The sequence below is a fragment of the Pogoniulus pusillus genome, chromosome 12 (assembly GCF_015220805.1).
Source record: "Pogoniulus pusillus isolate bPogPus1 chromosome 12, bPogPus1.pri, whole genome shotgun sequence".
Taxonomy (NCBI): Eukaryota; Metazoa; Chordata; class Aves; order Piciformes; family Lybiidae; genus Pogoniulus; species Pogoniulus pusillus.
This window is the reverse complement of record NC_087275.1, coordinates 23,138,743-23,282,921: the sequence shown is the minus strand read 5'-3', so window position 1 is coordinate 23,282,921 and position 144,179 is coordinate 23,138,743. Positions and strand designations below refer to the sequence as shown.

Genomic DNA, 144,179 nt, shown 5'->3' with positions numbered 1-144,179 from the left:
AAAATAAAGTTAAAATAGCTTGGAAAGTCTCATTTGAATCTTCCAGCATCAGAAAATTCAGAATGAAAACTGAAAGCTATGCTTTCAAGAATACACTCAATTCTGCTTATGCAGAGTAGTGCAAGGTCCTACCTTTGGGTTGTGGCAATCCCAAGCACTGATATAGGCTGGGCAGGGACTGGCTTGAGAGCAGCTCTGAGGGAAGGGACTTGCTGGTACTGGTGGACAAGACCAACACGAGCCACCAGTGTTTACTTGCAGCCCAGAGAGCCAGAGACGTGCATCCAGAGAAGTGTGGCCAGCAGGGCAAGGGAGGTGATTCTCCCCCCTCTACTCCACTCTGGTGAGAGCCCACCTGGAGTACTGCATCCAGTTCTGGAGTTCCTACGACAGGAAAGATCTGGACATGCTGGAGTGTATCTAGAGAAGGGCCACGAGGATGATCAGAAGCCTGGAGCACCTTTCTTATGGAGCCAGATTGAGAGAGTTGGGGCTCTGAGGAGACCTTATTGTGGCCTTCCAGTATCTGAAGGGGGGCTACAGGAAAGCTGATGAGGGACTTTTTAGGGGTTTGGTTAGTGACAGGACTAGGGGGGATGAATCCAAGCTAGAGGAGGGAAGATTTAGATTAGGCATTGGAAAGAAGTTCTTCACCATGAGGATGGTGAGACGCTGGAACAAGTTGCCCAGGAAGGTGTTGGAGGTCCCATCCCTGGAAGTCTTTAAGGCCAGGCTGGATGAGGCTCTGAGCAGCCTGATCCAGTGTGAGGTGTCCCTGCCCATGGCAGGGGGGTTGGAACTACATTATCTTTGAGGTCTTTCCCTGACAATTGTATGATTCAAACTATGTGTGGTAACATCCAATAGGACTTAAAATACTGGCAGTGAAGACAGGTAAAATTGTGACCCATTTGAAAGTGCTAGAGGCAGTCTTGTTGAATGCAAAATGACACAGTTTTGGCAAGACTGCTTTCTATTTATTCATAGGAATCAGAGAGCAAGAACTTATTAGTAAAGGGGTTTGGGTTTTTTTTTTTTTTCCTTTTTTGGTTTGTCACTTATTTAAATTCCCTGTACTATACAGAAGAGATTTGGGTGCCTTCATGGCATTAATTAAAAATGCCAGTAACTTCACAGAGACTGAGCTTCAGAAAGCTCACTGCTTTGAAAGATCCTATCAGTGTGAAAATAAAGTCTTTATACTTAAAATGGAGAGCATAATAAAATCCATAAGGATATTGCTTTGCCTAAGGCAATTGTGAGTGGTAATCTTCTGTTGATTCTGATGGTGCCAGCGTTTCACTTGGGGACTCAATGATAGGGAGTGGGAAGCAAATTATTTGTTTTATCCCAGAGGAGGCTTTGAGATGCTTTTTTTTTTTCACTTGAGAAAGAAAACATATCTTGAAAGTTTTCAAGGACTACTAATATGAAAATTATGGCCCATTTAATTTTCAAGCACCTTTTTAGAGGAAATGAGTAGGAATTATTGAATAGAATGTGGCAAAATGGAAAACCTCACAAAGTTCACATTGTAAAGTTTGTGTTCCCAAACCTGTGAAAGGGAAAGCAGCTATTGAAAAAGCTGTTTGATTAAAAAAAAAAATCTCAGCCAAAATCTAGGCTCAAATAAATTTTCACAGAATTACAGAATGGTTGAGGTTGGTGGAGACCTCTGCAGATCACCTACCCAATGACCAGGCTCAAGCTGGGCCACCTCGAACATAAGCAGTTTGCCCAGGACCATGTCCAGATGGATTTTTATTACAGCAGAGAATGGAGGCTCCACTGCCTTTCTGGGTGACTTATGCCCAGAGTGACTGCACAGTAAGAAAAACCTTTCTTTCTGTTCAGACATAGACTCCTGTGTTTCAATTTGTCCCTACTACCTCTGGACCTGTCACTGGGCACCACCTAGAAGGGCTTGGCTCCATTTTAATTTGCACCTTCTCTTCTGGAATTTGTGCACATTGATGAGATCCTCTTGAGCCTTCTCCTCTCCAGCTGAGAAATTCAAACTCAGCCTTTACTCAGAGAAAAGATGCTCCAGTGCCTTCATCATCTTAGTAATAGTCCTTTACTAGACACTATTCAATATGCCCATGTCTCTCTTCTGGGGTACTCAGCACTGGATCCAGCACTTTAGATGTGGCATCACCAGTGCTACGCAGAGAGGAAAAATCACCTTCTTCCACATGCTGGCAACACTCTTCCTAATACAGCCCATAGTGCCATTAGCCCTTCTTGGCAGCAAGGACACATTGCTGGATCACATTCAACTTGGTGCCCAACAGGACCCCTAGAAGGCCCTTTGACAAGATGCTGTCCAGCTGGTCAGACCTCAGCACATAGTCGTGCTTGAGGTTGTTCCTCCTCAGGTAGAGGACTTGGTGCTTTCTCTTGTTGAACTTCACGTTGTTCCTACCACCCCCTTTGTCTGGCCTGTTGAGATCCACTGGTATATCAGTCACTCCTCCCACTTTGATGTCATCAGCAAACTTACTGAGAGTACACTCTGCCCCATCATCCAGATCAATGAGGATGCTGAGGAGGGCTAAATCCAGTATTGATCCCTGTGGTACTGAGCAGAGTCCACTTAGACTTCGTATCACTGAGCAATACTATCTGCCCATCCAGTTTTCTCTCTGCTCATCCATCCTATACTTCATCAGCTTCTCCTTGAGGATCTTATAGAAGACAGTGTCAAAAGCCTTACTGAGATCTAGACAAACAACATTGCCCCCTCTCCCCTCATCTATCAAGCCAGATGTTTTTGTTTTCTCAAATCAGAGAAGTGCCAACTGTGAAAGGATAACAAAGATTGACAGTGTATGATGAAAGCTGAGAGATGTGGGAAAGGTATTTCTGAAATCCAGCAGTACCCTCTGATGATTCTATGCACATGAGGTTTGTAGTGTGAGTGTATATCTGAGGTTTGTGTGTTAACTTAGTGTCTTGTCTGAATATGAAAAAAAAAGGTACAAATAAACAGCAGAAATGAGACAGGTTTCAGGCTGACCTGCATAACCTGCTTTTGAGCTGCTCTCTGCAGTATTTGTGTCCCATGTAAGCCTTTATGCAGATCAATCAGTCCACTTATGCTGCAGCTGGCTGGCTGTAAAGCAGAGCTGATGCTCCCTGTGCCTATCCCAGCTATTCAGATTGCAAGCTGTGTGTCAGCCTGCTGCTCCAGGTAGAATCCAAGTTCTCCTGCTTTATCCTTCTGCAAGCTCAGTGTTTAGTCCAAGTTACTCTCTATTGAATGCCAAAGGTCTCTTCTCACGTTCAGAGGTAGGTAATGACAAGCTTTAGGGTGAGGGCTGTGGCAGATAACCGCTTTGGGCTACTATCCTAATTTACCATGTTGAGTGAAGAGAGGGACGCAATAGACATAATAGCTTCTGGGTCTGCTTTGAGATTTTCCTAGATCCTCAGGAAGTTGCCTCTGGGATTTTGGGAGGCTTACAGAAAATCTCTGGGGACATCAGGGTGGGCAGGTGCTGCTGGGTAGGTACAGCCAGAGGGGTCATGGGGTCATGGGCTCATGGCAGCCTCTCATAATCTGTCAGCTGTTTGTGATTCAGGCATGCATGAAGGTTTTGGATTGAACTGACTGCTGATTAACCAGAGGGAAGAACCCACTGAGCAGCTATGAAGGGCCTACATAAATGTCCACCTCAGGATCACCACCTTCTTCCTCCACTCCTTCCACTGGTTCATGCACTTATTGCTGCTGTTTCCCAGTCCCCTACCTGTGTTGCTCTTCTAAAAGGCCTCAGCAGCTGAGTTAAGGAGACCAGCTAGCAGGAATCTCCCAGGTTCACCGCGGAACCCCCAGTGTTAGCTTTATACTCCACAAGCACAGAGATACTATGGACCTTTGTTGGTGATCCAGGGTCCTTTATAATCAGCACTGCCTACTATGGGAACTTCTTTGTCCCTCCGAATACAGATATGCCTCTTTTCACAGATCTGATGTGATGTGGTCTTCTGTCTGTCTGTTCAGAAGCAGATCTCAGCAGCTGATCAAATCTGAGAGAATGAAAACAACCAAAGAGATTCAAGTTTGCTATCATGGCTGCTGCGGTTGCAAGCTCTGCACAGAAAGGAGATAATGCCTTTCTTTTTCCTGTAACTAAATAACTTGTATTTAATCTGGATGTAGCCATGTCACTGACCGTCTGATCTCATGACAAATCAGTAGTCCCTTGCTTTCTAACCTTCACCTCCCACAGACATTAGTTATGCAACACCCAGCAATGTGCCTCCTCAGCAGGGAACATGAGTGGAGATCACTGTGCTCAAGCCTGTACTCTGCATAGGCTTTTAGTCTCAGATGCCCATTCCTGTTCTGTGTTCTCATTCCTACTCTGTAAGCCATAGACTCCCTGTGACTCCTGTGCTCCATGGAGAAAGACCTTGGAGTCCTGGTGGACAGCAAGTTCTCCATGGGACAGCAATGTACCCTTGTGGCCAAGAGAGCCAATGGCATCCTGGGGTGCATCAGGAAAAGTGTGGCCAGCAGATCTAGGGAGGTTCTTCTTCCCCTCCACTGTGCCCCAGTGAGACTACACCTGGAATACTGTGTCCAGTTTTGGGCTCCCCAGTTCAAGAGCAACAGGAATCTGCTGGAGACAGTCAAACAGAGAGCCACGAGTATGACTGGGGGACTTGAGCATCTCCCCTATGAAGAGAGACTGAGAGACCTGGGGCTGTTTAGTTTGGGGAAGAGAAGTCTGAGAGGAGATCTGATCAATGTCTATAAATATCTGAGGGGTGGGTGTCAAAGGGATGAGGGCAATCTCTATTCAGTGGTCAGCAGCAATAAGACAAGGAGCAATGGCTGCAAGCTGGAACATAGAAGGTTTCACCTCATCAGCATGAGGAGAATCTTCTTTACAGTGAAGGTGACAGAGCACTGGGACAGGCTGCCCAGAGAGGTTGTGGAGTCTCCTTCTTTGGACATTTTCCGAACCCACCTAGATGCATTCCTGTGTGAACTACCCTAGGGGATTCTGCCTTGGCAGGGGAGTTGGACTCAATGATTTCTGGAGATCCCTTCCAACCTCTAATGCTGTGTGATTCCATGCTAATCTTCCAAACAGCTCCATCTGAGCCAGCTAAAACCAAAAGTAAGAGTCTCACTGAATTTCCATGTGATGTTCGATGGAGAGTGGGAAGAGCCAACTGTAGAATAAAAAGTAATTCCATCAATTACAGCATGATTTGTGTGCCTGTAAGCATGTAATGGCACTTCAGATACCCTCATGAATGGTCTGCAGGTGTTTGCAGGGGACTGGGAAGTGTGACACAAGGCTTTGTCCAAGTAAAACCTTCTGAAGAGACAGCTAGTGACTGGTTGGGGTATCCAAACAAATCTCAGATGCTTAGATTTACACAGCTGGCTCCTCCACTCAGAAACAAAGAAGAACAAGCACAGGAAAAATCCTCAGCCCTAGAGTGCTAAGATTAATGCATGAATGAATCAGTCAGGTTGGAGGAGACCTCCAAGGTCATCCAGTCCAACCTATCCTCCGGCCCTATCCAATCAACTAGACCATGGCACTAAGTGCCTCATCCAGTCTTTTCCTGAACACCTCCAGGGATGGTGACTCGCAGAGGATAGTTGCATCTGCCTTACTGGCAGGAGAAAAGACTGGAATGGGCTGCCCAGGGAGGTGGTGGAGTCGCCGTCCCTGTTCAAGGCAGGATTGGACGTGGCACTTGGTGCCATGGTCTAGCCTTGAGCTCTGTGGCAAAGGGTTGGACTTGATGATCTATGAAGTCTCTTCCAACCTTGGTGATACTGTGATACTGTGATACTGTAGCATTGCACCTTCCTTGAACTTCCTCATTTCCAGAAGGGCAATAAAGCCTAATGTTCACTCTGGCTGTCAGTCTGACTGATATGCCTCCCTGTCTCAGAAACAATAGTAATGAAGAAAAAGTGCTAGTTTAGGTCACTTAGTCATTTGGATGAGGCTTTGTTACACAAGTAGTCACCAGTGAGACCAGAGGCTGGCTTACACCTTCCTACATTTGTTCTTGTGCCCAGGTGCTGTAATGATGCTGCAAAAAAACAACCAACACACCAAGTCACATTGGAAATAGCTTCTTGTTTGGTGCTTTGGGTTGCAACAACATGAACTCTCATCAAAGTGAGGCCCAAGGCAACGGGCAAAACTCCCAGAGACCATAAAAGCAGTAACAGACACCTCGACTTTGCTAGAGAATCAAAACAAGTCAAAGCAGAAGGGCTCTAGCTTCTGAGAGGATATGACTCTGGAAACCACCAGACACACTGAAAAATGTTAAAGCTGTTGTGGGACTGTGTGAAAGATAAATAGGGGGGTTGTATATATATTTTTTTTGCATAATATTTCTGTGTATTTGCTTAACTTTCTGTTTATTCAGTGTCCCTATTTCAACCTCGAAGTGAACAAGGATCTTTGTTCTTTTAAGTCTATGAGCTTACTAACTTGACAAGAAGTCAACTCAAAAGGGAAAAAGTAGACTTCCAAACCTTTAATAAGCAATGTGAATTTTCATTAGTTTTTTTTCTTCCTTTTTATATAGTGTTTTTTTTCCCCTGAATTAAAGACAGATTCTGAGCATATTGACAGCTCCTTCACAAAGATGCTTTTATGTTCGAATCTCTTTTAATGTCTCTTAATCCTCTGTTGTGTTTTTAACAATACAAGAGGAACCATGAATCCATCCATTATTTATTTGCATTTTAGCTTTGCTGTGTTTTGTTTTGTTCTTTGCAGCCACTGTCTTTTAATGCATCTTTTGCTAGGTGCCTCAATTTTTGCATCTCACCTGTCCTTGACACTGTAGTGAATGAGACTCTTATTAACAGTTAAACTTGCTGCCTTTTTATTCTGATTTAAATGCAATGCTGAAAGTCTCAGCACGTGCAGTAATACCATGCAGCTTCTGTAATGTATGGGTTTCTCTTAAAATGACAGGGGAATTTGTGGTCATACCTCACAAATGTATCATTTCAGAGAGCTTTACTCAAGAAGGATATTGAGGTGCTGGAGCAGGTCCAGAGGAGAAGGACAAGAGTGGTGAGGGGGCTGGAGGGAAAGTCCTATGAAGAGAGGCTGAGAGAGCTGGGGTTGTTCAGCCTGGAGAAGAGCAGACTTAGGGGGGGGGGCTTACTATTCTCTATAACTACCTAAAAAGAAGCTGTAGTGAGGTGAGGGTCAGGCTCTTCTCCCAGGCAACAGGATGAGAGTGCATGGCCTGAAGCTGACCCAGGGGAGGTTTAGGTTGGATATTAGGAAGCACTTCCTCACAGAAAGGGTAATTAGGCACTGGAATGGACTGCCCAGGGAGGTGCTGGGGTCACCATCCCTGGAGGTCTTTAAGAAAAGATCAGATGTGGCACTTGCTGGCATGGGTTAGCTGATATCATGGTGTTGGGTTGTAGGCTGGACTTGATGGTCTCAGAGGTCTTTCCCAGCCTCAGTAATTCTGTGATTGTAGTCTTATTGCCAGCTCTATTGTACATTTGCTCTTTCTGGCATACACTGATAAAATTATTTCATTAGAAATTCCAGATTATGGAACTGTGGTTGTAAAATAATCATTGTTATTAAATAAATGGCACTTACTTAAATTATCTCCCCTGCATTTCAGTCAGGACCTTAGATAATCATTGTTATTAAATAAGTGGCACTTCTGATTATTTAAATAATTTCCTATGCCTTTCAGTCAGGATCTTTGTTACAAACTCTTTTCTTCATTTCAATCTTTGCAAGAATAAAAAAAAGTTAGTATTTCTTCCTGAATATTCTTTTGCTTTTCCAAAACTCTAGCAAGTTCCTAGAATTATTATCAAGACAAAGTCAAACCCAAGCCCCTAAAAATACGTCAAGAAACAGGAAAAAATCAAATCTGGATGTTAGTGCATAGGTACTGCTTGTTTTCCCCACACAATGGGGTGAGATTAGAGGCACTGCCATGGGGAATGGCCCTAGGGGTGGTGACCCCTTTGGCTGAAATGTTGGCCTTTCCAGGGCAGTGATCTGGAGGGCAGCTACATGAGAGAGGAGAAAAAATTGCTCAAGAACCCCTCCTTGTTGCCCAAAATTCCCTTTGGATCCCATTTCCCCCATCTTGATAAAGAAAAAAGGTGGAGCTGCCTGGAAGTGTCAATGTAATTTCCTTCCTGCAAGTAGTGTTCCATAACCCCATTCTGATGAGATCTTCCTCATATGAATTTTTAATTCACTTTTTTTTTCCTGGCTGCCCAGGCTCAGAGAGTGGTGGTGAATGGAAGTAAGTTCAGTTGACATCTGGTCACTAGTGGTGTTCCTTGTGTCTCAGTCAGTGCTGGAGTGACTTCTGTTTAATATCGTTATCAATGGTCTTGAGAAGGAGATTGAGAGCACCCTCGGTAGGTTTGCAGATGACACCAAGCTGGGTGGGAGTGTTGTTCCTCTGGAGGGTAGGAAGGCTCCTCTGAGTAACCTTGGCAGGCTGGATCTAAGGGCTGAGGTCAGTCCTAGGGGCAACACCATGCAATTCTGCAGAGTTGGAGCAGAGTGGCTGGAAAGCTGCTGATCAGAAAGGGACCTGGTGCTGTTGCTAGACAGTCAGTTGAACATGTGCCAACAGTGTGCTTGGGTGCCAAGAAGGCCAGTGGCATCCTGGCCTGTACCAGGAATAGTGTGGCCAGCAGGACTAATGAGGTAATTGCTCCCTGTGCTTGGCACTATGTTCAATTTTGGATGCTGCAGTATAAAAGGTGCTGGAGCAGATATGGAGAAGGGCAGCAAAGCTGTTGAAAGGCCTTGAGAATAAGTCTTATGAAGGGTGGCTGAGGGAGTTGCAGTTCTTTAGTCTGAAGAAAAAGAGGCTGAGGGGAGACCTTATTACTCTCTACAAGTACCAGAGGTGGGTGTTGGTCTCTTCTTGCAAGTCACAAGAGCTAGGACAAAAGGAAAGAGCATCAAGTTACACCAGAGGAGGTTTAAGTTAGACATTAGGAAAAACTTGAAAGAATTGTCAAAGAATGGAACAACCTGCCCAGGGAAGTGGTTGAATCACCACCCCAGGTGTGTTTAAAAGCTGTCTAGATGCTGAAGGATATGGTGCAGTGGTGGCCCTGGCAGAGTTAGATAATGGTTGGACTTTTCCAACCATCGTGATTCTGTGATTCTGTTTCCATGTATTCAACCAGTCTTCAGTTTGAACAGATGTGATTTTCCATCTTCTGACCTAATCCTGTTCTGAACCTGACTACAGCATTTCAGTGTTTAATATCTATGTTCCTTTTCCCAAAAAGTATTTAGAAACCTCATTTTCATCAAAGTCTTTGGAGCCAAAGCTATGAAATTGTGCTTAAGAAAGATTTTTATTTTAAATATACCTTCATAACAAATTATATCAAATGTTTCTGATTTACAAAGGCAAGCCAGTGTCTTACAAGTGAAGGATGGAATTACTGTTGTTATTATCCCCCAAATGCATATTCTGACAGGTAAATTAAGAATTTAGAAAAGCACAAAAGAAACATCTGATATATCTGGCTTACTCTGTAGTTTTGCTATAAAAACAACATTGCCTTTAAGTTTTCACTTACTCCAGCTTTTAACTACAGACACTAGTTGTATGTACATCACACAGCTGGAGCACTATATATTTAAAAGAAGGCATCTGAGAAGGCAGATCAGGAAAATGACTACTTGATGTTTTAATTAATGAGCAGAAGCCATCTTCTTAGTGCCTATGAACAGCAACAGGGCAAACATGCTTTTGGAAAGAACTTTATTCCAGCAGTTACCCCAAGCTCATTTCTAGTTTGCAGTGTATCCTAGGGGACACAGTCTCAAGTTGTGCCGGGGGAGGTATAGGCTGGATGTTATGCAGGTCTCATGAACTATGAATAACCAGCAGCCCCTGCAAGCAGTTTCACAGTATCATCAAACCAAATTTGTAGGGAGCTATGGGCTTCAGAGGGGCGGCTCTTAGGGTGAATTTGACCTGTTGCACCTTTGTACCATATAGTACTGGACACCCTACTTTCTTGTACAGGCCTATTTAGATTTAAATTGCTGGTGCTTAGTAGTCACTTGAAGTGAAGACAGTCAGCAGTTCTCCACTACTAAGTCTGTTCTTAGCTCAGTCCACTTCAATAAGTGTCCACTTTATGCAGAGAAAATTGACTACTCTTTCTGGAGCATGAGTGCATAAAAACATAATTAAATTGCAGACAGATATTTCTTGAGAAAATATGATAAATGTATTTGCAAAATGAATTCTCAGATTTAATCTTTGGGAGAGCAAAATACATCTCCGAGTCTTTATAAACCCTTGTTCTGCTGGAACACATTCCTGTTTATCATGTCAGCAGTCTGCCTTTCAAAAGTGCCATGACAACAGTAGGGCTGATAATGCTTTCTAACCTGTTTAAATCCTATTCATCAAAAGCCACCTGAAGTCTTCTATTTATATACTTTTTTTCCAGCAGATGTCCCATCCAGGTAGCTGTTTGTTAACACTATAGTGTCCTTTTCCAGCTTTCAGAACATCTGCCCTGTATTTCTTTTGCCACTTTTGCAGGGTACAAATAACAGCAGGCACACAGACTGAGCTATTAAAAATGTAAGAGCTATTCCAGTAAATCAGTTAGTTTGCAATAAATCAGTTAGTTTACCATTATTGAAGTTCTGTATGAAATGAGCCTCACTGTTGGCAGAACAGGGTTTTGTAATAAATAATACAAAATCATCTCTGTTTTTTTTTTTTTAAAAGAGATTTTGTAGAGAGACTTTAACAATAAATGATTTAATGGGATACAAGATGATCAATGGAGCTGCCTCGTTGCATCTCAGAACGCTGACAGTCTCGGTGTACGCAGAATCCTTGGAGGACCTCTGCCTTCAGAAAGATTGCTACCAGCAGCTGACATTTTTCTCTTTTTGAAATGTGAAAATCTGAACTTCCAAAGCTTCTAAAGCACTGAGGGGAGTGAATTATCTCTCCCTACTGGAGGCTGCAGCAAACTCAAGTGAGATACATTATGGTGGCTATCTAGATGGGCATAGTTCCTTTGGAGATTACAGTATGCAAAGGAAATGATTCTCCACTGAAAAGGGAGACCACTGCAGAGAACTAGATGAGCACACAGGAGATACTATCTCAGAAACAGATAGACTCTGTTGAAGAGATTTCTGGCTCTGCAGAGAAGGATAGAGGCAAAAGTGCACTAAGCCTGGGGGAAGCTAGACAAGACTGAAGGAAGACAGACATTAAGGTGTTATCCCATGTCCGGCCAACCGCTCCCTCGTAGCCTGTTGCCATCAGCAGACACATTGATATCCCAAAATGATGTAGAGGTGCCTTTGCACTCCTCTCAGATACTGAATCTTTGTATTCCACAGATTGTCTCTACCCTAAATCACTAACAATAAAGAAAAAATTCCAGCCCTGTATCATTATTGAAGTTCTCAGATCCTTCCCCATTCATCTATCTCCGTTAAATTGTCTAACAGAATTGGAATCAACAGCAGCAATGCCAAATACAAATTTAATACAACATCCCTTTCTTTATTCTGCTTAAACACCTTAAGGCCACACTAATTCTATCAGGTTCTTCCTTTTTTATTACTCCTTTGGTTTTCTGTTGTCTTCATATTTTGAAGATAAAAGAGTTCTTTCATCCCAGACTGGAAAAACTACTCAAAAACCCAAGGGGATAAAGGATAAGTTCCTGCAGAACTTCCTAAGAAACACTTCTACTTGACCATAGTCTCCTGTTCACAGAAGTGAAAAAAGTAATTTTAGAGCTTGCATTAAAGCAAGGCCAATAAAGGAGTAGGTCTTGGAAACTCATGGGTGGATAATCACAGTGGAAAGACCTGCTGGGAAAAGCTTAGAGAAACAGAGAAAAGGAGAAAACTACATTTCAGTGATCAGGCAGCATCAGAGCAGCTAAACAGCATATGGGATTATGGAAGCCAATTAATAGAAAAACAAACAGAGCTATTTTCCCAGGAGGATCTTATGGTCCTACACCTAAAGGAATACTTCATCTTTCAGAAAGAATCTGGTTTGCCTTTGAATAAGATAGGGCCCAGGTGTTGGTTAGTGGAATGAGTGTAAGAAAGTGCAACTCACTGTTGCCAAGGTGGAATTAAAACTCATGGAGGTTGATGCACCTGGAACAGATGTCCTGGGCAGTGTTCACCCTACATACTGAATGAAGTAGCATGGAAATTACAGAGCTTTCCTAATGAAACTAGCAAGTTGAGTGCCAAACACGTAGCAAAAAGCAAATGTTCTTTGCATCATCAGAAAGGGAAAAAGTGACTTAAGCAGCAACAGACCCATCAGCTTGGATTTAGTGGCATACAGATTAGAGAACAATTTTTTAAAGGAAGAATAGAATCACAAAGTCATTTAAATTGCAAAGGAGCTTTGAGATCATAGAGTCCAGTTAACCTAGCACTGCCAAACCCACCACTACACCAGTGCCACATCTACATGTGTTTTCAATATCTCCTGGGATGGCATTTCAACCAGGTTATTTCAGTTCTTGACAATTCTTTTGGTGAATTTTCCTCCCTTTTTCCCCCTGGAATATCCAGTCTAAACCTTCCCTGGTGCAACATGAGGCAATTTCCTTGCATCGTATTGCTTGTCACCTGGGAGAAGAGCACGACACTCATTCTCTACAACGTTCTTTCAAGTAGCTGTAGAGAGTGATAACATCTCCCCTGAGTCTCTTTTTCTCCAGACTAAACAATGCCAGTTCCCTCAGACACTCTTCTCTAGATCCCTCACCAGCTTTGTTGCCCGTCTTAGGACTCACTCCAGCACCTAATGTCCTTCTTGTAGTGAGGGGCTCAAAACTGAGCACAGTGTTCAAGGTGTGCCCTTAGCAGTGCTAAGTACTGGGGCACAATCACTTTCCTCATCCTGATGGCCAGACTGTTTCTGATACAAGCCAGGATGCCAGGATTGCCTTCTTGGCCACTTAGGCAATGCTTAAATGCACGGAGACGAACTAATAAAATGCACTTTGGTTTCACCAAAAATAATTTGAGCCTGCCTTTCCTCATGGGTTTCTTTGAGAAGGTAACTGATTTTTTACTCAAGAAAAGAGTAGATTTGATTTATCTAACTCTTTCTTTCTATCTATCTATCTATCTATCTATCTATCTATAGATTTGTATATAGTACCTTACAGAAAGTTGTTCTGTAACTTCTGTAACTGTAAGTTCTGCTGAGGAAAGATGTACAATGACTGTAAGGGGATAAGGCACAGACTGGAAGGCAGACAACAGTTTTGTAACAGAAGGAGAATCACCCAGACTGAACAGGATTATCAGTGCATTCTTCAAAGGCTGTCCTTGTGACTGATACTAACATTTTTTCACTAATAATAGAATAATTAATCTCATACCCCCTTGAATTTTAATGTCATGTGATAGTCTCAGTGGGAATTTCCTTTGGAACATTTTGGGCTGGGGGAGGCCAGTCCTCAAGGACTGTTTTGGGAAACAGTGTTCAATGACTGCAATTGATTACCTTGGCACACACACATCTGATAATTTAGAAGGAAATTACGAGGCTTTGCCAATGTAGAGATAGATGTTTTATAGAAGAATAAGGCAACTTTGAGGACTAGAAAAGAGGAAATAGAATAAAATGTAATAAAACTATGAAAAGCCATGGCTTTAGCACTGTAAAAGTGCTCTCATCAGTAGGAAACAGGTAAAGAAGAGGAACACCCAAGCAACACCATCAAAATATGTCTCACTGACTGCCTATGACCTAAACTGATTTGAGAAAGAAGCACTTTAACCTGAGTTGGCTCTTTATTCGGATTATCCTCTTAGGCCAACTCCTTTGAATTACAGCCTACCCTCTCACAGATGTTAGTCTCTTATTTTACTGAGATCTTTCCACTCTGACCGAGCTTCTGTCATGACAAAGGCCAGCAAACCATCTGCCCTGAATTACGGGGAAGATCCCACACCTGGCAACCCTGCAGCAGAGGACTGCAGTACCTGCCACTGTGGATTACGGAAAGGAGTGACAAACTGCTGCTGAACTATAAAACACAGGAGGCTGTGAAAACAGCATCTCTGAGGAGTTTACTCAGACAGCAGGAGACTGTGCTGGAGGCAAAAAAGAAAAATATGAGTATCCAGGAAATATTAGTACAAGTCCCAGGTGCGCAGCATGCCTTGGAATGTTCAAAGTGTTGGCAAATATTGGCTCCGTCTCTAGCTGCTTATTCCGACTGCTTTGCCAAGTCATAATCATGGAGGATGATGATTCGCTTTTCCCTGCTTATTTTTTGAACAGCCTTCCTTGTTATAGATGGTTAGTTTTACTGTGAGGGAAAAAAAAAAGCTCTAGAAATACAGCTCAGCTGTTCAGTAGGCTACAAAGAGCAAAAGAACAATCTAGGGATAAGTTCTCTCTAGTAAGACGCCAACAAAGGACTCATCGGTTGGAAATAAGCATTGTATCACACATTCCAGGCCAGTCACGGGATTGAACCAACTGTGCCTACACTAAGCTCTCTTTACGGATCTGGGAGCAGCACAGGCGCTGAGCCCCAGTTATTTTGGTTGGTTTTCAAGACATAGATATTGTTTATACTGTGCAGTGGCCCAAGGCCGTGGAAGAAGAAACTGTGAAGTGCAACAAGCAAGCCGGAGTGTGTACAGCACTGGGTTTTAGGAAACATCAGCTCTCCAGCTGCAGATGGAGGCAGTGAGAGCCACTGCAGTGACAGGGAGGTTGATGTTGGGATCAGGCTTTTGTGTTATAGGGGAAAGAACCAAAATTGAAGGAGAGAAAGAAAAGGAAGAAAGGAAGGAAAGAAAGGAAGGGAAGGGAAGAGAAGGGAAGGGAAGGGAAGGGAAGGGAAGGGAAGGGAAGGGAAGGGAAGGGAAGGGAAGGAAAGGAAAGGAAAGGAAAGGAAAGGAAAGGAAAGGAAAGGAAAGGAAAGGAAAGGAAAGGAAAGGAAAGGAAAGGAAAGGAAAGGAAAGGAAAGGAAAGGAAAGGAAAGGGAGGAAAAAAGGAAAGAAAGAGAGAAAAAGAAAGAGAAAGAAAGAAAGAAAGAAAGAAAGAAAGAAAGAAAGAAAGAAAGAAAGATTAAATGAAAGAAAGAAAGATGAAATGAAAGAATGAGATAGGAGAGAGAGAAAGAAAGAGAGAGAAAGAGAAAGAATGAAAGGAAAGAAAGATAAAAGAAAGAAAGAAAGAAAGAAGAAAAGAAAAGAGAAGAAAAGAGAAGAAATGAGAAGAAACGAGAAGAAACGAGAAGAAAAGAAAAGAAAAGAAAAGAAAAGAAAAGAAAAGAAAAGAAAAGAAAGGAGAAAATAAAATAAAAGAGAAGAGAAGAGAAGAGAAGAGAAGAGAAGAGAAGAGAAGAGAAGAGAAGAGAAGAGAAGAGAAGAGAAGAGAAGAGAAGAGAAGAGAAGAGAAGAGAAGAGAAGAGAAGAATCTTCGAACCTTCAGAATTATATGGTCAGATAAGCTTGGCACTGACTGTTTCCAGATGTGTTATTTAGTCCAATTCTCTTTAACATAGCAGTGTAAAGATTTTGAAAACAAGCTAATTAGAAGCAGACTTTGGTAGTAAAGTATGTAAGGGTTTAGGTTGGTTAGGTTTGTTTGTTTGTTTGGGTTCTTTTCATTACAAAGAAAAAAAGAAAAGAGTGAAATGCAGTATGTGGCAGAATCGATAACTATCAGGGAGAGCTGCTCAGAGATTTTCTGCTGCTTGTGGGCAGGCTGTTGAGGAGTGAACAATGACATTACAAAAGCTGTGTCAAACACTATCTCTTGCACCCTGACAGCAAAATGCAGGACAGACATATTGGTTGCTTCCTACTTGAGTATGCTAACTCTCTATTACCCTGAGGTAGCCTGATTATCAAGTGGGGAGCAGAAGACAGGAGAAGGGTCTCGGAAACAGCCCTGTGAAAGGTCAGTAATGAGGAGGAATGCATGCTGGCAGCTCTCCAGCTTCAGCTTAGGAAAACCCAGAAGTGGAGTCACAAAGTGGGGAAGGACTCTATTGGCCAGAGGAGTTAAACACTGAGGAAACACTCAGTGTGCCAAGCAAAAGAAGGCAGCGAATAGAACACAAGTGCCACATGCGGCAACGAGGTCAAGGGCAGGAGGCAGGGGCAAGGGTTGGAAGTGCAGGCTAAGCCCTGGCCGTGGCTGCAGCCACCTCTCTGAAAGGGACACTAAGGGTGGCTGCCAGGAGAAGGTTCTGAGCAAGCTGAAGTTTGAGCTTTCCTTGCTCCACTCTCAGGGAGTGACATCTTTTTCTAACATATTTTCATCCAAACAACAAACGTGGTCAAGTTTCCACACATGTGCTTTGCCACTGAGGGGCGCCTTTCTTATGGCAGGTGTAAAGGTGCGCAATGGTGTGCTCAGCATGCCCAGCTGGCTCACTTCCTAGCCCTCTGTCCTGGCCTTCTGAAACCCCAGGTCTCCCCTCTGCAGCCGCTGCCACTCTGCCACAATGTGCCAAAGAGTGGGATGATTTCCTACTAGGAATTATTTTGATCAGCAACCAGCCCTAGGACACTACACAGAGATAGCTGAGCTCTATTTTAAATCATGTTTGTGTCCTTGCTTCCAGGCAGAGCTGTGCTAAATCTCCCCTCCTCCCAGTCCCTGTTGAGCAGAACTCATATCTGAACATTGCTATGCAATATTTCAACGGGGAAAAAAAAGACAAAGCCACAAAGAAACCTAAAGTGGGAAGCCAGTGGGGGAGCGAGTCACGAGCAGTCACTTAGCTGAGGCGCTTGGGAACAGAGAAGGTTTAGACACTGCCACCTGATGTTTCCAGCTCCACCAATCCCCAGAAGGTTGGATGTTCTCACTTTAGAGGATTGAGAAAGTGGAAAGTGAACAATTAAAATAAAGCAATCTGAGTGAGCAGCAGCATGACCAGTCCCAGACGGGCAGCTGGAGGGATGCCCAGTCTTGCCGCAGCAGAATTTAAGTGGAGAGATTTCAGACCTGCCTGAATACTGAGCATTTCTCTATGCAAAACATCACTGGTTTTAGTGAGTTTAGAAGGTGGGAATAGCAAATATAGTGTTTCATCTGGCTAGCTGGTAATGCATTTAACAGCACTTCTGACCAAGCTTAAGTGAAAGTTAATGGGGCTGACCTTACTGCCCTGTGAACAAGGTGTACGTTTGCCTCCCCTCAGCCTGTGGGGAATAAGAATTTATAGAACCCTCCTGTAAGAAATTAGTGCTCAGGAAATCAAGTGGTGGGAATCAGTGCATCTTTGAGGGCTGTAATGGAACGTGACTGTGTCTGGCCTCTTATCCTCTGAGGCTTGAGAGGCAGGAATTGTTTATACTTAAGTGCTGACCTTCACTGCTGCATATGTTCTCTCACTCACCTCTAAGAAAATGGATGCAAGCACTCGAGTGTTTGCTTATGGCACATGCCTGCTAAGTATGAGGGTTTGAGCACGAGAGTTGCTTTTTTGTGCTCCTATTTCGTGTTCTGTTGCTGTTTCCCTGCTCTGAGGTCCCACATCCCCCTCAGGCCCTATCTCTGGGTCTTCCCCCCCTACAGAGATGTTCCCCCCGTGTGCCCTCAACCCACGTGGACCATCGCCTCCACCAGGCAGCTTGTTGCTTGAGCTGGAGCAGCCTGAAAACCTCCCATGTGCTTTTTCCTAATAGCAAACATGGAGCATATCATTACTGAATTCTCACACAGACTGCTAATAAACACCCACACTCATCTCCTTGAAGAGAAGATGTCATAACTTGTTTCATCGTTCTTACTGTTGTCAGTGAACGTTATCTATTTATGGGGAGAAGCCCAGGTTGGCACAGCCAAGGCACCAGTCTGAGGGCTGATTACATTAAGCACATTGAAATTATTGTCATATCAGAACAGGACTGGTTGAACACCTCCATTTTATAAAACTTTCTAACTGCAAATAGGTATTTTGTGTGTAAGGTAATTTGTGTGCACCTGGGTTGGCACAATCCCAAACACAGGTACAGGCTGGGTGGTGAATGGCTGGAGAGCAGCCCTGAGGAAAAGGGCCTGGAGGATCTGGGTTGATGAAAAGCTCAACATGAGGCAGGAGTGTGAGTGCAGCCCAGGCAGTAACCATGTGCTGAGCTGTATCAAGAGCAGTGTGGCCAGCAGGGCAAGGGAGGGGATTCTGCCCTTTTGCTCTCATCAGACCCCACCTGGAGTATTGTGTGCAGTTCTGGAGCCCCCAACACAAGAAGGACAATAAGGACATTGAACTGTTGGAGCAAGTCCAGAGGAGGGCCATGGAGATGCTCAGAGGGCTGGAGCACGTCTCTTATGAAGACAGGGGCTCTTCAGCCTGGAGAAGAGAAGGCTTCAAGGAGTCCTTATAGTGGCCTTCCAGTATCTGAAGGGGGCCTACAGGAAGGCTGGGGAGGGACTATTTACAAGGTCTTGTAATGACAGGACAAGGGGTAATGGACTGAAACTGGCAGAGGGAAGATTTAGACTAGATGTTAGGTAGAAGTTGTTCACTTGTGGTGAAAGACTGGGATAGGCTGCCCAGGGAGGTTGTGGATGCTCCCTCCCTGGAGGTCTTCAAGGCCAGATTGTATGAGGCCTTGAACAACCTGTTCTAGTGAGAGATGTCCCTGTCTATGGTAGGGGGTTGGAACTGAATGATCTTTGAAGTCACTTCCAACATAAACCATTCTATGATTTTTATTTTTGTTTTTTGGACAAAACTGAGCTTCTTGCCACAATAATTCCTTTCTGGAGAATTAAAAGAGAAGTAAGCTTGGAAACTAATTTCAAACTCGTTTAGTTTGAAAAGAGGAGGCTGAGGGGAGACCTCATGGCTGTCTGCAACCAGCTGAAAGAATATTGTGGAGAGGCTGCTGATGGTCTCTTCTCACAGGTAATTAGTGACAGAACAAGAGGGAATGGCCTCAAGCTGCAACTGGATAAGTTTAAACTGGACATTGGGATGTTTTCATGGAAGGAGTGATCAGACTTTGGAATGGGTTGCCCAGGGTGGTGGTTGAGTCATCAACCCTGGGTGGTTAAAGGTTGATTTGATGTGGTGCCTGGGGATATGATTTAGGGTGCATCTTGTAGAATATGGTTATTGGTTGGACTTGGTGATCCTGAAGGTCTTTTCCAAGCTGATGTTTCTGTGAAATGGGAATTTCTACTCAAAAGCAGAGCAGAAACCAAATCACTGCAATGCCTTTAGGAATTACAGGGTGCTCATCATACCCTTGAAGCTGTGCTGCCATGGCCATCAAGTCATTTTAGAATCAGTAACTCTCAATTCACCTTGTCTCAGCTCCAAGACATTGGGATCTGGTACACAAAAGGAAAGCCAACCCAGACCAAGGTTCTTGACCCACAGAGGTGAAGGAGGGAAAAGTCATAGAATCAGAGAATTATCAGGGTTGGAAGAGACCTCAAGGATCATTTAGTTAGACCACCCCCCAACCTGTCATGGGCAGGGACACCACCCACTAGAACAGATTGCTTAGAGCCACATCCAGCCTGGTCTTAAAGACATCCAGGGATGGGACTTCCACCACCTCCCTGGGCAAACTGTTCTAGTGCCTCACCACCCTCACGGTGAAGAACTTCTTCCTAACATCCAGTCTGAATCTACCTACTTCTAATCTGGGCTGTACAGCTTCTGTGAGACATTGTGGCAACCCATTCTCATATCTGGAGTGGTTTTGGGGGAAAAAAAGGTCTTATTTGGTGGGTTTTGAAACACTTCTGCAGTTTTCATTAAAAGATGAGCTGGGTTTTTCAGTCTTCAATGACTTCTGAATTACTTGTGAAAATCAATGGCTTTTATTAGAGAAGAAATCTTCCTGCTTTCGAGCTAGCTCCAAAGTATAGATATAGGTTAAACCCACATCTCCTTTTAAGAAAAGGCAACTTAAATCTGTAGCTTTTGCTGTTTCCTGTGCTGTGGAGCTGCTGCAGAGTTTCGCTTCTCAGTAATCAACTGTACCAGAAATGATCTGTGCCTATGAAAACAGAGATCTTTCTCCAAAACAATAACTTTCACTTAAAACCACTACAGAGAATATGATTCAGGGCTAGGGGCTAAAATTCTTAAATGCTGCTGGAAGAGCCTTCCCTGTGGCTCTGTGCTGGGCAGTCACTCAGACTTTTAGTTAGATTGATTGGGAATTTTCCATTAACTGTTTGTCCTTTTGCTGTCTGGAGAAAAAAAAATAACACCCAAAAACATAAATTCCAGAACTGTGAAAATATCCAAAGGGAATTTTCTGCTTAGAGCAAAACATTTGCTTTTTTCCTGAAGCCATCACAGTGAAATATTGCATCTGTGTTCAGACCAAGTCACAGTGCTTCTTCTTTTAAAATAAAAGAGAGAGCCATTTTGGTTTGTGCTTAGTAGCAACGCACAACTGCCTCAGAAGAGGTGTAATTCATGTTCTGAGCTTTCCAGGTGGATGTGCTACAACTTCCCTGAGACTTCTGGCTTTCTCCTAATGCTACACTGCCTGATATTTCCAGGAACTGAGGCTTCTGAACTGAGGTCTCTGAAATTGTGTTAATGCTTAGAAGCGCTTTTGTCCCACAGGCAGTTCTATGAGTTACCCCTTCCTTTGATCAGGGATTGGGGAAAAACCTTCTTGGAATTTCCTAAAGGACAGAAATTGTGATTTTTTTTTTTTTTACTTCTGATGTCAGTGACCTCTTTGGCTATTACTCACTCTTGTGAAAAGAGAAGAGAAATTACTCCAAACAGAAGTGCTTTACTGTGGTCACTGCTTCAATCTGAATTCAATTGCACGTAGAATATTCTCTACTCTGCTTTGCTGGGACCCCACCTGGAGTACTGTATCCCATCTGGAGCCCCTATTACAAGGATGTGGATGTGCTGCAGCGTGTCCAGAGAAGGGCCACTGGGATGCTCAGAGGGCTGGAGCAGCTCTCCTATGAGGACAGGCTGAAAGAGTTGGGGCTGTTCAGAATGGAGAAGAGGAGGCTCTGAGGTGACCTTATTATGGCCTTTCAGTATCTGAAGGGGGCCTACAAAAAAGCTGGGGAGGGACTTGTCAGGATATCAGGGAGTGCCAAGACTAGGGGGAAAGGAGCAAAGCTGGAGATGGGTAGGTTCAGGCTGGACGTGAGGAGGAAGTTGTTCAGCATGAGAGTGGTGAGAGCCTGCAATGTCCAGGGAGGTGTTTGAGGCCCCATCCCTGGAGGTGTTTAAGGCCAGGCTGGATGGGCCTCTGGCCAGTCTGATCTAGGGTAGGGTGTCCCTGGGCATGGCAGGAGGGTTGGAACTAGATGATCCTTGCAGTCCCTTCCAACCCTGACTGATTCTATGATTCTATAATAAGCCTGGGAGAGAGTCTGGCAGATGCATAATGTGTTAAATGACACAAAAATGTAATTATTATGATATGGCATGCAGTAACTGAGAATTTCTGGTGCAGGTAGAAAAGCAGCAGTCCATAGAGATGGATAGTCCCAAAGAATAAATTGTAGGCAAGTGCTTGGAAAATGAGATGTATCTTTTACTTTTTTTTTTTTAATGGTTCACTTTGGCTCTAAAAATAAAAATGCTGATTAATTACCTCTTTAGAGCACTTTAATAATGCCACTATTTAACCTTTACAGCAACCTGATGAAGCAGCTGAGCTTTAGTACTGCCAATTTAGAGATAATTAAGGAGCAGATCTGTTAGAACATCTTCATTCTGGATGCCTTCTATGATGTTAATGCCCTCCCTGAGACACCCAGTGGCTGGAGAGCCTCTGCACTTTCTGCTGGTCGCAGGCTAAGTTATGGCACCTCAAAACATACTGTCCAGAGGCTCCACCGTGAGAACCTGTGTCCATGTGCATCAGTGACAAGCTGCTCCCAAACACACATCCTTGTGACTGTGCTACTGCATGCAGAGTCAGGCAGACAGTTGTCAGATTGGTGGGTATAAGCATTTATCCTGCCTTTCCACCCCAAGAGCTGGCCAGGTGTTCCCAGTGACATGTTAAAATCAGTCCCATAGTAAGACAAACCGAGAGTTAAGTTTTGATTTTTGGAGCAGGAATCATTTTGATGTGCACCTGCAGAAAAGCAAGGACACCCAAGAGACTTATCCTGAGCCCCAGCTGTCTTGGTCAAGTGTCACACTGAGGTTTACATCTCCTGGAGCAGCACAAAATACTTGGTCTCAGGTAGCACCCTTGTGATCCTAAGCTGTAAAGGTTAGGGTGCACTTTATCAAGTGGAGACGTCTGATATAGTATCAGAGCTGCCTCACAACCCACTGAGATGGGGAGAGGGTTTCTGCAGGCACCTAGCTGCATACACTAGAGTGTGACATAAGGGGTTTGGATACTGAAAAACTTTTGGGATAGCCCTGAACAACTGCATATGGTGGAGGTAGTCTGCATTTTCTTCCAGGAGTTCCTCCAGTGGTGAGCACAGCCAGGTCACTGCCCACCAGGCACTGTGAAACTGGCAGTGAGGGTGGTCAGAAGTCCAGTGCTTCCTCTCACTCCCTGGCCACCTCCTGTTCGGTAGGGTGGGTGCAGCCAGCAAAGCTGGCCCACTTGGTTGCCACAGGAGCATCACAACTGTGCCTCTTAGGACAGACAAGAACGGTTCCATCATTCGTGGTGGCTGAAATACTGTAACATGTGCTTCAGTCCTGCAGCCTTCTCATGGCTTTCCCACAGCCTAGTGGTCAGTGCTGTTCACTGGAAAGAGACTTGTCTGGTGCTTCACAATGTCTGTCACAGACCAGACAGACCTGGGGACTGTGAAGGCCAAGGTCTTGTTTTAGGGCTTTGCTTGGCTTGCTTTCAAGGGGCGCAAACATTGCTGCTATCAGCAGTAGAATCATAGAATGATTTAGGTTGAAAGAGACCTCAAAGATCACCTACTTCCAACCCCCTGCCACAGGCAGGGACACTTCCCACTACAACAGGTCACTCAAGGCCTCATCCAACCTAGTCTTGAACATCTCCAGGGAGGAACCTCCCTGAACAACTTTTCTCTTGCAAGTTTTGGGGCAGTTGTTTGTTCCAAAGTAGCAAAAAAGCAAGGGAGGGATGGGGGGAAAGGGCACAAAAGGGCACTATTGATCAAAATGCTTTGTTAGGGCTTTTACTCACAAAGAAATTCCAGCTGTATTCAACCAGAGGACACCATTGCCACTGCTGTTTGGGAAAGAAAAAGGCACATAATCAGCTTCCAGTGGCCTTTCAGTGCCTGAAGAGAAATTACAGAAAAGCTGGAGAGGACTTTTTATAAGGGCATGTTGTGATAGGACAAGGGGCAATGGTTTTAAACTAGAGCAGTGTAGACTTGGGTTAAACATTAGGGAGAAGTTCTTTACTGTGAGGGTGGTGAGACACTAGAATGGGTTGCCCAGAGCAGCTATGGATGTCTCATCTCTGGAACTGTTTAAGACCAAGCTGCATGAGGCTTTGAGAAACATGGTCTAGTGAGAGGTGTCCCTTCCCATGGCAGAAGGGTTGGAAGTAGGTGATCTTTAAGATCTTTCTCAACTCAGACCATTCTGTGATTCTATGCCTTTGTTTTGCAATGTTTAGTTAATAAGCCAGCTGTAGAGAGAAACATCATTGAGTCCTTGCTTTTGAGAGAAGAGAGCTTTTTCCTGCCTAATTTAAGTCATTAAAATCTGCCAAACCTAGCAGATCAAGTCGTGAAGTTACCCAAACACTTAAAGCTTAAGTAAATTTGCAGTAAGATGTACATAGATTTATTCCACTTACAGCTCCCCTATGGGAGTTCCACAGCCAAATCCCTGTGTAACTTATATCTGATTATAAATACATATGCTAATGATGCATAGAAATGGCTTTCACAGCTGTGACTCACCCCTAATTTTTGTTACTTTTTATACTGTATTATAAAAGTTGAGCAATGGTTTAACAATGAGGAATTCCTACCACTCTGCTGTGCCACTCTATCAGGGAGGAGCTAGCACAGAGATCTGCAAACAGTGGTTTCATCTGCCAGGCCACTGAATCCTACCTACTTGCATCTAAGTAATAGTCCATCTGCTGCTAGCAGTGTGCTCCAAACATAGTAAAATCACAAGTAATAGTACTATAGTAATGCAACACAGCACAGCAAAGCATCCCATAATGAACACAGAGTGTTTGCCAGGGTAGGTTGAAAATACTTGCATTGTGTGTCATCTATTTTTTTGCCAGCATCATTATGTTAGGAATGAGGTTTATGTGAATAACTGCCTGATGCTTGAGCAGAAAAGTTAATGTTTATTCAGGAGAATGGTCTGTATGCAGAAAAATCAGTGCAGCTGGACACAAGCCTCTCACCAAAGGAGGTTTTTAGTATTTTGGTAGTGGTAATTCTTTTTTTTCTGATTGTTGTGACTGCTTTATCTTGTGAAACCCAGAGTTAAAGTCAGTATTATGCAGATAGACTTAGTAGTGGGATACCAATTGGTGTGATAAGGGGCATGATTGTGCATTCCTAAACCACACTACTGACCTTTCCATTCCAGGATCACAGAATCACAGAGCTTTAGAGGTTGGAAGGGTCCTCCAGAGATTATCAAGTTCCATCCCCCTGCCGAGGCAGGATCTCCTAGAGAAGTTTGCACAGGAATGCATCCAGGTGGGTTTTCAAAGTCTCCAGAGTAGGAGACTCCACAGTCTCTCTGGGCAGCCTGTTCCAATGCTCCACAAAGAACCTTCTCCTCATGTCGAGGTGAAACCTTCTATATTTGTAGCTGTTGCTCCTTGTCTAATTGCTGCTGGCCACCAAAAAGAGATTGGGGCAAAGGATGCACTGAAAAATTTCTATTCTCAATCAGGTTTGCTGTAATGGAGAGTGAGCTAGACAAAGTAGTGACAGCTGGCAGAGAGAAAAGTACCAGTGCCACTGAAAAGGGAAGGACTGCTGAGAAGCGTCTCAAGAAGGTGAGGAGATCTGTTGAACTCTGTTCAGGCCTATGTCCTTTCTGTGTTAAATTAATTCCTCAGGAACATGATACCTGCAGATGTAGAGTTCTGTGTCCATATTAGTGCTCAAGCTATTTTTTAGTAGTACCAAGGCTTGCTTCTTAAGAAATATGCATATCTTATGATTTTTCAGGCTTTGGCTTGTGTTGTTGATTATTTTATCTTATTTTTGCTATTCCTTGAAGAGATTATGCTAATGGCATTCTGGATGTAAGGCTGTTTTGTTACTAAAAGGAAAGCATTGAACTCTGTACTTGATGGATACTCTTGTTTATGTGTAGCAGTCAAGACTTCCATGTGAGTGATAAATCTTTAAACACTCATAAATGCCCTCAAGTTACTATAACATTTCAGTGATCAGTATTACATTTTCCCTCGGGTCTGTGTTTCAGTCCAAGTGAAAATGATAGGAAGCCTATGAGGTTTTTTCCCCTCTTCTTCTTCATGAATGCCCTTGAAGGCAGTGGAGAGGTAGAGAGGTGGTCAGATAAGAGAGCAGTCCCAGATCATCTCACAGGGGAAAGGGGGCTTATAGTAAATAAAAGCAGACAGATAGCACCAAAATGGAAATTAGAATGAGGGAGAGGAGAGGGAGAAGCAGAAAGAGAAGGAGAAGGAGGAGGAGGAGGAAGTGGAAAGAGTCCTGATCAGGGTCCTGAGACTGAGGAGGTGGAAGTTGAGCCTCCATGATCCGTACTGCTGAACGAGACACTACTGAACCATGCAGTAGTACAGATTTGGTTTGGATTAGGCATAGATGTATGGCTGCATTTCTGCCTAGACAGTCCATGCATGTAATATGGAAGTGCTGGCTTCCTGTCAGCTCGGGTAGGACTGATGATACCTGTTCAGGCACACCGTGTGGTGTGGGTACACAACCTAGCATGAAGCCTGCCTGTATGAGCATAACCTCTGGACGTTGCTGGCAGAGTAAATTCATATTGGTTCAATGCTTTGCATTACATTGCCACAGCACTTCTGCTTCTATGTTAGCAGCTCTGAAGTCAGATTTGTGCATAGTCAAACCATGGCTTGAACTGGCATAGAAAGAAAAGCTGTTTAAGGTCATGGCTGTGGCAGACTTCTGGGGCCATCTGGAGCAGCTACTGTAACTCCTCCACAAGCTCTGCTGGCTCTGGTCATTGTGGCGTCTGACTCTGTCACAGTGTCTGTTTATGAAAAGGGAAAAATGGCTGGAGAAGCATGCAGGGAACATCTTTCCACAAGTTACCTTTGTTAGGCAAAGTTTCTTTCAGTTATAGCCTCTGATGAGATTGTGGTTTCAAGTGGATTCTGCTCTTCTCAGTCTTATAAAGCCAAGACCTCTGTTGCAGACACATTTCTGTCTTTTAGAAGAAACCATTATTAGTTAAAATCAAACTCTCTTCTGTTGAGATGTATCTTTCCTGGGACTTAATTATAGCAGTTTTGAAAGGACAGCAGACAAGGATGTTAGGCTTTCCCTCCCATGAGAAGAAGTTCCAATCCCATGATTTTTAACCCCCTTTAAAAATAAAGGCTGGGACAAAGCATTTGGAACAATTCTTTCCCTGAGTGGGAACTAGAAATTAGTAGATCTGAATGGATGTTGGTGAAAAATGGCTCACAAATTTTCTAAAGTGCTCTACTGTCTAGCAAGGGCAGAGGACAGCAGATCCCTAGATTTCTTCTTCAGGGCTTCATGCTTCAGGGCAGAGTTCTTTCAGTTGAGACAGGTGCTTGCCCTTCTCTTCAGAATGGACAACTTTAGAGTGACTGGTGAGAATAATTACTGAGACACTTGAAGTTAGACTAATACATTGTCCATGCCATCATAGATAAGACTTTTATAACCTTTCCACACTGAGATTTTTTTTTCCAATTAATATCAATGGCTTCATTTTGTCATCTCTGTCTGGGCATAACATCTGTGGATCTCTGTTAGGAACTTCCCCCACCCCCCTCCTATTGAGATTTACCAGACCAGCTCAGACAGCTTGGATGTAAGATGAAGCTGTATTTACAGTAAAGCACGATCTACAAGCATGTATATACAAAATATTCACAAGTATTGACAATTATATCCAAATTAGAAATAATACAGAAATTCAAACTGTCATCCAGGCAAAAGAACTGCTCAGAAGGGGCTCAAGGCCTCTCTCTCTCTCTGTCTCTCCCTTTCCCAGACAGAAACCAAAGCAACCATCAAAGTTTACTTCTCATTTGTTAGTGGAGAGATAAGAGTGGAGAGAAGGAGAAGCAAACAGGGAACTGTCCCAGAACACAAGTGGGACAAATTATTTACATTTTGGCTTTTTATCCCTCTCAACAAACCAATGAATGATAGAGACTTCATCATTATTTTCTTTTTACAACCAATGATCTAATTAATCTCATCAGAATATTCCAATTAGCCTCAAACCAGCACACCATCTACCAAAGGACAAAGGCTCAGATGAAATTGCCTGACATCCTTTTTCTCCCCAACACACAAAGTGAATGAATACCCTTGATTTGAATAGTGGCTTGCACTAGAGAATAGTGGCTTACTTAATGTAAAAAAAACCAAACCCAAAACATCCTGAAGTACCTAAAAAGTATTATTATGGCAGAAAACCACTGAAATGACTTTTCAGAAGTCTAGTGAGACCAGTCTAGCAGATCTCTTCAAGTCATGCATCAATGTTTAAGTTCAGATACTCAATCCACAGGGGAGTAGCATGTGGGAGGTGCTGGAGGCAGAAAGCAAAGGTTGGAACAGGACAATAAGAGAGAATTTTTCCAGGTTTGTGCTTGAGCTGTAATTCAGGCTGATCAGCCTGAATGTGTATTAATGCAGGACAATCAAATATTGAGTCCTGCAAGGAGTCATTCTCTTGGTTGAAAAGACCATACATACTGAGAATCATAGGATCATAGTATCATAGAATCAACCAGGTTGGAAGAGACCTCCAAGATCATCCAGTCCAACCTAGCACCCAGCCCTATCCAATCAACTAGACCATGGCACTAAGTGCCTCATCCAGCCTTTTCTTGAACACCTCCAGGGATGGTACAAATCTTTAATCTCATATCTAAAAATCAATCAGTCCTATGTCATTTTATTATGCATCAATGAGTAAGGAATTCTGGTACAAGACTCACAAATTAAACCACGTTCCTTTAAGGTAGGCAAGGTCATTTTAAGTGCCATTTTTAGTTTCTTTCTCTGAATGTCCATTTTGAAATGAAGTGACTTAAGAAAAGAAAAAAATCTGTATACAAAAATGTGCAACCCTCTTTTGCCCCTTTGTAAACTAAAGTGACAGCTAAGGTTGAGACTCTTGATTTAAAATGCAAATGAGAAGCGTGCTTTGCAGGACTTACGACCTTCTTTGTGTAGATACAAGTGGAACTTAAGGAGAGATTTCTTCCTCTTTTAAAGTTTACCCTTAAAGAAAACTGCCTTCATTGGTCACTTAATGAAGTGCTTTGTCTTGATGGGGAGGTTTACTGAGTGTTTTTTGGTGGTTTTGTTGTTGGGTGTTTTTTTTTTGGAGTGTGTTTTTGTTGTTGTTTTCCTCAAAGAGGCAGGAAAAAGGAAAAAAAAAGGAAAAATAAAAAGAGAAGAAAAAGGGGGAAAAAGGGAAAAGAAAAAAAGGGAAAAGAAAAACAAAAGGGAAAAGAGAAAACAAAAGGGAAAAGGAAAAACAAACAAACAAACCAAACCAAGAAAGGCACAAATGAAAAAAAAAACCAAACCTAAAGCCAAAACAAACAAACAAAACTCCAAAACAAATCAAAATGACCCCCCCCAAAAAAAACCCAAACAAACCCAAAAACTGTTACCAAAGTGCATTTTGTGATTTGGTTGTATGTGGAAATGCATCAGTATGTCACTGCATCGTGGAGACTGGCTGAGGCACTTAGTGCCACGGTTTAGTTAATTAGAAGGTGTTGGATGGTGGATTGGAGTCGATGATCTTGAACATCTTTTCCAACGTGGTTAGTTCTGTTATTCTGTGTTGTGACTTAGCTCAGTAATAGCATTAGGGAGGGTGAAAAAAACAATAATGTGGTGTGATGTTATCCTGTGACCATGTTCAAGAAACGGTCTCACTTTGGCTTTGGACAGATACTGCCTTCCATGCTGAAATCTCTCAGTAGAAAAGGATGCTCACCCTGGCCTGCCCTCAGTTTCTTGCACTACCTTGCCACCAGAGCCTATTGCTTTGCCTGTGTCAGCACAGGTGCTTGTGTGAACACTGCCTTAAATAGATGGAGTGGCAGGTGTTTGCTCATAGAGGTCGTTCTAACTAAATCGCTTAGGGAGCAATCAGACAAGTGACTCTGCTAACAGGTAGCTAAAAATCAGACATGAGCAGGGGTGATAACCTTACTACCAGCACAGCTGCTTGAAAACAAATGATTGTCTGTCCTGTATGGGGCAGATGGTAAGTTACCTTACCTGACTACAATATAAATATATGTGAAGCTGTGTCAATGGGAAGAGGAGGGAAGTCTGTTGTACAAACTAAGGATGTAACATAAATCATGTACAAGTATTCTCTCAAGTATTTGTTTTGAGAATCTTTCCAGATTTTTCTTTTTTTCCTTTTTTTTTTTTTTCTGTGAGAATGATTTTAAGTAATTGATCATGTTAAACATGCTCCAAGATCATAGAATCAATCAGGTTGGAAGACACCTCCAAGGTCATCCAGTCCAACCTAGCACCCAGCCCTATCCAGTCAACTAGACCATGGCACTAAGTGCCTCATCCAGGCTTTGCTTGAACACCTCCAGGGATGGTGTTATTGCATAACACATGATGCTTGAGATCTTGTCAGCTTGTGGGATACAATTACATGAGCAAATGCTAAGCTTCATGGACACTAATAGTGTGGAAGTGAAGCAGGGCTGGGTTTCAGGGCTGTACCTACAAATGATATTCATACCTAGTTACTGATACTCAACACTCCAGAAAATCCTTGATGGAAAGATCCCACAGCCTTATTCCTTTTCTCCAGAGGAAGGGTCAGAAAGCCACTAGGACTGTTATTGTGGTACTTTTAGTACCTTGTATGGACTTTTTGTTGGTGGTACTCTGAAAGAATTAGGAACTAGAGTTCAATATCAACCTTCTTTTGAAATAAATACTAATGGGGCATTTAAATTATTGAAGCCCCTAATAATCTCATTGACTCCAGCCAAACCTTGCTCTATGCCACCTTCTGTGCCCCTGCACTTCATAATAATTTTGATTCATCAAAATAGATAGGCAACTAGTGAATGAGAGGGATGGAAAAGCCTTGGAGAGGGTTAACTGCTGGCAGTGGGTGGCCTATAGATTACTGTCAGAGTTTCCCCTACTGATAATTCAGAAACACTTAAGGAAATAGTATGGATCAATTCTTCCATTATTTGTCTTATTTTTTTGAAGCAGTGATTTTTCTTATCTCACACATCCTGAAGGAGATACTAAATGCTCAGTTGTGCTTTATCCCTCAGCTTGGAAAATCAAAAGATAAAGACATAGATCTGATGCTTAAATAGAATCATGTACTTGAAAGACAAAAATATTTTTACCTACAGGTGCTCAAGAAATATCTCCTCACCCCCCCCCCCCCTTTTGTTCCTATTTTAGAATACTGAAAACATGCAGTGCTAAGGCTTGTACCTCTTTATTCACACAATTTCCATATCACTACAAATCGAAGAACAACAGAGGAGGTGGAAGTTTAAAACTATCTATTCTCCAACCATTAAAAGATGTCTTTTGTATTCAGCTTCAGCAGCTCCAAATGTGAAAAAACAAAGGAATCTATTTCTAAAAAAAAACCCATTCCTTCTCAAATATAATTATAAACCAATTAAACTTTCTAGAAGTTTGCTTTTTACCTGTGAGATGTAACAACCCACAAAGATTTTCCATGAAAAGCCTCAAAAACCTTTCAATACACTTATTTATTCATATATATGTGCATATACTTCAAACTTTAAATGACATTGCCTGGTTACCTAATCTGCTAGGTGCATTCAGTGTAATTAGTGCAGTCATAACTTTAGCAGGATGATAAAAAGCCTCTCCTCTATGAGGAGAGGCTGAGGGAACTGGAGTTGTTTAGCCTGGAGAAGAGGAGGCTCAGAGGTGACCTCATTGCTGTCTACAACTACCTGAAGGGAGGCTGTAGCCAGGTGGGGGTTGGTCTCTTTTGCCAGGCAACCAGCAATAGAACAAGGGGACACAGTCTCAAGTTGTGCCGGGGGAAGTGTAGGCTGGACTTTAGGAGGAAGTTCTTCACAGAGAGAGTGATTGGCATTGGAATGGGCTGCCCAGGGAGGTGGTGGAGTCACCATCCCTGGAGGTGTTCAAGAAAAGCCTGGATGAGGCACTTAGTGCCATGGTCTAGTTGATTGGACAGGGCTGGGTGCTAGGTTGGACTGGATGATCTTGGAGGTGTCTTCCAACCTGATTGATTCTATGATTCTATGAAAAGTGAACCAGTTCAGTGAATTGAACAACAAAATCCTGAACCATGCCTGCAGCACAAGTAATTCACTTTAGAACAATAGTTAAGTGCAAGTGTTGGTGCCAGAATTACCTATCTTCATTTTTCTCTTAGTGCCTTCCTCTTCTTTGGTCCATTTGGAAAACTGTTTCCAAGCTAAATATGAATGTGGTGTTGGCTTTGTTGGTATCATTACTCGTTGGTATCTAGTTTGTTTGTTTGTTTGGGTTTTTTTCTGGTGTTTGATTCTTAGTTTGTTTTGTTTTGCTTTGCTTTGCTTTGTTTTGTTCTGTTTTATTTTTTAGTGGGGAAAAAAACCTCAATTGCCATTTCTGGTTATTTAGAAAAAGAAGTATTTTTGGTCAAATACCAAAGTATTTGGTCAGCAATTCTGAAGGAAGTCAACACAGAACATAGCAAATGTATTCTAGGTGTAATTTTGATTAAGATATTTGTTTTTTTAAACAGCTCCATGGATCAATAGGTTCTAAAGAAGCTTGAAAGAGTCCAGCACAGATCCCCAAAAATAATTTAGGGAGTGGAACATCTTCCTTATGAGGAGAGACTGAGGGAGCTGGAGCTCTTTAGCTTGGAGAGGAAGAGACTGAGGGGTGACTTCATTCATGTTTACGAATATGTAAAGGGTGAGCACCAAGAAGATGGAGCCAGGCTCTGCTCAGTGGTGCCCAACGACAGGGCAAGCAGCAATGGGTGGAAGTTGAGGCATAGGAAGTTCCATTGGAACGTGAGGAGATTTTTTTTTACTGTGAAGGTGACAGAGCACTGGAACAGGCTGCCCAGGAGGATTGTGGATTCTCCCTCTCTGGAGATAGTGAAGACTCACCTGGATGTGTTTCTGTGAGCTCTGGTATAGGTGATCCTTCTCTGACAGGGGGCTTGGACTAGAAGATCTTTTGAGGTCACTCCCAGCTCCTAGTATTCTGTGATTCTGTGACCGTAGATACTATGGTTTATGAGAGCTAATGGACTTAGACTGTGCCCACTTTTACCTTTGCACCCTATATGAAGCAGTGGCAAATAGTTATCCCCCCGTGTTTGTTACTCCTTTAGTTCACAACACTTGCCTTCCCCCTGGCTGCAGGCAAACCTTTTCTCCACCACAATCAACAACAAATCCAGCTGATGATTCATTTCTTAAAAAGGTTTGAGGTTTCCACCAACTGCTGGCTTTCTGTGGGAGATGATACAGTAAAAAGACCTGGAGGATTCTGTAAAGAGAATTCTCCTTGAGAGATTTTTATTGTACCTATTTCCCCCTTCTCTGCTTTGCCAGGAGCATGGAAAGCTGTATGGGAGTTTCATTCGCTACTAACAGATTTCTTCCTTCTACTGTGACTATTCTGTTGTTTCATTCTCCTAGATTGTTGTTTGTGGTTTTTGGTTTGGGGTTTTTTTGTGTGTGTGGGGGGGGGTGGTGTTGTGGTTGTTTTTTTTCATTCCTCTGTGGAGTGCTTTTTTGGTATTCATGCTATCCTTGATGCATTTTCAGCAAAAAATTTCTTCTGTAAGGTCCCCAACCAGCCCTGCTTTTCTCCATCCTCCTCTCCCCTTGGAGAGACACCAGGTGAGATCACACTTTCAGAGATTCATATTAAGTACAGGCACTTTCCCAAGGATTACACACCAGATAAATCTCTCCATTTCAGCACATGGTTTATTACTGAATATGTTGTCTGCCTACACGTGCAGGAGCAGATAACCAGTGATTTATATATTCATAGTGATCGTTGCAGTGATTCATTTACTCTGTGCTGCATTGGTGTCAGGGTAAATAATTTACATAAAAGTGGAGAGAGATCAATGAATGGTTGGCAATAGAAAGGGACATGGAAAGGAAAAGAGGGCAGAAAAAGCCTAGTCAGATGTGAACGCTTTCAGTGACCTGAGGAAGGCTGCACAAAAGAGGCTTCCTCTTACGGCTGTTTTCTGTCGCCTTCTCCCTATTTCACTTTCTAAATCTGCTGCTTTACAAAAGGCTGTTGCTCATGCCCAGAAGAGCCAAACTTTCCTTCTTCAGGAGGCTAATTCTAGTGCCAGCACGGCACAGAGTTTGGAGTCATGTACTGTGCTCGCTAATGTTCCTGATTTGAGCCTTACACCGCTCAAGGCAGCTCCTGACTCCTGAGCAGAAAGCCGGAGGGACTCAGCGGAGCAGCTAAAGTGCAGGTATGTGGCTTGTCAAATTAGCTTAGCTCAGAACTGTGCTACAGGTCACTACGAGTAAGTCATTGGCAATGTTTCCACATGCGTGAATAACATGCTCTAAATTGTAAGTGTCTGTAGGAATTCTTCCTTGGTGTTGAAAATTTGCTGCACAATTCAAAAGAGCATTTTGCACGGCATCAGGTGCTTCTTGCTCTTGCTAGACTGAGCAGCTTCTTTTCAGCTTGGGTGTACATTAGTAGCATTGGGGATTTCTTTCCATTCCTGAAGAAATGATGATGGTAAGTTCAGTCTTTTCACATGCAATCCTTCAGCTAGTTATTTTGAATGCCCTTTAAAATAACCTGCCCCAGAAAAACATTCCTGAGGTGCTTATGACATTGCACAGAAGAGATAGTTCACTGTCACCTCTACCATGAAAATCTTAACTGAAGTTGGTGAGAGAGCTATAGACAAATCTTTCATTAGCCTTGTCTATAAGACTGCCTGTGATGGTTAAGCATCCTGAATGAGGAGAGGCTGAGGGAGTTAAGGGTGTTTAGCCTGGAGAAGAGGAGGCTCAGGGGTGATGTCATTGCTGTCTACAACTACCTGGAGGGAGGCTGTAGCCAGGTGGGGGTTGGTCTCTTCTGCCAGGCAACCAGAACAAGGGAACACAGTCTCAAGTTGTGCCAGGGGAGGTCTAGGCTGGATGTTAGGAGGAAGTTCTTCCCAGAGAGAGTGATTGGCATTGGAATGGGCTGCCCAGGGAGGTGGTGGAGTCACCATCCCCAGAGGTGTTCAAGAAAAGGTTAGATGAGGCCACAACCTCTCTGGGCAGCCTGTTCCACTCCTTTGCCCTCACAGTACAGAAATTTCCCTTCATGTTGAGGTGGAATTTCCCATGCTCTAGCTTATATCCATTGTTTCTTGTCCAATTAATGGGTACCACTGAAAGGATCCTATCCCCTTCTTCCTGGCACCCATCCTTCAAATATTTACAGACATGAATAAGATCCCCTCTCAGCCTTTTCTCTAGACTGAACAGTCCCAGTTCTCTCAGTCTTTCTTCATAGGAAAGATGTTCAAGTCCCTCAATCATCCTCATAGCTTTTTGTTAGAGCCTCTTCAGTGGATCACTCCCTAGACCTGATGGACACACTTTTAGTAATGTACCCCAGGATACTATTGACCTTCTTGGCCACATGGGTGCATGAGGAGAAACTTCTTCACAGTGGGAGTGACAGAGCACTGGAACAGGCTGCCCAGACAGGTTGTGGAGTCCCCTTCTCTGGAGACTTTCAAAACCTGCCTGAGTGCATTCCTGTTTGGATTACCCTAGGTGATCCTGCTTTTAGCAGGGAGGTTGGACTAGATGATCTCCAGAGGTCCCTTCCATCCTCTAACATGCTGTGATTCTATGATTCTGTGATTGCTGTCCCAAATTCACAAGTTTATTCATGCAAAGAAATGATACAAATGTATTAACAAGTGTGTCCATCAAGAATGGGAGGTCATGTATGAGTTAGGGAGTAGTGATTCACCCAAATAAATAAAAATACACAGTAAATGATCACCACTAAACTCCTGTGAATGTTTGCTCTGCATACTGAATGATCAGTTGAAAAACTCTTGGCAATAACCACATTTGTGAACGCTAAATGCATTTGCCACTACTTTGCAAATAAAAGAGGCTAAAGTTATGAATAAATTGTTCAAAGCTTCTCCTTTTAACTCTAGAATATTTGCTGACAGCACTGCTGGAATCAGAGAGGGAATTTATATGATAATACTGAATACGTTAAAGAAGAGATAACATCAAGACAGCATATTCTAAAAGAGCCTCCTATCGTTAGGAGAAAGAGTGATTGTCTCCCCCATAACTCCTTTCATAACTGTCCTTCAGCAGTGCCAAGCAAATTAACGTGAGCTGAAACTTATTATATCTACTGATTCCAAAATATTTAGTAGCAGAAAGCCTGTCACTGCCAGAATTCAGCAATTTTTACTTCAAAGAAAAACACAGCTTTTAGTTAATGCAGAACCATTCGTGAATTAATGGAAAATAACTCAGTGAATTATTTTTGGTCAGAGTGAAATACTTCACTTAAATAGCACCATTTTCTTGGACTTTCTCATTTAATATGGCTGTTTTAAATGTATTTTACCCACATGTCATTAAAGTAAAATTGAAGAAATGAACTAGGAGGTATGTTGAAGAAAGAATTATAAAGCAAGTTCTTCAAAGAGTGATTTGCCATTGGAATGGGCTGCCCAGGGAGGTAGTGGAGTATCAATCCCTGGAGATGTTCAAGAAAAGACTGGCTGAGGCACTTAGTGCCATGGTCTGTTTGACTGGCTAGGGCTGGATGCTAGGTTGGACTGGATGATCTTTCAGGTCTCTTCCAACCTGTTGATTCTATGATTCCCCCTCACTTGCCTAGTGTGCCATCATGTTGACCAAAGCCAGTTAAATAGCTTTATTTTTTTTGCTATCAAACCATCTTATCTGTTATCTGCTTACCTTTAGTTACCTCAGTTATATAGTGAGGAGAGTGCTGTTTGCTTTTCATACTGGGCTTGTTTTAGGCTGACTGCCAAAGCCGTGGGGTGCAGGCTTTATGTTCTGCAACTTGCTGTGCTGCACAATGGCAGATGCATTCTGGGTGGTAGGTCAAGGGAGGCTTTTCACAGGAAATCAGGCAGGTTTTGCATCATTATCTCATCCTGGAGAAATCTCTGGAGGAGGAGATGTGTTTCACTCTGTCATCAAAGCTTCCTCTAATGAAGTAAGCATGTTCCCCTGGCTTGCATCGGAAACACCTCTGGGCAGGGCTGTTCCAGGTCTCTGTCAGAAGACAGTTTGCTTTTCAAAGAATCACAAAGTGTTAGGTTGGAAGGGACCTCCAGAGAGCATCGAGTCTAAACTCCCTGCCAAAAGCAGGATCATACAAAGTAGTCAGCACAGGAATGCATGCAGATGGATTTTAAAAGTCTCTAGAGAAGGAGACTCCACACCCTCTCTGGGCAGCCTGTGTCAGGACTCTCTCACCCTCACTGTAAAGAGTTTTCTCCTCATGTTGAGGTGAAACCTTCTATGTTCCATTTTGTAGCCATTGCTCCTTGCTTTATTGCTGCAGACCACTGAAAAAAAGATTGTTCCAATTCCTTAACACCCACCCCTCAGATATTTGTATTCATTGATCAGATCTTCTCTCAGCCTTCATTTCTCTGGACTAAACGGCTTCAGTCTCTCTTCACAGGGGACATGCTCAAGTCCCCCAGTCATCCTTGTGGCTCTCTGTTTGACTATCTCCAGCAGGTCCCTGTCTCTCTTGAATGAGGGAGCCCAAAACTGGACAAAATACTCCAGGTGTGGTCTCACCAGGGCATTGTAGAGGTGGAGGAGATACTCTCTAGACCTGGTGGACATACTTTCCTTGATACACCCCAGGATACCACTGGCTCTCTTGTCCACAAGGCCACATTGCTGACCCATGCAGAACTGGCTGTCCACCAAGACCCCAAGGTCTTTCTTCATGGAGCTGCTTTCCAGTAGGGTAACCCTTAACGTGTGTTGGTGCCTGCTGTTAATTCCTTCCCAGGTGCAGGACAATCCTTATTGAAGTTCATGAGGTTTGCCTTCACTCAGCTCTCCAGTCTGTCCAGATCTTGTTGGATGGCACCACAGCCTAATGAGGAGTCACACACCCCCAGCCCTCAGTTTTGTTTTGTCTGTATCCAGATCTTTTCAATCGTTGCATAGCTTAGTTCTGAGTCTTGTCTACTCAAAATAGATCTATTACATGAGCTCAGGCAATTCCGTGTTAAACATAGGCAATTGTGAGCTTTTTCTACTGCACCTGGATAACTACTTTTACTTCTGAGGGAAACCTGAAAGCTGTTAATGATTTTATCCTACCTGATGTGCTACAGGATATGGGTAAAAGATAGAATTGGTTCCAGTGAAACAATATGGCATACATCATTTGTCAGTGAGCTGTCAGATCTGGAAGGTGTGAGAAAGAAGATAGCATTGGGAAGAGCTGAGCAGTGACTTTCTTTCCTACCAGAAAACAAAGCAATAATGGCTCAGCCTAAACAAAAGCATTGGAAATAGTATGGATGTTTAAAAAAATCCACAGATTGTCTCAACAGATCCCAAATGTACTTCCACCTGAGCGCTAAAAACTAAGCATGCTATTGCTTCTGTTAGAAAGGGAGTTAAATGTGCTGTGGACAGTTTACAGACAAGTGCAAACAAAGTAAAGGTCCCCCTGAGGAACCACAGATGCATGGAACTGGAATCCCTTCAACTGCCCTTTGCTCACACTGCTTGCAGTGTCCCCTCCTTCACTAATGGGAGTACAGGGAGAAGCAGGCACAGACAAATCTGATTCAGTACTGATCTACATGTGCAAGGAGAGATGAACTGGTGGAACTGGATACTACTGCAAGCAAATCCAAATCCCAAAGCACAAAATAGGAACTCTCTAATATGCTTGTTTCTTGAACATTATCTCCTTCCCTCACCAATCAGTAGCTGAGGAGGACCAATAAATGCCAGCACAACGGCTCTTTGGAGAGATGTATTAGCATCATTTTGCCTGTGGGAACTAGATGGAATTGCAGCATATCTGGACTGTTTATTTTCCCTACTTTTAAATATTCATATGAGTACTTCCAAAGTTGTCTTTTGCTCGTTGCCTTGAATGAAAGATAACAAAAGTCATTTGGTGTTAATATTTCTGCCAAGACAAAATAGTTTCACTTTACCTAGGATGATGTTGTTTATACACTGGCTGTTGGAGAAGCATAACCATCTGTGAAACATAGACAATGGCCATCTCCATTTCTAAAGGATGTTTTCTGTTCTTAAATAGCCATTGTACTGCACACAGCGAAATGGCAGCTGTATGCAAAACAAGGGAGATCTAAGTCAAATCAGTGTTCTCCCTTTCACCTCCCCTGAAACAAAGATGCTGTTTATAATGTTTTCCAATTCCAGCTTCCACTGTTTCCTGCTTTGTTTCATTAAATTCTTCTCCCTCTTCACAGTATCACAGTATCACCAAGGTTGGAAGAGACCTCACAGATCATCAAGTCCAACCCTTTACCACAGTGCCCAAGGCTAGACCATGGCACCAAGTGCCACATCCAACCTTGCCTTGAACTGCCCCAGGGACGACGACTCCACTCTTGCTTCCTTTCTCTTTCCTTTCTCAGTGTCTCCATTTGATTCCCCTTCATGTCATTACTATTCATGCATCTCAAGAGTATCTTATGAAACTTTTCTCTTGTTTTATCCATCTAATCTCTTCCCACCTCCCGCTGGGCAAGCCGTGATTTACATCCATACCTCTTTAGTGTGTGCCTAATTTTGCCCATTTTTCCTGCTTTTGGCCTCTTTCCAATCCATCCTTTACATGTCTCCTCTCCACATCCTTCTACTGCATCCTCTCCTTTGTCTGCCACTGTTTCCTTCAACGTGCTTTTCATCCTTACCCCTCTTTTGTTGTCCATGTCATGTCTGAAAAGAGTACAGACAACATTAAAATCTGAGTGGTTTGTCTGGCTTTTGGTGTTTAAAGACCTATATGCTTTTGCCTGTTTTTTTTTCTCTGCAGAAGTCCTCTCCTTCCTTCACATTTCTTATCTTGATGCCATATTGACATTATGTATCACTGTTTTTTGACATATCTCCTCCAATTTAACTGTTTTGCCAAGATGTAATACTTGGGTCTGTCCCTTCCCCTTGTTATCTTCTTTCGTGTTTACCTTAATGTAACTTCAGTGAGGAGCTTGAGGACTGCTCAAGCAGTCCTGACTCTTGTGCTCAGTTGATTTCTATTCAGGATGTAAATCTCTTTCCAAAGAGAGGGCTTCACCCACTGGCATCTGTTTCTGATCGCACTCACAATAATGCCCTTCTCTCCCTACATTTCAACATAGAAAAGTGTCCCCAGCATATCGAGGGAGGTTCTCCTCTGCCTTTACACTGCCCTAGTGAGACCTCATCTTAACTACTACATTCAGTTTTGGGCTCCCCAGCTTAAGAAGGACAGGGATCTGCTGGAGAGGCTCCTGCAGAGGGCTACGACCTGAGGGGACCGGACCACTGCCTTATGAGGAGAGGCTGAGGGATCTGGGGCTTTTTAGTCTGGAGAAGAGAAGGCTGAGAGGGGATCTAATAAATATTTATAAATATCTGAGGGTGTCAGGAGGAGGGGAACAGGCTCTTGTCACTTGCTCCTGAGATAGGACAAGGAGCAATGAATGCAAGTGCAGCACAGGAGGTTCCACCTCAACACAAGAGAGGACTTCTTTACTGTAAGGGTCACAGAGCACTGGAACAGGCTCCACAGAGAGCTTGTGGGATCTCCTTCTGTGGAGACTTTCAAGGCCTGTCTGTATGCATTCCTCTGTCTCCTGGGCTAGATTGTGTGGTGCTGCTCTGGCAGGGGGGTTGGACTCGATGATCTCTTTGGGTCCCTTCCAATCGATAACATCCTGTAACCCTGTGATCAGTTTTTTGTCTCTTATTGCCTCCTATGCAGAGAGATCATGGCTTCAAAGATGCTATTAACAGAAGGAATGGAAGGGCACCTGAATGAAAGGACTTGTCTAAATTGCTCCACAGTAGAGAACATAACAGAAACAGAAAACAATGAAAGGTGCTGTGGTGGGTTAGGAACCTTCCCACACCCACACACTATTGAAATGTACCAGACTAAGTGAGATGGCTTGGAAGTAAGATGAACCCATATTTATAGCAAAGCAAAGCAAGATTTACAAGCACATATACACAACATTTTTATAAGTATTTACAATTACATACAAAGTAGAAACGATGCAGAAATCCAAACTCCCTCCTGGACAAAGGCAACTGCCCAGAAGAGATTAAAACTACCCTCTCTTTTCCCTCTACTTTCCCAGACAGACACGCAAACAAACCAGCAAAGCTATGTTGCTATTTGGTAGTGGAGAGATTAGAGCTGAGTGAGGAGGAAGAGAATAGATCCAGCATCACAGACCAGAGTGGGACAAATGGTTGACATTTTACCCCTCTCAGCAAACCATGAGATAGTCTATATCAATACCATTGAACTGAAAAGCTGCCTGGCAGTTTCCACATCTGTCAGTCAGGAACTGATTCTTTGACAAGCTCTGCTTGTAGATTAACTTTTCCTGGAAAGGCTACTGAGCTGGAGACAAGTGTCTTCTCCTATATTATTTTTCTCTCTCAGCTTCCTTTCAGACTTAGATGTCCCCTTGAGGGTTTATTACAACTCATACACTTGCTACTTAATGAAGATCTCAGGTTTTAATACTTTCCGTGAAGAATTATTGATTTATAAAGATGTCCTGGAAGTGTTCACATCCCTTGGGCACAGTAATGTGAAGTTACTACCTGAATAGTCAGTAAATAAACCATTTGCCAAGGTGAACGTAACAGCTACTGAGAGACCTGATATCTGACAGCAGCATAAACGTAACCCCTGTCCATCGTGAATTTCTCTTCGCAGCCATATAAGAAAGGCTTTGGATTTCCATCATAATTTACACACTTTCTAACATAGGCAATGGCAAACACAGACATACAGAAGAGACATAGAAATGTGGCTTCTTCCTGAGTCACAGTGGAGGCTAGACATGGTATTAAATAAATAACATCTTTTCCAAGAGAAGTCACTGAGTCAAGTGACTTCTCAGATGGCTTTCCAGATAGAAGACAATCAGGCTGAAGTGCGTTAAGGTTTCCACATGAAGACAAGAATATCAAATGATTTAAATTGCCTTGAAATTGCAGAACTAGGAGGTTTTAAAAAAGAATGGTATGGTTTCAGTTTATGGCTTCAGTTGTTTGGTAGATCTTCAGAACACGCAGAATTTTATAACGGCTAACATCACTAACTGTATTGCCCAGAAGTTACTGAGAGCAATGAGATTAATCAACAAAACCAGTCTGCAACCACAGTGCTTATTGATTCAGGTGCTTTTCCCCAGCAAAACCAATTATTGCTGTGTTGCAAAACCCAGCAGCTCACTGTTCATTACGTGCACCGTTTTCCACTGTTCAGAAAATAATTGATTGGATCTAGAAAATAAATCCCCTTTCATCACTCTGAGTGTCGCTTTTAAAGCTCGTATGTGTAGCTATACTCTCTCTCTTCACTTTTGCACAGGTGGCTAGGGATGATGTACCTGGGACCAAATTCTGAATGCAAAGTTTGTCTTGAAAGGAAGGAATGGGGAAGATTAAATGGATGTTGATATTATATGCCTGTGGAAACATCTGGAAAATGCAGTGTCCAATGGTGGTGCAATGTACTGTTAAATCAGTAGGAAAAGTGTTTTTCAACACCTGAGGTGAATTAAGAAATTCCAACATTGTTAGGGTGCCATGGTCTAGCCTTGAGCTCTGTGGTAAAGGGTTGGACTTGATGATCTGTGAGGTCTCTTCCAACCCTGATGATACTGTGATACTGTGTGTGAGTTGTTGGGTTTTTTTGGTGTTGTTTTTAACTCCTGAGAAATAGGAAAGAGGTAGTGAGAAGATGAGCAGGACAACATATTCTGCATAAACAGAAAACAAAGAAGGGCATCAACCTCAGACAGCAGCTCCCAGGTTTCACAGCCTGAAACAAATCACTTAATCTGTCAGTTTGCTGTGTAGCTATAGAAGACAGTTCCAAGGACAAAACTGTTACTGGCTTCTGTTGTGCATCAGTTGCTGCTCCTTGTCTCAGTGTTCCTGACTTCTGCTCTGCCATCCAGCTATACTCAACCCTGTGGGTCTACTATTCCAAGAAATTATCAAGCAGACCTCCCTAAGATAGAATAGATAAAACTTTTTTCCCATGGAGAGCAGCTGGCCACAGCAAAATGCCATCTACAGTCAGAGGTCACAATGCCTACGCTAACTAACTAACTAACTCCAGTTAACCTCAGTCTGTCCTCATAGGAGAGGTGTTCCAGCCCCTGACCATCTTTGTGACTCTCCTCTAGACCTGCTCCATCGGGTTCATTCCTTCATGTGTTGAGGGCTCCAGAGCTGGATGCAGTACTCCAGGTGAGCACTCACCAGAGGACAGTAAGGTGACAGAATCATCTCTCTGGATCTGCTGGCAATGCATCTTTTGATACAGCCCAGGATGCCATTTGCTTTCTGGGCTACAAGTACACTGTTGGATCATGTCCAACTTTTCCCCCACCATAACTCCCAAGTCCTTTCCTGCAGGGCTGTTTTCTATCATCTCATCCCCCGACCTGTACTGCTAATGAGGATTGTTGTGACCAAGATGAAGGAGTCCCCTCTTGGTCTTGTTGAACCACGGTTCACCTGGGTTCACTTCATCCTGTTGTTCTATTAGGTTAATGGAAGTGTGTGACAATAAAGCATGAATTCTTTTCTTATGTTATAGTCTTTAAGCTTTGTAGTTTTATACTGCTGTTGATTTTCAAACTCAGAGATATATGGACTGTAAATTAATGCCCTTCATTACTAGAAGGTTTCACAATTTGCTCTTTGTCACCCCTCTTTTTGTCTCTCTTCACCCAAACACTTATTCCTGAAACATTTCAAGGGAAAAATAAGTGACCACTAGAACTACCTCTGCTAAACAGTGTGAGTGCTGGAGAAAAAATAATACAAGCTAAGCTGGTGACATTGTAGTTGGCACATGTGAGTGTGTCCCTGCAACAGCTGTCAAGCTTTTTTGATAATCATATCTATAAATCAGTCCAAGAATCAATTTGAACTTGGCTGCATAGATAGACATGAAGATGGAGAGGATTGATTGTTCTTCAGCTGTTAATACTGAAGGATACAATTTCTGTAATAGCCAACTTTGTATTTTTATTTGATGTACAACTTTTAATATATTATACTTCCAAAAGGCTGTCTGGCAAGTGGTAAATGTGATTGGCCTGCACATGAGACTAATAAAAAGAGATTTTTCAGGCCTCTTAGTTTATTTCTATTACTCCCAAGAAAAATCTTTTCACAGGGAGGTAAGTACATCAGCAGTCAGTTCTTTTCTAGGAATGCTAATTATATTCTCACTGCATGAATTAATTATAATTCCTTTTGTCTATGGTGATAGTGTTTGGAGAAATTATCTCTCAGGTCAGATGAAAAGGTTTGACTTTGTGTGGTACACCAGAGTGATTAGTTCTCCATTGTGACATTAGCATTCCTTAGTGGAAATTTGTGAAGAATTAAAACCAAATTAAACTGAGAAAGAAGCCCTTCTCCAACGACTTCTTCATTCAGAGTATTATACAGAAAAGCTCCTCCATGGTCTCTGCCATGTACAACCAAACAATGGGACAGAAACTTGCATCTTCACGGCACACCTCCCCAGCAGCATCACTGTGTGTGCTCCCTGAGCATACTTTGCTGTGATATGGTTACACTGGAGACAAACTGAGGTTAGGGTGCAGATGGGTGTTAGCAGTGGAATTGCAGCTGTTAAGTCTGGCACTAAAATTCCTTCTGATGTGTGCAAGTCTAAAATGTAGCCTTCATATGTAGGAGTATTTGTGGAGACTGTACAGTCTGTAGGAAAAAGTATGAGATGAAAGCTTCTGCTGAGTTCTTCACTGCTGCCTTGGAGGAAAGACTTCTGGGACCTCAGGCACATGATTTCTGATCATCTCCAATTTTGTAAAGAGCACCAGAAAAGCAGCAGGATGTCCTGGGTTACATTTGCCTTACTCCTGAGCTTCCTGGGAAGTGGTGTGCTATGAAGCTAAAACAGCTTCTTAAATCTGTTTCCTGATGGCTGGACCTGGATTCAAACTGCTCACAGATGCTCTGTGGCTTTATGGCAGGTGACTTCAGAGCCGTTTAGGAAGGATCTGAGCCACCTGGTATGTGTGTTGCTTATTTGGTGTGATGAAATAGCAGATGGGACAAGCGAAGGGAACTGGGCCAGATGAAGGGCCCTAGCACCCATTCACAGCAAGTTCATCTAGGAGAGATTTTTAAGATATTTGAGAAGCCACAACTGCATATTCTGGCTATCATGGCAGCCCAAAGGGATGCTCTGTCAGGACATCATTCCAACAGGTTAGTGACTTTGGCCTTAAAACTGCTTTTGCTGGCAGGTCTCACTGCTACCCATCTGGCAACTCACACGAGAGGACAATAAGCAGTTTAGTCTTGGTTGCTCTTTTATTCTCTCACTGTTACTTCAGATATTGGTAACCAGCACTCAAACTGCCAAGAAGGCACAATATCTGTCAGTGACACTCTGAATTAACCCAACACCCTGGATGGGTTTGAAAGTCATTTGGATGTGGTGCTTCAGGACATGGTTTAGGGTGTACCTTGTAGAGTAGGGATATCGGCTGGACTTGGTGTTCCTGGGGGTCTTTTCCAATTGGAATGTTTCTGTGATTCTGTAACACACTCCATGAATTGGGCCCTTTTAGGGCACAGCACCAGACTGGTCCTCATGGTGCAGGTTCTGGCCATGAAACCCCCAGTCCCATCACCTCCCCTTTCCTCTTTCTCTTGAGGCTGCATTCAACAGCTAAGTCACTCGTAAGTTGGCAAGGAGTGCAAAATTCATGATGGAGCTAGGGAGATGTGAAGCAAGTATTCCATCTGCACTTGCCTAAATTTGGGAGGCCATAGGAGGCCTTAGGAGCCCCTGGGATCACAATGAACCCATCAGATTCAGGACAAAATATTTGATCTGGTTCAGCCTTCCTATGGAAGAGTATTCAAAGCAAAATTAAAGATAGAAGGAAAACTTGAGTTAAAAAAAAAATGCTAGTGCAAAACAATTACTTTCCAAGCTGGAAGATCCTAAGTGTGAAGTGGGAAATTTGTTCAAGTGCATTCCTGCCAGGAGACAAGTAGACAGAAAGAAACCTTAAAACCTCAAGCAAAGTGAGCATGGCTGGGAGGTGCTTTGTATGAAATACATCAGTGCATGACTGCAGTACTCAGAGGAATCAGCGTGTTTTACTCATCCTTCTGCTATGACATTGCTTAATTCTGAACAATAAGAGGCGTTAGAAATCCACTGCTGTGGCACCCTTTTGCTGTCAGATGTAGGAAGCAGCGTGCCTGGGGCAGGACTCAATGGCTCCAGTGTTCTTTTTCTGGAACAACAGGCCAGCAAAAGGCAGCACACCCCTTCCTCAGTGACATCTAGGAATATTTGGTATGTATAATCCTCCTCTTTCAGCAGGAGGGAGAGGTGAGGAAGAACGGTCCATGACACAGCAGTTATTGTACTCTTCCTCTGCTGAGCAGTGAGCTGAGCACTGATGAGAACCAAGGGAAGAAAGTGTAAGAGTGCTCACTGTGCCACTGCAACCATTCTCACAGTCACACACTGTAGAGCTGCCAGTCTCTTGAAAGGAGAGCAAACATGTGCTCATTAAACTCGTGTTCTGGCCCTCTCTTTTCATTTCTTGCCGTGTTAAAAGCACTCTATGTTCTTCTCTGCCTGAAATCCAGAGCCTTTTGTTTTGAAATTTTCCAGTTTCAATAGTTCCAGTTTTAATACCACCTTCTAATTTGTATTCCTGGTATCAGCTGCTAAGAAGCAAGTGAAATTATTTGAATTCACGCTGATTTAACATTACTAATTGCACTGCCAATTGCTTTCCAACCTTGTATTTTCTTTTTAAAGACATCAAAACCTGAGACAGGTTTAAGATCCTCAATACTTAGAAGCAAAGAAGGAAAGAGCAAAGAAGCCAATAAACCCAAGTGGAACAAATGATGTGTTGCAATCAGTTAACTGTGTTATCTTGCCACGAAGAAGAAACTCAGCCTTTTCATTCTGGGTGGGCGGCTGTACATGTGTCGCAATAAAAGGGTACGGCGCTGTCTCAACCGGCTCAAAGGCTGACATGAAGTCACAGCGCACTCAGCCAAGTTGAAGGCAGAAGCCCCGGGGGAGAGGGGAAAGCCCTCGTTCCCATAGCAACCAGTGAGCCATTAGGAAGATTCACACCTCCACTAGCTGAATTAAGCGAGTGCTTTAACATCAACTATTTTATTTCATTTCAGTATTCTCTCCCCCCCTTCCCCATGCTGGGTAGGCTGCAGTGACTTTTTCTAGCACTCTGTTGTACTCACTGTCACCAGCTGCTCACAAAGAAGCTGAGAGCACGCTTTAGGAGTTAAACCACTAATAAGCAGCTTATCACCAGAACCAAATCTCTCTCCAGTTAGTGGGCTGGCTACCCCACAGACTTGTGATGATCTCAAAGAGCACAGAAGAGAAGGGACCTTAAAATAAAGGGAGGGGAATAAAAGGATAGCACCGTTCTGGGTCCAGTTCTGAGTCCCCCGGTTCAAGAAGGACATAGACCTGCTTGAGAGACTCCAGCACAGAACCACAAAGATGATTAAGAGAATGGAACATCCCTCTTAGGAGGAGAGCCTGAGGGAGCTGGGGCTCTGTAGCTCGGAGAGGAGGAGACCAAGAGGTGATCTCATCAACGTTTGCAAATATGTAAAGGGTGAGAGGCAGGAGGATGGAGCCAGGCTCTGCTTGGTGATGCCTGATGGCAGGACAAGGACAGCCCCTGACATTCTGTGACTCTACACCCAGTTTTCGTGCTGATCTGTGCATGTACATATACACATACACTGTATGTGTGCCAGGAGTGCAAATGCTTATACTAAAACACTAATGAAAGTATCATGGATGTAAGGGGCATGCAGGTACCACTGCAGCTTTTTCCTCTTTCTGCAGTGCTCATATAAGCTATGCTCATAGAAGCACTGATATTATTGCATTTACTCTGCGTGTGGAGGATTTGTACTTCTGTAATTATATTAGTGTGTGTAGCAGTCTGTGTAAAGATATATTCTTTAAATTATTTTCAGGAATCACAGTTTCCCTTTTGAAACCTTTGTTTGCTGTTATGTCACCACATTTTGCTTTGCTTTGAAATATTTTCTCTTCTCCGCTGCTGTTGGAAATCCCCACACAAACCAAGAGGGGAAATGGGCTATAAAGGGAACAAATGAAACTGAGTATTGACTTAAATTGGCTTTGGTCTTTCTCCAAATGTTGCCAAACATGCAAGATAAACACATAGAGAGGGAAGAAAAAGTGCTCCCCTCTCTCGTTTGCTTGTGGCGTTAGTAAGTGTAGATGCCAGTTACAAATACTGTCAGCAGGAAAAACAATGAAAAGGTTCATGTGGCTCCTCATAATGCCAACAAGTGCAGACTGCTTATGGTTGTGACTTGCATTCTCAAAAAAACACAGATACCACAGAATCACAGAATGGCAGGGGCTAAAAGGGACCTTGAAAGATCATCCAGTCCAAGCCCCCTTCCAGAGCAGGATCACCTAAACCAGATCAGAATCACCTATACCAGATCACAGAGGAACACATCCAGGCAGGTCTTGACTATCTCCAGAGAGGGAGACTCCATAACACCCTGGGTAGCCTGTTCCAGTGTTCTGTTGCTCTCACTGTAAAAAAATTCCTCCTCATGTTTAAATGAAACTTCCTATGCTTCAACTCCCACCCATTGCCCCTTGTCCTGTCATCAGGCATCACCAAGCTGAGCCTGGCTCCATCCTCCTGGCACTCACCCTTTACATATTTATAAACATGAGTGAGGTCACCCCTCAGGCTCTTCTTCTGCAAGATAAAGAGCCCCAGCTCCCTCAGGCTCTCCTCTTTGAGGACCTGGCAAGACTCAAAAGTACATGTAGGTAAAGAGAAGGCAACACTCCAACACATTTATCTCCAAACTATCCTCTACTTTTCTGTTTTTCAAATCTATTGTTTCCTTCTTTTACTGTTGACAGACTTACAATTTTCATGTCATCCAGGCCTACAATTTACAATCATACTTTATTGATAAACAGAGGCTTGTTTTACCGTAATTTCTAGAGGCTTAGCTGAAAACTGGACTCTGTTATGAAAATATTCATCCTCATATACATATGAAGAAAGGATATCCTTTCCCCAGCGAATTTACAATCAGGCACTTAAACCCCAAACAAGTGAGAAACAAAATGTGACTAGCACTTCATAGATGGAGAAGTGGGGGAAAGGAGGAATGACACATCCATAATCACATGGGAGACCTACGGCTGAAAACAAATCACAGACTTGTCAGGGTTGGAAGTGATCTCAAAGATCATCCAGTTCCACCCCCCCCTGCTGTGGACAGGGACACCTCACACTAGATCAGGTTGCTCAGAGCCACATCCAACCTGGTCTTAAAGATCTCCAGGGATGGGGTGTCCACCACTTCCCTGGGCAGTCTGTTCCAGTGTCTCATCACTCTCGTGGTGAAGAAATTCTTCTTAACATCCAATCTGGATCTACCCACTTCTCGTTTTGCTCCATCCCCCCTAGTCCTATCACTACCTGACACCCTAAAAAGTCCCCCACCATCTTTTGTAAGCCCATTTCAGACACTGAAAGGCCACAACAAGGTCTCCTTGGAGCTCTCTCCTCTCCAGACTGAACAGCCCCAACTCTCTGAGTCTGTCTCCATAGCAGAGCAGCTCCAGCCCTCTGATCATCCTCATGGCCCTTCTCTGGACACGCTCCAGCACATCCAGATCTTTCCTCTAATCTTTTGGCTGAGGTCTTATCCTGTGCTTAAACAACAAGGTGATTACTGAACTGATGGAACAAATTAGCTTTCTTTAAGCAAACTTTAAAGCACAGGAAATATTGTGGCTATTTCAGGCTGCTGCTCTGTCCTTGTGTATCCTGGGCCCATGCCAGTGGGGTGGGCAGCACTGTCGCGCTCCAGTGGCTTAACTGTCCCCTTGGTCCTGACTTTGTTTTCCTGCAGGCAGAAGAAAGTGACTTCTCTGCCAGGGCTGGTGACTACTCTTTGTCAGCAGCACCTAACAAAATGACCCCAAGATTCTGGAACACAGGAAGTTAAACTGGCAGAGGAGAGATTCAAACTAGATGTTAGGAAAGAGTTCTTTATGGTGAGTGTGGTGAGACACTGGCACAGGTTGCCCAGGGAGGTTGTGGCTGCTCCCTCCCTGGAGGTGTTCAAGGCCAGCTTGGATAAGGCCTTGAGTGACCTATTCTGGTGGAAGGTGTCCCTGATTATGGTGAGGGGTTGAAACTGGATGATCTTCGAGGTCCCTTCCAATCTAAACCATTCCATGATCCTGTGATTCTATTCTGAGTTCCACCTCAACATGAGGAAAAGCTTCTTCACTGCAAGGGTGACAGAGCCCTGGGGGAGGCTGTCCAGAGAGGTTTTGTAGTCTCCTTCTCAGGGGACATTCAAAACCCATCTGAATGCTTTCCTGTCCCTGCCCTAAGTGATCCTACTTTGGCAGGGTGGTTGGACTCATTGATCTTCAAGAGGTCTCTTCCAATCCCTATCACTCTGTGATTTTATGATTCTATGATTCTCCTTCCTTACACTGGGCCATGTCCACTCCTTGGCACCATTTATATGAGAGCTTTATCATTTTCTTTCAGGGTGTTTTCTTTTAAGGTAATTTATTTTATGATATTATCAGCATCTTTTTAATGTTACCTCAAGCTCTCATCTAAGCCTTTCTTGACTCATTCCTTAAGTAGCACAAATCTCCTTGTCTGTTTTTCTCCTTGACCCAAATTATTACTTATAGAAAGTAGCTATCAACAGCAGCTTTTCTGCTCCTCTGTTTAGAAGTGGAATTCCCTGCCCACAGGAGCCTTGGAGCCTAAAGTTATCACCTTCTTCATTAACACTCTTAAAAGTAAACTGTTTTACCTCCCACATTGTATCCTGTGTCTTCTTCCTTGCTGGATTTGACTGCATGTGTGCTTTCTTTATCCAATACTGTGTGTAGTATATTTGTAGGCAAAAGGCTTGAGACACATAAACCAGGTGTTGCTGCTATGAAGACATTGAAATTTAAGAGAGAAAGGAGCAAATTGTGGTGTCAGTATTACTGCCAGACTTCACATTCACTGGAGAGAAAGGGCTACAATCAGTAAATTACACATTTATTGCAGACAATCTGAATGCAGACTTTATACTTTCTTCAACCTTGACTTTATGAATGGGTTGGATGAAGAAAACTGAATCACAAGGTCATCTACTCCTTCCCAGTCCTTCTCAAGAACCTTTTTTACTGAGAGAAAACAAGCCATTATATGATGGAAGAGGAAGAAGGGTGACAGGGGCAAGCTTAGCCTGAAAGAGCTTTTGTGTACACTCCTTGTGTTGTCTCTATGAATTCTGAGATCTCAGTGCAGACTGTCCATAGCTCTGCTGGAGAACCCTCACCATGAGTACTGCTGCAATAGTATCATCACCAAAGATTAACAGAAGTAATATTTAGCACTGCATTTAAACATATTTGTATTAATATCATTTGCTAAGTAGGCAGTTGATGCCATCCTACGCCATGAGGGTAAGCAGCCAAAGAATGCCTGAGAATACCTAAATGCATTGGTAAGTTTGGACTTCAGACTACATTTTTGACTCCTAGAACTATTTCCCTAATACGTTTAATGGATTTGAGAGCAAATTAACTCAGAGAAAAATAAAATCAAGCAGACTTCTCTGAACCAATATTGCAACATTTCACATTCTCAGTAACCTGGATCACACTAGTGGAGCAATATTCGGCTGCTGCAAATTGCCATAGCTCCACTGAAGCCAATAATGTTACAGTAATTTATTTCATCTGGGGATGTGATTTTTACAGAGTAGCCCTGAGTGAGTGTTGTTTGCTTGTGTGTTTTAATACATGGTGAGAAAGGGCAGACTTCTGTATTTATGGAACAAAGGAATTACTTCTGCAGATAAACTGGGGTTACCGGTAACAAAGCAGCAATGGCAACAACCAATATTTAGTAAGGAAAAGACCTCAGCCACAGGACAGGAACACAGAGGCAATGCATTTTCTCCTTTTCTCTTTAAGAGACAATGCTGAGCTATGGAAACACATTAGAGACATTTCAAAACTTTCTAGAATGTAAACTCATTCTACTATGCCAGAACTGCAAATGTAGTCATGTCCCAGCAAGGTTTTCTTCTGGCTTTAACATTGGTCAGAATGAGATTTTTCAGGGAAGAGATATGCAGAGATTTTCCTTCCAGAACACACTGGGAAGTTTGGGAAATGCTCACTGAGGCATTTTCTGACCTGGGCTGAATATTTCTAGGTCAGAGGTGCCAGTTACCTTGCATTCAGCAACTCCCACAGATACCTGGGAGCATATTCATGCTGTAGCTTCTGCAGCATCCTTTGAGAACTAATTCCCTGGCTTTGTGTGGAAAGATTTGATTTTTTCTCCCTCTGCTTTCAGACTGCTGGTTGATAATTTCATTATCGGTCTACCTGCTGCTGTACTGTGAGAAACAGTGAATAAATTGTTTCCTATTCATTATATCTGCCTCAGTCACATGCCTTATTTGTCATCTGCTATCTACTCCGCTATTATCTATTATCTTCTACCCAGTATATCCACTCACCTTGTAACAAAACTGTTCCATAAGTTCAGTCTCAATTCCAGTACATCATTCTGAGGAGGATTGAAATGAATAATAATAAATACATAATGTGCAGTAATAATATAAAGCACTATAGCTTTGTGTTATTTGATTTCTTTTTGTTGCTCCTTTACTAATAATTCTTAATATTCTTTGTTTCTTAGATAGTTTCTGTGCATTGAATATCATGTATTCAAAGAAATCTTTCACTATACTAACTCTTCTTCTTAAATGTCACCATTTACCTTTATAAAATAGCCTGTACATGCATGCACATATGTATGCACATCTGTCTGCACTGCAGGCATATTTATGATGCACTAACTGCATCACACTTCAGATACTAAATGCAAAAACTTATGATCTCTTGAAATGCCTAATGGTCAACTTTACATTAGTCTTCTCTGAATCATTTTGTTTCATCTAATGTTATCAGTGCCTTTCTTAGCTGTTTCCTGCAACATTTCTGAATATGTTGAGAAGCACCGGGTGCAGCTCCAGCCCATTAGTAGCACCATGAGTGGTGGCATTATAGTGTGAAAAATCAAATTATTCTCAGTGGTCTTTTTCTTTTTCCTTTCCTTTTCCCTTTCCTCTTTTTCTCCTTCTTTTTTCTTCTTTTTCTTCTTTTTTCCTTTCCTTTCCTTTCCTTTCCTTTCCTTTCCTTTCCTTTCCTTTCCTTTCCTTTCCTTTCCTTTCCTTTCCTTTCCTTTCCTTTCCTTTCCTTTCCTTTCCTTTCCTTTCCTTTCCTTTCCTTTCCTTTCCTTTCCTTTCCTTTCCTTTCCTTTCCTTTCCTTTCCTTTCCTTTCCTTTCCTTTCCTCTCCTTTCCTTCCCTCTCCTTTCCTTCCCTCTCCTTTCCTTCCCTCTCCTTTCCTTCCCTCTCCTTTCCTTCCCTCTCCTTTCCTTCCCTCTCCTTTCCTTCCCTCTCCTTCCCTTTCCTCTCCTTCCCTTTCCTCTTCCCTTTCCCTTTCCCTTTCCCTTTCCCTTTCCCTTTCCCTTTCCCTTTCCCTTTCCCTTTCCCTTTCCCTCTCCCTCTCCCTCTCCCTCTCCCTCTCCCTCTCCCTCTCCCTCTCCCTCTCCTTTTCTCTTTCCTTCCCTTTCCCTTTCCCTGTGTTGTTTTTTTAAAGTAGGTACTAATTGATCATGGCCATTTATATCACAAACATTTAAGCTTGGTAGGCCCCTTTGATAGAGGCTTTCACATCATTTTTTCTAGCAGTCAAGCAGACTATTATCAGCTGTAATGTTTTCTACTCCTTGCCTCTTCTGAGAACTGTGTGATATGTGAGGCAGGACTATCCTTTATGTCATAGGTTTAAAGACCTTGACAGCCTCTTTAACTCTTTTTCACAGAATCACAGAATGTCAGGGGCTGGAAGTGACCTCAAAAGATCATCCAATCCAAACCCCGCAGAGCAGGATAGAATCATAGAATCAACATGATTGGAAGGGACCTCCAAGCTCATCCAGTCCAACCTATCTCCCAGCCCTGCCCGACCAACTAGACCATGGCACTAAGTGCCTCATCCAGTCTTTTTTTGCACACCTCCAGGGATGGCGACTCCTATACCAGATCACATAGGAACACATCCACATGGGTAACTACTTTTCACTTTACTAACTTTTTAAAGCAGTTAAAGAAGAACTCCATGCAGGATTGGATAGACATATAGAATGTATTGGAAGGGTATATGGAAGGTGTTATTAATAATTACAAACTGCAGTGCAAAGCATATAAAATATACACAAATCCATAGCCTGGATTTAACACAGAATGCCATCAGGCCAAAGAGCTTCTCCTGGCCTCCACCAAAACCACATCAAAACTCCAGTGCTCTTTTTCTGCCCTTTCCCACCCTCCCTGGCATTAGGCCTAACCAGGCCAAAATACGCATTATCACAGGATGTTAAGGGTTGGAAGGGACCTCTGGAGATCACTGAGTCCAACCCTTCTGCCAGAGAAGGACCATAATCTAGTACAGATTTGCAGGAAAAGCAAGTCAGGCCAAACAGGTCTGAGATACTCCCCCATGTTACCAAATAAGAGCTCCTGCCAGAAAGCAGAATGAAGGGGAAAAGAGAAAGAACAAACAGGAATGTCTTTTTAAATAGACATGCAGGCATTCTGGGAATGAAATAACAAAAGACTGCAATTTCCTATCCACCACTCTGGACCTTCTGGAGGTCTGTAACTTTATGTTTTTTTTTGAAGGCACCATGTCAAACCATCACACCAGGCAAAAGCCGTTCTGGCTTTCCCCTATTTCTTACACATGTAATTTGGGGTGTTTTCCTCTCCTGCTTTGTGTCTAAACTACTAATGTCCTCTGGTAGTAGTAACCCTGCCTGGCACTGCTGCAGAAAGCCTGTATTGTGGTCACAACACTTTTCTACCTTGCCCTCCCAGTGGCATGGTTACCTTCAGCTTTTCCTATTGTGTTTCACACTGTGAATATTTGTCCATCAGTTCCAGGTGATTGTCAGTGCAAAAAAAAGATATCCCAGGCTCTGCTTAATTTCCCCCTCTCTCACACACACAAGCCTGCACACAGCCATGACTCCTTAATGATGGATAAAATCACTGTTTTCCCTATGACAGCAAAGAAATAGCAAGATGTCTTGGGCTGGAAGAAATGATGAATGTACCCACACAAGTATGATGATGATGCAAACCTGAGGTGGGGGTGGTTGACACCCTGTCAAGTTGTGCCACCATTCAACAAGATCTGGACAGGCTGGAGAACTGGGTGAAGGCAAACCTCATGGACTTCAATAAGGACAAGTGCAGGGTCCTGCACCTGGGAAGGAATAACAGCGGATGCCAGAACAGGTTAGGGGCTGCCCTGCTGCAGAGCAGCTCCATGGAGAAAGACATTGAAGACAGCAAGTTCTGCATGAGCCAGCAATATGCCTTTGTGGCCAAGAGGGCCAGTGGTATCCTGGGGTGCACCAAGAAAAGTGTGGCCAGCAGGTCTAAGGAGGTTTTCCACCCCTCTCTACAATGCCCTGGTGAGACCACACCTGGAGTAATGTGTCCAGTTTTGGGCTTCCCCATTCAAGAGAGACAGGGACCTACTGGAGATAGTCCAGTGGAGACCCACAAGAACGTTTGGGGGACTTGAGCATCTCTCCTATGAAGAAAGACTGAGAGCCCTGGGGCTGTTTAGTCTGGAGAAGAGAAGGCTGGGAGGGGATCTGATCAATGTCTATAAATATCTGAGGAGTGGGTGTCAAGTGGATGGGGCCAATCTCTTTTTGGTGGTGCACAGCAATAAGACAAGGAACGATGGATACAATCTGAAAAACAGAAGGCTTCAACTCAACATGAGGAGAAACTTCTTTAGGACAAGGGTGCCAGAGCCCTGGAACAGGCTGCTCAGAGAGGTCATGGAGTTTCCTTCTCTGAAGATTTTCCAAACCCACCTGGATGCATATGAGCTACCCTAGGGGATCCTTCTTTTGGCAGGAGGATGGACTCAATTTCTGGAGGTCTCTTCCAACCTCTAACATACTGTGATTCCCTTCCAGGCATATCTTGGAAGAGATGTGGTTTATTTCACAGACACACAGACACACAGACACACACACACACACACACACACACACAAAGGAGGACTGTACTAATCTGACTTGCTAATGATATATCTTAGGTGTAGATGGAGTATTTCAAATATTTTACAGATGGAATTTGAGGACAGAGCATTAGAAACTGGGTTAGTTTCACAGTACTTAAGTGCAACTGCACATACAGACACATGGACTATAAGAACACTTGCTGTTGGCAGATGCCTACAATTAAAGCCCCTCTGTCAGCATAGCAGAGAAAGAGATAAAAACAAGATAAAGACACATAACATTATGTAGAGACTGTCAGTATGACAGAAAAGGTAGACCCTGTAAACCCAAGATGGATTAGGTGAATTATTTCCTGCAGAGTAGGGGGGTGTACACGTGTGCTGCTGGCAGATGGAACATAATTTGGTCACCCAGGTTCAGAAACAATTGCTTTAAAGTAGAACACATGATTGGCAAGGGCTGCTAAGATGGTTAGGAAAAGGGAGAGCATAATATATGAAGGGATACTAGAAGAGCCTGGCTAGGTTAATTCACCAGAATGGGTGTAACAGGGAGCATGGTTTCTGTTGCTAGACACCTCAGTAGGGTGAAATATAGTTAGGGATAGAGCTGTTGTGGCCAGGGAATAATGCTGGCAGCAAAGCAAATGAGACACCTGTCATGTGTGAGAAAATGGAGCCTGAATCTCTGAAGGAGGTCCCCTAGGTGATAGGCAGGGGAGCACATGGAGTATCTTGGCAAAGAAATGAACCCTTTCTGAGGCAATGCAGAGAATCATCACTACCTGTAGGTGAAGATGCTGAGTTCCTCTTGCTTTTCCTGCCAGCTTGCTGAGTGTACTTAGACACAGCTTCTTGTTTGCTCAGCTCTGGTCTCCCACAATAGTAAAATGTAGGCAATTATGCTGATGTCTTCTGTGAAGAAGCTTGAAACTTGCCAGCAAACAGGGCTAAGTAGAAGCACAGTGTCGTTACTCTCATTTCCAGCAACTTCAAAGGAAAGCAGAGCCTGCCTTTCCAACCACCAAGTGAAATGAAGATGTATGGGTGGGTCAGAACAAGGGCTGAGACAATAATGCCTGTGTCATCTGAACAGCTGCTGGGAAAAAAAAATCAACTATTACTCAGGTTTTGATAAGGAGAATACAAATTAAAGAGAATCTTTCTTTACTTTTAAATAACTGACCTCTCCATGTGCCACTGATGATACTTTAAAGTCAATACATTTCCTAACAGCAGGGACTGCTGCTCTTCTTTTTTTATTTGTGGTTGTTGTTGTTGTTTGCTGCCAGTTTCATTTGATCCTGCCTTTTCCACAATAAACAACTGTCCTGAACAGAGCTGCCTCTTGCTGGCATGTGAATAGCTCCCTCCATGGTTTGTGTCACACTTACTTTAATTTGGTTAGCCTGGCTAAAATCGATGAGTACCAGTAAATTCTAGAATTCATTCAAAGGAGGTCAGGGTTAGTCTGATTAGTGTGTTGAGACCTGCTTTTTAAAAGCTTGAAAGACAAAAAGACAAAGGGGCAATGGTTTTAAACTAGATAAGGGTAGATTTAGATTGGATGTTAGGAAGATGCTTTATACTTCTGTTGCCCGGGGGGAGTGATGGAGGCCTCATTTCTGGAAACATTCAAGGTCAGGCTTGATGGGGCTCTGAGCAATGCTGAGGATGTCCCTGCTTGTTGCAGAGGGGTTAGGCTAGATGACTTTTAAAGGTCCCTTCCACCATCCAATGCATATGATTCTGTTCTATGAAATTAAAGTCTTCAAATATTAGTGTGTTCCACACCAACTAGGAAATACTAATTATAAATAGGAGGGAAAAAAAAACCACAACTGATCTTACAAATGTTTCTAAACTGGAATTCATGGAACTGTTGGATGCTCACAAATACATTTCTTCATTTGTGTTGTCCACAGGACATTTTTATAGAGATTCTTCAGGTACCTGTCCTCTTTGGCCGTGCATCCATTCCCTGCAAGCTTTCCAAAGATGGGAAACTGTCACTGAAACTGTTAGCTGGGATTTCACCTGGGACACAAGGATCTCAGGTTAGGGCAAATATGATTTATTCAAAGAACCTTCAACTCCAGCTTGACTGATATGGGAAATTCTTTACTATGTACTGGTACTTCTCTAGCACTGGAAGATCTCTCTTTTTTTTGGTGCAAAATGTTTCATCCTCACTCTGTCAGAGGGTGTTTAAATAAACAAATATCATCAATGTAGTTTTCTGATAGAAAGGTTTGATAGAAATCTTTGTGCGTGGCAGAAGAGAGCGCACGTAAGGGCAGATGTAACAGTACATGATTCTCCACTACATGTGCCATTCGTTTGCTCAGATCATTCAGACCCACGTTTGACTACACTGACATATCCTAACCAAAACAAAATGGCAACCAGAAAAGGGAAAGGAGTTATATAAGGTGAAAGAGCTATGAGCTCAAAAGCTCATTGCGATTGTTATAGAGCATAGTCAGGTCTACCCTTTAAAGTACTAAGAGGTTGTTAAGTGTTTGACAGTACTAAGTGTGATCTTTAGCTCTTTTTTCTAGTGGTAGGCCATTTTGGAAATACAAACATTTGTCTCCCTCAGGAGATTCCCTGAAGCAAAGCGGCACAAAACTTCTGCCTTCAAAATGAGTTTCACGTTTTTCTTCTCAGTTTACTCAATCTTAAGGTACTTTCTCCCCAGTGTCTTCAGTCAAATCAACTGTGCCATAGACTCTGATAATGCTACCACCTCATCTGAGCAGAGAAAACCTTTGCTTTGGGGGAGCATCAGTTTACAAGAGTCCCACTTAACACCATATTGTGCATACAAAACGCAACACAAGTCTCGAAATATGCAGTGGTATTTCACTACTGCTTGGTTGTATGAACAGCTATGAACATAATGGAACACTCCTGTTTTGAGCTTAAAATTGAAGCCAACACTGTGTGTTCACTGATATTCAAAAACCTAAATATAGGCTTCCTGTAACAACAACAAACACCAGATACCGTTGGTTCTTTGGCATACACTGAAGCTGGAGTTCATCTTATGCAGCTTCATTTAAATTAGGCATTCAGGCCAAGTCACGGGTGTCCCCTCTGTAGCCAAAGGAGAGGGAAAGACACTTCTAGGAGACAAGTCCTTCCAGTTTCCATTATCTGTGTCCATAATGAGGTAAGATAAAAATGCTTATACTAGTGACTGAGCCTCTAGACAATCTCAGAGCCACTTTTAGTTGCATTTTAACAGTGTAATAAGCATCTCTCCTTAGTAAGCTTCTACACCGAGGAAGGTATTTATTTGGTTTATGGTTCACCAAAAAATCTCTATTTGAAAGCAAACAACTTTTTGTTTGCCCAGGCCTCATTACATATATTGTGTCTTTTGCAAACCACACACCATTGCTTAGCAATTATTCCTGGATTTAGGCAGTAAGATAGAACTTTGTAATAGATTGGACAGCAAAGGAATCATTTATCCATAGAGGGTAGCATTCCTGTCACTAGAGGGTGTTAGACATGAGCTAGTCATTAAGTAATGTTCCAGTGCAACTCAGCTTGGAATATTGACAGTGCAGGTGATTTAGTCAGGTTCCTTCCAGTCCATTTTCTTGTATGTCTCTGGAATCACTAAAACACCAAAGGTATAATTAATAGCAACTGGCTGATGCATGTAAACAGTGTGCTTAGTGGGGAAAAAATAATAAAAGGAAACTGTGCATTTTTTATGTCCCAACCATGTGCTGCCAATTCCCCAGTTGTTTTGAAAAGCTTATTTCAAGATGTTAGTAGTGTATTATTTGACAGCCTGCTGCCTCCAAAGCTCAGATTTCCTGGCAAGCTGCAGGCTGCAGTTAATATGTGAGCATTCAGAAAGGACAGTAACTGAATTTAAATCTTAAATTACATAGTGCTGTCAAGTATTGATGTTTATACTTGATAGCTTTAATATTACTATTTATGTCTCAATAAATTATGCTTGCAGAAGTGAAAAGGGAAAAGCCAGACTGCATTAATATATATACTAAACGTAAGTCTCAAAACATAATTGATGTGGATATTAGCAGTGTAATTTCAATAATATTAAACATGCCTATGGCTTGTGATAGGATCTTCTAAAGAAGTGTACAAGTGATAAAGTCAAGCAATAAATACTTTTTGCAGAAACCTTGGCTCAAATGAATGATTGAAAGCCAGGTATTGGAACAGAAAATCATAGAGCTCATTGGGTTAGAAGAGACCTTTACGGGCCACCTAGCCCAACTTCCCTGCTATAAGCAGGGATATTCCCAGTGTCTCCAGAAATGGGGTTTCCATCACTTGCCTGGGCAACCTGTTTCACTGTTCTACCACCTCCATAGCAAAGAACTTCTTCCTATGTCCAATCTAAGTCTATCCTTATCTACGTTAAAACCATTGCCCCCTGTAAACAATCCCTTCCCAGCTTTCTTGTAGGTTCCCTTTTGTGCCTTGGTCACTAACTCCTACCCATAAGCTTTTGACTTGCTCTTGGCTATTCCTTAGGGACATCTCTTCACACTCTCATCCATTTCTTAATGTAGGGGGCAACATCTTATTCCCTGCTTCCTCTTCTGTTGCTTCTGAACATCTCATAGCCTTTGATAGCCACACTCCTCTTCCCACTTTGAGAAAGGTGTCTCCCATTAGAACTCAGCAAGCCTGGCCCTGTGTAGGCATTCCTATTGCCAAAAAAAACCAAATCTTGGTAGTGACACCAGGCATGGAGCCATATATTAGTAGACTGCACCCATCTAATCCTTTCAATGGCACTGCCTGCAACTGGAAAGAGAGAGGGAAAAATATGTGCCCCAAATTCCCTCACCATCCATCCCAAGGCCCTGAAATTTCTTGACTTCTTTTGAACTGAGTCACAGCTTCCCTTCCACCTGCATGGAAGATCAGTAATGAGTAATAGTCTGAGGACCATACCAAGCCAGGAAGTTTTCTGATGATGTCCTTTACTTGGATTTCAGAGAGACAGCATACTTCCCTATAATGAGGGTATACCTGGCATATTGGACCAGACACTGATTTAAAGTGAGAAAGTTAAGACCTTTGATAAACCAAAGCATGACAAAACTCATTATTTTATGTATCACACTGAAACTGGTCTCAAATTCGAGGTTTGCAAATTATTCCTGCAATTGCTGTGAGTTTTGCAATGGAGCAGCATTGTGTTATTTTCTCTGGAGAGAAGATAACTTCTTACTGCCAGTCATGCTTCACAATTGGAGATGGGAAACCTCTCCCCAGAGCAAAAGTGTATCTACTAAATACTTAAAAATTAGCACACTATAGCAGAAGATATCTAGCAAGTCAGCTGCAAGCTTTCTGATGCCCAGATTATGTTTCAGAAGTGGCAGGGCACTAGACATCACTCAGAAGAGGGCTGTGTTTGTACAACAATAAATCTGCCTTCAGCTCTCCTCTTGATGATCTAACTTACAAGACCGCTGTTCACATTATATATTTGTCCTTAAGATGGGCTAGAGGAAGCTGAGAAGCTCGTAAAATGAGCTTATCTTTTGTGTTAGGTTGAGAAGTGCTTTAAACTGTTTCAACCATGAACTCCATAGATAGTGTAGTTACCCATATGTGAAATTACATTCCATAAAACAGCAATTTTGCTCCAACCCATTAATGAATTTTCTAGCCTCCGTGGGTTCCAGCCTGGTTTTAATTTGGGTAGAGCATCTGCAGAGAAAGGGCTGGCTGTTATTTGGAAAACGTCAGTGTACAGGGACAGACTGCCCCCCATTCTGCTGAGATGCCTGAGGTAAAGCTCTGAAGAAGCTGGCAGGGTTGACCCTTTGACCCTTCTGACTCCTTGGCGAGGAGATAGGGTGGTGGAGTGTGAAGGACTGAGCAGCCATCATGCTCCTGCTTCACTGAGTGTGGGGGAAAAAAAGCCAGGGAGTGCATGTAAATGAATTTATTTTTCATGTTCCCAGCAATCTTTTGCTTTGTCTCAGTACTTTCATTTACTTTACTGTTGCAGACTGTGCTGCCTGTAGTGATTGCTTGCCGCAGGAATTGTGGTCAAAAGCCTGCAGACCAGCATGATCAAGGCCTTGGCACACAGGACTCCAGATGATTCAATGTGAATTATGCCAGAGAGAGTTTATTGTGTTACAGCCCGACTATAAATACACTCAGCTAGTAGAGCACAAGCCTACACATTAGCATAATTAGTCAAGGACAACCCACTCCACCAGCATAAACCACACCTTGTTATTCTCATTAACGAGGTGTCCATTATCTATCCCTTCTGAGATAAGGCAGCCAGCAGCTGGTGGGAACCAAGGTCAGGATCCATCTGTTGTTATTCTTCCTCACTCCGTTCTCACATCCTTCACTTTGCATTCCCACACTTTACCCCAGTAATCTTTTTGAGTCAACACAATTAATTTTCCTTTCTCCAGGTTGTTGAAAGATGCTTCAAGGTTTGAATGGTCTTTGTGGCCTTCTGTAAGTGCCATGCAGCAAAACTCTATGGCTTTGAAGCAAATGATTGTGGAAATAAAGAGAATAAAGCTTCTCCTTTAAATCCTTTTGCTCAGCACTTGATGCGATTGCAAATGGTGGTAAACAGAAGTTGCCTCAAGTATCACAACATCTTCAGCATGTAGGAGACATTCAAATATCTTCTGAAATGAAGGCCACATGCTGCTGGCATAGCATGGTGGTAAACTTTCACTAGTCCAGACAGGCTTTCTCTTTACATGAGGGTGGCGTGGCTTCACAAAAGATTTATGTATACATCCATAAATCATATTGGGAGACTGAAGAAAGTAGTATTGGTGGGGCTTGATGCTAGCTACAGGCCAGACAGAAGTTACAGTATGGTTCATGAAATAGAAATCCGAGATTTGTCCATAAGTGAAGAAGAATATTTTGGGCTTCCTAAGGTAAAATCCATCAAATGTAGATTAGACCACTCATATTTCCATGTGTGTTTACATCCTAGGAAACTTGTTCAGGATGATTCAGCTCATTTACCAGTGGAATTTGAAGCTGGCATCACTTCATACCAGAATGATACAGACTGCATAAGCTAGCAGCTGACTTCTGAGTAGAGTATAGTATTGATTTTGTGTGCACTGAGCTTCTCTAGAGCCAGGCAAAATAAACAGGAATCCACTTGTTGCCTCCGAATTGGATTTAAATCCCTAACTGCTTTGGGTCTGCATTGCCTGAATGCAGGTGATCTTTTCCTATCGAGCACACATAACTGAAGATAATCAGCAGAACAAAGCTTTTTTTGATGTAAAAGACAGACAGACATCAATAAGGGATTTTCTGATAAATATTTCTTATTCTGGAAGTGAATGTCAGAGCTCAGGTTAGGTAATCTCACCAGAAATGCTGCAAAAAGTTTGGGCTTTGGGTTTTTTTTCTCCGGAATTGAGATGTTTGAGAAGGGTATGGAGCAAGACTCTGCTAAGTTGTTTCTTGCAAACTATAATGAACTCATGAGGTCAGATCAAGCCATGAGTCTATGGGCTGGCAGTGGCCTGACAAAAGATTCACCTCCTTTAGCTACAGATATATTGATGTAGCCAGGTGGGGGTTGGCCTCTTCTCCCAGACAACCAGCAATAGAACAAGGGGACACAGTCTCAAGTTGTGCCAGGGGAAGTATAGGCTGGATGTTAGGAGGAAGTTTTTGCCAGAGAGAGTGATTGGCATTGGAATGAGCTGCCCAGGGAGGTGGTGGAGTCACTGTCCCTGGAGGTGTTCAAGAAAAGACTGGATGAGGCACTTAGTGCCATGGTCTAGTTGACTGGATAGGGTTGGGGGATGGGTTGGACTGGATGATCTTGGAGGTCTCTTCCAACCTGGCTGATTCTATGATTCTATGTATAACATTTCACCTAGGCTAATTTCTTTTCACTGAATGTGTTTCTAAGGTAATTGTGATGAAATTCCTTGTGCAGGTGCCTCTCTTTTGACTGGGTGTAAAGAATGGGAGCACCTAGCTCACATTTGACACCTTGGGTAAATTTTGCCTATCTTTAAATGTTTGTATTCTTGTAAATATTCACTGTCTTGTGAATTTCTGCTCCTCTCTTTGATAATTGAAAATCAGTAACTAGCAATCTGCCATGTATAAGGGAAAAAAAAAAAGTCTGTCATATAAATCTTTTTTGGAGCTTTACTTCCAGCTCCCCTTTTCATCTTGTTTTGGGATGTCTTAATGTAGAGAAGTACAGAGCTACTCTGGATCTCAGACCATCATCAGCATCCTGAGCTCGCTGTTTTTTGTTGTTGTTTTTTTTTCCTGTTCTCCTTTCTCACCTTCTGTTGCCATTACTTGCCAGACCTGAGATTCCACTATCTTTTGTCTCTCCTAGTCAGGTTCTGAGCAATAACACAGTGTGTGGATCAGTGTCTGAATATTTCCTTATAGATCAGCAGTCGCTTTGGCTCCCATGCATGGAGAAGTTTGAATTTCCCAAGGGTTTAGTGCAAATGTGATTTTTCACATTTGTCTTTCAGGCAATTCTTCATCTCAGGCTTAATGGGCCCAGTCAGGCTTGCAGCTGAGGACAAGCACACCAGGAGGTGAAGACTAGGCTTGTAGCCCTTGAGAGAAAGCATTCAAGGCTTTATTCCTCCAAGGTCTCTGGGTGATGGTGATACACTCTAAAAATCCACCACAAACAAGTCTGAGGGTGCTACCATGTTCCCAAACCCGGGTTCCTGGTGCAGAAGATGGAGGACAGCAGTATGACTTTTGAATGTGGGGGAAAAAACCACCACAGCAATTGCTTTGTGACAAGTAGAAAATCACAAACATTAACTAAGAAATAAAAAGGTCAAAAGGACTGATTTTTGCCACATTCATCTGGCTTGCTTTCTAATTCCTGGCAATCTTTTCTACTTCCACAAAGTCATAATTTCTGGCAGGCTCTGCAGTCTGATGATGTTGCAGTGACTTTTTTTTTTCAGGACATCTCCCTTTGGAACATTTTTGTGTGTGGTTTCTTTGTTCCATGATCAGAATATGCCTGCCAGCGAGACAGAATCTCATTTAGTTACAAAATACACTGATTCTCTTAATGAAGTTGTGGATCTGCTCTGCAGAGAAAGCACAGATGAGGGTCTCCTCAGCTTCTCTCTGTAGGGCAATTATGGTTCATTTTAAAAGTACAGAAATTCTTTGAGGCACCAACTCCTTTGCTTTTTTAGCAGGTTTTGTTGAATCATATGTAACAGAGGTTTCACAAATTGGTGCTGCATTCTGTCCTGAGAGAATAGCTTTAGGTTTGGGGCTTTTTGCTTGGTTGGTGAGTTTGGGGAATTTTGGGGTGGCTTTTTTATTGGAAGCAGGAGGGAGGAAATACTTTTTTAGTCTTCATTTATTAAATTACTTCTCTTGCAGGGGTTTGCTTGAGCAATGAGGACTGAGTTGTGTCAAATGAGCTTGCCTTTTAAATTAAGATGGGCTCACTCTCTTCTGTGCTTAGCAACGATCAATTGCTTGAGGAATAAAAGATGTGACATGGTGACATGGTGATATGGAGAGAGGCACTGAGTGCACCCTGAGCAAGTTTGCTGATGACACCAAGCTGTGTGGTGCAGCAGACACACTGGAGGGAAAGGATGCCATCCATAGAGACCTGGACAGGTTCAACAAGACCAAGTCCTGCATCAGGGTCGAGGCAATTCCAAGCACGAATACAGGCTGGGCAGTGAGTGGCTGGAGAGCAGCCCTGAGGAGAAGGACTTGAGGGTGCTGGTGGACGAGAAGCTCAACATGAGCCAGCAGTGTGCACTTGCAGCCCAGAAAGCCAACCAGAGGCTGGGCTGCATCAGGAGAAGTGTGGCCAGCAGGGCGAGGGAGGTGATTCTCCCCCTCTACTCCGCTCTGCTGAGACCCCACCTAGGAGAAGAGGCACCCACATTCCCAGATTAACAAACCCTATGAGGAGAGGCTGAGGGAGCTGGGGTTGTTTAGCCTGGAGAAGAGGAGGCTCAGCAGGGACCTCATTGCTGTCTACAATTACCTGAAGGGAGGCTGTAGCCAGGTGGGGTTGGTCTCTTCTCCCAGGCAACCAGCAACAGAACAAGGGGACACAGTCTCAAGTTGTGCCGGGGGAAGTATAGGCTGGATGTTAGGAGGAAGTTCTTCACAGAGAGAGTGATTGGCATTGGAATGGGCTGCCCAGGGAGGTGGTGGAGGCACCGTCCCTGGAGGTGTTGAAGAAAAGCCTGGATGAGGCACTTAGTGCCATGGTCTGGTTGACTGGACAAGGCTGGCAGATGGGTTGGACTGGATGAGCTTGGAGGTCTCTTCCAGTTTGGCTGATTCTATGATTTTATGATCTTATAACATGCATGTTGAACATTTATCCTGTTTGTTTGGAAATTACCTTTTCTGGGCCCTTCAGTATGCTATCTTTCTAAATAGTAATACATCTGCTTTTGTTTTTATTTTACTGCAGGAGTGCCTATAGGATTCAGATGAGACTGCAGAGTGCTGAGCTAAGCACAGTGTTTACATAATGTGTCAGTCTCTGCCCTCAAAGGCTTCTGAGCCAAGTAAACAGGACGGAGAGCAGGAGAATAGAAGAGAGGTGAAGTGCCCGGCCAGGGTGACATTGGTGACAACAGTGGGACCAGAATGCAGGTTTTCTGAGTGCTAGGATAGCACCCTGTTGCACCAAACATGGGATATTTTCCATAGAGGATCCCTAGGCTCTCAGAATTCAATTATTTTTTTGTTGCCTTCTCTATGCTTCCTTTACATGTGACTGGCAGCAGCTGTGGTGTTGGCTATTGCCAAAGTAGTAAATAGAGTCTTCTATCCTCTCTGAAAGGAGAGTGAATGATGTCATTTGGCTCCTTTTCACTCCTGCTGGCTGCCAAGGCATTATTTCTGTATCAGTGCACATGGCCACTTGGCATCAAACGAGACCCCTCTCTTTGTGTAAGTGGAGGCAGGATGTTAATACTTTTTGATGTACCAGTAACATATCTGCAGCAGTGTGGCAGTGTTTCTTTCAGGAAGCAACCAATTCTTAGTGTTCCCTAATGAAAAAAAGGAGTGTGAGATCCTTTCATGGAACGTGGCGTGACCAAGGAGATAACCACATACCTCCTCCAGTGCAGCCCTGATAACCACAAGTCAATTTTGTTGTGTACTTTTAATTTCAGTGGGATAGCAAGCACGTTTCTTTTGCTTCTTGTGGTAGTTCTGCTTCAGAGCATCTCTGCATTGAGTCATTACACTTCTTTGTTTTGCAACCTTTACATTTTTGCAGAATCCCTTTTAACGGCTGGAAGAAGAAGTCAGATTGCATATAATATATAGAGCCATATGGCACCCACAAGGCCATATTTCTGCCTACTCTGCTTCTGTCTTCTGACCATATGAAAACATTCTTACTCCAGTGGCTTTACATCAGATCATTAACTTTGGTTTATTGCCTATGAAGACAAGCCTATGAATTTTCTTCCTGGATTTTTGTGAACAGAAACAATACGAAAGAAAGGGAGGGGTTGGTAAATGATCATCTTCTAATGCCAGTCCAGATTCATGTGTTTGCCCAGCTTGCCCAAGACCTGGATTTACTGTGTTTCTTTCTCATGACCTCCTGCACCTCACATTGAATGGGGTGATGATATCAGAATTATTTTTTTTGTCTCTTAGGAGTCTTGGAAAGAGAGCCCTGGGCAAACAATAAATGTCCATGGAGGTGCCAGAATAACTAAGGAGCTGATGGCAAGTGCTTTTTACAGCCTATGTCTGCCTCTGCAGGGAAAAAAAGGAGGCTGCTTTCATTCAGGTAGGACAAATCTATCAAAGGGATTGGATATGCAATCTCTGGTTAATAAAAAATATGCAGTATTCCATCTCAGTGTGAGCAGCCTGAAGAGTGCTTACACAGTGTCTACCACAACAGACATTGATATTCACAGAGTTAGAGTACAAGCTGGCTCAGAGCCTCTCCCCAGGGCTGTTCATCTAACCAGGACAGCATCAACAAGGCTTAATTTTTGAACTACATATTACCATCTTGACAGTTCTCTGTCATTTTTACTGTATGTTCAAGTTGGCTTACCTAAGTTACTAGAGGCAGGCTCACATGTCTGTTCACAAGAGTGCTGCTAATTAGTGGCCGAAGGTTTTCATTGCCTTTGTGAATTGACACGGAAGCTTGTTCCTTCCTTTGCTGTTTGGCAGTCAAAGCAAAGCAAACAGACTAGGCATGCCTGTGTCTGTAGCATCTAAACTCACTAGTAGTCAAGTTTATTGCTTTATACTCAAGGGTAAATCCAGTGAATAGTCAATCATCCAAAAGCGCTGCTGCCACTGGAGAGCAGGGATAACTGAGGAGGTTCCGGTTTCAGACTTTGTATGTTGGAGGAAGCTGGAGGAAAAAGTTCTGGGGCTAGTGTGCAGGCTCAGCCCAGTCTGATTTAGACTCTGTGGGGCATGACTGCCCTGTATCCCATCTTACCAGGGTAGGCGATGGTTCCTTGTCTCACCACTCTGTCCGTGCCACACCGCTGCCATGGGACTGATCTGCAGAGCTGCAGCTCATCTGCACAGAGAATGACGCATCAGCGTCTCAGCCTCTTCTTATGCTGCAGAACGAAGCCAACCCAGGCAGAAGGCTGAATTAGTCTCATCATGCAGAGGTAGAAACACAGTTCCCTACTTTTTTCCCCAACTAAACATTAAAAAAAACCCAAACCACCCCACATTTGGTTGAACCACCTACACCAATTTCTTACACTAGTATTTTATTTCCTGAGTGGGTTCTCTTTCCTTCTCCCCCTTCCACTGGGAAAATTTCTTATTTGAGGGCTTTTTTTTCCCCCCCCAAGATAAGAGCTATGTGTGTAAGAAACAAATATGTATGTATAGCTTTTCAGTGGCAGATAGCTGCAGCCAGTCAGGACTGATTAAATACAGAGGGCTCAGATTCAATGATTTCACCTTCAAAAAAAAACCCTCTTATGTCAGGGCGAGTGTAGAGTTTTACCACTTGGAGGTGAAGCTGCTCCCTCTGTGGAAAAGGAGCAGAGATCAGGGGAGAGCCATAGAGGATCTGACCTTTGTTTCTGCTGTTTCGATGGGAAGGAGAAAACCTGCTGCTGATGTGAAGGATTGTTTTATTGTTTTTAACTGCCATGTTGGGTGTTAGTATTTTCTTTGGGAGTAGTTTGGCCATCAGTAGGGAGAAATTGGTCAATGATGCCTTCAAGCCAGTGTCTGCCTTACATGGACAAGTGAAATATCTGCAGAAAGTGGTCTCCAAATCTTGCTTGCTTCTTCTATCAGAATTGCTCTTGGCAAGTATGGCATTAGCAGCTTGATAAGTGCCCATCCCTGGCTGCATATGCATAAGGTTGAGTATTTCACCTTGTCACTTGCCTCTCATTCCTCACTGCCATCTCAGCTTTGACTCTGGTTGTACCCCTTTCTCGCAGGGTTGCCTGTGGTAATCACTCAGTCAAGCTTCTTGCTGAACTGTCCAAATAAATTTTCACCTTGTCAAAAATGTATGGATAGTCTGTTCATTTAATAATTCACTCAGGCAGAATGTTATGCAATAACATAGGTCTTCAGGAAAAGACTGGATGAGGCACTTGGTGCCATGGTCTAGTTGACTGGATGGGGCTGGGGGATAGGTTGGACTGGATGAGCTTGGAGGTCTCTTCTAACCTGGTTGATTCTATGATTAAACATACATATCAGCTGTTTTCCTTAGCTTGCTTTGCTGCACAGTGAGACTTGAGGATGATAGCTGTGGATCTAAATGCTGCCTTCCCTAGCAGTGAAGATGAACCTCAACCAACATGCCTGTTAGATTCAGCAATTAAATTAATGGTAAGAGCCAGAGGCTGTGGAAATGGTTCTCATATCCAACTCAAACATTCATTGAGGAGAAAAATGGATTTTGACTTTGGACCAAAATTTCCAGAGTTTTGGTGGAAGAGAAAGGATCAGCTGGTCCAAACATCACACATACAGAATCATCCTTGTCTTCGGAGCTTCATTTGGCTCTGCTTACAATGAAAGTTAAGCCTGCAATTCGGTCTACATACTCCTGAGCTATGGACTCCAGAAGGGAGGTTCACATCTATAATCTGGAACTGGAGACAGATTGAACTTGTGGACTGGAGCCTGTACAGGAAGGTTTAGATGCACTACTCTCTGACCTACCTCTGTTGCCAAGGCAGTGAGTAGTAGGTGCCATTTCTTTTCAGGCGCTAGCTAGCTCCCCCCTCTAATGCATGTGCAGGATAGATGGACAGCAAGCCACCCACAGCCCTGCCTGTTTCTGTATTTGGGGCAGAACACAAGATGACAGGGTCTACCCTGTCCTCTGTGCAAAAGACATGATGGCCTCAGTCAGGTTGTTTGTGTGCATATTTGAACGTGTGTGTTTGCATGTGGCTAATACCTTAGCTCTAAATCACTCCACAGTTTATAGGAAGCCTACTGTCAAGGCTGGCCTCTTGGATGCATCTTCACTAACAATTTATAAACAAAGTCCCACAGTCCTGTAGATGCTCTAGCTGGAGCTTTCCTTCCCACATGTCTGTCACAGTCAGAGATGGTCCTAAGTACATCAGTACAGCACTATAACAAATGGTGCAATTATTCTTGCATAAGGCGCTGCATCAAAAACAGTTATTTTACCAGCCAGTGCATTTCAATGGGATTTATTTCCCCTCCTCTGCTATTCATTTACTTCTCTTCTTTTCATTGCAATAAGAATCTGTTCAGAAGGAGAAAAATCTGGATGTCAGTTCAAAATGTAGTAAATAATTCACAGTAATATAAGGAGAAAATGCTTTTTGTTGACTGCAGCTCATGCAGAGCATTGCATGCAGCTCAGCCCTAATAAACATGGCCAGCTCTGGATACACACATTTAAAGTCTGTCTGTTTTCTGTTGCAGCACTGGGTGATGTCATATAGGGTATCATCACAGAGTGGGGTAATATCTAATACATCTGGCTGAGGTAAACACAGGCTATTTGTTTCTTTCACCTCAGCCCCTTTCCTCCTTCACTGCTTTTGTCACAAAGGAAAAGAAAACAGAGAGGTGATGTGTGAAGCTTTCCAGGTGCCTACATCTGTTAACCAATGCTGGGGTTTTTTTAAGATGCAGGAAATGGGAGAGTAAAAAAGGTGAAGGCAGGAGCATGTCTTAATCTCCAGAAGTTCTAGGTCAGCAAACAGATGTAATTGCTCAGAGTTAGTGCCATCTATGTCAGTCACATTAACCTGTTGAACCAATGACCCATGGCTCCCACCTTGACTGTGGCTGGAAATAGTAATTTTAGCAGTGCCCAGAACTGCAGATGGAGCACAGCCTTCATGGTGCTACAGTGACTGAAAACTATCTGGACTATGGAAACTTAAACCACCCAAACAAATGGGAAAAGAACAACCCTTGTCTCTGCAGCTGGTTGACAGGACAATAATTCAGATACCATTCAAAACATTAATCTTTGCTTAGTTTCCAAATCTAAGCTGAAGCAGACAGGATAGAGTTACTGGAGTCAGTTTCATAAGGTGTGCTTTTAAAGTTGCTTTTAATCTTCTGGATCCACGACAGGGTAAAATATCACAGTCCAACTTTGTGGTGGATAATCTGGCTTGTAAATGCATTGTCTTGGCTTAACAAGTGGGTCAAGGAGAAAAAAGTACATGTAAATTTGAGTTTAGGCTGTTAATAACATCTAATACAATGATCTGCTGAATACAGTGGGCACACTACAGAGAAAGGAAGAATGGGAGGAATATTTCCACATTCCTTGTTCTTCTGATCCCTACTCCTTAAACAGAAGAATAGAAGAATATTCCATATTCTTCTATTCCACACTTCTTAAACAACAGCACACAATTTTTTATGCAGCACCACATGGGCTCTGTGTTTATTATTGTTTTGATAGTTAGCCTTGCAAAGTAAAGGCTCATGAGTGCAGATGATTTGAGAATAATGACTGACATTGTGTGACCTTTAGATACCTTGACAGCCACTCCAGATTACAAGCTATTTTATGAGTAAAAGAACATTTTCTTGACTGGGGCAGACTGTTGATGAAGAGGTTTAAATGTAATAAAGCCAGAGTTATAATCAAACAAAGTGACAGTCTTTGTTGTGGAACTCACTGTAGGGGACATGAGATGATTTCTATGCATGATAATGCATTTGCTTTTAAATGCCATCACTAGACTGATAATTATAGAATTCTTCATATTGTGCCTGTCAGGGAGCCAAGGCTAAATCTTACCAGTATGTGAAAATGAGAGATAGAAGAGTATGCTGTAAACTAGAAGAGTTTAGTCAGGATTTGTGCATGCAGCTGCTGAAAGTATTTAAGATGTTACAGGAGAGACAGTTTAGTTGTTTGGGTTTTTTTGTTTGGTTGTTTGGTTGTTGTTGTTTATATTTTTTATAGAGTTAGCATAAAGCCTGATGATATTTTTATCAATGCAACATATTGGCAGGAAGGGTCTTAAGACCTCTTTGTTGCAAACAGTACATAAGCAAAGACCACTTAAAGTCTACCTTTTCCCAGTTTGGTTAGATATGTGGCAACTATTTAATTATATCAGCACCATTTTTAGGTGCAGAAGAACATCTGAAAATCCTTTCCTTTAACTTTCAAAAACCAGATAAATACAGTGAGGAGGACAGAGCATCTGGAGCAACATGAAGACATTCAATATCCACAGCAGGCAGAGAAAAGAGGAGGGACTCTGCCGGTCCCGTACCACAAATGTCCTCAATCAACTCACTCTGAGTAAATAATAGGTGGAAATGTTAAGAATAACATGGCCTAGGGAGTGAAAAATGAAAAGAAACAAAGAGGAATTAAGTGGTAACTGTGGTTTATGTATTTGGTGCACTGAAAATCGTGGTTGCAATTGCCCACATACGATGCCATCAGCACAGCTCCCTTCCCTGATTGCAAGTACTCAGTGGGTTTGCTGCTGCGTGCCACACTCCATGCAATGTGGTTGAAGCCCAGAGAAGTCTGCTGGTGAAGAGTGGGACTTCTAAAATGCCTTTAAATATGCCAGTGTTGACTCACAGTAGGATATCTGCTTTTAAGCCCCTTTTAGGTGGACATCTGTCTTTGAAGCCTTAAATAAATATGATGAAAGGAAAAAAAAACCTGTTTGTTAAGGATGTTTTCTCTGGACTGTTTGCACATCACATTGTGACTCTTTCATGTCAAAACAGAAAATTGTCCTGATTATTTAAAGAGCCTATAAATACTAATCATAACAGAGCTATTTCTTTTGTACCAAACAGACCATTTTTCCACATTCATCCAAATTTTTCCTTCTCATTCCCCACCCACAGTGCCTCAGTTTGGGAACTAAACTAAAAATGCATTATGCACCCAGTCCTATTCAAAATCCCTCTGTGATGATCCAAAGACCCTTAAAAGGGTTTGAGGGTAGATTGAAAGCACACTGAGGAGCTTCCTTCCCACTTTGTTGAGGAGGTCACACTCATAATGTGGATTCTCAAATGGTTCTGTCTAAATTCTCAGGTTGCAGGGACAAGAAATGACAGAAAGAGAAGATGGCAACTTCCCAGAGCCTCCTCTACAGCATAGCATCATAGAACCAACCAGGTTGGAATCATAGAATCATAGAAACAACCAGGTTAGGAGAGACCTCTGAGATCATCTAGTCTGACCTGTCACCCAGCCCTGTCCAATCAACTAGACCATGGCACTAAGTGCCTCATCCAGTCTTTGCTTGAACACCTCCAGGGACAGTGACTCCACCACCTCCCTGGGCAGCCCATTCCAGTGGCAAATCACTCTCTCTTAAGCCAGAACAGGACATTATGAAGACACAGTATGACATACATACAAGAGCACTGTAGCTGCTTTTGTGTGCACAGAAGCCCATCCATTCCTTTACATCACTATCTTAATGGGTTGTTTGCTGATAAAGCAAACGTGCTTGCTGAGCATTGTGTTCTTTTCCAGCTATGAGTTAAAAATTCTTCCCTTAGGAAGTTCCCTCTGTGTTGTGCAGGTGTGTGGGGGATTCTGAGCATTTTAATGACTCTACATCTTCCTATCTCAGTCAGAGAAGTCTGAAGCAAAATTTCCCTGTTCAAATGAAGAACTCCAAAAAATGACAAGATTTTCAAGAGCTTTGAATTCTAGAGGTATGCAAATAACTTCTTTTTTCTTTCTTTTCCCCAAATAGTTGGCAAGTGTAAAGCACATCATCTCCAGCTGATGATATTTTTAGCTAATACCTATTTTTTAATTGTTTTTTCTTTTTGCTAGCACGAAAATGAAACCAGCTATTTTGAAGTTAAAACCTCTTTTAAAGCTCCCCTTAGAAAAATGTGTCTTTCTTTTCAAATAAGCAGTTTATAATATAAAAATCCAAACGTTTTTGGTTCAAAGTATTGAAATGGAATATTTAGACCTTGTCATGGAGAGAAATACTTAATCGAAACTGAGATGAATGAGCCAATATTTCCCATCAGAGATTCTGCATTTCTTCAATGAAATAAATTTTCATTAAGAAGTATTAGCTTTGCCAAACTCCTTCCAGCTTTTGGCAGCCACCACTGATAGATATTTATTAAAGTGAGCTAATTATTTGTGTACATAAGTCTGGAATTTGCAATATAACATCCATTTATGGTTCTGTAGTCATTCCTTAAAATGAAAAATTAAAAGGCCAGTGGTGCATTGTAGCTGCTTAGACCAGCAGCAAATTGATAGGTACACGAGATAAAGGAATAAAGCAGAGTGAACACATTGTAAGGCTTTAGTTACTGTAAGTTTATTTGCTGTCATCTTCACAGTTACGTCAGTAACTAATGGAACTAGTTCAGCCTACGTGGCTCAGCTTTCCTCAAGTGAAACAGCTGTCGATTTGACCAGGCACTGAACTGTTCCATTTCCCTTGATTCTTATATTCTCCACATTCTTATAATACTCATTTGGCTTTGCAGGCAGTTTTATTTTTATATGTTGGTTTCTTTCATGAAGCAAAATGTAAAAAAGCTGATGCATTTTCCTTGGCACTTCTCCCACTTTGACTTTCTTCTTCTATTTTTTTAAAATGTATATATAATATAATTGATGTCTTCTAAATTGCTAAAAAAGGACTACAGACTGCCAGCTCTCTCTGCTGGTAGGATATGTGGAACTGAGCTGTTTACATCAAGGGCCTTGAACAGTTATCACCACTGGACAAGATGCTCTGTGAGTGACCAAAGCCTTGTTTCTAAGCCTTTTTTTTTGACTGATGACTTGATTCTGTGGTGCCAAATTTGTCATAAGGTCTGACTGACAATTACCCCTACAGCTGAATTTTTCATACCATCTGTTCCTTCTATCCTTTCACTGTTTCTCTCATTCTCTGGTGTCTAACAAGGTGGTCTAACGTATGCTCCAGTTAAACTCACACTTTCATGGTAGCACTACAAGATTTCAGCTCTTCACCAATCATCCTTTTCTCCAGGTTCTCGAAGGACTTCTTTTTTCCCAAATCCTTGTAACTGTCAAATTTGGTTGAAATCAGCCAATATTTAAAAGAAAAAAAAATGACATAGGAAGAAGTCTGAGTTCCAAACACACATTCCATAGACGCATCCAAACTTGTGCAGCACGAAACAAGGCTAACACAACTCAGAGCCACTGCATTCTATGTAGGTCATTGTGATGGTTTGGGTGTTACCCACTCCCCCACACTTAAGAAAATCACCCAGACTAGACTCAGCTGCTGGAAATTAAAGAATGAAGCTATATTTACAGCTTAGCACAATATACAGGCAGGTATTTACAATATATTCAGCTATAGACAGAAATACACAAGTTGAAAAGTAATACAGAAACACAACAACCTGCCCAAAAACCAGAGTCTGCAGGAGGGGCTCTCACCCACCCTTCCACCTCCTTTCCCCTCCTTTACCTTATCCCAGACTTTGCCTTACATTCAAGGTGAGTTTGGAGAATCAGCTAGCAGGGTTAGGAAGCAGACAGATTAGTTATGCAGGCAGCAGGTTAGAGAGAGAGAAGTGCAGCCAAAGCCAGAGAGCAAACTGTGTTATCTGTGTTTGTGTTCTTGTTTTTATACACCTCACCAAGCCTATGAGTGAAGTAAACATCACCATTGTTTCCTCTTCACAGCCTATAATCTAATTCTTCTCACTAAAATATCCCAGCTAGCTTCACACTAGCACAGTCAACACTTTTGGGGCTATTGAACATCCATGTGAATACTGCCACATTCTAGGATTCTTGTGTCTTATAAGTTTCCCTGTTATGACCTCACTGTGATGCAGACAAGCAATAAAATGAATGAAACTCAAGGTCTCTGTGACAAACCCATTGATAAAGCACACTTGAAAGTTCCCTCCCTAACAATGCATGAAGAAATTAAGCAGCAAGGTAGGAGGGTCAAATTCTTCTCATAGATTAATGTGATTAAGAGACAGACTCTGCTCTTGTGGGACTCCATGTGGAGTAGTGTATCAAGTTCTGGTGTCCCCATGCAAGAGGAACATGAAGATGATCAGAGGGTGGAGTACTTGCCCTATGGGAACAGGCTGTGAGAGTTAGGGCTGTTCCACCTGGAAAAAAAGGCAGGCTCTGGGGAGACCTTAGAGCAGCCTTCCAGCACCTGAAGGGGGCCTACAAGAAAGCTAGACAAGGACTTTTTACAAGGGCTTGTACTGACAGAACCAGAAGGAATGGATTGAAGCTTGAGGAGGACAGATTTAGACTGAATATCAGAAGGAAGTTCTTTCCAGGGAGGGTGGTGAGCTACTGGAAAAGGTTGCCCAAGGGGGTTGTGGATGACAATTCCCCAGAGATGTTCGAGACCAGGTTGGATGAGGCCTTCAGCAACCTGATCTAGTGGAAAGTGTCTCTGGCCATGTCAGAGGGGTTGGAACTGGATGTTCTTTAAGATCCCTTCCAACCCCAAACATTTGATGAATCTATGCAAGTATAAATTCTTAGTTATAACAGTGCAGAAAATGCTGCAAGAGGTTACCACAGATATCTGTGTTGGAACTTGTGCTCTCCAATGCATTAACAAATGATATGGGGGGGGGGGGGGGGGGTGAGGGGGGGAACAAAGAAGAAAAGTTAAACCTTTTGCTGAGGAGCAATAAAAACTAAAATCTACTGTGAAGACATGCAGGAGGATGGCAAGTTGAAATTGTCTTTTTGATCAGCTGTAATCTTGGTGCATATGTAGAAAAATCATCCCACCTATGCATAATGACTGACAGGTCTCATATCAGATGCTATGATTGAAGGGACTGAATGTTCAGATGAGTGTAATTTGCTCTGTGAAAATAGCTCACTATTCAGGGGCAAGCCACACAGAGTGCTAGAAGCTGTTAGCAAAGAAAGAGGAAGAAAAAACCATGAAAGGAAAACAAAGCATGTCTTTAAGTTGGCAGACAAAGCACTGATGCACCTAAAATATACAGTTCTGGTCTTGTCTTCTCTACAACCAGTACTAAGAGGTGCCGCAAAGATGACCACTGTTATGGAACAGTTTCTGTATGATGAGAAACTAAATAGAACAACTATCTTCCAAGAGGATGAAGGATAAGATACAAGTGCTTTCCAAAACCAGAGGTGATGCTGAAAAGAGAGGAAATTATTTCTTACCCCAGAAAAGGAATGGCTTTCAAGTGAAACTGTTGAACTGAGGCTTTAGAAGAAACAGCAGACAGAGTTTTCCATGCAGTGCATAATTAAACATCAGAGCCTGTTGCCACTGCGTGTTGTGGAAGCCAGGAGCATAAATTTATTAACAAAGCAATTAGAAAAGCTCACTGATGAGAATTCTATCCATAGTTGCTAAATGCCAAAATGTCAATCCAATTCAGGCCTAAAAAGTCCCTGTTTCATATTCCCCCTGTTCTGATATTTTCTCCTAAAGCTGCTATTAATGTTTGATGGCAGTCATGGGATACAGGGCTAGACAGACTTCTGGTCTGGCCTAATATAAACTCCCTTATGGTCTTATTTGTGGTACAGAGCAACAGAAGGTGAGGTGATCAAGGTTACTTATGACATGGCCATCAGAAGTGGAATTAGCACTCAGAACCTTTTTCTTTCCTTGACCCACTGACACTTTGTTTGAAGAAACCTTTTCTTTGTTTCTATATTTTACTATTCTGCAAGGCCTGCTTTCCATCTTTATGGGTTGCAGATTGCAGTTGAGTACCTCTGGGAAAGTCTGAGAGTATTTGAATGGGAGCCTGGCCTTTGGGAAAGATCTATGTATATAAACAGATCAAATAGAATTTACCACAACCTCGAGCATCGCTTCCGAATTTGGGCTGAAATCTCAGGAGGTAATTATCTGGTGCAACAGGGAAGGAAATGGTAGTAGCGCCCTGAGGCCACTGGAAAATTTAAATTCCCCATGCCCTCTAGGGAATTAGTTGGAAATTATGTAGTGATGGAAGTGTTTGGGGAACCCTGGAGACAGTTTTCTCTACACTAGCTTACCTGAGAACTGAAATGGAGTTGGATTCTTCAAGAATTTTGAAGACAGAGACAGTAACTGACATTTTCCCAGAAAATTATTGTACTCTTTGTGTTGTGAGTGGCTTTGAATGAGAAGGTGTCAGCAACAGCTGTAGCAAAGAAACTGAAAATAAGCTGCTGCTTAAGAAAGAAAATTAAAGCCACTGGAGGCTCCCAACAACTCTGCAAAGCAGTGAACCTGTGATCCAAATGCAGATTTGAGTCAATGGGAATGGGCTTACGCACATGAAAGTGAATGTGGCCTCTGGAGTCCACTCTGAAATTTAATTATCGCCTAAATACCTTTTCTCATTGGGAAATAAAAGGGTTTTTAGAATGTCAAGCTTCCTTGCTGATGCTCTCACTAGTGCCAGGGGATATTGTGACAATAGGGAAGAGAACAGAGGTATTGTATGCTAAATACTCGATATTAAATTGCAGCCAAATCAGTGCATGCAGTGCAAGTCAGGAAAGAATAGCAAAGAGAAAATCTGACAGTCAAACAGAAGATATTTGGAGAGGGGTCAGTCCATTAAAGGATCAAAGAGCAGCTCCATTCAACACATTACTGAACTTCATTGGCTTTTCTTTTCCTGGAGTGCTCCAACTGCTCTCCTTAGAAGGAGGAAAATCAGAAACAAAACAACCATTTCAGCACAACTGAGGAGCTGAGAGGCAGACGGGAAGGAAGTGGCAGACAGGCTTTGGGGGAAAGGCACTGGAGAGTCTACGGCCGCAGATTTCCTCTATGTCACTTAGGTACAATTAGGAATTGATTTTTAAATGCACTGGCAAGCAGCAGAAGTGGATAGTGGTAATCTGAGAAATCAGGCACTGAAAATGCCCTTGTGCCTTAGCCCTTATATTAAGCACATCTGTTAGGCTTTCTATTCTGTTACCTTGACTGTGATGCACCAGAGACTCAGGTAAAGGAGCTGGCACACATTTCTCTAACTTCTGCTATGTGAGTGGACCAGCACACAGATCTTAAGTAAGGAGATTACCTTTTGAGACTCAACTCTACGCTGCTGCTCATCCACAGCTGGTTTGTGGTGTCTTAGGATGCAGTCCAGAACTGCACTTACCAAAGAGCGGTTAATCTCCACGTGTGATTGAATCTGCAAACCATGCCAAAAGTTCATGTCTAGTAATAGCTTGGCTCCACCAGATGTTTCCAGAATTAATCCTCCCCCAAAGTGTCTGCTTGTGACTCTATTTCTTTAAGTATAAATGAAATTACATCCAAGGGTAGCTGCTTTAGAGCAAGAAGTGGGTAATCATGGACCAATCGCCCATATCTACAGCATACAACTAAGACATGGAAAACCACCCAATAAATCATTTGTTCTCTTGTATTTGTCATTGAAAAGTTGTCTTCTAAAAAACACCATCTAGTGTTTTGTTCAATCTTTAGTTTGCTTTAATTTACATTAAGCTGTCTTCTAAAAAACATCACCTAGAGTTTTGCTCAATCTTTAATTTGCTTTAATTTGCATTAATTGTGATGTATTTTTAAAATCCCAATTATTGACCTTCACCATCAATGTTTTTGCAATATCTTTGCACCACTAATCCTTAAAAAAACCACCAAATCACCAAACAATTGGTGAGATCATCTAAGGAAAAAGAAATTAATTTAGTAATTTAGGTTTCTCACTCTCCTAAAAGTTGCCCCTCAGCAGCATTTCCACTCTTCAAAGCTTCCCAGCAGTAACTAATTTAGTACATTTCAGGGCACAGCAGCTTGGTGCTATTTTTGGTTCATGCCAAAGTTGATGTATTACCCACATTGACAAAATCCCTTCTTTTTTTTTAATCCTTCCTTTAGAGTTTCCATTCGACTTGGCTCTGGCAGTAAGCACTTGAGGAGTTATTCCTGCTCCCACTGGTAAAAACAGTGACCCAGTGGACTGATACTGTTTGTCCTTGAAAAATCCTAATCAGACTCTTGTTCCATTGTTCAGCAATAACCTAGGCAGACAGAGGCTTGCAAAAGCTGAATGAACTTCATGGCAGCCCTGATTGCCCCTTGGCAGCACTCTGGGGTTCAGCTGCATGCTCATGATCCAGGACCTCATGTTTGCCTCCTGAGGCAACTAGCCCCTGTCCCAGCGATGCTGTAGCAGGGATAGTCTCCAGCTCCTCACAGCCCTGTCCTGCCTGGCCATGGGCCCTGCTGAGCTGGGCTCACCCTTGAGTCACATTACATCCTGGCCTTGGCCCCAGTCCTGACCCAGGAACATGCCTGATGTCCTGAGGAGCCGGGCATGCCCTGGTGTCCTGAGCTACTCCACACTAGGGGTGGGGTGGACCTGGGATTTTCTGTCCTAGGGATCCTCCAGTGCCCCCAGCCCCAGTGAGCTGCTGTGCTGGCTGCACTCTGATGATGGTTGGAAAAGGCAGAGCTGTAGGGAAATGAGGAATACCAATCTTGTGCCTTGGCAGCCGTGCTGGCCCCTGCAATAAGAAAATTTAGGCTTCACCATATGCCAAGAACTCCAGGAGAGAATGCTGGCCTCCAAAAGTGTCTGCAATTCCCTTCTCACCATTACAATTTTCTCATTAGTCTCTGGCAGGTGATTGCAAATGTTGCCCTGAGCCTCCCTCACATGGAATCACAGAATTAATCAAGTTGGAAAAGACCTTGGAGATCATCGAGTCCAACACAGTAGGGGCCTGATATGTTCCTTGGACAGGCAGGCTCATCCTTCTGTCCCATGCCCATCCTGATGTCCTGCCCCCCTTGAGCCCTGCTATCTCCTTCATGGTGCCTTGGTGCTGAGCAGGGAGGGGGTAGCCTTTGAGTAGGACCACAACACCAGGGAGATGCTGTGCTCCAGCAGGATGGATGACAGGTCTGCTCCCTCCAAGTTCAACCTCAGATAAATCCTCATCAGGGATGCATGTCCAGGCTCCTCCTTTGCCAGGGTATAATACATTACATTCTTCACAGAGGGAAAAAAGTTAATTACTTTCCAGATGCATTAGGGGAGTAGCTGTGAGTGCTTTCCTGTTCATCTTTTATTTATTATATATTACCTAACTGTTTAAAAATTTATCCTTGTGATGCCTATAATTGTCTGGGTTACAACAGGCCATGCTTATTGCACGCTTTATTTTCAGAACCTCTACCATGTTCCTTGCAAGACAGGAAGCTGGGAGCCTGAATGTCATTTTGCAAGCAAGAAAGAAATGTTTCTCTTTGCCCAGTGAACAATTTAGGGGCAGGCTCATTCCTTGAGAACTTCATTTTCTTGTTGCTGTGTTACGAATTTCTGGCCTGAACACTTAGGGCCCTGTTTTTTCCTTTGGCACTGCAAAGCCAAGGGAATCAATATTTTGCTGTTAGCAGGCAAAATGTCACATAAACAAATCTACTAATTATTTGCATGTAGTGGCCCAGCCAGCTGCTCACTCCACAGCTACAGTGGCATTTTTCTCTGCTGTTGATAAAAATGTCCCTTCCATCCTACCCTAACATCACAATTATTTTTTTAAACTAGCTTAAATTGCCTGGAGTCAGGTTCTCTTTTCCTGACCACCTTCATTACCATCATCCATCAGTACCTTCTATTCCATAAGTTATGTCCTGCTGCAAGGAAGAGTCTTATATTTTCAGTAGATCCCTTAAAAAAAAGCCCCTCCAACAAAATAATGACCCACTAACACAAATCTCGTTTGTACTCTTCATGAATTTCTGGGAATGTTTTTACATCTCTGTTTAAGCCCATTTATAACACTGATATGCTTTTCAAAACTTTATGAATTCTCTCCCTTCTTCATTTGTATGCCTTTTGGTAGCACAGCTCTTCCCTACAGCCTCACAACAGCTCCAAATAGAAGCAAAAAAAAAAAAAAAAAGAGAGATCCCTTAAAATAAAATCTGCTTCATCACCACCTTGTCATCCAGCCTACGAGACAGTGTTTTCACTGGCTTCTCTAAGCTGTGGATAAGGCCCCATATGTCTTAAATACAGAGCTTAGCATAAGCTCTTTGCAGAGAGCACAGCTCTGTCTCTGCATTGTGCTGTACTGTGCACCATTATTTGGCGGAGGCTGGTGCCTGGGAAATGGTTTTGAAAAGGGCATCATTGGTCGTGCAGCAACAGACAATCCTGGTCCAAAGAGCTGCCAAGCTCTGCAGGGAGGATGGACAAAATGTGGTGGGTGGTGATCATCACTCTGCTAGGATTTAACGTTCTTAGTCACTAGACATGTCTGTTCCCCCACAGCTTCAAAAGACAGTAACTACAGCAGGAGGATCAGCCACTGCTGACTTCCCTTGATCCTTTCCCCAGGAGTCCCTGGTATGCAGAAGTATTTCTCAGGGCTAAGTGTTCTTTCCTCAGCAATCTATCCACAACTCCTGAACCAGATGTTTCACAATAATAATGTTGATGCTTTCAGTAAGCAAGACTTCAATAGCTCATGTAGCCTCATGTAACCTGAGGCTGCCTCAGGCATCATTTATTATCATAGTCCCTCATGGACTACTGCCAGGGGGTAGTTAAAAAGTCTAAACAGGCTCAATTCAGTTTCAGCCTCTGTGGGTACGGGCTGACAAAGTCCCCTAGCCTGACTTTATTTTTTGACACAGACAAGAGAAGCAGGGCTGCTCAACCAAAAGACAAGTAACATCCATTTGTCTATCCCTCTGCCCATTTTCCCTCTACAAGTCCAAGTCAGGACTCTAAGTAGGTCTTCCGACATACCCTCCAAAGCATCCTATATCTAAATGAGGTAGCAAATTTTCTCTCTCTCCCTAACTCCTTTACTGAAAATAGTTATGTCTTGCAGGTAGAATCCCTCCATTTTAGGAGGGTTTATAGTGTTTGTGCATAGTTTCTTTCAGAGAAACCAGATGCTTTACCCAGGTGTTTAAAGATATTCATTATATAACTGTGTCGGGGGTCATCAAATACCTTTAAGAGCTGACAGCATTTTCCATTTATCCCTGACATCTTCAGTCCCTTGTGTCCATTCCCATCAGGTAGTAAGGACTTTCTTCCCTCAGCTTGGTGACTCGAGGTTCTCTCTGCGTGCAGATTTGGTTCTCCTTTCTTGTGCTTCTGAGTTTATGGGAATATTTTTGTTTCCCAGGCAATCCAGCATCTGGGGCAGTCTGTGACCTGCCCTGCCACTTGTCCACTCTGCTCTAAGGTGTCACTTTAACTGTTACTCACCTGCTGTCCCAGCTGTGTATCTTAAGACAGTATATTGGAAACACCACATGCTGGGTAACAGTTTGAAACTCCTCTGGGTTTGTAAAACTAAAATGGCTTTGTGTAAGTAAGCTACGTATGAAGATGCTGCAACTGCAGACAGCCCAATGAAAGCCTCTCCTGCACCTCTCCTGCCTTCCACCTTTCAGCTTTGTGGTTTTCAAAAACAGAAGTCATATTTACACAGAACTCAGAGCTGCTATGCTTTTCAGCAGACCTCAGCTGAAGAGCACAGCCTGTCTACTGATACTATCTCTTTTCCTTTATTATTCTTTTTCTCTTCCTAATTCTGAAATGATAGCTATTTAAAAAAGTGTTTACAAGGGTTTATTGCTTGTGGTGTTTCCTTCCTGAAATGCAAAGTAGTTAAAAAAGCAGTTTAGGATGCCTTCTGGAAATACCATATATGTTTTCCAGGAAGTGTGAGAATAACTTGTGGTGCCACAGTGCCTGGTTTCCATTAACTCGTACTAATAGCCTGACGCTGTGATAACTCATGCTAAGAGAAAATGCACTATTTAACTAATGCTACAATAACATCTCACTGTACTGTCATAAAGAACTCCTTACTGAACTAGATGCCAGCACAGTTCATGCAAATGCAGTCAAATCTGGGATTGCACACTCCATGTCTCAGCTATCTCTTCCCTCAGTAAATCTAGTTATCTCCCATGAGAACTGACCCTGGCACTATGACTTCTTGGTTGTGTAATTCTTCTGTTGTATTTAAGGTCAGTAATGACAGTGCCACATTATTCTCTAGCAAAATAGTGCCTTTGGAAGTCATGAACTGATATATCTTCCTGGAACACTGTAAAATCGCTCAGAGATATTATATTAGCTTGAATCAATGTGGTGAAGGTGGTATAAAAGTTTCCCTCCCACTTCCACATATCCAGGGGAGATACATGGCATCCACATGAGGTGGTGTTTCCATAAGCTCAGGCTAAGTCTCAGCACTGAAAATCGTGCTCAGCCCTGTGTTTACCATAGAGGTTTGCTGGCTGCATGACACTCACTGTACTTGATGCACATCAGTGCAAACACTTAGAGCTTGCTTTTGCTGAAGAAAGAAACAGAAATACTCTGCAGCAGCCATTGTTTCTTTTCCTAAGTGTGACAGCATTTTCCAGGTTTATGGATCACACTACTTATCTTTGCAATTTACACTTTTCAAGCAACTAGCCAGTAATTACTGGGAAACAATACACATTTTCCTTTCATTTAGAACACAAAAAAGCTCTGTCAACTACTGACTGCTACAGAGTGCATAATTCAGTAATTTACTACTTCACAGAATCACAGAATGAGGAACCCCTGGAAATTATCTCGTCCAACCCCCCTACCAGAGTGGGTTCACCTAGAGCAGGTTACACAGGACTTGAATGAATCCAGAGATGGAGAATCTATCACCTCATTGTTCAATGCTCCACCACTCTCAATGTAAAGAAGTTCCTCCTCATGTTTAACTGGAACTTCCCATGTCCAAATTCAGTCCCATGACCTCTTGTCCTGTCACTGGACACCACTAAACACACACTGACCCCATCCACCTGATACCCACACTTCAAGTATTTATAAGCATTGATAAGATCCCCTCTTGTTCTTCTCCAGTCTAAAAAACCCAAGTCCCTCAGCCTTTCTTCACAAGAGAGATGTTCTCATTCATTAATGGAATGGGCTGCCCAGGGAGGTGATGGAGTCACCGTCCCTGGAGGTGTTCAAGAAAAGACTGGATGAGGCACTTAGTGCCATGGTCTAGTTGACTGGACAGGGCTGGGTGATAGGTTGGACTGGCTGATCTTGGAGGTCTCTTCCAACCTGACTGATTCTATGATGAAGTATCTTTGTATCCCTTTGCTGTACTTCCTCAAGCTGTTCCCTGTCCTTGAAATGAGGAGCCCAGAAATGGACATAGTACTTCAAATGAGGCCTCATCAGGGCACAGTAGAGGAGGAGGATAACCTCCCTAGACCTTTTGGCCACACTCTTCTTAATGCAGCCCAGAACGCCCTGGCCCTCTTGGCCACAATGGAAACATTGCTGGCTCCTGGTCATCCTGTCGTGCACCAGGACTCCCAGGTATTTTTCCAGAGCTGTTTTCCAGCAGGCCAACCCCTAAGATGTACTGATACATGAGGTTGTTCCTCCCTGGATGCCAGCTTTCCAGTCTGTCCAGTTCTGGACCCACTACTACAAGAGGGATGTGGGCGTGCTGAAGTGTGTCCAGAGAAGGGCCACTGGGATGATCAGAAGGCTGCAGCACCTCTCCTATGAAGACAGATTGAGGGAGCTGGGGCTGTTCATTCTGGAGAAGAGGAGGCTCTGAGGTGACCTTCTTGTGTCCTTCTAGTATCTGAAGTGGGCTACCAAAATGCTGGAGAAGAACTTTTAAGGATATCAGAGAGTGACAGGACTAGGGGGAATGGAGCAAAGCTGGAGGTGGGTAGATTCAGGCTGGACATGAGGAGGAAGTTGTTGAGCATGAGAGTGGTGAGAGCCTGGAATGGATTGCTCAGGGATGTGGTTGAGGGCCCATCCCTGGAGGTGTTTAAGGCCAGGCTGGTTGAGCCTCTGACCAGCCTGATCTAGGGTAGGGAGCCCCAGCCCATGGCAGAGGGATTGGAACTAGATGCTCCTTGTGGTCCCTTCCAACCCTGACTGATTCTATGATTCTATGATCCTTTTGGAAGAGCAAGATAATTTTTCAGGTATAAGAAATATTTCAAAAGAAAAATATTTTCTTTAATTTATTTTCACTGAGTTTGAGTAAAATAGTTCTCAGCAACTTGAGAACTGCTACCTAAAGAAACAATGCTTAACAATAAGCATCACAGCTACAATTTGCCTTCAATAAGAGTACTTCTCTCCTTTTCTATGCACATGCACACATAGACACTGATACACAAACACATTTACACAAGTTTATTTAGTAAACTTGTGGCTCTTGCACTGACTTAAAAAGCAAAGAGCTGTGTGTAACCACTATTCCATTAAGTGATGCTATAATTGTTGATGTAGTGCTTGCTGGTCCTCCAGCCTTTAGGCTGCAAATTTATAATGGAAGGTGCTGCATCCATTTGAAAAGATAGTGGTTGCAACAGCTTGTAATGGATGTATTTAGAACCTTTGAATTAGTTATCATCTCTGGGTTTTTTTTCCCCACTTTTTGTACCATTCAAAGGGTACTTAAAAAAGTGTAAGTTTCATAGGGGAGCAGCTGCCATTTCCATATGAAGGATGCTCCTCTGGTACCGAGAGGGTTTTTGAGAAGCTCATGTCTTCCTGTGTCCAGCTGAGATTCCAGTGTGCAGGAGGAGGAATTGGGCCCAGCTTTATATATCCTCAATGAGACACAGCAACACTGGTTGATAGATTTATTTCAGTGTAAGGACACTTACTCTTCAGGGAGATTTACCTAAAAGTGATGAAGAGATAGACTGGATAAGAATTCAATCAAACTTGTGTGCCAGCTTGTGAAAACGGTGATAAAGTAAAGCAAGAAGCTGTTTTTCTAAGCAGTTCCTTTAGAGGGAAGAGATGAAGTTACTTGTTGCATTTAGAAAGCTTGAAGTAGTCAAAAGATGAGTCTGGGATGTGCTTGCAGGTTTCTATTGGGCCATGGGTTGAATGTAATGGACCTGCCTAGCCCTGCGTGTCTGGGAGCAAGAGAAAGAACAATGCCAGGCTGAAAGGCAGAAATAAGGGGATTAAACAAATAGCTGTAATTCTTGAATTAACATAGTGTGCTGTGTCTGCCCTGAGATCTGAATACAATGGCTTTCAGTTAAATACATTTTTCTGCTGAGCTGGTTTTGGATAGCTCACTGTAATGACTTCCTAGAACACTGAACTTAAATAAATAGACAGACTCTCAGGGACTTCCTCCAACAGGGCTTTTTTTCTTCCACTCCTAACACTTACCATGTTCTCTTTCTTCAATAATACTTGCTACAAGAGCCAGTGGTGAGCAACCCCTCCACATAAACAAGTAGAACATTCACAACCCTAACCATTGCCATGTAGCTACAGCAGGAAATAAAAGCAGTAGCATTTGTCTTGCATCTTTCTTATGTCATATATATCATGTAAGGAATGAGAATAAAGAGGCTGTAGCCAAGCGGCAGTCGATCTCTTCTGCCAGGCAACCAGCAACAGAACAAGGGGACACAGTCTCAAGTTGTGCTGCGGGAGGTCTAGGCTGGATGTTAGGAGGAAGTTCTTGCCAGAGAGAGTGATTTCCCATTGGAATGGGCTGCCCAGGGAGGTGGTGGAGTCACCATCCCTGGAGGTCTTCAAGAAAAGAGTGGACGAGGCACTTAGTGCCATGGTCTAGTTGACTGGATAGGGCTGGATGGTAGGTTGGACTGGCTGATCTTGGAGGTCTTTTCTAACCTGGTTGATTCTATGATTCTATGAAACTGAGCTACCTGGATAAGTCATTTTTGAAAAGTTTCAAGGCCTAGATACTTGTAGGAGCAATAATGGCAAACAAGCAAAAAAAAAAAAATGGATATACATAATAGAAAATGAAATGAAATAAAGGAATATAGAAGTAAATAATGCCCCCTTCTCAGCTTAACTTCTTGCAGTGTAGTAGTATTTGTATCACAGCCTGTGCAGGACATAATGTTTGCAGTAAAAGCAGCCATTCTGTAAAATTGCATTGCTCCCAGGGAAACTTGCAAAGAAGTATGAAAGCAAAATGCATCCATAAGAAGCACTCCATGGTTAGCAAAGAAACAAAGTCCTTTCTTGGATCCACTAATACATTTTCATGCCTAAGCATTACAGCTGACCAGCTAAGAACATGTAATCCACTTTAATTGAACATTTTACTGTGTGTTTTCTGGAGCTATGGAGCAGTAATGTCTTCACAGGAAAGTTAATAGCTGTGTCTGTACTCTCAGGGGCAGCCCTCAGGCCTTGCTCAACATCAGGCTTTTCTCCCTTGCATACTGGAAACCCATTATTCTCATTAGGTATCACAGGCAAAGTGCCACACAATAGGTTTAAACTGCTGGTGGAAAATGCAAGCTAAGTAACAAAAAGAGTGAGAAAGCAAAAAAGGTAAGAAAATTCAGGCAGCTAAACACAGTCCAGCAGGATGATTAAACAGGGTCTTCATGGGAGATAATTAAAGCTTAATCCTACTGGTGTAAGTCATTTCTAGCAAGCAGCATCTCTGTGTGTGTGTGTGTGTGTTTAAAACACTCTCTGGCACAGAATGAAAATTGACTTGGTTTACCTAATCTGGGGGAAGAATGGAGAAGGAGAAGCTGTCCAATTTGTAACATCAGAAATCAGGCCTGGATTCTACAGGTCCAGGTGCTGCCAGTTCTCACTGCTAAAACAGAAAAGATGTCCAACAGAAACATTAAGAAAATCTTCCAGAACTGTCAATCCTCTTTTTTCCTTGAAAAGAGCACTGTAAGTCTGTTACCTGCAAAAAAATGTACCAGCTGCTCTTTATGCTCTTCATTTTTTTGTGCTCTTTGTATCAATAGATTTAACATGAAAACAATCATTAGGAAGATGTTTTTTCTGAACTCTTTGAATGGTTTCAATGCAGTATTATCTAGTGTTAGGAAAAAAAGACCAGACCTGTCTAATTATTTATTTTGCTTTGAAACTGTTCCACTCAACCTCTGTAATAGATTTCTTTTTTCAGTAGTGTATTTAATTTAAAGAGGAACAAGCAGGAAAATGGCAGCAGAAAAGGTGTTAAAGTGAAGGGATTGAAAATGGCAGCAAATGTGAGGAGTGTTCCTTTTGTTTTCCTCTCCTTTACAGGAACTTTCTGCCACATCAAGGGTGATGTAGCTTCAGTGATTTCTGGTTTGAAGTCAATAGTGTAAAAGCAATTAAAATATGCAGCCCACTGATAATACCTTTTGCCAGGGGATCTCAGAGCTCTCTATCTTTATCTTGCCCTCTTCTGCAGTGTAGCTATTTGGAGAACTGAAATCGTCATTGCCTGTCTGTGCATTTTTAGTAATCACACAGCATTTCCCCCCCCCCCCTCTTCTTCTCCTTAAACCTTGCCTTAAGGCAATACTGAATGACTGAAGTTTCTGCCTCTCATCTTGACCAGAATGGAATCTTGGATCTGTTTCCAAAAAGTGCTTTCACATTTCTACATATGTTATGTGCTTTTATTGTAGGTCTGTTTCCTCTCTAAAGTAAGATTATAGAGGGCAAGATATATTCTATCAAGCCAGCAAGTGAATTTAAGAAGATAGACTGAGGTTGGACAATTCAATGAGTCCAGCTTGAGGGCTTCTGACGTAAAACATAAAATGGTGCAGCCATATAGTACAAAGGACTGGTCAAGATAAAAACCCTTCCTCCTGGTTCAGATTTTCTCAGGGAGTTAGTTTTATGGGTTAATATTGCAGTGGCAGTCTTTATAAGAGACCAGATATCATCTATATTCTCACAGTTAGCATAAAACAAGCATATATGCCAGCTCTTTGCACTGTAGTTAATGTGGCAGGGATTTATCTCTATACATAAGCCTGATCTGGCTTAGGTAGTCCTGGAAAATCCAAAAGAGCATGGATCCAGTAATAATGACAGTGGGACTATACTAGTGACAGCAGGAACTTCAGAAAATGTATGTGTGTTGCTCTATGACTACTGTGATACCTCAGTGAAAAGCTTTAATATCAATTAGAATATTCTGGAATAAAGATAAGTGCAACTCAGCACTGGTTGAGCCACACCTTGAGGACTGTGTCCAGTTCTGGGCCACTCAATTTAAGAAAGATGCTGAGGTGCTTGAACGTGTCCAGAGAAGGGCACCAGGGCTGGTGAGGGGGCTGGAGCACAGCCCTGTGAGGAGAGGCTGAGGGAACTGGGGCCATTCAGCCTGGAGAGGAGGAGGCTCAGGGGAAACCTCATTGCTGTCTACAACTACCTGAAAGGAGGTTTTAGCTTATGTACCACTACTGTGGACTGCTTTGTGGGACTCGTTAACAGAGCTGCTTGCACATTATAACCTAGAAATTCTGCTTTATCAGTGAAGCTTGCAGCTGCCATGGGAACAGAGTTGGTAGGCATCTCTCAAGAAGTCCTTTTTAAAAAGTCTCCTTGAAAGCATGAGGTATTTATCATCCAGCATGCACAATCAGGTTTAGCTAAGAAAAGAGGCTGCCTAAAAAATGGCACACACTTCTCCCTTTGCTCTGCCTATAGCTCATATGTTCTTAGTTCTGTGTTCACGTTTAACATTTAACAAGATTTTCATTAAAGGCCTTTTTTTTAATGGCATGTAACTAAGCTAGATTTTCAGGATTTCCTGGTGTTCAGGATTTAGCTTTTCAGTTCTCCTTGATGTTACTGGAACTTGCCCAGAGCAATTTTCCTTGAAGATTTCTGAACATTTAAACTTCACTCTCTTTGTCTAATAACAGTGGAAATGAATGCAAGCTAAATCAGTGGAAAAATTAAAGTCTGCCATTTTCAAATGAGCATAGAACTACTGAGAATCTATCCACATAAAGTTATTATTTTGATTCTGCATAGCTATAATACTTTATTTTGAGGAGCATTTTCTATGTGTTCCCTCTTAATGTCCATATAATACACACTGTTTCCACACACAGAACTTTAGGGATTGGAAGGGACATCAAAACATCATCTAGTCCAACCCCAACCCTGCCAGAGCAGGATCACCTAGAGAAGGGCACACAGAAACGTGTCCAGGAGGGTTTTGAATTTCTCCACAATCTCTCTCATTAGCCCAGTCTAATGTTTTGTCACTCTCACAGTGAAAAAGCTTTTCCTTATCACAGAATCACAGAAACGTCCATGTTGGAAAAGACCCTCAGGATCACCAAGTCTAATTTATAACCCTACTCTACAGGATTCACCTTAAACAATATCCTTAAGCAACACATCCAAACGACCCTTAAACACATCCAAAGCTGGTGACTCCACCACCTCCCTGGGCAGCTCATTCCAGCCCCTGACCACTCACTCCGTGAAAAACTTTTTCCTAAACCTACCCAGCCTCAACTTGAGGTCATTCCCTCTTGTTCTGTCTCCAATTAGCTGTGAGATGAGACCGTCTCCAGCCTCTCCACAGTGTCCCCTCAGGTAGCTGTAGACAGCAGTGATGTCTCCCCTCAGCCTCCTCTTCCTCAAACTAACCATCCCCAGCTCGCTCAGTCACTCCTCATAAGCTTTATTCTCTAGACCCTTCACCAGCTTTGTTGCTCTAAACACAGAACCTCCTGTCATAGTTTTAGAGAGCAGACAGAAACTTTTATACCCCTCCCCAAAGGAATAGAAGAAAATGCTCTAGACAGGATTGGGAGGAATTGGAAATTTAAATGGAAATACTATTTGTGACTACATAAAACAGTACAAAAGCATACAAAATGCACAAATTCATATCCAGCCTCACAACCTCATTAGGCCAAAACTTTCCAATGTGTCCCTGCCATCCAGGCCTCCAGTCATACCTCCCTACCCAGGCCTGAAGTTTTCTGCCAGATGCAGTAAGAATTAGCCAAACTACTCAAGGCCAAAAGGCTCAACTTTCCCCTAAATGCCAGAGAGATACCGGCTTGGTGTGCTGGCAGGAGAGAGGGGAGAAGAGCAGAAGCTGACTCTGCAGCCAGTTTATACAAGGAAGGGAGGTGAGGGAATGATGGAATGAAATAACAAAAGATCACTTTTTTCTCTGTCCACCTCCCTGCACCCCTCTGGTACTTGGAGGACTTTCAAGTCCATGGCTAAGACATCCCAGTTCTTAAACCCATAATGCCTCCCATACTGCATCTGGCACCCATTGCCCCTTATCCTATCATGGGACATCATTGAGCAGACCCTGGCTCCATCCTACTGACACTCACCCTCCACATATTTATAAAGATGAATGAGTCACCCCTCACTCTTCTCTAGGCTAAAGAGACCCAAATTCCTCAAAGAGACCCAACTTGCTCAGCCTTTCCCCATAAAGGAGATGTTGCGCTCCCGTAATCGTCTTTGTGTTTCCCTATGTCTTTGACGTGTGGTGTCTCTGCAGGCGTGCTTACTAAAGGGGCTGTTTATACTTTCAGTAAACCACAATAAAGGCTGTGAAATACAGAGTCTCCATCTAGCAGTCCCAAAGCCTTTCAAAACCATGGAAGCTTTAGGACAGACCAAAGAGACATTAGTTCTTGTTTGCCCTTCATTGATGGAAAAAGAATGCACTGACAGGTTAAGACATATTAACTCCCAGTTAATGACTAAGCCAATCTCCGGCTCTGCAACTGGCCTGAGATTCTCCTTGAACCCATTTATTTGGTTTAATCACAGACTTATCTTTCTTGCTTTCCTAAATATACATTTGAAGGACTGGATAGAGACAATGTGGAGTGTCTCAGCTGACAAACTGGTCCACGTTTTCAGAAGAATGTATTATACCTGCATCATTTCAGAGGAGTCTTGGGAAGCCTACAATTTATTACCCTTCATTTGTGTTGTACTGCATTTTCAAGAGCAGGTCTCCTCTCTGCTAAGTGATCACTTGCAAATCAATTGCAGAACCCTTTGTTGGAGCAGATAACACATATTTTCAAGAAAGGCATGATTCCTGGCACAGCAGAGATGGAAAGCTTTGCTTTCTGAATAGTTCTGAAACTTCCACCAGTGTTAAATACTTAGTGGTAAGTCAGCTCCAGGAAGTATGTCTTTTAAAACTGAATCTGGGTATCTTCAGGGAGTGCTGATGGTCTTTAAAGAAGGTGTATGTTTTTCATGAAAATAGCCTTTCCTTAACAATGGACTTGGGGTACCAAGTTCACAGGATCATGGGATGTTAGGGGTTGGAAGGGACCTCCAGAGACCATTTGGTCCAACCCCCTTGCCAGAGCAGGACCATAGAATCTAGTACAGGTCACACAGGAATGCATCCAGACAGGTCTTGAAAGTCTCCAGAGAAGGAGACCCCACAACCTCTCCGGAGAGCCTGTACTCCATGGCCCTTGCCGTAAAGAAGTTCTTCCTCATGTTGAGGTGGAACTTCCTGAACTGTAGTTTATATCCATTGCCCCTTGTCCTATCACAGGGCACAGCTGAGAAGAGTTTGTCCCCTCCCTCTTGACTCCCAGCCCTCAGATATTTATCAACATTTATTAGATCCCCTCTACGATTTCTCTTCACCAGATCAAAAAGCCCCATGTCCCCGTCGTGGAGGGGTTCATCTGGGTTTGGGGGAATAAAGTATGAGGCCGAATTTTAAAAGGGTTTAAATAATTTAATATTATATACACAAGGAATCCCCCCTTCCCCAGACTTATTTACAGCTACCCCACACAAGTTCTTTGCATGCGGTTTTGAGATTGTATTACAGAATGTCTATGTACAGCAAATTGGGAATTTAGCAAAAGTTTGAAAGGATTTAGGAAGAGAGTCTGTGGCATGAAAGTGCCACTGGTAAGTTAGTGAGAGTTTATGCTGGCTTAGATCGAGTTTGCTCAGTTACTCACTGGCTGGAGTCAGTGTTGATGGTCCCAAATATCATGGGTTTGAATAGATTAGCTCAGGGGTTATTGGGGCGCGCTGTCCGGAGCTTCCACGGGCACAGTCAAGCTGGGAATGGCGGCTGGAGCTGCGGCTGGCTGGGAGTGCCTTGGTCAGTTTCCCTGGGCTGGTGCTGTGGGCTGGAGTCATGCAGCTGTGGTGGTCCCCAAAAGCGGCTGGAAGCAGCTAGGAGCAGCAGGTGGGTGGTAGAGGGTGGCAGGATAGGAGTGGGGTGTGAGATGCGAGATAGCAGGGACACTGAATTGTCCCTTTTATGAGTTTTGACCCTGCGATTGATGGTCCTTGGGCCACAGTTCTGTCCAATGAGGGCTTGGCAACCAGCCAAAACATACCAAATAAGGTGAAGTCTGGGGGTCCGATACCCCCAAATATGGAGAGGGCTCAGGTGGATTCCCCACCCTAGGCACGTGAGCTTATGTAATGTGTTTACTTCAACCTTCGAGGAGGCAACCCAGACTCGAAGGCACCAGTTCTATTGTCCCCCTTTGTCCCCTTTGATTTGTTTACCCCAAGTATAGGTAGGGCAACACCCTTTGGGGGGACAAATGTCCGGGCATGAATAGGTTTGTAAACATAGTCATGTGAGACCTGTGCAACCCTCCACCACAGTCCCTAAGCCTCTCCTCAGAGGGCAGTGCTCCTGACCCTTAATCATCTTTGTAGCCCTCTATTGGACTCTTTCGAGTAGATCCCAGTAGTCCCTCCTGACCTGGAGAGCTCAGGACTGAATGCAATATTTCAGGTGAGATCTCAGCAGGGCAGAGTTAGAGCGGCAGGAGAAACTCCCTTGATCTGCTGGACATACTCCTCTTAATCTACCCCAGGGTCCTATTGGCCTTCTTGGCTGCAAGGGCCCATTGTTGTCCCATGGATAGCTTCTTGTCCGCCAGGACTCCCGGGTCCTTCTCCACAGGGCTGCTTTACAGCAGATCACCTCTACTGGTGCAATTTATAGAATCCAAAGCAGTCAGGCCACATAGTGAACTGATCAACCTCTCTACTATGTCTGGGAGTCTTCTCTTGCATCTGCATCCCTCTGTTCTCCTGGCACCTCACTTATTTGGCCTGTAAGAGCTGGTGGGATCACAGTCAAGCTGATCTGGCTATAGGCTGCCCTTCGCACAGAGTTCAGACAGACTGGTGAAGAATTAAGTTGTTTAAAGCCTTGTTTATTTGTGAAGCAATAAAGTCACACTCCAGACTGCCTACACAGCATTATCAGCATAGCACTTGGCTGCCACTCTGACATGGGATTAGTGCCTAAGACACACTGCTAAGGTGAGCATTAACTTGTGACTGTGTTGATTTGCATTGAAATTTTTAAGTCAGATTCTCTCTTGATCTGATTTGGCATTGCCTTTTGAAGTCAACAGGGCACACAGTCTGTAACAGCTGAGGATCTGACTATTTATTTGTAAATTAGAGCTTTTTGAAAGCAACTTGTTTTGCCATCCTGCTAAAATTCATAGCACTACAGATAGTATATGGAAGAAGGTTTCCTAAACACTTTTCTAATAGAACAGAAGTGCAAAATCTCTTCCAAGGGAGCAGAATGGAATACTGCCTTCCACAAAGCAATCTTCTGCTGCTTCTCAGAAAAGGAGGAAAAGAAGGCAATACAGAACCATGAAAAGTGAATTCTTTCATTTGGTCAATATCAAAACTGAATAACACTAGGCAAGATGCACAATCTTCCTGACATACATCCTCTACCCTTATGTTTGTGACACCTAGTTGGGATCCAGGTCTGGTTTCCCTTGAAAACCCTGCCTGGGAAAGAGACTGGGAGGTTTCAGTGATTTTCTGGCAGTGGGGTCTGCCCAGAGAGAGTGGCAGACTACTAGCCAGGCAGCACTGGCTGAGGAATCCAGCACTACAATTGTGTATGCCAAGGCTGGCTGGCTGCCTCCAGCTCTTGGCAAAGTCAGGTGAAAAATGTGACATAGTTTGCTGGGAGGATACTCTAATAAGAAACAGCAAATTAAAAATGAAATAGAAAATTAAAAATGAGGGAAATAAGGGTCAGTGTAATAGGTTGAAGGACCTGGATACAGGGTCAATTGCATTTCCTGCTTATGGAATGATTTTTTTTACAAGGAGAAGTTGCTGAGAATGCTGCCTTTCTCTTATGTGTGGAGGCCTCTGCTTATGTCTCCTGCATTAAACTTAAAAAAAAAATATCAATTTTTTATAGATCTGTAAGTTTAGGACAGCTTAAAACTCTTCACTTTCGACATTCAGCCTCTGTGTATATCAGCAAGAAAAAATACAGTCACAGAGGGTAGCTCAGCATTTGTGCTTCAGTGAATTCTCAAAGATCTCTTTGTTGCTTGCTTTTCGTCTTTGTGTCTTACAGATTAATGAGACATAGCCTAAGATGCCTGAAACTCAATAATATGTCAGTAATTTTCCTCCTAAAGGAGACAAGTGGTTTGGTGGAACTTTCTAGTGCAGCACACATCCAGAATGGGCTTGGAAACATCAAGAAATTGAAAGGTAGATCCTGCCCATGAGTTTGGCTCTCTCTTGTGAAGTAGTGTGGGAACTATCTGGCCTATGAACAGTCCTGTTCGTTTCCTGTTCCACAGGAACAGAGTGAGCTACAGACCAACAACGATGGCTCTCTCTTGTCTCTCACCAGAAGACATTGTATATCAAGGACTTTCTTACAACAGAACTACTTTCAGTATTAAAAGTCAGATAAGATTTATCTGGTGGTGGCAAAGATAGCAGAAGTGGCAGTGGAGTAAATCTGAAACCCATTTAATGGAGTCACCTACCCTTTGCACCACATCATGCAATGCCATAGCTGCTGGCTTCTACTAAAGCAGGGCTCAGGGCTGGCTGCAACTGGTGTTTTTTCTTACAGAAGATAAAGAAGTATATATAAAGAATTTTGATAAGTTTATCCCAGTTTGGTTCTCAACCATCAAAGTGGCAATTCTTATTTGTTTTGACCTATTCTGAAGTGTAGACCTGCTTCCAAGATCTGATCTGATGAACAATCTGATCACGTGGAGATCCTTATGGATCAGAACACAGAAATTGGATTTATGCTGCCTAACTTTAGGAATGTTCATGATGCTTAAAATTCCTTTAAAACCAGTGGAAATAACAAATAGTCCCAAAAGGTTATTCAGGTTATAGACGAAGTAAATGACTACCTGGAAATGTTGCTGCCTTCTGATTTATGAATCATTTTACACAGCAACAGCCCAGATACTGACTTACCCTCTCTTCTTCTGGGAAGAAATTCACCTCCAAGACTCAACAGCAAAAATCTCTTTCCTCTATCTGTGAGTGGTTGTCACATTGGGGTGCTCAGTGCTCCTTGTTCCTCCACACATTGTAACATTTGTATGAGCAGCTAACTGTTTTGGTAGCTGGGGGTCTACAGGAGTAGCTTGCATGAGAAGCTGGTAGAGGCTTCCCCAGTATTTGAGAGAGCCAATCCCAGATGACTTAACTGGACAAGGCTGAGACCATCAGTGATGGTTTTATTTTGTCAGTCTCTGAGACAAAATATTTAAGAAGAGGGAAAAAATTCTGTGCCATAGCAGGCAGAGAAAAGAATGAGAATATGTGGGAGAATCAACCCTGTCCCTTTGCAGTCTATGGATATTAATGGTGGAGCCATCTATCTGTACCTATCCACCTGCAGCCTGTGGGTGATCACGCAGTGGAACAGGTCAATGCTCAAAGCAGGCTGTGACCTTATGGGAAGCCCACATTGGAGCAGGCTGCTGGCAAGGCCTGTGATCCTGTGGAGGTAGAAGCCCATGCTGAGCAGGTTTGCTGGCAGGACTGTGGGGGTCCTTGCTGTGGAGAACCCATGCTGGAGCAGTTCATGAAGAACTGCAGCCTATGGGAAGAGCCCATACTGGAGAAGTTCATGGAGGATTATTTTCTGCAGTAGAGTCTCCACACTGGAACAGAGGAAGAGTTTGAGGAGTTTTTGCCTTGAGAAGGAAGGAGTGACAGAGACAATGCATGATGAACTGAATGCAATCCCCATTCCCAGTCTCCCCAAGCTGCCGTTGGGAAGGAGATGGAGAAAATCAGGAGTGAAGAGAAGCCTCAGAAGAGGAGGAGGGTAAGGGGAAAGGGGTTCAAGATTATTTTTTTATTCTTTATGAATCTATTCTATGCCAATAGAGTTGCCAATCTATGATTTGATTGGCAGTAATGGAATTTCCCCAAGACAAGTCTGTTTTGCCATGATGGTGTGTGGTGAATGATCTGTCTTTATTTTGGCTCACAAGCCTTTTGTTATATTTTGTCTCCCCTGCTCATCTGAGGTGGGGGATATGACGATAGAGTGGCTTTAGTGGGCACCTGGCATCCAGCCATAGTCAAACCACCACACTAATGTAGGGACAACACAGAACCATGGGAAAGCATTATGACAAATGCTCAATAGAGAGCAAAACACAGTGAATGCTACTCGAGGCACAATTTCTGCCTCTGAGATATTCTTACCTTACATTATCACCTTTGCTGCTTCACATAGATTTCCAGTTGCATTATTAAGAAGATAGGCAATTCACTTGTAGCACAGATGGAGCAGTATGGAGAGGCTGGCTGCCTTGGCTACAGTTACAAGAGGAATCTGTCTTGGAGTAAGAAGCCAGACATAAGATTCTCTAATCCTTGTCATTTGTTCTGTCTGGGTGACAGGAGATGCTGGTTTACCTTTCCTCCTTGGGATCTCACTTCTGTTAAAGAGAAGATGAATTATGTTGACATGTTAAGGTCTGCAGAGTTTTTAAATGCTTTGTGTGAATGATGCAAGAATGCAAAACTTGAAACTTTGCAAATGATGAACTTGTTCTTGTTCCCTTGTGTGGGGTATGTTCCTGGTGTATACAAAACCAAGGTATCGATGCAGTGATTTGCCATTTCCCTTCAAACTGATAATACTAACAATTACAAGTAAATGCTTCTGCTTATCGTATCAGAAGCTCAACATCTTGGGATTTTTTTCTCCCTTGCATATGAACTTTTATGCTTTTTTAGAAACAAGGTGTAGTTATTTTGAGAATGAAACGTTTGAAGTACTTTGAAACAGCTGTGTTTAAAGGGGAACACTATTTTAAAACAGCTCTGTCAACAGCATATAACTTTAATTTGTGGGGTTTTGTTATGCCCTGTTACTCTCCTTCGAGGTAGGTAACATGGGTCCTGACTTGGCTAGCAGTATGACAGAGATGAAGGAAACAAGTTAACTTCTCAGCTGTGGCTTCGGCACAGCAGTGCTTGGCACAGAACATGAAATAAGTAAGAGACAAGTATCCTACTAGCTTTCCATTCTCCCTTGCCCAGTCTTAAGCCTGGTCTTGCTCAATACACAATTATAGGCTTTTTTAATTTCTCTTGATTGATGATTGCCCTCAGGGCTCCTAAGCACACAGAAGGCTACAGGCATACTCCATCCCCAAGCTTAGTGAGTGTATTTAACTTAAAGGAATCTGCTCTGATAGAGGCATAGGACTCTGTGAAACCTATTGACAGCAGACCATGGCACATAGGTAAGCCTTCCATGTAGCTGTTCCAGATAAGAGTTCTCTGCTTTCAGCTGTCAATTAATTTGTGCCTGGCTTTCCTAATTTTGGGAGTTTGAAGGCAGCTCTGCACTGCCAAGCCGGAAAAGGCAAACTCAACATGATGATTTGAAAATACAGGAATCAACCTGGACTTGCCTCTCAAGCCCTTGAGATATCCTAATGTAATAACAACAAAAAGCCTCTGATTCATGATGCCTTTGACAATTACCTACAAGAAACGTCAGTTAGAGAATTATTCCAGATGGTCTGACTGGTGGAGGATGTCTATCTGCCACCACAGGGCAGAATTTACAGCTCCTGTCATTCAGCACTAAAAGTCAGAGGTAAATCCAGGACTGGAGCTCTGAGTCTTCCTGCTAAACAATTGGCTCCCCAGGCCCTGAGTCAGCACATGCCAGTGAGCACCTGCACACTCAAGCAGCCTCTCAGGGATACCCCAGGCCTCAGCTCACTCCCTTGCAGGTTTTTCCTTTCCTCTCCTCCACTCATTATAAGAGATAGTTTTCCTTCATCTCATGGAGCCAAACATGTGCTACCAGAACAAGGGCAAAAGGTGCTAAGCCACAGCCTTTTTATAATGTGTCCTGGTTACATACAGAATGATACACCACAGAGCACTCATGCCCAAGGTGTCTTTTTAATGTTAAACTGTGCCACGTGATGTATTTTACTGCACACTCAGAGTGTGTTCACAGAAGTGATTTTCTAGTGCTAGCAACCCTTTTTTGGCCTGTTCGTCAGACATGAGACTTTATTATACTAATGTATCAATGCTACTCCCACTGATAAAGAGGCAGGAAGCCTTCCTGGCTGTTGGAGCACTCCTAGCCAGCTGAAGCCATTATCTCTAAAGGCTTTCTTACTACATTTGAATACAGTGATTTCTTCCCTCTCATTTCTCCTCGGGTTATTTTTGTATTTCACTCCTTGATATGAATGACATCCTATAAATACCAGGCAGCACACTTCCTGTGCTCTGGGAGCAACTCAGGACAGCAAACTTCCACTACTCCAGTTGTCCTCAGTGGCTTGATCTGGCCAGTGTTACGAAAATGAACGAGAAGCATTAATGTGAAAAACCCATTTCTCCCCATGTTTGCATTCACTGGGAAAAAAACAGCTGTCAGTATCTACAGAGCTATGGAAAAAATATTAATCTTCAGAGAACTCAATCTCCAGAAGCAAAGCTGGAAGAGCAGAGCACATGTCAGAACCAAAAGGAGATAAATGGAAATGAGAAGGTAAATTTGAAGCAGAGAGGGATGATGTTTTCTACTTGTAGTTCCCACCACGAATGAAGGGAGCTAAGGCAAAACGAATGATCATTTCTCCCTGCCTTTGTCCTACAGCAGCCTGTGTCCCGGATTGTGATGTTTGCCTGCTGGTGGAAAAACAACGGAGCTGCAGTTTCTTGTAAACTGCAGCAAGAGAAAAAGACGTGGTACAAAGTAACAAAGTTAAATGGGTGCTAAATATGTGGGAAATCACGAAATGACACCAGCAGACAGTTAACTGCACTGGACCCGAAGGTTCCATAGCTTGGATAGGGAAAGAGCACAGGTACTGATGCACTAAATTAACATCTCGTCATCGGCATGATGGAGAAACAGAGAGTTAAGGTTTTTCAGGGAGGCTGCCTTGCGTGATGCATTCCTGAGATGATGTGATCGGACAAGTTAGTGAGTGCTTCACCCCTCCCCTTCTTATGGAGACTTTCTTCCTGCTTCCCAGCAGAGACAGCATTGATTTGCTGAGCTCAGAATTACACTGTGGGCGAGAGCTGCTCTGCTCTCTTAGGCAGCATCTGTCTGAAATGTGTCTGTATCAGATATCGTTTGGGGAGAGAAAACACTTCTCACTCAGGCTGGAATGCAGTACAGTCAGAAATGTCCTGGGCTGGAAAAGGGGGGGAAAAGGGAGCAAGGTAGGTCATACTGTGAAAATGTATAGAGCTAAACAACCAGCACACAGAACCTGTTATGGTACATGTAGCTAGCCCACAGTATTTCAAGGCACACTATTACACCTTGAGAGATCAACATCACTCAGAATCACAGAATTTAGCAGGTTGGAAAAGACTTTCAAGCTCATCACATCCAACCTATTACCCAACATTATCTGATCAACTAGACCATGGCACTAAGCACCACATCAGCTTTTTGCTTCAAACACTTCCAGGAACTTCCAGGGACGGTGACTCCACCACCTCCCAGGGCAGCCCATTCCTTTGGCCAATCATTCTTTTTTGTGAAGAACATCAAACATCCCCAACTACTGTATATCATGGGCAGCTGCCTGTGTTGCAGTCAGCTGAAGCTGGAGAGTTGACATGCTAAATGAATAATGCACAACTCCCTTTGCACCCTAAATGTTTTTTCTATAGCAAGAAGCTGCATAGGGGACAATTAGAACAGAGACTCCCTTCTCAGCTCCTCAGATGCACTGGATATGCATGTCTCAAAACTCAGTTGAGTTAATGTGCAACTCTTCTGCAGTTCAAGCTCCATCTGCTAGCAAGAGTTTGATGATAATGGACAAAATTTGGGGTTGAATGAAAATAATTTGGGTAGCAGAATACCATGTAATGAATTTGTCCAGAAGCCCTGAGGTTTGTTCTGAAAGTCTGCAATTCATTCTTCTCCAGCACATCACTATAACCAGCCCAGAGTCCTGTAGATTCTTTCCTCTTCATATTTGATATCAAATCATGAGGAGCATGTAACTAGAATGTACAACCTGAAAAAATATAGTAGCTAAGCATCAAATACCATCTAGCAGGCATGATGTGAAACTACTGTATGGGAAGGATCCATGTAGGTAAAGCACTGTGCTCTGAGTTCTGCACTAACTTGTGGAAAAACACCTCACTGTCCTGAGAACAGGAAATATACCTCTGTGTGAAGTGTGGACCACTTTTGGAACTGTGAAATTGCCAGTAAGAAGCAAACAGCATTCCAGCCAATCCATGTTTCATCTCTAAGGACTTTTTAAATGCTTTTTGTTCTGCAGAGAGTTAATGTGGATCTTGTGTGGGGAAAAGCTGGTGGAGTGTGACTGCATGTACACAAGCATATGGGCATGATGCTCACAGGTTAGAGGTTTGACAGCAATGAGGTCTATTTATATGGACACGAGGAAAATTTGTTTTCGTTGCTCCCTTCAGGAGCTAACACGAAGTGAGTGGGTGAGAAATACAGGGAGCTTGTCTGTCTTTAACCGTCTGTGTGCTGGGCGGCTGACAGAGTACTCTGAGAGGGATGCTGCTGCTTCCAAACCAGTGTTGTGCTGCACTCCTAAGTCAAAGTGTCCCTGGCGCAATCCTGCCATGGCTTGCCCATATTTCTTAGGCTGGATCTGGGGTAAAGTGCATGTTCCAAACACCTGCATAATCACAATCATTGCACACAGAGAGTTGTGATCAATGGCACAATGTCCACCTGGAGACCAGTGGCAAGTGGCATCCCTCAGGGGTCAGTGCTGGGACCACTGCTGTTTAACATCTTTGTCAGTGATATGGACAGAGGATTGAGTGCACCCTCAGAAAATGTGCAGATGACACCAAGCTGTGTGGCACAGTTGACTTACTAGATGGAAGGAATGCCGTTCAGAAAGACCTGGACAGGCTGGAGAGGTGGACCCAGGCCAATTTTTGAAATCCAACAAGGCCAAGTGTAAGGTCCTGCACCTGGGAAACTCAATCCCAAGCACAAATCCAGGCTGGGTGGCAAACGGCTGGAGAGCAGCCCTGAGGAGAAGGACCTGGGGGTCTAAGTTGATGAAAAGCTCAACGTGAGCCAGCAGTGTGCATGTGCAGCCTTTCCTCTGCTCTCATCAGACCCCACCTGGAGTACTGTGTGCAGTTCTGGAGCCCCCAACACAAGAAGGACATGGAACTGTTGGAGTGAGTCTAGAGGAGGGCCACAAAGATGATCAGAGGGCTGAGGCAACTCTGCTGTGAGGACAGGCTACAAGAGTTTGGGCTCTGCAGCCTGAAGAAGAGAAGATTTTGATGATACCTTATAGTAGCCTTTTAGTGTCTGAAGGGTGTCTACAGGAAGGCTGTTGACAAAGTCTGTAATGGCAGGATGAAGGGTAATGGGTTTAAACTGGAAGAGAGGAGATTCAAACTAGATGTTAGGAAAGGATTCTTTACAGTGAGGGTGGTGAGACACTGGCACAGGTTGTCCAGGGAGGTTGTGTATGCTGCCTCCCTGTAGGTGTTCAAGGCCACATTGGATGAGGCCTTGAGTGACCTCTTTGGAGTGGGAAGTGTTCCTGCCTATGGCAGGGGGGTGGAACTTGAGGTGATCCTTGAGGTCCCTTCCAACCTAAACCATTCTATGATTCTAAGAACAGGCTCAAAAGTAGAAGTATGCAAGAAGCCAACAATCTGATATACTTGTTAGTTTGCTACTAAACTTTTTGTACCATTGTGCAAAGAGAAGGAGGAATATACCTGAATGAGCAAGGTTAGGTAGACAAAAATGCAATGCAATGAAACTCCCAAATGTCTGGATTTACAGAGAAAGGGAGATGAATTTTTCTTAGGCAAATATGAACTCTTCAGCTAAAGTAATTCACATTGAAGGGAAAAGATCAAAGAAAAGCAGTGAAATTACTCAGCTGAATTTTAATATGGTACCGAGTAAAGACTAAGGAAAGTTAGAGATGACAGTAGAAACATTTTCTAGAGATCAAAGTTTAGCTAGAGATAAAAGACAGAACAACAAACTAACATTTTGTAATTTCCTCCCCGCCCCTGTTAACATTCTCCATGCATTATTTATGAAGAGACCAACAGACCTTTTTTTGAGTGGAGAGCATGTTAGATGCATCCTTGATGGGGCTCCTTTGATTTCAGAAAGCATTCCAATTGCAGTGGTCCTTGGCAAATTTGCTATCCATTTCAGCAGTGTTGGAATTGGCTACATGGTAAATCTAACAATGAAAATAAACCAGACACTTTGAGTTCCTTATGGTGTGTCCCAAATAGCTTATAAAACACAAATGCTTCCTCAGTCATTAGGGATGAACAGGTCCCCTGGCATCTTAAATAGAATGCAAAGTGTGGATCAAAATGGCTAATAAATTGAATTAATGTGTCAAAGACATAGGCTGATGTCAAAGTGATGTTAAGGGACTGACTTATACTGAACTTCTCCTTGGAGACAGGAACACAGAGAAATGGTTAGTGCTCCATTTCTAGCACAACTACCAGCAGTCTGTTGCCATGCTACTGTATCTATGTGGCATCTCACTGGTGCATGTGAAGGAAAATCCTGGTCCTTTCATAGTCAGTCCTTGGCTGGATGCTAGTAGGAGGCTTTCACACATCAGCTGAGCAAGCTGTCTTCCTCCAGGTCCAACCTAGGATAAGAGAAGGCGAGGACATGCCAGAGAGTGATCTCTCTCCCTCACCATGACACACTCCTATGACTATTTTACTCTCTGCATTTGCACCGTGGGAGAGATCATGGAGCTGAGTCATGTGCTAGATACCTTTCACATCCCTCAGTGCCTGAGCTCTCATTTTCTGTAGAGCTGAACCCATTTAGCATATAAATGTGCCTCTGGGAAAACAAAATGGATAGTGGGATTTGCCAGATGAAACTTCACAACAGCAAACTTAAAGGATGCTGGGAAGTCTTTTGAAAGCAAAGTCAGTAAACAACTGAAAATGGAGAAAAACAACATCATGGCAACAAAACAGAGAGGTAGAAAACAAAAGTAACTAAATGGTTGTATGAGTGAAGGTTAAGAAAATGTTCCTGTTGAGTTAGACAAACAGAATGGAAGTAGTCAACAGACCCTCCTTCATCTGGATCTCATTCTTTTTCTTCTATACTTTCCTAAATCAGGCATAACATTGAGCTGTCCCAGTGCTGGAGATATGCTAGGTGAAGGGCATACATCCTGGCACAATGAGAACCAGGCTCATGTCCATAGTGAACTTTCAAACTTTCAGTCTAAAACGTCTAAATTCTGCACTGACTGCAGGCAAGGTTGCACTAGATGCCCTTTGGAGGTCCCTTCCAGCCTGCACCATTCCATGATCCTATGATTCTATGGTACAAAACATAGTTTTCCCCTGCTACAGACTGGTCAATATTTGTAGTTGAAGTGTACTCTCTGGGAGGTTTGAAGAAAGCAGTGAGCTTGGCATAAAAGCCTTAACAGAGCTCATCTTTTCTCCTTGACTGAGGATAGAAATCCAGAGGATGAGACCAGATGCAGTAATTCATGGTGGTTTCACAGGAACTCGAAACCTCTGACCTCATAAACGACGATCAACTGCATGTGACAGCTGCTGCTGCTTCTGGCCTTCTCTGGAGTGTAACACCTTGGATTGACAAGATGACTAGACAAAAAAATCCAGAAAGCTGCTCTTTTCAAACCTTCAGAAAAGTCTCACATCTCACCCTTATCATCTCAATAAAATGTAGCAGGAAACAAAAAAAAAGAACAAAAAAGCCTCCAGAGGCTCTGTGGCTACTTTATTAAGCAGACAGAGAAGCTGCTGCCCTGGAGAGCATGTCCTGACACCTCCGAGGGTGCCAGGGCAGAGGAGGTAAGGGTGGTGTGCCACTGCCATGCAGCACGGCTCTCCTCTGCAGCCTTGGAGAAACATCAGCATTTTTACAGGCCTGTTTTACACATCTGTTACAAAATACAGTGAGTTAAAGGATGAGGGCACCTAAGGCACCCCCATGAACATCCTCCTGGCAGGACAGCAGCAGCTTTCAGGGCAAAGCTGATGACGTTTCCTGAAGATCTCAGTCCCGCTGCTTCTCTGCTGCCAGGCCCTGGCCCTACGGTGCCACCAGCATCTTGGATCTCGCTACAGTTCTGGCAACTGCACAAATGTCTTCTGTTGCACTTGCAGGCATGGTCCCAGACAAGTCTTTAGTTATCATCATAGACAAAAGGCTTAAATTACTTGCAGTCACACGGATGGGAGCAGGGCAGCCCATTTGGCTGGCCACGTGGAAGCAAAAGCAAGCTCTTATGATGGAGACTCTGACCTCTCTCCACGGGGCTGAGGAGAGCAGATTACCCACAAGCACACAACTCCCAATAAATACATTATCTAACCTATCAGAAGTATATTACAGCTATGTCAGCATTAAAAATCCTTTTATATTTACCCAGACAACTTCTAAAATGTGTTGAAAGTAATAAATTTCAGTGAAGGTCACAGCATTGGTAAAAGGGAACAAGTATATATTTCATCTGGTAAAAAAAACCACTTGGGGAAGTCCTGAAAGAGAATGTCATCCTGACCTGGTCATCCTGCAGTAGCCAAGCATAGTGTGGATCCACTGCAAAAAGACTTTCACCCCACAGCAGGCTGAGGACAGCTGACATGAATTGATTTAAGTAATATGCTCTTAAAAGCCCTTCTGAATGATTGCAAGCTATTAGGTGGCTTCAGAGTTAAGCACTTCTCAGATGCCTATTGTTTAATTGACACAGTGTTGTAGCTCCTATCTGGCCATTACTCTTGCTCATACTGTTGCACTGAATATGTAGTTGTCTTTTGGCTGGCACCTGTACAGACACACATTCAAGACAAGGAACAGAGAGGCTACCATTCATGGTAGAAATGGCATCTCAGCCTTAATGATGCCAGTACAATTTGTGCTGCTGCAGTGCATGACACCTTAATCCACAGCTGAGTGACCACAGCAATGCATATTCCTAGTGTGATGTTAATGAGAATTCCTACCAGTTCCAGAAATGCACTGGTCCTGTACCACTGCATGTATGCAGGCAATGGCTGCAGCCTGCTGCTATACCTTCCACCTGTTTTCTCTAATCTTTTGAGCTGGGTCCTTGTATCGTCTGTGAAAGCAGAGGACATCAGAGGACAGACTACTACTACATTATGACCCACTGAAGAGAGGGACTCAAGGCTATATTTAAATCAATGTTCCGTGGAGATTGTTCTGCATTGCCAAGTAAGTCCTTATACATTTACCCACGGTAAGATTGCCATATATTAACATAGTAATGGTGATGCATTTCAGCAATGTTTTTTCTTCCTTTACTGATCCCATGTTCCTAATTCCTTTTTGCCTCGACTCTCCTTAGAGTGCAAATTCTAGTTTGCAAGACTAAAACACAAAGTCTGGGGCTCCTAGAGTAAGAAGGATATGAAAATGTTGGATTTGGCCCAGAAGAGAATCATGAAGCTAATCGAAATGCTGGAGCATCTCTAATCTGATGACAAGCTAAGAATGTTTGGGTTGTTCTGCTTGAAGAAGAGAAGACTCTGGGAATACCTTAGAGCAGCCTTGCAGTGCCTAAAGGGCATCTACAGGAAAGATGGGGAAGGACTTTTTACAAGGTCATGTAGTTACAGGACAAAGTGAAAGGCTTTAAACTGAACGAGGGTAGAGTTAGACTAGATATTTGGAAGAAGTTTTTCACTGGGAGGATAGTGAAATACTCTGCCAAGTTGCCCAGAGACATCATGGATGTCCCCACTTTGAAAATGTTCAAGACAAGTTTAAGCTTTGAGCAACCAGGTGTAATGGAAGATATCCTTGCCTATGATAGGAGTTTTGGATCCAGGAAATCAACCAGCAACAGAACAAGAGGACACAGTCTCAAGTTGTGCCAGGGGAGGTCTAGGCTGGATGTTAGGAGGAAGTTCTTCACAGAGAGAGTGATTGGCATTGGAATGGGCTACCCAGGGAGGTGGTGGAGTCACTGTCCTTGGAGGTCTTCAAGAAAAGACTGGATGAGGCACTTAGTGCCATGGTTTAGTTGATTGGACAGGGCTGGGTGATAGATTGGACTGGATGACCTTGGGGGTCTCTTCCAACCTGGTTGATTCTGTGATTCTACGATCAAGGTCTCTTTCAGCTCAAACCATTTGACGATTCTATGAAATTCTTTTTGTGAAGATAAGATTTTGTAATTGTGATATGTTCCCTGGAAGAGAAATTATTTTATGTTCTCTTGAACAAATTATTTAGATAATATCCGCTCTGCTCCAGGCTGATTTTTTTTTCTTTGAGATGTAAATACATTTTAGTATGCCATTCTAATAGAAGTTCACTCATGAACACTCATGTTATTTTAGGTATTTTAGGAGTATATTTTAGGTGTAACTCACCAATACTCACAGTGAAAGACATGTGAGTAAAAATGCAGTATTAGATTTATAGAAAGGGAGATGTGAAAAAAAATTAAGCAGCTGTCATGGACTGAGTTGAATTTGCTGCTGATACTCTATACCACACTGCTGTCATGCCAGCTTCAAAATGAAAGTGCTGGCTGGAGTAAAGTGTCATGGGGCTTGAAGTTCAGATAAGCTTCCTGTTCTGGTTACTGCTTCTGGTTTCTGGTTTCAGGGTGTTAGTCATTTACACTGGGTGGGCTGTGGGTTGGGGGGTAGTTTACAGAATCACAGGGCATTAAGGGTTGGAAGGGACTCAAGGAGATCATTGAGTCCAACCCCCCTGCCAGAGCAGAACCACACAATCTAGCACAGATCACAGAGGAACTCATCCAGACAGGCCTTGAAAGTCTCCAGAGAAGGAGCCTCCACAACCTCTCTGGGGAGCCTCTTCCAATGTTCTGTGACCCTTACAGTAAAGAAGTTCCCCTTATGTTGTGGTGGAACCTCCTGTGCTGCAACTTACACCCATTGCTCCTTGTCCTATCACAGGGAGCAAGTGAGCAGAGCCTGTCCTCCCACTCCTGACCAGCCCTCAGGTGTTTGTAAACATTTATCAGTCTTCTCTACTCCAGACTAAAAAGTCCCAAGTCCTTCACTCTCTCCTTCTAAGACATGCCCTCCAGTTCCCTAATCATCCTCACAGCCCTCTGCTGGACCCTCTTGAGCAGATCCCTGTCCCTCTCAGACTGTGGAGCCCAAAACTGAATGCAGTATTCAAGATCAGTTCAGGTCACTTTCTTCTGCTGCTGCTTCCTCATTTTGCTGCACTTTCCTCCAAACAGGCTAAGGTAATTGTGTGTTGTATTTTCTCATTTCCAGTAAAACTCTTTATCTCACTGTGGAGAGGTTATTTCCATTCTGTGCAATGGGGAAGTTTGTGCTCTGGGGTGGATGTCCACAGTGCCTACAGAAGGCTTTGTGAGCAATTTTTCATCCAGTTAGAAAAACAATTTATTGTGAATATGTCTGCCTAACAGTGCCTTCAGTGGAAGTGCCCATCTTCAGGAAACTTGTTGGAAAGTCACTCTATGCTTGCCCTAAGCAGTGGTTCTCATATAATAAAAATAATTGCTGCATGTTATGAACTAATAATCTGTAAAAGGACCTTGAATGCCGACTTTAATGCAGCCCAAATTCTTATGGTTATGTTACACAAACCTTGAGAATAGAAGTTTATATACTGGAAATGCTGACAAGCCCTGAACTACAGTGCTATGACCAGCTAATTGAATCCATACTCCCCTGCATTCAGCGAATCAATAGCTATTAGAAGCAAAGGGCACTGCCTTAAGAGCTCAGTGAGCTCTTCGTGCAAGGGGGAGCTCTCGTGGTGAAAACACAGCTGTGAAGCATTGTTGGAACCTGTGTCAGGCATCTGCAAGAGGCTCATGTCTGAAATGCTTAGCACACTAAGGACACACAGAGCCAAGCCTTAAGCAAGCACCATAATTTATATTTTTTTCCTGCTTTAGGATGCTGAACAGTCTGATGTGCCAGCACCAAAAATTGCTGCATTCAGAGACCTTAAGCTGAGCCAAGCAATACTGTCAGACACCATCATCTTAGCTAGAGTGTAAATGTGCCAGTGAACAACTGGGAGAGGGTAACTTAGAGCAGCAGCAGGCTGTTAAGCACTGATGCCACAAGACTTACTGGTGACTTGTTATTTACTCATGCATGGAAATGACACCTTATGGTATGCAGGCTGCTGTTCAGTAACAACCTCAGGGGCAGCTACCTTCTGGAAAAACAACCAAAGCACCTTCTCTCAGGAGTGATATCCACCATGGCATGGTGGCTCTGAACTGCAATCCAGGTGCCCTGCAGCTAGGTTGCCTGCAAAGACAGGCCAAGGTGTGCCATCAGAGAAACTGGTGCCAGACTGATGTTAAACACAGTTACTTGCTTTTTGGAGAGGAAGCTATGTTAATTTGTAATAAAAATCTCACTGAGCTTGGTTTCATGTTGCTTTGTGGGTTTTATTTTGTAGCTAAATGCATATTGCTTTTAGTGATGAGGTCAGATCAGGATACTGTGAGATTCTCTCTTTCTTTGTGCATTTTTCATGCTGGCAGAGGAACAGGAAGGGAGAAAGGGAGAAGTAGGAATGAGAAACTGAAACCATCAGTTAAATACTCTGTGTGCCCCAGGAATCCCAGAGAAAAGGATTTGTGCCTCTTGCTCATTCTACTCTCTGAAGCTATCTTCTGTAAAACACTAGGTCTTGCCCAAGTTTAAGTAGTAGGTCTAGTGAAGTATTTGAGCACATACCTAACTGCAGCATCTGAAAGTTTCTATTGGTTGTGATTTAACCCTAGCAGACATTAAAGCACCAAACAGCTGCTAGGTTGCTCCCTTGCCCAAGGGAAAAGGGGGAGAGAATTGAAAAAGAAAAAGGAAAATCAAGCTAAAACTTCTGAGTTGAGACAGACAGGTTAATTGGAAAGGTTAAAAACAAAAGGAAGGTAAAAATAATTATAACAGTAACACCATCAACAACAGCAGAATATACAAAACTACTCATCACCCACTGATATATCCCAGACACTGTTACAGCTTCTGACATTCACATATAAAGGATGTTCTTTAAAGATTTATATTTATTGGAAGGCAGTCTAGGAGAGGAAGGAGCTTTAAAAGCTCTTACAGGTCAGACACCCTCCAGGATTACCCGGTGTGTGCTGCTGGGACACTTTTGAGGGTTTAGTGCTTTGCCTGCAACTGCTCTGCTTGCTCGTGGCAGCTCATCTGAGCTGCCCTACTGAATTGTTTTCTGTCTCTGGGTGGCTTGTAAGCACTTTGCTTTGATTGTTCATTATTCATTTGCTATCTGTGGTGGGTGAAGTCACTTTTTTTTTTTAATGCTCTCTGCCAGGTGGCTAAGTTGTGCTAAAAAAAAAAAAGAGAGAGGGCAAAAAAGAGAAATACAAACCCAGCATATTTCTGGTATTTTTAAAAAACATCAACATATTTTTAGAGATTTTTTTATTATTCCCTCCTCAGCCCCCAGAAAAAACAAATCCTCTTGTGATAAAATAAGGGATAACTTTAGAACTACAGACAGTAGTCAGAAGGCTAAATGAGAATAAAGTCCAGAGGGGATTTTGAAGAATTCAGATGTGGGGAATTCATTTGGACAGCTAGCCACATGAAAAAAAAGTAAGCAACTGCCTCCAGCAGCAGACCGGGAGCATCAAATTGGTCATGTTTTTTTCTCTGCCTGTGGCACAGCCATGCAGATTCAAGCTGTGGCTGCTCCTCAGAGAGAGCACGAAGGGCTGGGATGCCTGAGGAGACCAGCAATGTCGGGGGAGGCAAAGGGCAACACTGTTGACATCACCTCTCCCTAGCAGAAGGAGATGGACCCTGCAGGGCTTCCTCTCACTTTCTAGTCTCATCTCCATCTGATCTGGCCTCATGCTCAGTGTTTCTCCTACAGTAACTTGGGCTTTGTTCTCCAGGAATCCCTGCAGCTAAAAGACAACCGAATCTTTCTTTTTAGGACTCATCATACCTTCATCACAGGTTACACCCGAAGCCAGACCCTTTGAATTTTGTAAGCCATGCAGTGTTTGCAGGGCTGAATGTGTAGATGACGACATTCATCCTTTTCCTCCAGCGTAATTAGAAGTCAAAGGAGACAGAAACAACAACCCTACATAGGATGGTGTTTTCTCCCCAGTGTTTCTGAGGAAAGACAAAGCAGAGAGCTTACAGAGGAAGGAGAATGAGGGCCTAGCCATGAGGAAGAAGATCGAGGAGAGGTTTTGGCACGTTATCTTGCCAGAACGTGCTGTACAGATGGGAAGCCACAGATGGAGTATTTCTACTGATAGTTCAAGAAACCAAACACACAGGGAAATAGCAGCCACTTCCTTCTAGCACTGTCTTATAACATTCTGCAGCAGCAGTCCTTAAAGGAACAGGCTGTCACTTCAGCAGTGCTTTGGGAGCTTGCTCATGAATACAAACAGTCACCCTAAAAATCTGCTGCAGGAACTCTTGCCTGGCACAATGAATTGAGATGTTTTGTTTCAGTTCACATCACGTTTACTGGCCCATCTGCGAGCACATAGGAACTAAACCATGTTCTCCCAACTCAGCAAGCTAAACTTGCCCGTGGCACAGTTGCAACGCAGCAGATGTACGGAAGCAGATCTGTTTTCCTTTGTACTCAGGTGCAGCAGAAGTCTGCAAACAAGAAAGAATGTTGCATGCAGTAGTGGCACTGACATGCAAGCAGGGGAGAAAGGGACCCAGGAAAATGCAGTAATGCATTCTGCAGGTACTATATGTCAAGTCTCCTGATTAGAAGCGCTGAGAGGTCTGAAGAGTCCCTGATCATAATTCCTGTAAAGACCTGCCAAGAGTTTCCAGTCTAATTAGCCTTTAAAAGAGCCAGCAGGAGGCCCTGATATCCTCTCAGCTGTGAATAGGTCTGTGACTGGATAGTGCTTGGTCTCTGTGGGAAAGTAGATGCGTCCGGGGGGGTCACAGCCTGGTGTGACTTTTGCGGCAAGGAAGGCTGCAGCAGTTCTGGATGCGACCTGGAGCTCTGTTTCTCCATGTCCACAAGGATACCCAAATGGATGCTTTAGAAGATGCTAATGTAGCTAGGAGCCTCCTTTAAGAACAACTAAGCAGATGGATGCAGAAGTCCCTTCAGTATTTCCCTCCCCAACGCTCAAGAGGAAGATCTTGGGGAAATTTGTTTCATTCCTATTCTGTTGCTTCTCTCTTCAAGCATAGAATCATAGAATCAACCATGTGGGAAGAGACCTCCAAGATCATCCAGTCCAACCTAGCACCCAGCCCTAGCCAGTCAACTAGACCATAGCACTAAGTGCCTCATCCAGTCTTTGCTTGAACACCTCCAGGGACGGTGCCTCCAACACCTCCCTGGGCAGCCCATTCCAATGCCAATCACTCTCTCTGTGAAGAACTTCCTCCTAACATCCAGCCTAGACCTGCCCCGGCACAACTTGAGACTGTGTCCCCTTGTTCTATTGCTGGTTGCCTGGGAGAAGAGGCCAACCCCCCACATGGCTACAATGTCCCTTCAGGTAGTTGTAGACAGCAATAAGATCACCCCTGAGCCTCCTCTTCTCCAGGCTAAACAATCCCAGCTCCCTCTTATTATGAGGGATCTGACTTAAGACTCAGGTCATGACAAAAGCATTCCCTGTCACATCTAGAAAGAAAACCTGCCTTTAAAAAAAACTTTTTCTTGTTTCCATTTGATTTTGTGAGTCCCAACACAGGCATTTTCTTGCCTCTGACATTCTGATTTTTCATCCTGCTGCAGTAAGCTAATGGGACTTGGAGAAGACATTAATGGTTAATTTAGACTGGCAATGAAGCAAAATCTGATGGGCTGGTGTCATGTTTAGAAGCTACTGCTGCTAGTTGTAGGCTCTAAATCTGACATAGACTTTTTCCATGGGCAGGCTGAATTCCTTTCCCTTGTGTAAAATGAAGAGCTATTATTATTTATGAAACGACATACAATTAGGTTCATTACTTAGGATTCATTAAATATTTTGGAAAGGAAAGGAAGGAAACATGTTTTTGATATTTTAACATGTCTGAATACCCTCCATCCCCCTACACTAATCACTTCAAAAGCTCTGTCTTGGGTGAGAGAGTTCCCGATGCTAGCAGACTCACGCCATACATTCAGTAATTGCACTGGTCCAAAAAGCACCTTGCTTAGTGGAACTGAATTGTGTGCCAGTGTTACGCAGTTAGAGTTTTGGCCAACTAGAGAGATTGCTGAGGCAGAAAAGGTGGCAGTGATTACCACCTCTGTCAAACATAATTTTCCATTGATTCTGTGAGCATTTGGAATCCAACACCGTTGTAGGTTATGGTGTGTATTGATAGGCAATGTCAGTGAACATTTTTTTCTTCTTGTATCATCAGCTGGTGCAACAGTAAGGTTAAAGCAGCACAGCCTTCCCTCAAAAAACACCCTTGAAAAATATCCTTTTTAAGAGTTTGCAAGCACAAACCAAACCTCTCTCAAATAAATTAAAGGCTCATAACAAATGTTCATTTAAAAGCTTCGGTTGAAGTTCAGCTCCCTGACTGAATCTCTCTCCATGAGAAATTCATCTTTAAGGGAATAAAATAGGAGGCGTGATCTCTGCTTTCCTCTACCTCTGAGCTGAGCAGAGCTCTGTTCCCTGCTTTGAGGTGGAGAGAAGATAAAACCTTCAAAGCAACCATCTTCGTCTAATACCTGTGACACCAGTCCCAGGGAGATAGCTCTCCCTGGACTTAACCTCAGAAATCAGTTCTGGGGAGCACTAATTTATGGCAATGCCAAGACAGGCACTGTATGCTGCTCTGCAGTGTCACTTTAACCAGCACTTTTAGTCACTGAGGTTTAGCTGGCTTTGGTCCTCAGTGCTTTTGCTGTCAGGAAGAGATATAGCCTGAGTTTCAAAAGAGGCTAGGCTAAGGACCAGAGCAGAAGCAGCAGACATCATGCAGGAAGGTAAATGTTTGCTTGTCCTGTTTGGTGATGCAGAGGGAAAACGAAGATGCTGTGTCACACAGAAAGATGGGAAATGACAAATTCTGAGGCTTTGCTAAAGTCTTCTCTTTAGCAAAGAGGCAGATAAGAGCATTCAAGCCTGATTGGCAAGGAATGTTAAACATCTGGCTCAAGCCTAATGTGTCCTTTCAGGAAACTGAAATCAGAAATTTTGCAATTAACTTCCCTTCTCCAAATTATACTTTGCTGCTTGAATCATTAACCCTCACTGCCTGCAGAGATCCTGAGAAGTGAGGAGCAGCTGGGCCGTCCAGTCTGGTTCTCTACAGAATGGACTTGGAAACACAAGGCCAGCGCAGAAGTTCAGAGTTGTTAATGCTGCAGGAGTCACTGAGAGCAATAGCAAACAACTGCTGCAATATAAATCAGCACCACTACCATGAGATTTCTGCACCGAGGCTGTGAGCTCACCTTGTTCACCTAGAATTCAATGAGAAGTGGAAATAAGGACAATTTATGGGAGCTTGGCACTGCTAAGAGGCAGTACCTGAGACAATAGGAGTTTCTCTTTCACATCTCAGTCCAAAGCTGTGGTGGTACAGGCAAGCTTTCTAGCAAGATTTCACATCTGATGCTTGTTCTGAACAAGAGGACACAGAAAAAGAAAAACTATCAGAATATAGAAATATTTAGGCCTTGTTTTCATTTGCTAGTACTCTGATTTTGTTCCTTTAATACCATCAGGGAGTTACTTTACATGTAATGCCATAGAAGAGAATTGCCTGTTTTGGCTAATTACATAGTCCTGTGATCACTGCCTTGTTCAACATTTTAAATTCTCTGTTTCAAAGTCTTCCCTCTTCAATGGCTTAATGCAGCTAAGCAGATATGTGTCAGATATTTATAAGAAGCATGAAAGTGAATAAAACAGAAGCCAGATAAATTAGGAGTCTGGGGATGTTTGCATTGGCTCTTCAAGAGAGTTCTTCTATGTGAGGAGTCTACTGCCTGGCAGTTCAGTGTGTTTCCCCCACATTCTTTGCTGTTAGCTGTGATTAGTCTTTAATGTGGCTAGGTTTATAACCATGCTTGGGTGCATACTTACTTTAGAGCACATCTTCCACATATATTGAATATATCACTCTTGTAATATTGGTGAGAGAAGGCATTTTAGACAACACTATAATATTCAAGCCCTCTTTAAAACTGAATTCCTTCACATATCAGCATTGTACTTCCACTCTTTCAAGGACAGGACAAATTCAAAAGCATTTGTATCATTGTCTTTGTAAAATAATCTGCTGTGTAGATCAGTGGCTTCAGGAACAGACTATTAATTGCATTACTTTAGGCCCTTCTAGGAGACAAGGATGGTGAGATAAGAACCTAAGGATAACAAAGTCTGGTTTCCAGGACAATCATACCTATTCCAGGACAATCATACAAATCAAGCTTATAAACTGTTAAACATATGAAGGGTAAGTTGGAAAAAACATCAGGAAAATTCAATATCTTAGGTCCCAAAGCTATCAGCTTTTGTTCTTTGTTGGAACTTTGAAGAAAAGTTTTCATGGTTGATACTTATATGTTTAGATATTTACATGTCTGATTGTTGTTTGCAGCCCAGCAAACAGTGTGTTATTATAGAGACAAATAGGTCTTAGAGACTTTCATAAACACTTTTTACTCCTTAGAATCACAACCTATGAACCATCACGGGACAAAATGCTCTAGCATTTGATGTTATCTGACCTTTGGTCGCTAATAGCATAGTCACAGCTATTTATAAAATACAATAGAATTTTGCCTACATCCTTGACATAAATGTCAAGTGCCCTGCAATGTTGTGTACTGCTCTTAGAGAAGCAATCCATTAAAACCATCCATATGAGAGACCAAGTATTCATAACACTCCAGAAAGAAAAGCTGGTCTCATAGAATAAGAGGTAACAATGGCTGGCTTGCATAGACCATATTGACGTGCAGCAAAGCTAGCCTCTTCATTAGCTGGCTCCCTGTGCTAGAGCCAAGGACATCCTGTCTCCAAGAGGGATGTGTAGGCTTCATTTAGCTTTCTGCCTTAGGCCCTTCATTACAACTAAGTCAGACTGCACAGCTGGATGAAAAGAGAATGTGTAGAGTGCATCAATGATGATGAAGAGACGTCAATAGAGAGGTACCAGAGTGAAAAAAGAATTAATGGTTCGCAGACATAAATCCTTTAGCTGATCCTCAGGTTGCAAGAGGGTAGGGACTATAAGTCTTAGTTCATTCCTTGAGATGCATTGGCCAATATCATAGTGCACATGAGGAAATGGGAGCCTTTTGCAATCAGGTTTATGCTGTGAAAGTGCCAAATGCCTTTTGGTCATAGCCAGACATTTCAGCTCTTAACTGCTCTGAGGCAATCACAGCAAAACTCTGTCTTGGTCTTTTGCTGTGTTTACAAAAAGCATATGTTCAGTATTCCTGAAAACCCCCTCCTATGGGGAACTAGGCCTCCTTCTGCTAGAACTTACTCTTCTTCCAGGGCAAAGCAAGCAGAGGATCTCAACAGAGATGTCCCTGCTTCTGCCTTCTTCCTTTCTCTGTGCCAGTCCTTCTTTGGATTGTTGCCTATGCTACCCAGGCCTTCCAGACCTACAGCCTTGGGGCTAGAATTGCATACTTTAACCTTTTATTTTCCATATGTAATGACAATTTGTTCTACCCTCATAGTGAAATCAAAACTTCTTACTCGTTTGGAACAAATGACCACTGGCATTTATCATTTTTGAGTATTCAAGCATGTATTTTTCCTTTGATGTCCAGGTGAATTCACTGTGGGTTGCATATCTTAGTGATCTATATCTGCTGCTGACATCCTTTGCTATCTTGTTCTGGTTTCAGCCACGACCTGCCCAGAGTGACAGGACAGAAAGTGCTAAGTCCAGCTGCAGATCTGTAACTAGTGGAGTCCCCCAGGGATCAGTGCTGGGTCCAGTGCTGTTCAACCTCGTCATCAATGACATTGATGAGGTGACAGACAGAGCTTGCTCAGTGAGTTTGCTGACACACAGCCTTCCAGCAAGACTTGGCACAGAGGAGCCAAATGAGGTTCAACAAGGTTAAGTGCAGAGTCCTACACCTAGGGAGGAATAATAAACTGCACCAGTACAGGTTGGGAGTTGACCTGCTGGAGAGCAGCCCTGAGGAGAGGGACCTGGAAGTGCTGGTGGGTAACAAGTTATCCATGGGAGAGCAATGTGCCCTTGTGACCAAGAAGGCCGATGGGCTCCTGGCATGTATTAGGAAGAGTGTGTCCAGGAGGTTTTCCTCCCCCTCTACTCTGCTCTGGTGAGACCCTATCTTGAGTACTGCATTCAGTTTTGGGCTACCCAGTTTAAGAAGGAGAGGAGAGGGTCCAGTGGAGGGCTACAAGGATGATTAGGGGACTGGAACATTCCCTGGTGAGGACAGGCTGAGGGACCTGGGGCTTTTTAGTTTGGATAAGAGAAGACTGAGAGAGGGCTTAATAAACGTCTGTAAATATCTGAGGGCTGGGTGTCAGGAGAGGGGGACAGACTCTGCTCACTTGCTCCCTGTGATAGGACAAGGAGCAATGGATACAAGCTGCAGCACAGCAGGTTCCACCTCAACACAAGAGATTGCAGAGCACTGGCACAGGCTGCCCAGAGAGGTTGTGGAGTCTCTTTCTCTGGAGACTTTCCAGACCTGTCTGGACGCATTCCTGCATGACCTGTGCTAGGTTCTATGGTTCTGATCTGGCAATGGGGCTGGACTTGATGATCTGTGGAGGTCTCTTCCAACCCCTAACATCCTGTGAGCCTGTGATTTACCTTCTAGGAGTTAATCAAAACACACAGGATTGGAGGTCAGATGGAAACTACAGTTTACAAAAGTAAGCAGAACATAGAAAGGTACCAAAGCAGAAGCATAGGTACACATTTACAGTCAGTCCTGGCCTAGCCCCCACCTCGGCTAAGCCTCCAGGCAGGCCTCCCTAGGTCTCAATAGGCCCTGAGTGGGCCTCAATGTCCCCCCATCAGGCCCAGTGGTGTAGCAAGAAATTAGCTTGCCAGCCAAGGCCGCAGAAGGCCACAAAGTGCCCCACGAACCAAGAGGTAACAGCTGCCACACACACCCAGAGAAGAGAAACAGCAAGAGACAAGAACAGTCTGCCCCTTACAGCAGGAGATACAGGAAGGTAGAACAGAATAACCCTTTACAATAATGTCCTGTGTTCTCCCCCAAGGCCTTCTAGTCCCTGAAGGAGTTTGTCTCTACAGCAGGGCAATTTACCCTAAACCTACAACACATCTTAATCCTGTCCATCTAGTCCCATTGTTCCTGTCTCATATTGCCCGGTCACCAAACAGTTGTCTTTTTGGTGTCATTTAAACTGCACATCTTCTGGCACCAGAGACTGGGTTTAGTCTCTGTCTGTCTAGCACTGAACACACTGAAGCTACAGGTGGCTTTCTAAGTGCTGAAGCAATAGCAGGAACACTCACTAGTGTAATAAACTGTGATTTATTTACCCTAAACCCACAACACATCTTAGTCCTGTCCATCTAGTCCCACTGTTCCTGTCTCATATTGCCCGGTCACCAAACAGTTGTCTTTTTTGTGTCACTTAAACTGCACATCTTCTGGCACCAGAGACTGGGTTTAGTCTCTGTCTGTCTAGCACTGAACACACTGAAGCTACAGGTGGCTTTCTAAGTGCTGAAGCAATAGCAGGAACACTCACTAGTGTAATAAACTGTGATTTATTTACCCCTGTATCTCACCATGATGCCTTGTTATGATACAATTAATTAATCCAAAACACATTCAGCACCCACTATCACTCCCCTTTCCTAAGGCAAAGAAGCCAACTCAACCCCCAAACCTTTGCAACCTAACTGTTATTTATCACACCAGAAAGGTTGTAAAAATAGCTATTGAAAACATGTCTAAAATTCGCAACCCTTTCATTATATTATATTGTAGATTTATGATTTTCCCTAAGGAAACTAAATTAATTTTGAAGAATATCTGTTTTTTTTCCCCAAACCAAGCGAGACAGAGATAATAAATACTTCTTTGTAGTACCTCTGGAAATAACTGTCTGGAAAACTATAGGGTGATAATTGTTTACTAACTTGAGGTCACTCAGCTGAGCATTAGCACCACTGAGGCATGCTCCTGAACAACAAGAACATAGCCTTATGAATTTCTTCTTGGCAAGGCACCCAGTGACTGCTACTTCTACACACCCTGTTTAGTCTGTTAAGAGGCTGGCTGAGGTCATGCAGAGAAGCTTGCAGCTGCTTTGCACGCTCTGTGCAAAGGGACTGTGCTCAGAGGAAGCCACCAATGATTCTTGCCTCAGGAACAGTGGAAATGGCCTCTCCTTTTAAGTTCAACCTGTATCTGACAGTGTGAAAGCAGAGCACTCTCACTCATCCTGGGAGGGTATGTTTTCAGAAATTCTTCTCCCTGTTAGTTTCTGACTTTAAGAGGATTCTAACACACAGCCCTCAGCCACAGTAATGAACATAAATGTTTTGGCTAGAAACTGTGCCAAGCAAATTTCTAGATTTAAGAATATTTGTGTTACGATTATATTCAGTAGTGGAGATTTAGCATGGCTCCAGCTTTAAAGAAGACAAGGGTCTTGTCCACCTGGAAATAACCTCTGTGTGCTCACGCTGACATTCCCTCATTTTCCTGCCCTGGTGCCCTCAGTACACTCAATTGTGGCCTTCTCTCTGTGTATTTTTTCTTTAAGCTAAAGTAGGGTGGAAACTACGTTGTTTAGGCTCCTACTTTGTGCTCAAATTTTTAGTGAAGCTGAAAGGACTTAAGACAACCTATAAACTGTAGAGTAGATGTACTTTGTCATGTTCCCTGCAGTCTCAATCCCTCAGTTACTCAGACTCGGGATTTGCTCAATCTGCACATCAGCTCTCTTCTGGGTTGTGTAGTTCCTGGTTCACCCTCAGGAAGCAGCCAGAAATCTCCTTGCAGCATCTGCACAAATTCCCCTGGGCCCTACTTTGAAAGCACAGTTTGTCCACCTTGATGACAGAGCAAGGTCTTGGTCCTTTCTGAGGGAGGGAAAACCCTGCATTTTGTCCATAGGTGCCAAAGTTTTGGATGCCTGCAGTGAGCAGCCTGTATCCAGTGCCTAATTTTGACTTCTCTAAAAGCAAACACAATGTGGGACAGAGGGCAAAGGGAAATTAATTGCAGCCTTTGCTTTCTCTGTTGCAGAAGACTCTGATTGAGAGATCTCTCCAAGCCCTGTCCATGCTAAATGGGTTGTTGAGGAGCAGGAACAGAAAGCAGAATGCTCTAGGCCTTATGCACAGAGATATGCTGGCTACAAAGCCCTCCCCCACAGGGTATAGAAATGAAATCCATAGCTCTTATATTGGGCATGCTGTTTAAAACAGGCATATTCATTCTTGGAATAGGCAATCTAGGGGCCAGATGCATGTGGAAGGCACATCTACTTTGCATAGTGATCAGTTAGAGACTACTTGCAGATGTTTTTCTCCTGCAGCTACCTGTGACTTAGGTTTCAGCTTCAAATTCCCCAGATATGTGTATTAGAAGACTAAAGGGCAGTTTAAAAGATCCCTACCACCTTCTAAAACACCCAAGCTTCTTCATCCCCTCAGAAGCTTCAAAATCACTGCACTTCAGAGAAACATACAGATTTGTTTTTGAAAAAAATTAACTCTCCATCACTTTTCACCTTGCATTAAATCTATTTTGTTTTCAGAAACTTTCAGCCTGAATTATGAAGCAAATCACAGGCCAGCATAAAACCATTCCCGAAAGAAAAAGACCTTATAATGGAACACAAATTAAACCTCACATTTAAGTACAAAGCACCGGGAGTGGTCTGTAACACCACTTTTTAAAATGCAGATGAGTGAATTCTAACACCCACACGTTGAAAACCGCAGTGCATCCTATTATCCTCCAGATGTGGATTTGATTAGAGCTAAAGTCAGATGGGTTACAACCTGCAGTTACAAAACTTTTCTTTGCTACTGAAAGTAGAGAGTAAAGATTTGCTGAAGCATAGGGAAAGGAAGGAGCTGAACCTTTGTCTGCCAAAACCTCCACTAATTAGCATGTGTATGTTACTGGCAATCAAGATAAAAGAGTAATTCCCATTATTGCTAGTTTATTTCTTACTGAGGCTGACAGAACTTCTTACAGGAAGGATGTAGCACAGAAGGTGGATGATGATAATCTCGTATTTCTACATGGACCCGACTGCTTTTTCACAAGCAAGTGCACCCTGGAGGCACGAAGGCATAAATACCCACTTACAGTTTACAGTCAGATAAATAAACATCAGGTTTTCATTGAATTCTGCCTTGTTTGTGTCTCACAGATGATCCCTAATAAAATGCTGACATTTCCCAGCAGGGCAAAATAACCTAGATTTGTGCAGAACCCTTGTGTGGAAACCTGTGTCATCTGGGGCAGGCACAGGCAGAGGTGTCACACAGCACTCTATCACAGTTTTCTTGAAAGCTGCATTTGTCCTGGAGCCAGAAAAGTAAGCAAGGATACCCAGAGGACGCAGTTGCCTTTCCACCTGAAAGCTTCTAAGCTCCCTACCAAGATCATAGAATCATAGAATCAACCAGGTTAGAAGAGACCAAGATCATCCAGTCCAACCTAGCACCCAGCCCTAGCCAGTCAACTAGACCATGGCACTAAGTGCCTCATCCAATCTTTTCTTGAACACCCCCAGGGATGGCGACTCCACCACCTCCCTGGGCAGCCCATTCCAATGCCAATCACTCTCTCTGGCAACAACTTCCTCCTAACATCCAGCCTATACTTTTCCCAACACAACCTTTCTGGAGTTGGTGAAGGATTCTTTGCAAGGCTATCAAGGATCTCACTGTTATTGCAGTAAGGTGCAGGCTGATCTTTTTTGTCAAGTAGGAAGTGAGAGAACAAGATTAAATGTCCTCAAGTTGTGGCAAGGGAAGTCTGGATATTAGAAAAACTTTCTTCGCTGAGAAAGTTGTCAAGCTTTGGATCAGGCTGCTCAGTGAAGTGAAGTCACCATCCCTGTAGGTATTCAAAAGATATGCATATGTGATGCTTTGGAACATGGTTTACTGGTGGGCTTGGCAGTGCTGGCCTAACAGTTGTTCTTGATGTCATTCTCCAGCCTAAACTATTCTGTGATTCTATCTGGGCAAGTGATTGTGATTCATGCAATCCAAGCACTCTCAAAAGCTACACTAACAACTCTGCTGCAGTTCTGTATGCAGTATGGATTATATTTGAATGCCACCTTACTTCCCATGTTGCTTAAGCTCCCAAAGACTTGCTCCAGCTTGTACTGGGCTCATTATACAACCAGGGTTCACATCTTTGAGAGCAGAGCCTTCCTTCATTACTCCAGAGGCTGGGTTAGGTATCTAGGTGAGACATTCTCAGGTTTCATAAATGCAGGGAGAGTTCCTCCTGCTGTCTGTCAAGAAGGAAGTTCTAAGACTTTTTGCTTTCCTTAAGGTAGAAGATGAGAGGAGTCAGGCAATACATTTTCTCCATGCTGAGCATGTGGCATTTTTTAGAAGGAAGTTTGAACATAAGTGGGTCAGTAATCATTAGAGATGAACACAGAAAAGAAACCTCATGTGTTTCCACCAAAGCCTCAGTATTCAGCAGCTGCACTGAATATGATACGGCAGAGGAAGCTTTCTGAATAATTATTGGCATCTCTAGGAAAGGGCCATGGTCAGCATGCTCAGTATAGCACATCAAAAATGTCCTGGAGCAGAAAAATGGCTGTGTTACTATCCGTGCTGCTCTGTAGTTTGCCACAGTTAACTCACATGATTTAAGTTTCCTGGGACAATCAGTGGGCAGGCTATGAAACTGGGTTCCTGGATGCCAAAAGTTGTAGTCATAGAACTATAGAATTGTTTCAGTTGCAAAAGACCACTAAGATCATCAAGTCCATCCCTCAGCCTAAGAACACCATGACCAAGTCCCAAAGTGCCATGTCCACATGTTTCTTGAACACCTCGAAGGGCAGGGATTCCACCACCTCCCTGGGCAATCTGTTCCAGTGCTTCACTGCCCTTTCAGTAAAGAAATTTTTCAGGATATTCAATCTAAATCTCCCCTGATACATTTTGAGGCCATGTTCTCTCATTCTGTCACCTGATGCTGGGGAGAAGAGATTGACTACCTCCTCACTACAGCCTCCTTCCAGGTAGTTGTGGAGAGCAATGAGGTCTTCTCCACACCTAACAAACCCAGTTCCCCCAGCCACTCCTCATAAGACTTGTTCTCTAGTTAATCTTGTAACCTTTTTGCTAACTACTCATACAACTGCATATGGCTTGTCATAACTACATGTGCTAGCAAGAAGAATCTGTTCGTGCTGAAACTGGGTATGAATAACTTAGAAAGAAGCAACAAACCATTAAAAAGGCAAAGATGGATGGAATCAGCAGAGAGGAGGAGAAAGAAAAGTGATACGCAGAATATAATGAGGAACGGAGGGAAGCAAAGATGCCTTCTGCACTTCCTCTGGCAAAATACAGAGATCAACAAGAAAACAATTGAAAATCAACAGCCTGAAGAAAGACATAGAAAACAGAATAAGTTCAAGGAGAAGCATACACTAGTATGCAACAGTTCCAGCAGGAGTGTCTCTGTAAAACAGTTCAGCAGCAGAATGACTCCATTTATTACACTTTAATTTATTGGCTGCTGACAACGTGTTCTGTTCTGAGCAACTACAGTGCAGCTTCTGTCCTCACAAGTATTCAGTTCAGCTAGAAAAAAAGATTAATTAAGACCTTTCAAAGTGTCTTCACTGTGTTTTAAAGCAGAGGTGTTGCATTGTCTCACTCGTGTTCACTGTTTTTTATTGGCTGTTGCACACAAGAAGGAAGTTGCTTATCAACAAATTTGACCTAATTTGCCCATTTTTCTTCCAATTTCTTTCTCCTCTTCCTTTCCAGAGGTAAGTCCTTAGGCATAGACCAAAGATTGGGATGGACCTCTTCCATCCACATCTTACACAAATGTAGGCCATGGGACATGGTGTGGAGAACAAAGCAGAGAAAAGGCCAGTGGCATGCTTGGGTGTATTAGGAAGAGTGTGTCCAGGAAATTCTCCTCCCCCTCTACTCTGCCCTGGTGAGACCCTTATCTTGAGTATTGCATTCAATTTTGGGCTCCACAGTTTAAGAGGGACAGTGATCTTCTGGAGAAGGTCCAGCGGAGGGCTATGAGGGTGATTAGGGGTCTGGGACACTGCCTTGTGAAGATAGGCTAGGAGAGGCAGAGGAATCTGGGACTTTTTAGTCTGGAGAAGACTGAGAGAGGATTTAATAAATGTCTATAAATATCTGAGGGCTGGGAGTCAGGAGAGGGGGACAGACTCTGCTCACTTGCTCCCTGTGATAAGACAAGGGGCAATGGATGTAAGCTGCAGCACAGGAGGTTCCACCTCAACCCCTTACATCCTGTGATCTTGTGAAAACAGTAAGGGCCATGAGCTCCCCACTGTAAGGACATTCCTCATGCTCTGCTCCTCGTAGAGCAGTTCTGCAGCCAAACCAGTTCACAACTATGTTTTTCTTAATGGAATGTGTACCTCTCTACACATGTATAATATTGTAAAACATTCTATGTTGCCCAAACTACAGCAACACAGCATGCAGAGGAAGACTAATTCTCCTTCAAAAACCATGGCTAACCATACAGTTTTAATGGTGAGAGTAGGGACTGTTTCTGACTTCTATCACTTGGAGATGAAGGATGACTCATGAAAGTCTTTCTGTTCATTGAAAAGGAAAAAAACAATACAAAACAAAACACCACCCAAAACCCATCACAGTTCATCTTGCTGCCCATTGCTCTAGCTCCTCTTCACAAAATGTGGCTTCATATGATTTGGGACAGCTATTGCAATCACTGCAGTTGAGAATGGAGCACATTAATTGCACTTATTGCTTTGAAGTCTGTATGATGGGGTCCCACAGCAGCAAGACAAGTATATCTAGAGATGGAGCACTTTTCTACTCATTACCAAGTGGCTGAATTTCTGATGGAGAATACTCCATAGTCATAAAAATGGCAGTAACTCAGGTTGTAACAAAGAACCTGAGATATACTATTAAAAGCCCCATTTCCATTTTATAAGTCACATAATAGATGAAACATTCAGTGCTTCTTATGGTGAACAGGCTACTTATTAAGCACAGTCTATGACTCTATTTAATTTTAAAATTGCCATCTTTTCCAATTATTCTACCTTTCTAGACTTTTTTTTTTCCCCCAGTTTTTAATCAGGGTATTTCTAGCCTGAACTAGAAGGTACAAACAATAGAAGTTGCTATAGAAACAGAAAAGGCATTTTGTAAAACGAAAATGCAGGAAGAAATATTGTTCACTATTTATCTGCTGCAGGTAGTAAGGTAGAACTTATAGACGTGCATGGGTATCCATATATACATATGGATACATATGACTTTTCTTACTGTGTCTATGAATTGCTCAGTGTTCATCTTTGTATCTTAACATTGAACTGAAATTTTGCTCTTCTCCACTAGCAGACTGTCATTCTCAGCTACATAAAACTATTCCATAGTTAGGTGCCCTACAAGAATCTCTGCATTCAGTCATCCAGACCACTGCAACTAAAACTGGTGTGATATGCGGTACAGCTAAAGGCAGGTGCCTTGGATGCAGCTGTGGAGGGAAAAGCTGTTCAGAAATCAGAATAATCTTCCATTATTTGACCCTCATCACACACAACATTGAGCATTGCTATTACAGGGGACTCATCCAGCTCTTTTCTTTCCAACCTGAAGCAGTCTCGGCCACACAGCCATTCTGATTTTTTGCTGTTAAGGTCCTTTGCTCAATGTCATGGTTGTAAAAATAAACTTTGTGCTCTAGCAGCTTTAAACTAAACAAAGGTAATCTCCAGTTGAGGGACTTGTGTTGTTTCTGCATTCCATACATTAAATGCTATGCAGTCTCTAAGGCTTATCTATATAGGGGTCAATATGGATGAAGTATATAATTTTCAGCCACTGGGAATCAGACTCAAAGATGAGTGTAACAGCATGGATTACTGAACCAGATCCATAGGAAAAGTATTGTATAGATTGAACTTCACATAGTCACTAGATTGCAACAAAAAACATTAGGTGTTTCATAGCCAGGGTGCCTGCAAAATTGACCCCAAAATGTGATTCTTGCTTCTGCTCTTAAATATTTCATTTAACTTCATTGTTCATCATAATGAATGTATAGTTCAGCCTTGCAATCACTCTGTGTTAAGAACAGGTCAGAAAAAATATCTCTTAGGGTGAATTCAGAAATAGTTGATCCAGTCTTGAGGGAGGAGAGGCTATAAGTAAGGGAATGAACTGAGTAAGAATCAGAAACCTTTCCAGAACTATTTTTCATGTTATATGTTATTGCTGGAGTAGTTCAACAGTGTCTTACAAACAAGATCATCCTTCTGCTTCAGAATTCGTAAGTAACACTAGCAAACCACTTAGGACCAGATTTCTTAGTATTTAGGTGCCCCAAAGAGGAGATGATTTCCTAGCAGTGATTGGCTAGAGTATCTTGAAAGTTATGCTAGGTGTTTTTCTGCATGTTGGTTGCCCAAATACCTTTGTGAGCTGTCATTTTCACAGACTGTCATCAATTGTGAGCTCTGGTTTCACAGCTGTCTAGCTGGCTGGGGCTCCACTGTCTGTTTTGCAAGAGAGCTGTGGACTCACAGCTTCAACACAAGTTAGAGAAGCCCTTCTGAAATAACTGGAGTTGTGTTTAAGTTCAGACAGAAAACAGAACAAAATAAAACCAAATAAAACAAACAAACAAAAAACCCAAATCAAACAACAGCAGCAAAATAAACCCAAATAAAACTAATAAAACCTCAACTCCACTCCAGCCTCCCCTCTCCCTCTCTCCTCCCCTCTCCCAAACAGAAAAAAAGTGCTCTAGTTGCTAACATTGTATTTCAAGACTCGGCTGTATCTCCCCAGGTAATAGGTCTCTGAAAAGCAATCTGTGATCTCCAGGAGGTCACTCAGGCTGAATGAAATCCTGTGGCAGACTTCAGTGTGGCCACCATTTGGACATAATCAGCTGGGTACCCAAAGGCAGGGGTTCAACTTTCAATCATTTTGTTTTCTTAGTCTGTGGTTATAAAAAACAAATGTGAGGAAGTTTTTGGAGCATCATGATGTAATGAGGAGTGCAATGGAAGTCTTCAAGAGAAAATTAAGTTCTTTAACTTCCAGGCAGGACTGGAAAAAATGTTTGTGTCATAGAGACTAGGAGTATATGCAGAATGGCAAAGGAATAGTAATACATAAGGCAGGATTTCTAGGTAAAGAATGCTTAGTGACCCTACAATGAGAGACTGGATCCTAATCCTCACTTGCTGTCTACAACTACCTGAGGGGTGGTTGTAGCCAGGAGGAGGTTGCTCTCTTCTCTCAGGTGGCCAGTGCCAAAACAAGAGGACACAGCCTCAGGCTGTGCATGGGGAGATTTAGGCTCGAGGTGAGGAGAAAGTTCCTCACTGAGAGAGTCATTGGACACTGGAATGGGCTGCCCGGGGAGGTGGTGGAGTCGCCGTCCCTGGGGCAGTTCAAGGCAAGATTGGACGTGGCACTTGGTGCCATGGTCTAGCCTTGAGCTCTGTGGTAAAGGGTTGGACTTGATGATCTGTGAGGTCTCTTCCAACCCTGATGATACTGTGATACTGTGATACTCTCCTAGGGATAGATGAGACACTCAGAGGCAGCCCACACTCTGTCGTTTCCAACCTTAGGTCTTTACTTCATTCTGCTGGCCAGACTACAGGAAAAAGGTTAGTCACACCTGCCTCTTTGCACATGCTTTTAGGCTTCCAAGTGGTTTAGCCTTCATTACTGCTTACAAAAACAAGATACTTTAGTAATTCAGATCTGTATTGGTACCATTACATCACCTACCAGTAGATGTAATTTGCATGTTGACTGTTTGGCACCTATTCTTGAATAAGGCCATTTTCCATTCTGGTAACATGCAAGTAGTATGTGGCTTTTTAATATGCATGTCACTCTCTCTGACTCAAGCTCCTCAATTCTTGAATACCTCCTTGTTAAAGACAACAGATGGTTTCAGTTTCAGTAGATGAACTCTCAAGGGTAACTTCAAATCTGGGCGATACGACTGGTTGAATTGTAATGCAGGCCCCAGTGCCTTTGTGATGTTATTCCAATCCTGCCTGGTTCTCTTATCCTTTCTGTCTCTCTTTAATGCTACACTGCCTTTGCAACAAGAATAAAAAGCCAGCAACTTCTCCAGACCAGTCTTTTGCCTGTTAATACCCACTTAAAATAGGTAGCCAGCTAATTCCAGTTCAGCCTTAATAGCCAGGGCATGAGAGGAAAGCATAATCAAGAAATTAAAGTCAAATGTGGTGAGAATTTCTCAAAAGCAGCAACTATTTGGAGATTCCTGTTCTATTTACAGCCTACCCATGTGGTGCTCCCTCCTCTGTTGAGTTATGCCTTTCAATCATCAGTAACACTAAGTGAAACTGAAGAGATGTCCTACCTTCAAGGGCCATGTTGCTAATTAAAATTTGATTAAAAGTGACCAGGAATGAAAGAAATGTTTTGATGTTGCAAATAAATACATGTTCAAAACCTTTGTCATTCCTAAGAGTAAAGCCAAAACCAGAGACTTTGAGGTTTAACTCGAGCCAGCAGTGTGCCCAGGTAGCTAGGAAGGCTGATGGCATTGCAGCCTGTATCAAGAACAGTGTGTCCATCAGGAGTAGGGAAGTGATTGTGCTCCTGTACGTGGCCCTGGTGAGGCTGAAGCTTGAGTACGGTGTTCAATTGTGAGTGCCACAGTATGAGAAAGACATTGAGGTGTCCAGAGAAGAACAATAAGGTTGGTGAGGGGTTTGGAGAGCATGGCATATGAGGAGGGAACTGGCATTGTTTAATCTGAAGAGAAAGCTAAGTCGTAGAGAGCTAAGTTGCTCTCTACAACTACCTGAAAGGAGGTGGTGAGGCTGGTGTTGGGCTCTTCTCCCAAGTAACTAGTGATAGGATGAGAGGAAATAGGCTTAAGTTCTGCCAGGGGAGGTTTAGATTGGATGTTAGGGAAAATTTCTTTACTGAAAGTGTAGTGCAGCGTTGGAATAAATTGGCCGAGGAGGAGGTGGAATTGCCATCCCTGGAGGTGTTCAAGAAGCTCGTACATGTGGTATTTCAGGATGTAGTTTACTGGTCATGGTAGTTGAGTCATGGTTGGACTCAATCTTAAAAGTCATTTCCAGCCTTAGTGATTCTGTGATACTATGATGACTGCACAGTTATTTAGTGATAATCTAACAGACACCCTGTTCTTTGAGACATGGGTGCCGTGCCCTGCTATGACAATGGAGCCAGCAGCACTATCATCCTCTTCTGCCTGGAAATGTCTCAGAGTTTTTCTCTAACAATGCAGCAGCTGGGCTGTTATTTCCTATCAAAACTTTATTGACTCACAGCAGGCCATTTGCAAATGATAGATTAACTCTACCCTCATTAATATACAACACATTTTAAAAAGAGAGGGCTTCTAAGAACTATAATGCACTAGATTGTTTCCCAAACAGTAATACACACAGTGGGTGAGATCAGTGATCAGTGTGCAGCCCAGCAGCATGGGTAAGTTAATTTGTGCCTTTGTATGACACAAGCAAAACACTGTTTGCTATATGTGCTTTTTGAATAAGTTTCTCCTAGAAATCACAGTATCACAGTATCCCAGTATCACCAAGGTTGGAAGAGACCTCACAGATCATCAAGTCCAACCCTTTACCACAGAGATCAAGGCTAGACCATGGCACCAAGTGCCACATCCAATCCTGCCTTGAACAGCCCCAGGGACGGTGACTCCACCACCTCCCCAGGCAGCCCATTCCAGTGTCCAATGACTCTCTCAGTGAGGAACTTTCTCCTCACCTCGAGCCTAAATTTCCCCTGGCACAGCCTGAGGCTGTGTCCTCTCGTTCTGGCGCTGGCCACCTGAGAGAAGAGAGCAACCTCCTCCTGGCTACAACCACCCCTCAGGTAGTTGTAGACAGGAATAAGGTCACCCCTGAGCCTCCTCTTCTCCAGGCTAACCAATCCCAGCTCCCTCAGCCTCTCCTCATAGGGCTTGTGCTCAAGGCCTCTCCCCAGCCTCATCGCCCTTCTCTGGACACACTCAAGCATCTCAATGTCCCTCCTAAACTGGGGGGCCCAGAACCGAACACAGTACTCAAGGTGTGGTCTAACCAGTGCAGAGTACTTACTTAGGCAGGCAGAGATAGAGAAAGATTCTTAGACAAAGGAACTAATACAAAGAATTTTGCCAATCTTATTTTTGTTGAGATGGATGAAAGAGCTCCTTGGGGTAAATGAGATTGCTGGGTTTTTGAAAAAGCAACTCTACATCAGATGTTATATCTAGGTGTCCATGTTTGACTGACTCTATCAGGTTCTGTGCGGTAGATTGTGTTTTGGTGTATTTCAGTAGAAAGCCAACTCTTCATGCCATTGTGCCAACTTTCATTATCTTGCACAAGGTGAGGAGTACAGCAGCAGGTGACCAAGCATAGGTCTAGAAAGCATGAGGGGAGAAGAACAAATGTAAACAAGCTCTAATGATGGGACATGGAAGAGCTATATGCTACCAACAGGAATAATCTCCCTCATCCTACTGGCTACACTGTTCCTGATGCAGGCCAGGATGCCATTGGCTCTCTTGGCCACCTGGGCACACTGCTGGCTCATCTTCAGCTTACTATCTACCAGTAACCCCAGATCCCTTTCTTCCTGGCTGCTTTCCAGCCACTCTGTCCCCAGCCTGTAGCGCTGCTTGGGGTTGTTGTGGCCAAAGTGCAGAACCCTGCGCTTGGCCTTGTGATGATTTGGTGGGTTTCTGCACTGCATGTTTATAAAGTTATCTCTAATCCAAAACTGGTGGGTTGCCCAACCTACTGCTTTTCTTGTTTCTTTTTTTTCAAGTCTTATTATACACAGTTTTGTTATTAGATATTAATACCTAATTGATTATTTTGTCTTCACTTCTCATTCCACATAATTAAAGTTGCAAAATACATTAATGACCATTTGCTTCAATTTTCCCTCCTGTTTATTACTTATTAGTCAGATACCTTATTGCTAGTTTCCTGTCTTCTTGTAGCTGGGATGAATTCTAGCTCAAACCAGTCAGTTTTTTTTGGTGTCTGCATTATGATGGCTTCTTGGGAGGATATTGACTTGAACATTCATAAAATATTCTTGATATTCATTAATGCTTTAGATGTTTAATGTATATTCTTATTTTGTTTAGCTAGCCAGGTGTTTAAACTTTGGAAAATGACCTTCCTCATGTTTCAAATAGACAAGGTAAGTGCGTCACGTTCATATTCACAAAGAAAACATATGTCCTGGTGGCTGGTGTGTGTAGTTTACAACTGCTATATTTCACCCCCATTCAATTCATTTTACAGACCCAGCCTCTGATATTGAGGCCATCAGATGCTGCGATGCCGTCTGCTGGATGGGACTCTCCATGAGTTTTTGGTACTTGTCATTTGAGTTGAGCAGCAAGTATCTTCTACTTGTTCTAGTGACCAATTGTTCTTTTGTTGCTGTTGTCCAGCTATTAAACTGTGTTATATGTCTAAATAAACATTTCTTGTCACCTGGCCTCATACAATATTCATACATTTGTACTGATTAATTACACAATCTCCAGAGAGAATGAGTTTTGTTCTGTATTGATCACTGTGGAGAGTGCAGATGCATGGAGAGAATGAGGACATCCAGAAGGATTGGGTGTTTAGGGCATAGATTAAAACTAGCTCAGTGCAAAAGACAGAGCTGGGAAGAAGTGAACAAATTTAGCTGAGGTATTCTCAGGAAAACAGACATATCTTATTCTTTGTATGCTATGGCATAGTGTGTAACATATTTGTATACATAATACATCTTCTGGAATTTTCACATTAAAGTGATGGCTGAGGGTAGATAAATTCATCTGACAGCTGAAAAAATAACTGATGTGCCACAGTTATGCCATTCCAAGGAACTCAGATGTCTTGGGGACTGGAAAATAAAAAGCTACGTTATTTAAAGACAAACTAATCATAAATAAATTAGGCTCAGAGATTTACATACTGTATGAGCCTAGGAAAATGACTGAGCCAAGTGGGCAGGAACTGTGGATCTCTGGACAGGATCTACAAAGCCTTGGGAATCCATCACTGCTATAGCCACAGAACACTGGAACAGGCTACCCAAAGAGGTTGAGAGAGTTGGGGTTGTTCAATTCGGAGAAGAGAAGACTCTGAAGAGACCTTATTGTGGCCTTCCAATATTTGAAGAGGGGCTACAAGGAAGTTTGTGAGGGACTTCTTAGGGCGTTTGGTCTAGGATGAATGGATCCAAGCTAGAGGAGGGGAGATTTAGATTAGACAATAGAAAGAAATTCCTCACCATGAAAGTAGTGAGACGCTGGAACTGGTTGCCCAGGGAGGTGGTGGAAGCCCCATCTGTGGAAATTTTTAAGGCCAGGCTAGATGTGGCTCTGAGTAATTTGATCTAGTGTGAAGTGTCCTTGCCCATGGTAGGGGGGTTGGAACTAGATGATCCTTGAGGTCCAGTGTCTCACCATTCTCATGGTGAAGAACTTCTTTCTAATGTCTAAACTAAATCTCCCCTCCTCTAGCTTGGGTCCATTCCTCCTAGTCCTATCACTACCTGACACCCTAAGAAGTCCCTCACCAGCTTTCTTGTAGGTCCCCTTCAGATATTGGAAGGCCACAGCAAGGTCTTCTCAGAGCCTTCTCTTCTTCAAACTGAGAAGTCCCTACTCTTGTAGCCTGTCCTCATAGGAGAGGTTCTCCAGCCCTCTGATCATCCTCCTGGCCTTTCTCTGGACACATTCTATTACTTATATATCTTTCCATAACAGGGGTTCCAGCACTGGACACAGTTGGGGGTCTCTTTAGAATGGTATAGAGCACCTTGGCATGAAATAAAATATGTAGAGTTCTCAGGAGCAAACACCTAAAAGATGTTTCATCTCATTATGGTGAAAAGAGAAGATGGTTTCTATACAAGTGAGACAGAGTACATTGTATCTCTTTGTTTTATTTTATTTTGCTTTATTTTATTTTCAGTGGACTGATTTATTCCATATGCATTCTCTTTTGACCCTTTTCCACAAGAAGAAAGCTGTGTGAAGACAGCAGAAAATAGCCACAGACCTGATTAAGACTACATCGTGGTCTGAAAACTAAATTTTCTGGCTTCGACAAGTTGATATAAGTAGCACAATTGCACTTAACAGTTTTTGGTTCTGAGTTTCAAATTTATGAAGGCTTCTCACACTTCTCCACTTTCAATACATTTCTTAAGGAAATGAAAGGGATGTGATTTCAAACACAACAGAAGAAAGACATTTCATTACTTAGAGGTGATCTTCCTGCTATTCACATTTTGCTGGTTTCATTTATGTTATTACAAATGAAGAAATGAAAATCACGTTGTCCAAGAACACTTTTTTATGTGTGTACACATAGAGTAGAGTATGTCTGGCAATGAAAAAGCTATTTATATTAAAAAAAAAAATCCCAAGTGTGAATGGGTACTTCTAGATATACTTTCCAAGCAAGATTTTGATTAGGTTGTATCTTTGATTAACTTCTTGATTCTCCCCAACACAATTTAATTTAATTCTCTATAAAGAAAATATTTTATTTTTTTAGTGCAAAGGAGAGATGTGGTGGATTGAAATTATCCCCAAAATAAATCACCAGACGAGCTCAGAAGGTTTGGAAGCAAAATGAAGCCATATTTACAAATGCAACCTAAAAACTAGAAGTATAAAATGCAAGGAATGTGTACAAAATATATATTTACAATGCTGAAACAACACAAGGACCCTCTTGAATTGTTCTCTATCCTTCTGAATAAGCCCAGAGAGGGTAACAGCAGAGACCTTCCTTTCCCTTCTCTCCTCCCTTCTCTTCCCCCTTCCCTTCTCTTCCCCCTTCCCTTCCCTTACTTTCCCTTCGCTGTACCTCATGGACACAACATGCCAGCAGCAGAAGGTCAGGAAAGAGGTAAGAGAGTAGTGCAAAGCAGAATCGCAGAGAGAAGAACCTAGTATAGTTTATGCAGCAAACTTTACCCAGCAAATGGACCAATGTAGGCTTATTACCTTTTTATCCAATCCTTTATTTTATCGTTTAGCCAAAGGTGTCCAGAAAGTTTCTATTCTTGTTTATAGTTAAGAGCTAGGGTAGAGTGTTAGTTTAAAACTAAAAAAAAACCCAATATACAAGTAAAAGTCAAAGTAGTCAAACTGAGTAATCAAGTGCATTGATAACCTTGATTTGACATGACTTTCATATGTATCTTTGTCAGATGTGTCCAGAACTGTTCTTTATGTCTGTAGGTCTATAGAGGCTGAGGGAGCTGGGGTTGTTTAGCCTGGAGAAGAGGAGGCACAGGGGAGACCTCATTGCTGTCTACAACTACCTGAAGGGAGGCTGTAGCCAGGTGGAGATCAATTTCTTCTGCCAGGCAACCAGTAACAGAACAAGGGACCACAGTCTCAAGTTGTGCTGGGGGAGGTCTAGGCTGGATGTTAGGAAGAAGTTCTTCACAGAGAGAGTGATTTTCCATTGGAATGGGCTGCCCAGGGCGGTGGTGGAGTTGCTGTCCCTGGAGGTGTTCAAAAAGAGACTGAATGGGACACTTAGTGCCATGGTCTAGTTGATTGGACCAGTCTGGGAGATAGGTTGGACTGGATGGTCTTGGAGGTCTCTTCCAACCTGGTTGATTTTATGATTCTATGATTCTATTAGTCTGTTTATTATAAATATTGTAGTTTGTTTATATCTTATACCACTTATTACCCTTCTCTTTTACTGCCTGGCATTTTTTCATTATTTAAACTTCTCTAGAGGAAAATCAGATAATTTTGGGAACAAAAGTGGATGGCCTCCATTTACCTCTTTGAACGATTTTACTTCAGGTCATTTAGCATTTTTCACTGTATTTTTTTTCCCCTTGTATTTTCTCTGTTTCTCTGACCCGTCCTACACTTGTTATCTAGATGGCTATATGAGAGTAAAATGCTTTAAAAACAATCTCCATGGTGACAAACTCACAATGTTTCATGGCTCCATGGAGACCTTAATGTGACCTTCCAATACCTGAAGGGTATTAATAGTAGTCCATGTGTGTCTATGACATTTTGCTTTGTCTGCTTGTCAGTATTTAACTTCCATTTTAGTCACAGGAAAGATCAGCCAACTTTGTTATAAGAATATGAGTGAATAGAATATGGGAAGTACAAAGGAATGAATGGGTAAGTGCACATACGAGCTACCTAACAGAATAACACCAGAAATATGATAGAATCATAGAATCAACCAGGTTGGAAGAGACCTCCAAGATCATCCAGTCCAACCTAGCACCCAGCCCTAGCCAGTCAACTAGACCATGGCACCAAGTGCCTGATCCAGTCTTTTCCTGAACACCTCCAGGGATGGTGCCTCCACCACCTCCCTGGGCAGCCCATTCCAATGCCAATCACTCTCTCTGTGAAGAATTTCCTCCTAACATCCAGCCTAGACCTGCCCCGGCACAACTTGAGACTGTGTCCCCTTGTTCTATTGCTGGTTGCCCAGGAGAGCAAAGGCTCCTGCAGTGTGCATCAGAAGGCCTGAGCACCCAAATGTCTCCTTCTAAACACTTTAAAGTATGTGGGAGCTGCCACTGCAGGCTCTGATAGTGTTACACGATCACAGAAAGGTTGGGGTCCTCATGTAGAGGACTTCTTTCTGTAGTTATGAAAGTGGAACCTCAGTTAGCAATATACAGGATGGATTGAAAGCAACAAAAAGTTTACTCCATGAACAATAATTCTAAGTTTCACAATTTGGCTGAGTCCTGGGTTAGGGCAGATCCCCCCCCCCCCCCCCCCCCGGGAGAAATAAACTCACCACAACACAGACCCCTTTTCTGAAGGTCAGGGAAAGATGAAATTGTATTTTCTTATAGTATAAGTATAACAATGTAAAGAGAGATAATAACTAGAGAAGGAAGGAAAAAAAAAAAACCCAATACAATAACCTTAAGGGAGATGGGAGAGGGGTCAAGCAGCGGCGAAGCAGCAGAAGCAGCAGTAGCCAAAACAGCAGCCAGGGAAGACAGGCGAAGCTGAGAAGCAGCAGAAGCCAGTGGGAGAAAGGGGAAGAACAAGCTGTGCTTCTAGGCATTAAGCTCTTGATGCTCCAAAGAAATTATATTAATTTATCTATTGTTGCCATTATGTGGTCTATCCCTGGAATGTTCATCTTTCCCCTATGTCTGAGCTAGAGGATCAGCTCAAACGGCCACAGGCTGTTTTCAGATAAATGGCCAAAGTCACAAAACTGAACCTGGAAAATTTATCCATCCTCTGCCCCAGAACATCAAGTCTACACTGCCACAGTACCACGGATTTCCATGAATATGTTCATGATTCGCAGAATCACAGGATTACAGAATGTGAGGGGCTGGAAGGGACCTCTAAAGATCAGAAAAGACTGGATGAGGCACTTGGTGCCATGGTCTAGTTGACTGGCTAGGGCTGGGTGCTAGGTTGGACTGGATGATCTTGGAGGTCTCTTCCAACCTGGTTGATTCTATGATTCTATGATTCTATGATCTAGTCCAACCACCCTGCCACAGCAGGCTCATCTATACCTATTTACATAAAGTTACAGAAAAATCAGGTACTTCTACCATGCCACATCACAGCCCAGTGTCAGCCTTTGACTAAAACTGTTACAAGTGTCTTGATTATAGTTGATAATGCTCATTTCACTCTAAATACATGTTTTCACCATCTTCTAGTGCTATGTCTTAGCTGTCTGCTAAGTAAGCATTTTGTTTTGCTGAGCAGAGACTATTAGGTATTATAGAAAGTTGTAGCATTTATAGTTTTGCTCTCATTATAAAATAGTTTATTTCCAAATTTCCCTTCTTCCTTCCCTCCCCTCTCCAGATTATACATAGCAATGAGCTGGATGGTTTCTGTTTTTCTTGTGTGGATGGCATCAATCAGCGCTTGCAAAGGATAGTGTATCCTTGGCTCTACTTGATTGAGATCTGCAGTTTCACATTTACATAATTAATATACACATCCATATTTAATCTGTGCAGATGAAGACAAAGTCATGACTGATTAAATACCACAGAGCTTGGCAAGCTTCCAATGCTGGCAAAAAAACTGCACTATCTTACTTCCCTCTGTGTGGAATTACAACTATTTAGCCAGTGCTGTGACATATGAACCAAGCCTCTCCACAGATGGGGGAGTGGGAGACAGAATAGTAAAGCTACCCTCAGATGCTCCCTTATGCACTCCCATAATGTCCTAATTGCTTGAATAAACTTTTGTTTCACTTCCTTCCTCAACTCATCTCTACTTCCACTGAAGCAGAAGCAGAGACTGTTGGTTTTGCTTGTGCTAGTTGGCACTGGTATAAGAAAGGCCTTTTTACAAGTCTGTACATCTTCCATAGCAGAAGTTGCAGAGGTGCAGTGAGGCTAATGTGTTCATCACTAATACTTCCGTGGTGTTGCAACACGGACCAAGAGAAGATGGGTTATGACTACATAGGAACTTGTGTTACATCCTTGTATGTTTTTGGCAGCTCCAATTACAAGAGCTTAGATTCCCTCCCTCCTTCTTTTTCATTTTAAGCATCTGAGAGAATTGTCTTCCTTCAGCTCAGTGTGCACCCAGGTGCCATGTGTGAGTCAGTAGGCTGAGTGAGATGAGGCAAATTAAGACCTGAAACAGGAACAGGATTGGTCAGAAAAGAGTAAGTTTCTTTTGTGAAATAAAAAGAACACTTTGCCTATACTTTCGTGTCTGTTTGAAGTAGAATAAGATATGACAATTTTTAACTAGAAATGCACAAGTGGTTGCCTATGGCAGGATGGTCCAATATGGCTGGGGAACTTCAGCAAGAAACAGCAGCCACTTGACCCCACCCCCATTTTCTTTAAGGTTCATAAAATCATAGAATCAACCAGGTTGGAAGAAACCTCCAAGGTCATCCAGGCCAACCTATTCCCAGCCCTATCCAGTCAACTAGACTATGGCACTAAGTGCCTCATCCAGTCTTTTCTTGAACACCTCCATGGATGGTGGCTCCACCACCTCCCTGGGCAGCCTATTCCAGGCTCTCACCACTCTCATGCTGAACAGCTTCCTCCTCACTTCCAGTCTGAATCTCCCCATCTCCAGCTTTGCTCCATTCCCCCTAGTCCTGTCACTCCCTGATATCCTGAAAAGTCCTTCCACAGGTTTTTTGTTGGCTCCCTTCAGATACTGAACAGCCACAATAAAGTCACCTGGGAGCCTCCTCTTCTCCAGATTGAACAGCCCCAACTCTTTGAGTCTGCCCTCATAGAAGAGGTGCTGCAGCCCTCTGATCATCCCAGTGGCCCTTCCCTGGACACACTCCAGCATGTCTACATCCTTTTTGTAATGGGGGCTCCAAAACTGGATGCAGTACTCCAGGTGAGCTCACCAGAGCAAACACCAGGTGTTTAAGAGGAGGCTGGACTAAGCACTTAGTGCCATGGTTTAGTTACCTAGAAAGGTTATGTGACAGGTTGGACTTGATGATCTTAGAGGTCTTTTCCAACCTGTGTTTGTGTGATTCTGTGATGCCACATCAAATAGTGGAGATGATAGCTAAGACTCCACTTCATAAAAATTTTTTCTTCTTCTCTCTGCTTTCTAGAGACAGTGCAAACTTCCTTCTGTTTTCCAAAGGAGAGGGGGAAAAACATGTAACCCTCTCAAATCCCTGAAGAACGTCTGAACACTCATTTTCCTGCAGAATTAACAAGCCAATTACAATTAAGAAGTCACATTAAATGTAACAATTGCTTCTGAATTTAGACTTCTCATTGTTAAGCCTTGGGGCTGCAAGGCTTTTCCCAGGAATTCACCCCACATATGCATTTCTATCGACTCAAATTGAGAAACTCAATCTAAAGGAGTGGATCTTGCTCTCTGGAATGTAAGTTCTTATCATTATAATCTGAGACAAAAGATTAGGTTCATTATTAATGGCAATAGTAGCAATGAATGGAGCAGACTTGCAGACTTCCTTCAAGATAAGCTAACTATAACACTTTTGTTTCAAATCTAATTATATCTTTCTTTTAAAGATATAATTGTATTTTTTATGGGTGCACACAGGAACACAATTAGTAGTTCCAGTGATCCATAATGATTTAGAAACAAGTTTCTGAAGGCAACATCTCCTAAAGGCAACATCTGAGCTGCCATCATTTTTATCCCAGAGGAAGCAGCTCTTTGAAGGGGTTTGGTATTGCTTATAAGGAGGATAACACCAGGGAACTGGACAGGATCTCTGTCCTGCTGCTCAGAACACATGAACTGCATTTGGGTCCCCTGGACAGTAAGACATAAGAGCCAGGAAGAAGCTGTTCCTTGTTTTCTAGCAATCTTTCTTTGGGCAGAGCACCAGTGTTTTGCATATATTGCTCAATTCTTGTGTTTTATTGACAATAAAATCCAAGAAGACTTGTAGTTGGATGTCTGACAGTAAGCGTGTTTCTTAATCTGGGAATTATTTCAGTATGTGTATATTATAAAACTTGAGGACAAAATATTAGTTCCTAATATTCTCTCAGATCAGACATCTTGAAGTTTCCAGCCTTCCACAATACATTTCCTTCTGTCCAACCTTCTTGTAATGATCGTACCAAGTGCCGTGGGAGAGTAAAAGGGATATGTGCTCACTAGCACAGCGTATTCAAAATCACTCAGAAGTAAAGCAGAAGTTCTAGCCTAGGGACCAGGGCAAAATAGATCAATTCACCCTTCCTGACAATTGGCAACATGAATTATAATTTTGTTTTCACTTGGCTGAAAGCCTGGACCGTGGGATCTGACAAGCTCAATAGGGCTGAATCTAGCTGGTGGTTAGGCAGAGTGAATGAAAAAGTGGAATCCTGAGAAACACTGAAGAAGCATGAGAAATGGTATTAACAACTCAGTGTCTACAATTCTTTAACTCAGCACCAAATATTCAGTACATGAGATTAGGTGATGCATTCCTGTTGTGAAAGTAGCTAAGAGTCTGCCATGCAATGGAAGTGCACCAAGTGCTAGTTTTAATTTTACTTCATTATTCAGATTCTAAAATCTTTAGGGCAGAGAATATGTCTATTATTTAAAGCAGTGTGTGTATCTATGGTACCTAAATGCCTCTATGCACAATGATAACATCAAATTGTATTTTTTATTGAGCTTGTAATTTGTCTGAGGATCAGGTCATCTGAGTACACAAGGTCCCACAATACAGCTCTACCATGACCTCTCCAGGCTGAAGGATGCACTTCCTTTCATCCATACCTTCTCAACTACACAGCTGAAAATAAAGTGTCATTGAAAAGTGACTTTGGTCTGAAAAATGGCATTGCTGAAGTAGCTCCTTGGGGGTCTGATGATAATTCTATCTCTTCAGATTGCTCAGTGCAAACACAAGAGAAAAATACTCATAACTATGTGACTTTCTTGGTAACTTACTTGTGATTCTGAGGACCTATTTTGTCATCTTCCACTCTAAATGTATTGCACCATCACCCTCTGGCATCAAAGGAGAGACATGGGGAAAATAAGGCTAACGCAGAAGCAGGCCTGACCTTAAGTGGAGAGTTTGTCTAACGTGCAGTGGAAGTGGGCATGGTACTCGCCCAGACCAGCACTAGGCATCTAATCTGAATGTCTAAGTAAAGCTGAGGGCCTTTAGAGGTCTGCAGTGATAGCACTCAAAGCTTTCTTCATGGCCAGGCAACCCACTCAACAGTAGGCACACAGAGTAAAAAAGTCAGTTTTACCATGACATGCAATGATTGCACTTTGACAAAAGGACACCAGCCATGAGATAGATGAGACAGTATGTCCTGGGACATACCTACTTGATAGCACTCCACTCCTGACTGCTTACATGGAGACATCACTCCTCCTATTTTGAATATTAAAGAGCAGGAAATGAAGTCTTACTTCAGAGTTTCACCCTATAGTCATTCCATTTAAGCACTTGCCCATCAAGGAAGACAGATTTAGGAATCAGTAGAGCTCAGTGATTTCCAGAGGATAGAAACTCTGGGCATAAAAAGACCACTTTCAAGAAGTCAGCAGAAAGTAAGTATAAAACAGGATATTGCCAAAGGATTTATGATCACTATAGAAGAGCCTGGACTCAGCTGGGAATGTTTTAGAATTCACTAAAAATATATATTTTAAATTGGAAACCACTATCCCAGGAAAGTGGATACAAATAAACTGGGCAAGAACAGTTTTGCCTGGTGCCTTTTACTGCAAATAAAGTTTAGTAAAACTTGCAAGGATGTGACTTGCTGGATGATTCAGGAGAGGTTATTTCAAAAGAAGAGAAGGCAGGAATATATGAGGTGTTGAAAAGCAGAAAGAAACCTGCATTGTTAGGACATGGTGGCAAATATTTCTTGGCTGAAGTCTCTTGTACAAGGAATTGATCTGAAAAGAGATAGGAAAAACGTTATGTTCATATGGTCACTGGAGCCTGCTATAACAATGAGCTGGTATAAGTGGCATAAGTTTTGTTTCTCCAGTGCCAGCCTCTGAAGTGGTTAGAAATATGTATCTTTCACATCCTGATGAGAATAACCCAGATCATTTCCTCCTGGCTAGCTCTATTGTCTGGTTTATGGCATGGTTTGTCCTTTGCTCCCTGTCTTCCCAGACAACTAAGATGTCATCTGTTCTCCATAGTGAATTCTGGAGCAAGATGTTCCATGCCTGTATAAAATGGTGTTTCAGGGCTGTATCTTGATAAAATAATTTATTATATAACTGTACATTTTTTTTTGTTGTTGTCACTTGCAAGATTTAATTATTCCTAGATGAAACAGTGGCTCCACAAAAATTAATGACTGTTTCTACTTCTGTACAGCAACAATTAATTTCTAGTGTTTTTCTCTTCCTGTTTCTCCCTCACTGAAGCTTCCTTTGCTTCTTAAAATAATTAGTCTAGCTTCTTGTGAGATACTTCCCATCACGGTGAAGAAAAAAATAAATGTGAAGTATATCCAAACCAATAAATGCACTTCCCTTGGCCCTTTGGATCACCCAGAATAGGCAGAAAACAGAAAATAATCTCCTGCACTGGTAAATATTACCTCTTTCTCCAGGCTCTCTCTGAAGTCTCATTAACAGCATCCAGTCTGTCTAGAATGGCGTCATCAGACTTGGTTCTATGGCATGGTACAAAAAGCATATTGTAGCCTCTGATTCCTTACTGTACCACAGCTTTTGCTGCCTGTCCTCATATTTCTAGCTCTACTATTGGCTGCCAAAGCATCTTTCTCATGAGAGAACCCCTTAACAGGATTAAGCAACTATATTAAATCAAAACTGAATTGTGGACTCATTGCACTTGCATTTGATTCTATTACAGATTGTATTTGTTTCATTTCATTATTTACTGCCAGAAAGTGGACAACTCCCATTTAGGAGCAGACACCAGACTTACAGAGCTGAGGCACAATCAAACTGAAAACAGTTAGCCCAACTCCAGAATCCAGACACATCTATAAGAAACCCACTTACATGAGAAACTAATAGAGGCTTTTAATATATTTATGTCTGAAGTACAGGTCAAGGGACAAGACTTATTCTAGTTAACAAAACCAGTGCACTTAAAACATAAAAATACATGAATTCACATAGCCAAAGATTTGGATTGTATTTTAATTTGGTAAAATCAATATCTACTTCATATTTCTGGAAGGAGAAGGCAAAGACTAATGAAACTGACACAATATATT

General features: G+C 42.9%; 2 long non-coding RNA genes across 2 annotated transcripts; one reads left to right on the top strand and one right to left on the bottom strand.

Annotated features, from left to right (window-relative positions):
- Positions 1-33,582: 33,582 nt before the first annotated feature.
- On the top strand, positions 33,583-132,888 carry LOC135179856 (uncharacterized). Its single transcript, XR_010304157.1, has 3 exons — positions 33,583-33,652; positions 132,610-132,665; positions 132,770-132,888. It is a non-coding gene; the product is annotated as an uncharacterized LOC135179856 (long non-coding RNA).
- On the bottom strand, positions 98,460-104,416 carry LOC135180019 (uncharacterized). The gene is made up of 3 exons (XR_010304247.1): positions 104,330-104,416; positions 98,655-98,677; positions 98,460-98,571 (listed from the first exon to the last, which is right to left on the bottom strand). It is a non-coding gene; the product is annotated as an uncharacterized LOC135180019 (long non-coding RNA).
- Positions 132,889-144,179: the final 11,291 nt, after the last annotated feature.